At 38.0% G+C, this 121,896-nt stretch overlaps 3 protein-coding genes and 1 long non-coding RNA gene across 4 annotated transcripts; 2 read left to right on the top strand and 2 right to left on the bottom strand.

Annotated features, from left to right (window-relative positions):
- Positions 1–17,041: 17,041 nt before the first annotated feature.
- On the bottom strand, positions 17,042–21,254 carry LOC149848098 (O-fucosyltransferase 20-like). The gene is made up of 6 exons (XM_090018979.1): positions 20,583–21,254; positions 19,209–19,377; positions 18,508–18,597; positions 18,144–18,427; positions 17,716–17,974; positions 17,042–17,467 (listed from the first exon to the last, which is right to left on the bottom strand). The coding sequence occupies exons 1-6, from the start codon at positions 21,182–21,184 to the stop codon at positions 17,234–17,236; spliced, it is 1,638 nt and encodes a 545-aa protein (XP_089875105.1). The 5' UTR covers positions 21,185–21,254; the 3' UTR covers positions 17,042–17,233.
- A 43,193-nt stretch (positions 21,255–64,447) lies between these two features.
- LOC149848097 (uncharacterized) lies at positions 64,448–66,508 on the bottom strand. The gene is made up of 4 exons (XR_016432605.1): positions 66,325–66,508; positions 65,769–65,823; positions 65,305–65,354; positions 64,448–64,826 (listed from the first exon to the last, which is right to left on the bottom strand). It is a non-coding gene; the product is annotated as an uncharacterized LOC149848097 (long non-coding RNA).
- A 36,126-nt stretch (positions 66,509–102,634) lies between these two features.
- Positions 102,635–108,193, top strand: LOC149848096 (uncharacterized). The gene is made up of 4 exons (XM_090010428.1): positions 102,635–102,776; positions 104,947–105,302; positions 107,270–107,476; positions 107,555–108,193. The coding sequence occupies exons 2-4, from the start codon at positions 105,045–105,047 to the stop codon at positions 107,870–107,872; spliced, it is 783 nt and encodes a 260-aa protein (XP_089866554.1). The 5' UTR covers positions 102,635–102,776; positions 104,947–105,044; the 3' UTR covers positions 107,873–108,193.
- Positions 108,194–120,511: 12,318 nt separating this feature from the next.
- On the top strand, positions 120,512–121,607 carry LOC149848095 (uncharacterized). Its single transcript, XM_090003241.1, has 2 exons — positions 120,512–120,617; positions 121,210–121,607. The coding sequence occupies exons 1-2, from the start codon at positions 120,512–120,514 to the stop codon at positions 121,605–121,607; spliced, it is 504 nt and encodes a 167-aa protein (XP_089859367.1).
- Positions 121,608–121,896: the final 289 nt, after the last annotated feature.

The following is a 121,896-nucleotide window of genomic DNA, read 5'->3' as shown; positions in this document are numbered from 1 at the left end:
AATCGTGCTAACTGTTGTTCGACACCCAGAAGGTGGATAGGTACAAATCAATTTGTTTCAGTATGAAAATAGGTGTTATTTAGCATAAAGACGAACACCCAATTGTAAGATTTAGCATTTAGATTTATAAATCGATTTGTTTGCATAATGAAACCTTACACGAAACTCACTGAAATGATAAGAGTTTTAATAATCTGACAGTGGAGGAGAAACCCACATAAGGTAGACGCAGCCGATGGTGGCAACGATGCTGTCACTGCGCAGACGGCGACAAAGGATGCTCCAGTGGCAGTAGACGATGGCAAATGGTGCTCTAAAGGCAACATACGATGACAAATGGTGCTGTCACTGCTTAGACGACGACAAAAGATGCTCCAGCGGCAGCAGACAATGGCAAGGGGTGCTTCAGCAGCATTCGACAACGACAAAGGGTGCTTCGGTAGAGTTTACTGCTTAGGGCAAAAATAAAACGTTTGGATTTTTTGAAGAGTTAAGATCATCCTCTCTTTCCCAGATCGAGGATAATTTTGTCCTTTTCTTGAACCGAAGTTTCACTTTTCTAGATAGAGGGCATTTTTTTCTTTTTCTAGAGCCATCGTTTCATGACGAGAATGGTGATACACTTTTCTAGATGGAGGGTATTTTTGTCCTTTTCTTGAACTATCATTTTATGGTGAGAATGGCAGGAAAAAGGGACTTAAGTCTTTGCAATTGCATCAGACTCTAATGCTAAGTGATGCCAACACACACGAGGATACAAGCCCCACTTGCGCTTATATACGCGGCGCTCGTTCAAACCCAAACACGCACTGTAGCTAACAACCATCTTCGGGGGAAACATATAACCTCTGCTTTCGAGAGGGGTAGGTGGTGCGGTTGGCACTTGTTTATATTGGGACATGAATGCATGACGCTTTGCCTAAGGCCTTCCCTCACCCTCAGCTTCATAGCCTTCCCCTCCTCCTTCCTCACCACCTTCAGAAGAACCCCTGACCGAAGGATTGCAGCCATGTTCAGAAACCAAAATTCCTAAGGGGTGGTAGACGAGGCGGAAGAAGGGGTGGCAGCGGTGGTGGTGGTGAGCAGTGATGGTAGGATCCTGTGTGGAGAGTGGAGCGACTGAAGCAGATGGTCAGAGAGGTACCCCTTTCTCTATATTTTTTTGTTGGCATTTTTTGTAAAACAAACACAAAAAGTGTACTTGTATTCGCTATCGAGCGTATGCAGGGTATTCAGCGTTCTCCTCAGCCGGTCGATGCCCACAATGGGCCCAGGCCTGAGGTCGATGGTCAGCAGGACCCTATACCACGTAAACTGGATGTGGAATTTGGGTAGGATACAACTACGAATCTCTCATCATCTTCATTGCATCCTACCCTCTTATATAATGGGAGAAATAGGCAGTTACGTGAATGTGGTCTCTCCACATTCACGTAATTTGCACCCACTAACCCCATTATGTGGCCACTAATGTGACCCACTAATGGCTGTCAAACTGGGTCACCCCATGGGTTGGACCTAGACACATTATATCCAACATTCTCCCACTTGACCCATTGACACCAAAAGTGTACTAAATCAAGGTGTATACCGTAATCTCAATTTAATTCTTCACGTGGGTTCACATGCTACCCTTTATCACAAGGATGAATCATATGAGTCATGGATATGAACACTCTTTTATGAAATGTCATATTCTCATGTACTACACTACAATTCACCTTCAGTGCTTAAGCATGTTTGAAATTACCTTTATGAATAGGTTTGTCCCTCACCTATTCTATTGGTTCTTTAATATTGTTATTTTGCTATTCTCTATAACCCATATGAGAGATCCTTTATGCAAAATCAACAATATACAAAGTCATAGAAAATCAAATTCATATACACAAATGTGATCACTTAATGTATTGCCATACATCAGAAGGAATAAAAAAGACCCAACCCCTTTACATGTTGGGAATATAATCTCGGTGCTAGCCATTTAGTAAGGGGATCCACAGTCATTTTCTTCGTCCCAATTGTATCAATACATACCAGATGATTCTCAGTCTTTCTTTAACAACAAAATATTTTAACTCCATGTGTCGACACGATGCTGAGCTCTTGTTGTTATTTGAAAAGGACACAACTGCTTTATTATCACAAAAGATCTTTAGTGGTCTCTCAATAGAATCCACAATACCAAGACCTATAATAAATTTTTTTATCCTAATAGCCCGTGACAAAGTCTCGTATAGAGAAATAAATTCTGCCTCCATGGTATGAGCAACAGTGGTAGACTGCTTTCCACTTCTCCATGAGACAACACCACCCGCTAATAGGAAAATGTATCCAGTAGTGGATTTTCTAATGTCAATACACCCACCTAAGTCTGCATCAGAGTATCCAACAACCTCTAGGTGGTCAGCTTTCCTGTAGGTCAACATATAGTCTTTTGTTACTTATAAATAGCACATGACCTTCTTTGCTGCCTTTCAGTGTGCAATGTCTGGATTTGACTAATATCTACCAAGCATTCTCACAACAAATGCTATATCAGGTCGAGTGCAGATCTGCGCGTACTGCAAACTCTCAACTCCTGAAGCATATGAGACAACATCCATCTGAGCCTTCGTAATATCATCCTGAGGACAGTCCTTTAAACTCAATTCATCCCCTTTCACTATAGGTGCCGAACCAGGAGAACAATTCTCCATCCCATATCTTTTAAGAACCTTAATGATACAAAATTTCTGAGAGAGGCTAAGGACACCCTTAGTTCTGTTGCGACGGATCTCAATTCCATGGACATAAGTGGACTCACCCATGTCCTTCATATCGAAATGAGAGAAAAGAAAATCTTTCGTTTCATGTAATAGACTCAAATCATTAGTTGCAAGAAAAATATCGTCAACATATAAAACCAAAATTATGAACTTACTCCCACTAGTCTTAATGTAGATACACTAATCAACAATGTTTTTAGTGAATCCAAAGTTCATAATTACCTTATTGAACTTCTTATACCACTGGCAGGAGGCCTATTTAAGTCCATAAATTGACTTATTCAATTTGCAAACTAAGTTATTCAAGTCATCTATACTGAAACCAGGAGGTTGTTGTATGTATACCTTCTCATCTAGATCCCCATTCAGGAAGGCAGTTTTCACATCCATCTGATGTAGCTCTAAATCAAAATAAGCTACGAGGGCCATGATTATCCTTAATGATTCCTTAATTGAGACAAGAGAAAAAGTTTCACTATAATCAATGCCCTCTATCTGTGTGAAACCTTTTGAAACAAGCCTAGCCTTGTACATCTCCACATGACCTTTAGAGTCTATTTTGGTCTTATAAATCCATTTACAACCAACAGGTCTAACTCCATTAGGTCGAGGTACAAGATCCCATACTTGGTTATTTGCCATAGAGTCATGCTCTTCTTTCATGACATTAATCCAATGTGTTGATCTTTCACTTTCAATGGATTCTGCAAATGTGAAGGAATCTTCATCAAGGTCTATGAAGTCATTTGACTCTTGTAAATACACCACATAGTCCGGATAGATAGCAGATTTTCTGATTCTGGTGGACCTCCATACATGTGCTACAGGTGGTTCAAAATGAGCCTCTGTATCCTGTTGTTGTTGTATATCCTCATCAACAACCAGATCTAGTTGAGATTGATGTTCATTGACTGGACTTTCTCTTACATTACCCGAAGGGACAATGATAGAGAAAATCAGGTCTTTATCTTCAGCAGGTGTGAAACCTGAATCCTGCATTTCCTCAAAATCAATATTTTGATACGCATCTATCCCAATAGAATCATTTTCAAGAAATCTTGCTTTATCTGTTTCCATTATCTATGGTGTATGAGATAAACAATAAAACCTAAAGCCTTTTGACCTTTCTGGATAACCAATGAAGAAACTGCTAGTTGTCCTAAGATCAAAAGCTTTTATATGTGAGTTATACAATTTAGCTTCTGTCGGTCATCCCCATATGCACATATATGACAAAAAAGGTTTTCTACCTGTCCATAACTCACAAGGAGTCTTTTGAACAACCTTCGTAGGAACCTTATTCAAAATATGCACTATTGTCTTAAGAGCTTCACCCCACAAGGTCAAAGAAAGGTTTGAGTGATTTAACATCACTCGAACCATTTCTTTAAGCGCACAGTTTCTCCTTTCAGCTACACTATTCTGGTAAGCACTTTCAGGCTTAGTATACTGAGGAACAATGCCTTCCTCTTTTAGAAACCACGCTAATGACCCTTTCTTTTGTTCTATCTCAGTAAAGCGACCAAAATATTCAGCACCTCTATCAGACCTGACAACCTTAATAACTTTATCGGTTTGTTTCTCTACTTCTTTCATGAAGTCCTTAAAAAACTGAAAGACCTCTGATTTTTCAGATAATAAGTAGAGATACATATACCATGAGTAACCGTTTATAAAGGTGACAAAATACTTTTCACCCGTATAACACGGTGAAAAAGGGCTACACACATCCGTATGTACTATTTCTAACTTTTTATTGCTGCATTTGACATCTTTCTTATACGTGTTAGAGTGCTTAGCCTTTATGCAGTCAACACATGACTCTATATTCGTAAAATCAAGAGATCCAAGGATTCTTTCATTCACGAGTCTATGGATTCTCTCTTTTGAGATGTGTCCTAATCTTTGATGCCAAAGCAAATAGGATTGATCTTCCTTTAGGCCACGTTTATTTTCAATCATTGTGTTCTCAATAAAGTGAGATTCTAGAATTCAGAATTTGGTTCTTAATCGATACAAACCATCACACATATATGCAGAACCTATATTCATTGATTTTTTCATAATAATAAGTTTGGAATTTTCAAATTTAAATACAAAGTCAAACTTATCAAGTTTTGAAATTGAAATCAGGTTCCGACTATAGGATGAAACATAGAATGTATTGACCAAATCCAATATGAATCTTGACTCCAACACAATTCTACAGGTCCCAACATTCTTGACATGTAAACGCATCCTATTTTCAGAAAAAATACTTCTTTCATGCTCTGTTGGTTTTTTCTTGTTCAGAAATGCCTGCAAAGAGTTGATAATGTGCACCATGACACCAGAATCAATCCACCAACTATGCAATAGAACATGAATTGGATTGCACTCATGAGAAACGAATGACTTATTACCTTTATTTTTAAGCGACTTCTTGTACTTCAAACAATCCACCTTCTTATGCCCCTTCTTCTTGCAGAAGAAACACTTTATAAAAGAGCCTCCTGATTGAGATTTGGCTTTTGCCTGAGAGTTTGAATTCTCTTTATAGGCTTTTTTCTGATTCTTCCTCTTGAAGGAGCTTTTTTTTGGCCCCGACCTCTGTTTATTCTTATGAGAGACCATATGTGCACTTGGCACCTTCTCACCCTTCAATCTCTTCTCTTCTTCAATACACTTGGCTAAGAGGTCATTAAAAGATCACTCATCATTATGTGTGTTGTAAGAGATTTTGAAGAGTCCATACTCAGTAGGTAATGAGGTTAAGATCAGATGGATCGAGAAGGAGTCAGAGATGACAAACTTTATGTCATTCAGTTGAGTCGCAATATTCCTCATTTCCAAAATATGCTGTCGAATGTGACTGTCACCAGTATATTTCATAGACACTAATTTGGACATGAGCATAGTGGCTCTTGTCTTATTAGAAGTGACAAATTAAGCCTCAATGGCTCCCAAAAATTCTTTCACTATCTTATAGTGAGGAATGATGCCTCAAATATTCTTAGCCACTCGAGATTGCAAAAGCAACATGCTAAGTCTGTTTGAGCGCTCCCACTTCTCAGAGACAACCTTCTAATCAGTTGTACTCTGCTTTGTAAGAGCGGGAGGTTCATCAATTCTAAGGGACAGATCTAAATTCATATAACCCAAAGTGAATAACATGATTTCTTTCTAATCTAAAAAGTTAGATCCGTCTAAAAGGGGGATATTACTAGAACTGTCGATAAGAAAAAATATGATAAAGCAATGAACAAAAACAGAAAGACATTACTATTATTGCTCAGACGAGACTCGTATTGAAAATGTAAAAGTGAGACTCTTTATTTTCACATTTTTTTAGACAAGCATAGTTGAGCGATTATCGTTCTACTTTGGTGAAAACGACAATACTTATAGTTGTTTCGTCTCTTTAATTCTCAAAGAATTGACTTCAGTTGGTGGAACTAGTAGATCGTATATCCAGAGGCAATTCAACACTATACCTTTGGGTACAAACATGCTTTATGGATTGGAATACACATCTACTATCACACCCTATGTAAATTTAGAACACAATGACCTACCTTTGGGTAGAATCGATGTTTCATAAATTCACACACAATCATAATGACGAATCTTAGTACGGTCCAAAAAATCCTTAATCAACACAACTCAGATCATTTTGATGATTACATGAATCGATCAATCAAGATCCTTTACCAAAATCCTATTCGTATTATGGAGCATGCCCATGCACACATTTTAATGCATGTATATTCATAACATAATACAAGTTCATGCTTCAACTAATATACATAAACTAACTGTCATGAATTTAGTTACAATTCATGCTTAAAACCATCATGCACAACTTAACCAACATAAAATACATGAATTAATATGCACAAGTCATGTATTATTTAAAATAAACACTTTATAAAGCATGAAAAATAACAAAAGCATGCTCATAAGGGTAAAACACAGGGTCCTCAAGTAGGAACCGGTCTGAAAACACTCTGAACCGGCCCTGCACATGTCATCTAAGGGTCTGAATCGGTTCTGAACTGGTACCAAATATGAACAAAAGTTCAAAAAACCCTATAACCGTATACCAAAATCCTTGCACCTCCTTATATTTATGAAAACAAGGTCTTAGCATCTCGAAACTGGTGAAAAAATATTGGTAATCAGTCAAAAACGGCTTCGAACCGGTCTCGGAAAGGGCCAGATCAGGTTCTTGATCCAGTTCAGCCCAAATAGTGCCCGAATCCTGCTAAACATGGATCCGACCTGGTTCAAATGGGATCTGGGTTTGACCCGACCCGTACTGGACATGGGTCAGTCCAGGTCTGAACTATATCCAGATCGGATCCGATCAGAACAAGCCCCGGGTTTGACCCAGCTCAAAAATGTCCTGGGTCTTACCCGATTCAAAATGGACTCGGGTCTGTCTCGGTCCTTAACAGGACCCGGATCTGACCTGATACTAAATGGACCCGGGTCTAACCCGACCCGATCGGGGCTCAGATCTTTCCGGATCAAACCCAGACCCAGAACTATTTGTCAGGGTCTGATCCAAAAATAAACTGCAGACCTGATCCACCCAAAATGGGTTTGGATCGGGCCTGTCATCAGGTCAATACGCCAGACCTGATCCTGTTCCACTGTTAAAATGTCGGGTTTCTGTTTGCGTTTTTCTGAGAAACCGAAAGAGTTTCTCCTCTTCGTCCCCCCACGTCGCCGTATGGCGACCAACGCCGGTGCCCAGCCGGCGACAGTCATCACCCCCGATGACGCTCCTCTGGCGATGCATATACGGCGATGCAACCTCGGCGACACCCCAATGATAGGTAAGGGTTACAATTTTTTTTTTATCTGTCGTCGGAACAACCGATAAATCAGTGATGCCGCCGGGTTGCCAATGACGCCAACAAGGCCGCCACTGCCCCAACACCTCCCCGACAAAAAAACACCGACCGAAGTCCCCAGCCTGACGGTTGAAGGGTTTTGATGAATGGGGTTTTTCAACCCTGTTTTTTTTTTTTGACGATCGACGCAATAGGTAAGGAGTTCGTCGCACTCCGTCGGCAATCCATCAGTTCGGCAAAGCCCCCAACCCTGGCGATCCCGGTGCCGACATACTACCCTGCAACCCAACGACACAGGTGAAACCCTCGATCCTCTATTTTTTTTTTACAGAGGGTAGTCGGGGCTGTAATCGCCACCGGCATATGGCTGTCGATAATGGTGGCAGTCACCCCACGATGACAGTTGCCGTCTACCGGAGACCCACGTCGCCCCACGACGACAGGCAATCACCTCATAAAATGGGTCTGTCGCGCTGGTGAAGGTTGTCGCACCATGGCAACAGTCAGAGGGAAATCATGATCATCATCCTATCGCTGTTTGCGACAGACTGCCGGAATGATCGGTAACCCATGTCACTCCATGGCAACATGCAATCAATGGCCAGAATAGAGACAACGCTAAAGGCCCTACACGACCACGCACAGTAGAATGCATGGATTGTGGGCCCATAACCCAATGTTGGTGTTTTCTGTAAAACAAATACAGAAAGCGTGCCTATTCGCCATCAAGTGCATGCAAGGTATTTGACGTTCTCCTCAGCCGGTCGACGCCCACAATGAGCCCATGTCTTAGGTCGACGGTGAGAGGACCCAATACCACGTAATCTGAATGTGAAATTTGGACAGGATAACAACTACGAATCTCTCGTCATTTGCATCCTACCCTCTTATATAATGGAAGAAATAGGCAGTTACCTGAATGTGGTCTCTCACGTAACTCTCGCCCGCTAACCCCATTATGTGGCCACTAATGTGACCCACTAATAGCTGTCAAATCAGGTCACCTTGTGGGTTGGACCCAAGACACAATATTTTTTTGATTCTTGGGTTTTGATCGAGTCAGTGGGAGTGATTTTGGGAGCTCTCTTGCATGCTCTTGTGGTCCATTTTATTGAACAAAAACAGGGTAAGAAAAATGATACAGGAGACGGTGGGCCTGTTTGTTCGTTTGCTTTTTGATGCTATGTAACGAGTGGGGGAGTCGATCGTAGGACTCCTCGTGCAAAATGGTGTATAACAAAGAAAATAACGGTTTTTATTTGATCTTCTGGTGAATTTTGATGACCCAATAACTTTTTTTCCCCCTTTTGATTGTTTATGTCACAAAGGTATTTTTTTCTGGGTAGTGGCTTCTAGTTGAAATTTCGAAGAGGACCACTTGAGCAAGGAGACATGTTCCATGACCCGACGATGCCTTTTCTTCTCATGGTTGTTTATATTACGAAGGAAGGATTTTTTTTTTTCAGATTAGTGGATTCTAGTCAGAATTTTGACCTGGACCCCTTGAGCAAGGGGATGGCTCGATGACTGAATAGCTCCCTTTTTCTTATTGTTGTTTATGTTACAAAGGAAGGAGATTTTTCTCAGATTAGCGGATTCCAGTTGAGCAAGGAGGTCCATGCATGCTCGCAAGTTGTGTTTATAGATGTGATGCTTCTTGAGGCAGTTAGCAAGTGGATGAATCAAGGAGAATCACACTTGCTTGAACTTGAGTTATGTGGAGGTCACGACTCCTCTTGACTGAGCCTCCAAAATGTGTTTCTGTCTCGCTCGTTAATTCCCATGAAAGTTCTTGCTTGGATAACTCTCTGGTGTGGATGTACATGCCGAAGTGGGGAATGCATTGAAATGCTTGGAGGCTACCTTCATTTCTCTGCTTCCAGGAGTGTATTACAACTGATACAAGTAATTGTGAGCAAAATTCCTTTCTTTCTTTTGCTTCATTTCTATGTGCACTAGAAGAGCCAACTAGGTCTTCTACCTTTATCACAGAAATTGAGAGGCGAACTTGATTGGCTTCTTCAAAGGAAGATTGAGGAACCTGAGCTAGACATCACTGCAGAAGGTAGGGGGTTTGTAGCCGCTGTCGTCGAGTTACTGCATAGCCAAAATGTTCAAGACACCTCCAGCTATAGGGGTCACTGAAATCATGTGCTTTCCATCCATGGTTCCTTATCCTGTGGAGTAGTCTAGCTTCCTACTTTGATCTCTCATCTTGTTTAGCTATCAGCTGCTCTTGGTTGTGCTGGAGCTATCCGGCTTGCCTTCCATTTAATTTTATGCAAGCATCTGCAGAAGTACTTGACATGGGTTGATAAGTTTATGGTGGAGCTAAGTAAATTATCAATGTTTGGTAGGCAGTGATGCTTTACGCACTTTTTTGTTGGTGTGTTATTATTTGTATAATATGGTCAATAATACAGTTCCAATTCCACATAATTTAACCTTATTAAGGAAGAATTTTTGGCAAGTATCCATTTCTTTTAATATTTAAGCTTGGTTGTAAGGTTTCATCTCAAAGTGTTGTTGTTTCTTGGACCTTTGGTGCTCTGCTGCTTTCAGTTAACAAGTGTTGTCAGGTCTTATGGAGTGGGTGATGATGTTCTTGACATCAAACACCCAATGTTGACTTTAGATAACTCGTTTGCAATACCTTAAAGAACATCAATTTTGGAAACACTGTCAGCTAGGTGAGAAAGCTTGTACCCATTATGTAAAATTCCCCCCATCCTTGTTCAATCTGATGAATCATGTTTTTTTATTAAGCTTTATGGTCATGACCTTCAGAAACTTTAAAACTTGACTCCTCTTATTCAAGTCTATAATAAGCAGCCAACTAGTGTTGAAACCAAAATAATAGTGATGCGTTTCTTGTGGGGACATCTTGAATGGTCAGTCTTAGCGGTCAGATCTCACGCACACACACACACACACACACACACACACAATGTCTTAACCATCATGCAATCAGTTATACATGGAAATTGCATATTATTCTCGCTAGTGAATTTATAGGTTCCCTTTAAGGATTTCTTGGTAATTCTATCACACAAGTTTGAAAAGAGAAAAAGAGGCGTAAAATGGCTTGTAGGAAACATTGATGTCATCGTGGAAGGGACTGTATTGATAAAATATGAAAACGTATAAAACTGTAAATATCTATGGCATAAATGTATCCAATGTCTTTTTTTTAGAATAATAATTATATCCAATGTCAAAGATCTTTAAAATATCGGCAAGGAATATCTCGTGATAAATTTTGTTAAGATAATTATTTGGAAATATCTGTATTGATAAAATATGAAAACATATAAAACTGTAAAGAAATATAAGAATCTTAAAAAAATACCAAAAAAAAATTTATTGCATTAATACTGGGAAAAAACCATGATATATTCAAAATAGGCGATATATTGAAAATATTACTTTTTTTAGAACTTATCGGCTTCGAAAGTATTTCAATAGTATTGCCAGAATTTCAAAATACGGCGATGTGGAAGACATATATCTTACCATGATCGGACGCCAATAAGGGTTAGCTAAAAAAATGCATGCTTTTATGATCGTCATCATCATTGTCATCATTAAGCTTTATCTCAATTACATTGGTCAGATCTATGAATCGGGTTTCTCTGATCCTTGTTCTCTAATAACTGCAACTTACAACCTTTAATCCTTGTTACTGCCTCCTTCCAAGTCTTCAAAGACATTATTATGTATGGTAGAAATAACATTATAATGTAGTTTATCAGATTCACATCAAGTCCAGTCCTGACTATACCAGCCATCAGTAAAAAGCTGCGTTTAAAAATAATTCTTTGAAGAAACCTGTTTTTAGTAATGTGGCCTGTGTAGAAAGCTATGAAAATGTATTGGAATAAAGGGATCTTTTTAATCTCATCTTCTGCTTGATATTTCAGATTTCACTACAAGAAATCTGTGGATTAGTGATGGCCTCAATCAGTCACTAATCCGTTGTCAATCTGTCGTTGCAGAGTTTAGCGACGGCTAACTTTCATCACAAAATTGTAGTCGCTAATTAGCGACAAAAACTATCTGTCGTTAGTTTCATCGCTAATTTGCGATGAATTAGCGAATGCCATGATTCGTCGCAAGGCCGTCGTTAATCTGCGAAGATTTGGTCTGGCGACAAATTTTAATCCGTTGCTAATTTCATCGCTACAATAGCGACAGATTAAATTTCATCGCAAAACATTGGTCGATTCACTTTTGCGATGGATAAATATTCATTCCTAATCCGTCGCAAAATTAGACGTCGATACTAAATAGCAACGGATAATATCTGTCGCAAACAATAAAAAAATTTAAAAAAATTTGTTTAAAATATAAATATCAAGAAAAAATTCGCATGATATAATTTATATTTTCTGTACAATTTATATTTCATGTGTATAAAAAATACATATAAAAAGCAAATAAAATAATTTATCGATCCACTATAATTCTCGCAAAGTTCTAATTATTTACAAGTGAACATTTACAAAGATTTTCTTTTGAAATAACAAGAAAGTACAACAAATTCAACACATAAATCTAATCATCGCCAAGATTTTGTGCGTCATCTTTTTCATTGTCTCGATCTACCCCTTCAGCTCCTCTACGCTGATTAACTCCAGCATCCTACAAGAGAAAAGAAAGGTTAGTATTGATAAACAAAATATAATGAAATAAATTATATGCAATGCACCTAAGTTAAGACAATCAAAGTAACATGAGTGAATTACACATAATCTAGATAGCAATAAAGTGAAGGATATTAACAGAATTCAGATACGTTCTAAGGCTGACATAAAAAATTCATAATGATTCAATCATGCAAATATGTGTTTTAATCATGCATATACAAGCTTGAAATCTAATGACATGAAACTTTCATACCTGACGGACACCTGCAGACGAAGTTTTCCTGTCCCCAAAAAAGCTGCACAACTCATTACGGACAACGTCAGAAATGACTTCATGTAAAAAGTCATGCACTGTGTCCTTAACAAGCTGACGGATACCATCCCAAGAATTAGCTTGGTCAATCAGACACTGAGACTTGATGCTGGCGAGAGAACTATGAGAGCCGTGACTGGAGGAGACAACGACTGGTGAGGTGTTCATATTACTCCCTAACCTGAACACACGACCCTTTTTGGGTTTACCTGTTGCAGTCACCCATGTTGCAGGATCAAAAGGCGGATGCTGAGTTGAGTCATCGCCATATTGCTCTACCATCTGTTGCTCGTATGACTCCTACAAAGTAATGATTACAATATGGATTAATAATTAAGAATTATAATATTTATGATAACTTATATATTACAATGTTTATTAATACAATAAATACATACAGTTGTCATTCTCGCCTTCTCTGATACAAACTCTCCTGTGGTCTTACATTTATGTGTTTCAACAAACACATCCTTGTATGGCATAATGCCTCATTTTTTTGCTTCTTGCGAAGTTAAATGATAAAAAAATTATTTAACAGGTATGCAACAATACTTATAAAATTGAAAATATATATTAATGAGTTACCATTTTCTTCACGTGGCTCCCAAAAGTCCTAGATCCACCTGTGTGTAGATGGACATCGAGCATCTTCACTTGGTTTTGTGCAGCCTTCGCTGAGCGATTTCAAAATTCATGCCCCGCCCACTTGTTGCATATTGCATCCCAAATATCTGAACTGATAGTAGGAGGGCGCCATGGCCCTTCCACTACAGTGGATCATCTATCCCGCTAGATGTTTTTCTTGTTGTAGTCTTCATATTGTGTAGCATATCTGGAAATTGACTGTCAGCCACCTTCTGCCACACCTTCCTCACGTCCTGCTCCTTTATCGTAGTCGCGAAGCGATTTAAAGCCTACAAATAATTTCAGAAAGTTAGTAGACATGAGTATAACAAAAAATTAAATATGAAATACATTAACTATGAGAAACGATTGTATACCATGAATAAGGACAATAATCTGTCAAACACCTCCTTCGAGTATTTTTTCTATTAAGAAATCAGTCCTGGTAGATGTTGAACTAGTGAATGCCTAATATCTTGTATTACCTCTTGTAGCTCAAACCTCACACTGCACATGAATTGATACACATTAACTATCAATACACAATATTTATAAGATAAGTATAGGATAAGTAAAAATGAAATACTTACGGTTGATTATCGATATACATTATTTGAATAAGTCATCGTGTGTCAGACTGAGATGACCCTGCATCCAGCGTTGTCTCGTAACTTGTATGAATAACTGGTGTAGGTGAGTCATGTGCAGGCAAAACATCATCTATAAAAAAATGAGTTTAAAATTCACACAATGCATATTTAAACTAATCAAGTATACAATTAGTTAAATGATATATCTATCGAAGCAACCCATGAAGATGAAGGCTGAGACTGGCTACCACTGGGTGCTCAACCACTGTAACCTCCACAAATTATATTCTAACAAATAAAAAATATCATGCAATATATTCAAACATTACAATACCTTCAAATCATTCAAATCATTATAATACATTTCAATACATTCAAATCATTCACATCAAATATTGCAATACATTAAAACATAAGATATGACATCACTTGCTAATCATGGATAACTTATCCTTAACTTGCAATACAATTTGATCAGTTACACAACTCTATATCTTTATGGATACATAATCAAATCGAAAATAACTTTATACAAGATATTTAAATATTGTAATACATTCAAATCATAACTCTATACCTATCAAAGATATATAATCAAATCGAAAATAACTTCATGCAATACATTCAAACATTGCAATGTATTCAAATCTTTCAAGTCATTATGATATATTTTAATACATTCAAGTCATAACTCTATACCTATCGAAGATATATAATCAAATCGAAAATAACTTCATGCAATACATTCAAACATTGCAATACATTCAAATCATTCAAGTCATTGCAATACATTTCAATACTCTATACCTATCGAAGATACATAACCAAATCGAAAATAACTTCATGCAATACATTCAAACATTGCAATACATTCAAATCATTCAAGTCATTGCAATACATTTCAATATATTCAAATCATTCACATTAAATAGAGGTATGTATTACAAGATGTATTTTACTAGCTTGAGAATTCTTCCTCATCATTTGTTTGAGTTTCATATTTTTCTTCTTCCCCCTCATTCTCTTTGTCATCTTCTTCTTCTTCTTTATTGGGTGTCCATCCACTTGGTATATCATTTGCATCATATTCTTTCATACATGTACCATCGACCAATGAAGATATGACATGCATACCATGCACGATATCGTGACCATAAGAGAAGTCATACATATAATCTGATTGATAGTAATCACTCTCTTCAGTTAACTTATCTTCCTGTAACTTATCATACTCGGGGTATAGTTTAGACTTCACCTTGCAAACTGCTCACCATTTATTTTTATCTAACTTTCTTGTACTTGGAAATGAAGTATAGTAAACTTGTTGAGCTTCCGAGGTTAAAATGAATGGTTCATATGTTTCAAACCTTGATTTATGATTCACCTTCATAATGCCTGAGGCTTTGTTGACTCTTGTTATTGTGGGATCAAATCTATGACACTTGAATAAAGTTACCCTATTATTTATGCCTAAGTAAGTCAACTCCATTATTTCTTTTATAATATTGTAGTAGTCATGTTCATTTTCACCGTAGCTGCTACCCTTGACACACATGTCACTATTCATCATTGACTTGTTTACACTGTAGTCTTTTGTATGAAATCGATAACCATTTATGATGTACCCGTTGTAACATTGTATAACTTTGGTCAGACCATTTTGTAAATCACATATTTCTTGATCTTTAACATCACCATGGCGGACCTACAAGCATAAACAATGATTGTGATCACGACCAATTAAGTAACTTATTATTGTTTACATAGAAAGAATGTATGTCATCGTCCTTACCAACTCTTTCATACATGCCACAAACTTATTTTCATGTTCTTTTTGTACTTCTACATCAGTGAGATGTGGAAGTTCTCTTCGCAACTCCAGATCAAATTGTCTGCACTGAACAAATACTTATATTACCAAACCATGTATGCACGTATAGAACTTAGTGTTACAAATTAAGTATACTTACTCGATGTATGGGTCGATCACTAAGCAATTAAAAATGATATAGATTTGTGCTACGTCTTGCTCTCGATTTTCCAAGAGTCTTGACCGGCAATTGCCAAAGGCATGCCCAAGTGGTTGAAATATCGACAGTTTGTCAGCTACAGTAAATTGTTCTTCATCATCATTACGAGGTGGGCATGTGTAATGTGTTGGAATGTGAGGTTCAAAGTACATAGATGAAAAATTTGAAATCTCTTCTAAAGTGTACGCCTCACAAATAAAGCCTTCTACTCTTGCTTTATTCTGGACCTTTTAGGTCAAACATGCATATGTCAACAATATACATCTCGGATTACAATAAATTTCTCAATAGCATTGAAGAGAAAAATATAAAAAAAACATATACCTTTCAAATTGGTACATCTGTCGATATTGCACATGACCACCAACCCTTAGTTTATATGGCAAATGTATGATCACATATTCCATAACATTGAAAAATGATGGCAGAAATATCTTCTCTAGCTGACAAATAGTAGTGATGACAGAATCCTTGAGATTCTTTACCTCAGATACTACAACTTCCGATGCGCACAATGTTCTAAAAAATCAACTCAACTTGGATAATACCCCCATATAGGTTTGTCTAACATATCATGGAATACTAGGGGTATTAACCGTTGCATAATAACATGAAAATCATGGCTCTTCAACCCATATAATTGTCCTTCATCTATCTTCACAACCCGAGCAATGTTAGAGACATATCCATCTGAAAATCTCAACTGTCTCAACCATTGACATACCTGCTTTATTTGATCTGATCCAAGCACGTACTTTGCATTTGATTTCAGAACTTTGCCGTTATACTCTTTGAGTTTCAATTCTAGTATTTTACATATTACTTTTAAATCCATACGGGCCTTCGAATTATCTTTCATTTTTCCTTTCACATTCATTACTGTATTGAACACATTATCAAATACATTTTTCTCCATATGCATCACATCCAAATTATGTTGTATCAATAAGGTTGGCCAATTTGGTAGTTCTCAAAATATAAATTTCTTTGTCCAATTATGATCTTTCTCAAATCCAAGGAAGGGCGTCGGGATACGGGTATCTGTCAGTCCATATAAAAAGTATCACAATCTTCTCAAAATCTCTATGCTAGACAACCTTGTAGGTGGACCTTCCATTTCAGTTGTACCTGCTCAAAACACATTCATTTGTCATCATAAGTACTCCATTTTGAGCCAGTTTACTCTATATTTGTAATCACACATAATTCAATGCAAGCTCGAGAGAAAGTTGTTACACTAGCGAAACCAAATTGAATTTATTTAAACGAATGGATCATATTGCACACACACAAAAAATGAATGAATTTAAAAATGTGCACAACATGCCTCTACCAACAATTATCTGCAACAACTGCTCTCTTTGTACAACAAGCCTAGTACAATCTCTTTCTGCACGTTCTTGTATTGTAGAAAAGGGCGCTTGTTATGCATCCTTGTCCGTGCACATGCAGTCAAGGACAGGATAAGCAATCACATCCCTCCCTTTCTTGTCTGTCCTGAACATGGGGCCTCCCATAGAGTCTGTATGCATCATCTTTATTGCATTGTTCACCTCTTCCTCATCCGTGGTGCTAGTGTAATTGCTCATGAAGAACTGTACGAGACCTCTTTTATTGGGTGTGATGTGTTTTCGATGCCCCAAGTACGCCCGGTGACCCTGTTTTCACCAACAGTGACAAGCATGAAGTTAAGCAACAGAAACTGAAGTGAGCCACGTACTTGCTGCACCTGCTGCAGACTTGAGTTTTTCTTTTTGAGTCTCATTCTGCAGTGTCTTATTGGGGAACATGCAGAAATGAAATCTGAAGCAGTGCAATTATGATTTCTTGAATGGAAAATGTAGTAGTGCCAAGGAACACACTTCTCTCAAGTGTAAAACTTTGTGCTCTCATCAGTTTTGTTTACCTGCATTGCTCGAGCCATGTTACCGCCATGGTTGGCCATAAAGACTTGGCTCCTTAGGCACACAATGTAATCTAATGCTGCAAGTACCGACGCTTGATGCTTGAATCGTTCGAGCTCGCCGGCCGTTGCCAGGCTTCCCTTGTTGTACATGTTGGGAAATTCCGAACGAAGCGGTCGGAGCGCCTCCTCTCCTCCAAAAGGTTCTCCCCCAGCAAGATAGATCCGAGTTTTTGACGATGCACCAAGAGCCTTTAGCAGCCTGCAGGATAGAGGTACCAAACCAAGTCATTTCTTTATACGGATCTGTATTATTTTTGCCAAACACAAAGGTGTCAAATTTGGATCAAACAGGTACACGACTTCAGATCTGACCCATTGACAGTCCTATAAATGTTAGATGGGGGAGGGGGAGGGATCAAACTATGTACCTTGCGATCTCCATGGATTTGAGGGGACAAAGGCCAGCAAGATAGCGGTCATGTGCAGGCATGTTGGTGCGGTCTGTGAGGAGGTGAGGGTGAGCGGCCCGCTGCTTGTCAATAGACCCATCTACCTCGGCACCTAAGCCCGGCAGACATCCTGTTCGAACCCACACGTCTTTCTCTAGCCGCAGGTGAAGGGCCAGATATGGACCCTCCCTTGCCATCCGTGCAGCCAGTTTGTTGCCCAGATTCTGGATGACTGGCCTGAATTGCAATGCATGGAATGCCACCTGAAATCCATGAACATTAATTTGTGTGTTTCATTTGAGTGAGAGAGAGAGAGAGAGAGAGAGAGAGAGAGAGAGAGAACCTTGCACCGAAGTTTTTGGAGGTCAGGACTGAGATCCTTTGAGAGCCTTGAATCGAGCCCACGAAGAAGGAGCACACCATTCCGTTGGATCTGGTAGATTTACCAAATTGGTCAACTAATATGAGAGAGAGAAAGAGTCTAATGAGGGTAAAATGGGTAAAGAAATGCATATTTAATGATGGGATAGTTTTTCAACTTATGACCTATTAACTTATGTCACCAAGAGACAGGTACAACAGGACACGTGGACACATTTTATTAAAAAATCCTAATTTTCAGAGTTGTCTCAACGTGTCAGACTTATGTCATCTACAATTCAACCTTCAAAACGACGTGTCACTGTGATATTATTATTAATTGTGGCTAAAAAAGAAAATAGTTAGCAGCTAACACAAAAATAGGTATGCTTTACTTTTAGGCATGAAAGTTTCTTTTGAAAATAAGGTAAAATTCATTAAAAAAAAATGTGTGGCAAGTTAAGTATGAATCTCAATTAGTTACATAAAAAAAACTGTGAATTTTAATTATTGAAAAAAAAGCCAGGAATGTCTTCCTACGATAACCTTCGAATCATTGACACCAAAGGGAAAAAAACAAAACATACTCGTCAGTCATCACAATCCTTCTCAAGTGGACCCCACGACGAATTGTCTAGAGAGAGAGAGAGAGAGAGAGAGAGGGGGGGGTGCATGCGTGCTCACCCTAGCTTGAAATCGACTTCGAATCCACTCCTCATCTACGTTGAACTCTCCCATGGAGACCCCGATTGGACGCGTCCTCAAGTGTCTGGACGGCAGAGATGACACCACGTGGACATCCTCCTTGAGCGTCTCCTTGAATCTCACTTCGTCGAAAATATCAGAAAATTCACTGCACAAAACAAACACCATTTTTTAAATACAAAGTAGAATGGCAGAACACCACCCTCTGTTAGGTACGTACCAAGCAATTGCATTACCAACAATTTTTAACAGCATGCTATTTTATACCTTTCTGTTTTTTAATATAACGTGTTCCTCTTTGATTTCTTAATTACATCAAGTTAAATGGTAACGACGATATTTTGCCAAAATATAGGACGTTAAATTCCTTAGTAAAGCTGGATTCTGGTCAGGTTGGCGTGCGTTGGATCTCACCCAATATTCCATGCTCAAAGTCTTGAGTCATGACTTGACTTGAGCACCAAGTTGGCTTGTTGAGTCTTTGAGTCCAAGCTGGTAATTTGAGCCGAGAAGTAGCAAGTCGAATTAGATTGGTGAGCACCATTTAGATGACCATAGTCTGGATAGGATTTGCACTCGGGTCCATGTGGTGAACTAGTGCTAGATTCGACATCCAGTTGACTAAGTCCGAGTCAAGTCTTTTTCAACTGGAACCCACATTAAGTGATAAGTGATGCAAGTAGATCACGTCTCAAGTGTGTCTACGAGAGAGAGAGAGAGAGAGAGAGAGAGCAGTGCACGTCACCTTGTGTTGGGACGTTGCAAGTTCGAATCCCAATGGTATGATTGTACAACTGTTAGGGGTCTGCCTAACCGTGGTCGAACAAAAAATGTTCAAAATAAACAAATTTACAGTACATAAATTTGACATCTTTAAATTGAAAACTTTTCATTTTTCACGTTTAGAAAACTTAAAGTATTAAAATGAAATAATGAAAAATATAAAGGAAAAACAACCGAAATTTTCAGAAAATCTGCACCCCCCATTAACGCATCAAAAAATTTGAACACAAAAGAAAAGGAAAAAATGGCAGGCCCTTATTACAAAAGCGAATCCTGTTTCGACTTAGAAACAAATAAACACAAAATTCTCAATCTGCGGTAACGGATTGAATCCTATTCTAGCGGTACGTCCAACTGAATGCATCTGGACGGCTATGATCATACCTACGGACGGCCGAGAATGTGGACGGCGAGGATGCATTTTGTTGGATGGCTAGGATCGGCACATGGTGTGCAGCGTGTATGATATGATCAGTTTTTCCGAAACGAAGAAAACTTCAAAAAACAGGATATTTTCAATATAACGCGATCAATTTTACCACCAGAATTAAATTGCACCATCTGCCTCACCTCTCATCGCCCCAGACGGCATTGACCTGAAGGATTGGAACGACGAGAGCTGCTTCGAGAATCCTAGCGATGACAACGGCGTCCACGATCTGATTCCTCTGCTGGTTCAGCCCTCCCGCCACCACCACAATCAGAAACATCCTCTTCCCCCTCCTCCTCGTGTTCATCATCTCCTCTCCACCACCACCACCAACCACCATCATCCTCTCAGACGACCTCCTATATTCCTCGCTAAAATTCAAGCAGGGTCTGAACCCCAACCCGTCTGGCTGCTTCCAAAACTCATCACTTTCTTCTTCTTTTTCTTCCTTTACTAGCACCGCCTCCTGCCTTCTATTGAACGCTTCTGCTTCTCTATGTCCGGAAAGAAGGTGATTAGTCATACCTCTGCTGCATGGAAGGTCAGATGGGTACAGAGGAATGGAGCGGAGCAGGACTGTGGAGCTCATGTAGATGGCTAGCAGCAGCAGCAAGAGTCTGACTGATGATGGTTTGAGGAAGGAAGGCCAGCGTTTCTCCTTGGTGGGTTTGCTGTGGAAGGTGAGGTGCTGGAGATGGTAGCCATTAGAGTTGTTTGGATGATGGTGTCCTTTGATGGTCATGGTTCTTCTCTAACTCAGAGAGAGAGATGATTGGTGGTTAGCTGCCCTCACTGGAGTGGATGTAAGAATTCTGAGAAGGCATTCACGACACGCCACGACAGCCCACCACACTTGGGCCTATTTGAGAGAGAGAGAGAGAGAGAGAGAGAGAGAGAGAGAGAGAGAGAACCGTGTGTGCCTCTTACTTGATGTCTCAGTTTGCTGTTACCACTTTATGGAATTCAGAAAGGGAATCTCTGACTGTTGATTTTCCTTGGAAGAGAAACGATGGAATTAAAAACAATGGGGCCTTACTTGATGTCAACTAAAAGGGTGAGTGTTGTCAAAAGAGCTGCATTAGTTGTAGGAATTCAGTTCAGATGGGCACGGGCAGCTCCTGACCAAGCCTGAGCCTTAAATGGACTGACATCTACATGCAAACTTGGCCCCAAAGTCATTCCTATTTTCTTGTGTCTAAGGTTTCATTTATTATTATTATTTAATATGCAAAACCAAATAAAAAAAATGCCCCCTTATCATTGGAGAAAGTCAATAATCCTCCTTGGAGAAGGAATTGTCGAGAATTTAAATAAAATATTGCAGCTGGTGTCTCCAACTAGGGATGGTAAATGAACCGAGCAGCTGATGACTAGCTCGTCACAAATTCGTTATAGCTGGTGAGTCGAGCCACGAGCAGCTCATTTAGCTTAAATGAATCGATCCTGGTGTTCGGTTGGGTTCGAAAGAGCTAATATAGATAATATATATATTTTATGTATAATATATTTAAAAAAGAGAATGCATAAAATACATATAAAAAAGAAGAATGAATGAAAAATATATACATAAAATATGAACTATTAAATGAAATATAAAATTATATATTTTAAGTGATATATATATATATATTAAGTATAAATAATATGGAATGTTTTTACACGTGCCAGTTCCTGTACAGTTCATCTCATTCAGGGACGGGTTAAGCTCGAGCTCAGCTCCACTAAACACAAACACTAGCCGAACCACCATCTCAATCACCCGAGCCTTACCATGCCCTGGTTGGTTCATTCGGCTCTTTTACCAGCTCTAGTCTCCATTATATAAGCTGAGTGTAAATTTTTTCTTTTTAGCTTTGTATTATGATTAATCCTAATGAAATTCGAACTTAGAGACCCATTGGTTATGATAATTGTTAGTTCACGTCTCCCTGTGGTGTGGCGTTGCAGGTTCAAAACCCCAGTGGTACCATTGAATAATAACTGGTGGGGGGTCTGCCTAACCCCAGCTTGCCTTTCAAAAAATAAAAAAATGTTAGATTTAAAGAGTAGGGGTTTCGTAACAATTTCAACAAATTTATGAAGGGGTTCAGAAAAACAAGTGTGCACATCAAGGCAGAATCTCTATGGCTGGTGTCCAACGAACTGTTCCATTATCTGAAAGCGTCACTAGTGATATAAGGATTTGCACGTATTTGACGTAGGTCGAACATGACATAAACAAAAAAATTCATGTTGATTTTTGGGAAAATATCAAACTAGCAACTCGTCAGATTCATGCACCAAGCTGACAAGAAGTGAGGTGTTGATAATCTGTGTGTTTGTGCTTTAAATTTGAATCATTCTCCAAAATTGGTCATCCAAGTTTCTTGCTAAGGTTGCTATAGACCAACCAAATAACTTGCGAGAAATATTGGATATGTGGAAAAAAATCGAAGGGTCCAAGGCCCTCTGCCACATCAAATCTGAAGTAACCGTCGGATTTTCTAGATCAAAACGTGGAAGATTCTCTCTAGGGATGTAAAACGGTTCGGATTCGAATAGGATGTAGCCAATAACGTATTTGACTAATCAGACGTTGGCTAAAAGGATCCGAATTTGGATTCAGATTTGAATGGTGAAAAGTTGATACCATGTCCATTTTTTTACATGCAAATGGATTCAGATATCTGTCAAATTTGGATATTTGTCGAATTCAATAGCAAAAAATCTAAACCATGTCTGCATTAGATTATAATAAAAATGATTTTAGCTTACCAAATGCAACTAAACGGAATCGAATTCAGTTGGATATTGGATAAAATCTGATTTATTGACCTCTCTCTCTCTCTCTCTCTCTCTCTCTCACACACACACACACACACACACACACATCTGCGTTAGCAAAGTTTTGGCACCTAACAAATAATTATAGCCAACTGGATGTAAAGCTGAATCCAGTCGATTTTCATGTGTCAAGTTACAACGTTTAGTTTTCAAATGCTTACCCATGGATCAAATAATTTCATATTTAAACATTTTGTTGACGATTCAAACCATACATTTAGATGGTTACTGCCTATTCTTAGATTATTCCAGAATGCAAATAAAAGCAATTGCTAAAGTATGCAAGAGAGAGAGAGAGAGAGAGAGAGAGAGAGAGAGAGAGAGAGAGAGAGAGAGAGAGAGACGTCACGTTTGTTGAACTACCTGCACCTGCACAGCGTTTAGTTTAGGTTACTTGATTATTAAAAAAACACATGTATTCTATGTATGGATTGTATACTGAACTCAGTGGCAGCTGGCCATACCAACTCATTAAAATATCCAAGTAGCAAGTTCAACGCCTTCACAGTTCCAGAAAACCGTTCCTCAATCACAATCGGGTTGGTCATCTTTTATGGTACCTTTTCTTGAAAGGCTTATCATTTAATTTCTTTAGGTTTATTAAAAAAAATAGGAGATTAGTTTGTTAAAGATTGACAAAGCAGAATTACTTGATTTTTCTTTCACTTTTGTAAGCCAAGGCGAAGATTTAGTTTTAAATAATTAAAACGAACCACCTGCCACCTAAATGATTATTGGTAGTTAGGGAAGTGTCTATTGTATATTTTATGTAACATAGTACCTTTCTTGAATTATTTCCAACTGATAAGTTACATATGATATATTTTCTTTACCAAAAAAAAGGGAGCAAAAACAGATTTAGGAGCGGGTCAGATCTTTATAAGAACACATTCCGGATTGAGTACATCTGATTCCAAACTGGATATAGATGGGTCCGCTCATGTTGAGATCCAACCTGATTAGTGTTCAGCAAAGCCCTGTCACACAACCATTTGCGCAATAGCACTTTGTCAATGATTTGCTTCCACCTTAATGACAAGGAGCTCAAAATGGGCCAACACGGTGTGATCCAAAACCAAGGAAACCTTTTATTCTATAACTATCCGATAAAAAGAGGTGGAGTTTGTTGGCTAGAAAACATCATACCTAAAGTCTCTCTCTCTCTCTCTCTCTCTCTCTCTCTCTCTCTCTGCATGAAATATTGCTTATCTGCATTTTCACATCCATCTTTCTTAGGGATACAAACGGATCGGATTTGGATCAGTTAAATACATAGAAAAATCGGATCTGAATCAGGTCGGAACAGCCAAAAACAGAATTTTGTCTACCTGGATCTGGTCCGTTTGCATCCCTTCTTTCTTCTTGTTGGTTTTACCTAGTTTCTCTTTGCATTACCTTATTGTTTCTCATCACAGTATTTAAAACAGGTACAAAATTTACGGGAGCAAGTCGATCTGATCTTTATCCGGATCAGACCGGACCTAAGGTATTTCAGGTAGATCTTAATTTACAGTCCATGTCCGTTTAATAAACAGGTCGGATTTGAAACAAGTACTGTCAGGTGTAGCCGGACCTAAGTCAGAATCAGATAAATATACTTGATCCGTTGTCCGCATACCAGTGTCAAGGGGTCATATCATAGCCAGACTGAAATTCTGGTATGTGTTTCGAGCTGAATCCAAATCCGAAACGAGAACCACTTATTGAAAATTAGATCAAGTGTAGGCCAATACTGTCCTGACCCATTTGCAGTCCTAATGAAATGTAAGGCATTTGTGGGGCCACCAGAAGAGGCAGGGTCAGCATAGATAAACACCTCTTATCCATCTCTCTGAAGTTCTCTTAATGGCATCATTACAGCAGTAAACATTAGCCGGATCCAAGGGGTTTATTATTTGGAAGTTACCCTCTCATTCTAACTAGGGGTGGCAATCAGGTCGGGTCGGCGGGTCAGAATATCTCAACACGAACACAACCCATTTATTAAACAGGTCGGATGTGGCAAACACGAACATGACCCATTTATTAAACGGGTAACCCGACACGACACGGTTAAGAGTAGTGTTGCTTTTTGCTGACCCCACAGTGTCAAAATGAGACATGGGTCTGTGGGGTTTGGATTCAATGTTCCGGACCCACTATGTGATAAATCACCATTTTTCATTTTAAAATTTATTAACGCTACATGCCTGGCATTGAAGCAATCCCAATGAATTTAATTTCTTTTTTTTTTTGGGTATTTAAAATCAATTAATAAAATAAGACGTCCTCCCATACTCTCACATTGCCCCATAAAGCAACCCAAGTTGCCCCGTAAATACTTTATTAATAATTATTAGCAATAAATAGGTCTTACAACAATGCTACTAACCCGCAACCCCATAACCGGTCTGAGAAACACGATATATATATATATATATATAAACGGGTTGCAGGTTGATGGGTTCGTGTAAACGGGTTGACCTCCCGCCTAACCCTTTTATTAAACGGGTCAAACAGGTTGGCATACCCCTAACACTAACATGACCCGTTTAATAAACGAGTTAGACGAGTCGACCCATTTACGACACAAACCCGTTTAAGCCAAACCCTAACCCGGCTAAAAAGGGGGTTGGGTCAGATTTTGCCACCCCTAATTCTAACCATTCATGTGGTTTAGAACCCAGCATCCAGGAAGTGTCAGGCTTGGATCCAACTGAGCAAGACCCAGGTCTATCCTAATCTACTACCAAATTGTACAACTATGTCACAGAACCATGCAAACACGACACGTGAAATGACATGACATGTTAGGCATCATTTTGCAATTTTTAACAATTTTGATAGTCAATTTCAATGGGTTGGGGGCTCCGCCTATCTGGTAGAAGCAGTTAGTGCACGTCACCTTGTATTGGAATCCCAATGGTACAGTTGTATAACAGGTAAGGGCATGCTTAACCCTAGCTTTCTCCGCTGGAAAAAAATAATTTTAATGGTCAATATATTTTTAACCATTAAAATGCATAAAATTGCTCTTAATCAATTAAACAATTAAAAAAATCTAGGTCCTCGCTTCCTGTTTTTTGATAAAACTGCAGATTCGTGTCTCATACTCTCTTATTGAGTGTCAGATTGTGTCTGTGTGTTTGTGACAGTTTTTTTTTCTGATAGGCTTGTTTGTGACAGTTGTACACTTAAAAATGGATTGCAATAAGATCTGATCTTTGTTTTGATATAAATGAAGCAAGAAATGCCGAAACCAAGTTTCCTTTCAGACTGGAATTCCAATCCAATCAATTGATAAGTCTAACAGCCTCACTAGCACAGAAGAGGTTTAACCGGGTCAGACATGATTCAAGATAACAGGTCAGTATCATACCGATTCAGGTCAGTATCATATCGATTTTCTGGCAATACTTTACGTATTGGCCGATACTGACAACATTGGTTGTAACAATTAATACAAAATGTGTAGGTTGTGGCCAACACCACTTGGTTTGATACAAACTATTAGACAGTAAGCGTGTCAAAGTGTTTACCGGGACCCAACCCATACCAAACCCTATAGGGTCCGGGGGTATGGTAATAAATAAGAAGACCTGATTAAGAACTCGGGTCCAGACTCGAAGGTCCGATTAATACATGGACTCAGGTATAGTTTGTCAGATTTTATACCAGACCTGGGCCTGACCTGAGTTACAATTAAGATCCATAATTTTTCAATGTAAAAATGATAAAAAAATATTGTTTTACCGGTTTTGGCCTGGGTCTGGTTCATGTAGTTCTTATCAAGTCTGGCTATGGTTTCTCTTATGGTGGGTCCGATTAGACTCGGATCTAGACCTGAGCCTAGATTCGATACCATACCTGAAAATCGGGGCCAGATCTGATTCCTGGGTCCGAACCAAACCCGACTAATGGACACCCCTAGGCAGGTCTCATTTTCGAGTCTAGATCGGGTGCAATATGATTGCTTAATTAAGTACCTGATCACCCTCCATCAGGTCTTGGGCCCCACACCTCACGGGCCCGGTCCCCAAGATGAAGGGTGATCACGTGCTTAATGCACAAATATTAGTGCAATCATATTGCACCTGATCTTTTCACCTCATTTTCCGGCTCATGAATGCCTCTTGGTTGGATTGATAAGCCCAGATGGAGTGACCAACTTTTACCCAATGTTGAGCCAAGTAATGCTAGCTTTATTTGGGCTTCAAAAAGCAGGTTGGTGAAGTAGGGGAGGATTGACTTACCAGGGGCGCTCCGCTTGTCTGGTAGAAGCAGCTAGTGCACGTCACCTTGAGTGGGACACGTTGCAGGTTCAAAACCCAATGATATAGTTGTATATATCTGGTAGGGGTCTGCCTAACCCAGCTTGCCTTTCAGAAAAATAAGTCTGGTGACCTCACAGTAGATTAATTTTTGCATTTGATGAAGTTAGTTGAACCTAATGTACGACGGCCCATAATTTATGATGAGTCAAATCTCTGCCATCAATTTTGAAGATGGTTGGTGATGAACAAGTCTGCCGTCTCACAGTGCTAAACTCATATTTTCACAAAATATAGAGTCAGCTCTGGATACAATTATATACAAGAAATCCGATCTATATCCTGAAAATTGGATCTGATATAATCACATTCTTCCTTGGTCCAGAATCATGTGAATTTTTTCTACAATATTAGACCACATAACCATCTAAAACTGCGAGTTCTAATCTGGATCCAACATCAACTTCATTTTAAAGGGTTTGAATGACCCATATCCAATAATAGAGGAATTGTAATATTACTATTTCAAACCGATCCAGTTATCCTGCCAAGCTCTTATCCAAATGCAAAAAGTTTCACTAGTCTACAGTGTATTTGTTCAAATGCACCAAAATATTGCAAAGAACATGGTGCAGTGCAGAGTCCGGACATATCCAAGTTGCACCCCAATATAACTCCAGGAACCCATGGATCCAATATTTGAACGAGTCAATTCTAGGTTCGATTGTGTCTGACCAAAGACCGACCAGCAAAGAAGATCCACAAGTACAACGAGGTGGCGAAGTAGGTGCACGTACCTTTAGCCCTTCATAAGGTTTTAGGTGCGAATGGTTCTAGTACAAGTGGTTAAAACAGGGCATATATCTTCTACACTCGATTGTACGATACTATCTAGTTAGAAATCTCAGGTGCAAGTTTTGTGTAGTCAATCTGATTCCTAGATCTGCATGGTTTGTTTGTTTAGGGATAAAATCATGGATTATGTGATTTCTATGTGTTGATGTTTTGGTGCATTGTGAGATTTTGATTTTTTAAGCCCTTGAAAAACCTAGCTATAATGTTGCATTGTAAGATAGCACGTTTTTCACTAAACAAACCATACTGCATTAAAATATGGTGCATTGTGTCAAATATATAGCGTAATGGGTAGGTGCCTATCCAAAACGGTGCCTGACCAAACCTAACGTTTTTAGCAATTGGATCTAAATGAGATCCAGCGGCGACGACAATGGGGCATTTACCACTCCTTCTCAACCTTCTTTTGGGAACGAGAAAGAATATACCTTTGTATTTTATGTAATTGAGGGTATTTTAGTTATGATGTAATTTCAATTGTAAAGTCAATATAAAATACTATTTTCCCATATTGAAAATCGTGTGTTCAGCCCAAACCCTATCATCATGTAGGAAATACAGAAAGCCCAAGCAGGGCTGAAAAATCTTGGTGAACTTCAAAATCCGGTCTCTCTTCCCTTCATATAATAGTTGATTCTTCTAATCTTCTTCTTTCTGGTTTGTCTTTTTTGAGATTTGACAATTCATCTAGTATAAAAAACTTAAAATTGAAAAATAGGTTAGAAAAATGATAACTTTTTTATGTTACAATGAGGTTTGAACTAAGGTAACTTGAATAAAATTTCAATTGGCTAACAATAGGTCACCACAATCAATTGTTATACATGTTAAAAGTATAATATATTTGTATTTTGATTCTTTACAAAGAAGCAAATCATAAAGCTCTTAAAATCTAAAACCATTTAACTTTCTAAGATTGTAAATTAAACTATAAGATATGGAGTTCTATAAGTTAATTTCATTTAGTGAAAATGTTATGAACTACTAGATTACAAAATTATAAAGTTTTTGAAAATGTAACGGTTAATACTATTCTATAAAAATCTGTAAATTTATAGAATCACATTTGTAAATTTTAATATTCAAATGATTTAACAATAGTCCAAATTCATTAGCTCAAACATAATATACTAAATATTAATAATCTAGCACAATAGCTAAGAAAAGATTATATGTGCTACAATTGATTATGCGTATAATTTTATTTTGGGAAAATTATTTATTAATCATATAGTTAATTATTTTCTCATTTTTCTATTGTTTGGCAATCCCAACAAATATAACAATTCATTATGAAATGAAAATTTTCTGATCTTAAAAGACAACGTTTTTTTTTTGTAAAGCATTTACCTAACCATTAAAAAAAAGTGTCCATGGCTAGAGATTTGGCAATTGAACTTGAAATATTTTTTTTAGCTGAAAAGACAATGTGTAAAAAGGTGCAAAAGTATTCATGTGAAATGGTAAACACCATACTCCAACTAAAACAACAAAAGCAAAAACCCAAGTGGTTACCCCTGACTTATCACAATCATTAACGCTTTTATTTGATTGCCTGACCAAACAAAAAATATTTTAAAAATCTGAAAATCTAGAGACATTATACTTTGTATGTATTTAATTAAACTGTAAAATACGGACCTAAAGAGGTTAATATTACTTATTAAAAAAATAATATACTACTAAGATACAAAATTATAAAGCTGAAGAAAATGTAACGTCTCAAATTAATATACAAAAAAATATGTGAAGGTATTACATATAGAATCTCATTTACAAATTTTCAAAATTCAAATGATTTGACTAATTTGACTAGTTAATTCATATTAGCAGCAAATAAGTAACAAAAACAAATTAAATAAAGCACTATTTTTTATATTAATCAATTTATTAAATATCAAATAAAATAATTTTTAGCATATAAAGTCTTATAAACTATTTATGGTTGAGTTTTGAACTTCTTTCCACTATAAAAATTTATAAATGATTGAAATCGACATTACATGTTCCTTTATAAAGTTGTAAAAATTACTAAACCTTGACAAGTAGAATTAGAATTGCAAATCAACCATGTTGAGCACATCTATGGGTTCAAAATTCCATAAAAAAATGAAAAAATGAAAAAAATCATTTATGTGGATTGAACTTTGAATAATTGGATTCCAACATGTATGTTTTTAGATTATCAAAACATTGATGGTTGTAAACATTTAAAAAATTTTCAACTCATATAAACATATTTTCAATAAAAAAAAGCATAATCAATGAAATAATTCTGCGCAAATCGATATTGTTGAATACATCTATAATGTCACTTTTAGTCACAACAACTTGCATCATAACAATTCAGTTAATAATAGATCTGAAAACTAAGAATTTATTTTCATAATTAAGGAAATATGAAACCTAGGTCACCTTTACTATTCGAGCTCACTAGCAGTCTAGCATAAAACCCTACACCTTTCTTGCTCATCAAGGAGTGCCACCATGTTTCAGCCTCGCCAGCTGCAACAAGGGATGCGTTTGCACATTTATGACTGCATGCCATTGACATCTGTTGAATAATTCAACTTGGTGACTTTATGAGTTGCCCCTTTGGTGGATCACAGAAGTTCTCGTGGAAAAATATTTAATTTATAATATTAATGAAATTAATATTATAAGTAAACTTATACTTGAGGCCACACAAAATCTCTTATAATAAATTAATTGAGACTTTCCTAAAAAAATTAATTGAGACATTGGAATAAATCAAAATAAATGAGCAAAGACTAAATTGTATAGTATAACTTATCCACAAGGAATTCATTGTGAAAAATGCAATATCTCATCTTACAAAGCTCAAGTGGTGCAATTTTAGGATGCGCCTGACCGGATCAGAGGTCCTTGGATCTCTAGTCCAAACCGTAGGGGTCGAATTAGAGCTCCAAGGATCTCTCTCCATCAACCATTATTTCAGAGATTTCAAATCACTGAAGTGATAGGACTTGAGATCAACCGTTTGGCCGTTTGAATGTCTCAGATCTCTGGTGTGTGGCCCGCGAAGCCCCATGCTAGCTTAGGTCATCAGATCTGAGATCCAAGGCATTCAAAGTTCAAAGACACCCTTAAAGAAATTATTAGGAATGTCACACTTTAGTAAGAAAAATTATTGAATAAATTATTTTGTAACAAAGACTTCTAAAAAAAAGCTTTTAAGCAAGAATTTTATACTATTTTTATTTATAAACATTAATATCACATATTAATATTAGTTTGGTGCAACATAAAAAATGATAGAGAGAGAGTCATAACTCAAAAGTACAAGTTCCTTTTTCTAATTTTTTTATTAGTCTAGTTTTTTTTTTTCTTTCATGATATTAACTTTATTGAATTATAATTATATTTGTGATCTACATGTTTTGATTAGTGAGCACATTTTTTATGTTGATGGAAAGAGATCCGTGCAAATAATACATAAAGAGTGAAAGCCGAATGGATGATGCTCTTCGTGTGACAATAGTGAATGCAATGAATCAAACACTAACCTACACAAATATTTTTGGTTTCTGATACTTCCCATGTTTTGTTGCTCGTCGTGAAGGGATGATAAACTGACTCAAGATTTTTCTTTCGTCATGAAATAAAAGCTCATGAATCTTCTTCCTACCACGTCCCCCCTCCCCCCCACCCCACACACCACCCCCCATTCTTTTTCCTACCACCTTCACCACCATCAACATCATCATACTACAAGAATGAAGGTCAATAGTGGCAATTTTTCTCGTTGCTATTGTTCTATTTCTTATCGTTGTTGGACTATAATAGCGAGAATTTTTGCCGATAAGTCATCGTAAAGAAATAACCTTTGTTGACCAACAACAATAACATTTATAGAAGATAACCCAACACCAACGAGATTACTCATCGAAACTAGAAACACTAATAGCAGTGACGTAGCCTAGCTATAATGGTGAGATACCCTATAACGGCAAGATCTATGGTTCACCGTTATAGGCTACCTATAGGTTATAACATTCTTGTCTCGCTGCTATATCCTATAACGGTAATTATTAACTCGCCTTTGTAGGCTATAACAAAGAGAATTAACTCACCGTTATAGCCATCCTATAACGCCGAGAGAGAGAGAGATATCACCTATAATGGTGAAACAGGAATGTTGTCGTTATAGGCTATAAACCTACAAATTTAAAACTGAAATTTCGTTGTAAATTTTTTTTACATTTATATTTACACTTTAAATACATACACTTCAACAAAAACTACAAATATATTGAAATTAGCAACTGAAATATATATATTCAACAAAAACTTCAAATACACATCCTCGAACATTCAACTTTAAACCCAATCTATCCTCTTCAAGCCTGCAATAAACACACTTCAAATACACTTCTACAATTTACATAAATCAAAATTTAATTGTAGCATTTATAATAAAGAGTTTAGTAATCAAAACATATACATTACAAAGTGTGAGTTACTTACAAAGGTGTCTTCTACTTTGCTACAGATGAATGTCACCATTATAGGCTATAAACCTATAAATTTAAAATTAAAAATTAGTTTAATTTTTTTTTACATTCAGATTTATGCTTCAAATAATACACTTTCAATACACTTTAAATTAGAAACTGAAATATACATTCAACAAAAACAAATACACTTTAAATATATACTTCAAACATACATCCTCAAATATTCAACTTCAAACACACTATATCCTCTCCAAACCAACAACAAAAATATTTTAAATACAAATCCCTACCCCCTACATCCTTTCCAAGCCTGCAATAAACATATATACTTTTGCAATTCACATAAATCAATTAATTGTGACTTATGAGTTGGTTATTAGGTGGATCACAGGATCTCGTGGAAAAATATTTAATTTATAATAATAATGAAATTAATATTGTAAGTAAACTTTTACTTGAGGCCACACAAATTCTCTTATAATAAATTAATTGAGACTTTCCTAAACAAAATTAGTTGAGAGATTGAAATAAATCAAAATGAATGATCAAAGACTAAATTGTATAGTATAACTTATACACAAGAAATTCAATGTAAAAAATGCAAAATCTCATCTTACAAAGCTCACGTGGTGCAATTTTAGGGTGCGTCTGACCGGATTAGAGATCCTTGGATCTCTAGTCCAAATCGTAGGGGTCGAATTAGAGCTCCAAGGATCTCTCTCCATCAACCATTATTTCAAGGATTTCAAATCACTAAAGTGATAGGACTTGAGATCAACCGTTTGGTCGTTTGAATGTCTCATATCTCTGGTGTGTGGCCCGCGAAGCCCCATGCTAGCTTAGATTATCAGATCTGAGATCCAAGGCATTCAAAGTTCAAAGACATCCTTCAAGAAATTATTACGAATGTCACACTTTAGTAAGAAAAAATATTGAATAAATTATTTTGTAATACAAAGACTTCTAAAAAAGCTTTTAAGCAAGAATTTTATATTGTTTTAATTTATAAACATTAATATCACTTATTAATATTAGTTTGTTGCAACATAAAAAATGATAGTGAGAGAGTCATAACTCAAAAGTACAAGTTCCCTTTTCTAATTTTTTTATTAGTATAGTTCTTTTTTATTCATAAGACTACTTCATAGAATTACAATTATATTTGTGACCAACATGTTTTGATTAGTGAACACATTTTTTATGTTGATAGAGAGATCCTTAGAAATAACACATATAGAGAGCGAAAGCCGGATGGATGATGCTCTTCCGGCGACAATAGTGAATGCAATCAATGTTCAAACACTAACCTACACAAAGACTTTTGGTCTTTGATACTTCCCATGTTCTGTTGCTCGTTGCAAAATGATGATAAACTGACTCAAGATTTTTCTTTCGTCATGAAATAAAAGCTCATGAATCATCTTCCTACCAACTTCCTATTCTTGCCACCTTCCTCCCCTTATTCCTCTTCCTACCACCTTCACCATCAACATCATCACACTATAGGATGAAGGTCAATAGTGATGATTTTTCTCCCCACTATTGTTCTATTTCTTGCCGCTATTAGATTATAAAGGAAAAAATTCTCGCGCATAAGTCATCATAAAGAAATGACCTTTGTTGACCAATAACGACAACATTTATAGGTCATCAATAAAGTTTATTCAACACCAGCAAGATTACTCATCGAAACTGGAAACACTAATAGCAATGAGGTAGCCTATAATGGCGAGGTTGTTTTAACAATGAGATCTATGGCTCGCCATTATAGGCTCCCTATAGGTTACACTATTCATGTCTCGCCGCTATATCCTAAAACGACGAATAGTAACTCTCCTTTGCAGGCTATAACAGAAAGAAGTAACTCATCGTTATAACCATCTTATAACGATGCGAGAGGGATCTCACCTATAATTGTAAAATAGGAATCTTGTTGTTACATGCTATAAACCTGCAAATTTATAAATGAAAATTAGTTGTAAATTTTTTTTTACATTTACACTTCAAATATATACTTCAACAAAAACTTTAATATACTGAAATTAGCAACTGAAACATACATTCAACAAAAACTTCAAATACACTTCAAATATACATTCTCAAACATTCAACTTCAAACCCAATATATCTTTTTCAAGCCTACAACATATACACTTCAAATAAAAAAACCTTACACTCTGTACATTATCTCCGAGCCTGCAAAAAATATGCACACTTCTACAATTCACATAAATCAAAATTTAACTATAGCAATTGTAATAAAGAGTTTAGTAATCAAAACATATACACTATAAAGTGCGAGTTACTTACAAAAGTGTCTTCTGCTTTGCTACAAATGAATGTCATTGTTATAGGCTATAAACCTATAAATTTAAAACTAAAAATTAGTTTTTTTTTTACATTTATATTTACACTTCAAATAATACACTTTCAATACACTTCAAATATACACTTTAACAAAAACTTAAAATATACTGAAAATAGCAATTGAAACATACATTCAGCAAAAATAAATACACTTTAAATATACACTTCAAACATACATCCTCAAACATTCAACTTCAAACACACTACATCATCTCCAAACCTGCAACAAATACACTTCAAATACAAACCCCTTTCACTCCCTGCATCCTCTTTAAGCCTGTAACAAACATATACACTTTTACAATTCACATAAATCAAAATTTAATTGTAGCAAAGAGTTTAGAAATCAAAACTTAGGGAATAAGAAATTTACCATCGTTTATAGAATGCACTCATTGTCGGTTTGTGCCCATGTAAGTTACAAATCCAAATAATTCATTTGGTAGCCCTCTAAGATCCACTTTACTGTCGAACACTTTTTTTTTATGATGTCATGGGTAATCTTCTGGTAAGAATTGACAGTGTGTGTCATGTAATATGTCTTCTTGCCAAACTTCAAGCTATCTAAAACTATATCTACGTTGCAAACTAGATAGGCAAGCTTCCCCTTTGTGTAAAGGAAAGTAAAAAATCTCTTAAACTATACATGTTTAGACAACTGCTCAGCAACCAATAGAAAAAGACTAAAATTCAAAGGACGATGATTCATAATGGAAGACAGGCAAGCAACTAATTTCTTTGCTCTACTCTTCACACATGAAGAGAAGGAATTCAATCATGACCCACAAAACATATGAAACTCATAGTTTAACATCATGCTCTATTTTTTGTCAGAATTAGAACCTATGCTACAAAACCAAAAAGAGCGGCAACAAAATCATGCCTTGATTCAGAAAGACAATACACGCTAATTGGCATTTACCTATATGTTTGATACCTTGATGTTCAACAACACCTTGAAATTGTTGGAAGCTACACATATTTGCCAAGAACTATATCAACATAACATATGCCTAGCACATGGTACTGAAGATTTAAAAAGAGAATGATTTAGACACTAATAACCAATAAACCAAGACAAGCTTCTAAATAAGACGACTTTGTTGAAATGTCCACCCAAGAAAAACACTATTTTATTAGAGATTAGAAATGGTAGTAGAACTTCGCAAAAAGATAGTAAGATTATCGTAATCTTACTAAACATTAATGCTCTATTCATTAGAAGACCTAGTCACTAGACAATGCAACTATTATTCATTTTTCATAGGGTAGAAAATAAGGATCTAATCTTATACTTTTGAATATTTGTACTAATCATTAAAAGGAAACATACAATAATACCACATTCTAGAAAGGACCATATCTTATGCTTTGGTCACCGGTGGGGTTGAACAATTATAGTTGAAAAATCCCTAACCCCTATTACCTCCCCAAAAAATTTTACAAAATAAATCACACAATGCCTAACGAGCAGAAAAATGCTACTCAAGAATACATTCATCAAAAAGACAAAAAATTACACACCTAAAATTACAGGTTTGGGTGTAGATGGAGAAAGAATAGAAGGGCGTAGAGAGAGAGAGGGGGATGAGGGTGCAGATGGAGGAAGGGCAAAGAGAGAGAGAGAGAGATTTATCAATGCCAAAAGCTTGACATCTCGACCAAAGTGACTACCTTCACCAATTTGAAAGAGGCACCCTTCGCAAAGTCGATCCGATGAGAGAGAGGTCCCTCTGTTTGGGCTAAATTCAGAGGGTGTGGGTGTTATAGCAAAGGGAGTTAACGAGCATCACTGACCGTTAGTAGTGATCGCAGAGAGAGGTCTTTCCGATCAACGTTGATTGGAGAGAGAGAGAGAGAGAGAGAGAGAGAGAGAGAGAGAGAGAGAGAATGGCCCATCAATCTCTTTTTAAATACGATTTGATAATTAACAATGACATAACTATCGCCATTATAGAGTAAAACCCTATAATGGCCAAATTCAGAGCTCACCGTTATTGATCTATAACATCATGATCCTTTGCTCGTTAAATATAGGCAATAAAGTTTTTTAACGGCAATATTTAACGTCCAGATAATTTCATTGTTATAAACATATCTTTAACGGTAACATCTAGAGATCGTCGTTATAGTTCTATCTTTAACGGTGAGATGTGTACAGAGGCAAGGCCAGGTCTAGCTCGTCGTTATTAATTAGGCAATAACAACGAGATTATGACTGTAGTAGAGTAATAACAGTGTGATATTTATGTCGCCACTATTACATATCATTTAGTAGGAAAAAACTCTCATCATTATTGCACAATCAATAGAGGCGAGTTTCTTTCTCGTGTTAAAGAATCACCACTATTGACCCTCATCCTTGTAGTGTCATCATCACAACTCCCATCATCTTCAGCTATTAATTACATATACCCTTTTCCTCCTCACTCTAAGATGGTCTGAATCTAGTGCAATCGTTGTCCATCGACGACAATAAATGTGGCTTTTTTTTTGCTCCATTCTCCGTTTGCTTCTTTCTCGGTGCCACAAGAATCATTGGAGGACTTCGTGGAGTAAGATCTCACCGGGAAGAGATAGTGGTCTTAGAGTGAGTTGCCCAACTTTTCCCGTAGCGCCACCCCTTCCCATGTTCTATCTTGCAGCTTCCCCCAACTCCCCTCTTCCTCCTCCTACTACTACCCTTCACAACTGATGAGGGAAGAGAGGTGAGCCAAAGCTTGAGTGGCCAGCTATTGACTTGTCAAATGCATGCTACACTCTACCAACTAGTCATATGCAAAGTAAACAATAATGAAGACCGGATCACCACCACACGAGAGTCGCTTGCATGGTCAGTGGGCTAGTTGTGAGGGTGCTGAAATGAAGGCACTGGATCAAACCCCACTGATGCATGGGGTGTCCATAGCTTTCATTGGTGGGTCACGTAAGGCAAGATGGTTGTGGGGTCCCACCCGGGGTTTTCCTTGCTTCGGCGAAGGTTCTTCATCAAAAAAAAAATAAGACCTGATCTGGACCTAGTTTCAATCTAGTTCTTTTAATGCAATCCAAACCCGCTTATTTGTAATTATTAGGGTCTGATTATTTATATTTTTAGTCTACTAGACCCCGAACCAAATTTTTAGTGGATCTTAATGGACTCGACCCGATTTAAAATCGGACCTACAGTTAGAGGTCCATACCTTGACCCTATAAGATTTGGTCCGGGTCAAACCTAACCTGTTGACACCTCCAATTGTGAGCCTAAATGGTAGGCTGTGTAATCATGCCTATTGATAAATTTTGGGTAGCAAGTTTCTTTGCTACTTTTTTTTTTGTTAATCCAAAGAAAAAAAAACCCATCTCCTACCATCACACGTTGGCTGGCCTTTGATTGGTAAAACCATTGAGGTTCCCTCTGCCCACTAGCGAGTACACCTAGGGATGCACAATGAGCCAAGCTAGCTTGGGCTCTCTCGGGCTCAACCCGTTTAAGCTCGGCTCAAACTCATTTGAAAAAATAAATGAGCTGGGCTTGACCGAGGATTCAAGCTCGGTATAGGTAAATGAGCCGAGCTTGAACAGTTCAGCTTGAATAAGCTCGGCAAGTCCAATTAAGCTTGCCTCATATAGTTATATAAAAAATTAGATTTTATATATGTAAATATTTTGTTCATAATATAGTCACAAAAAGAGGTCTTCGGGAATAAGTCATTGGTCGTCTTTGGAAGTGAATGGATTCAAACCTCACAGTTTTCCTCAGTTTCAAAAAGCACTTTACACAAATTTCATTTTTTTTTTTAAATTAAAGGTATTCAGCTCGATCTGATCCCTGACAAAGGTTGTTCAAGCTCAGCCCGAGTTCCAGCTGAGCTTGAACAACCAGGTTTTCTACTCAAGCCAAGCCGAGCCAGCTAAAGATCGACTCGTGTGCATCCCTAAGTACACCCAACTTCGATCTTGCAGCAAGGGACGCCACCCCAGGGTTTTGAACTGGTGATGTGCTGTCAACTTGGTGACATTCACAAGTCATCTCTACCAGATGAATGGAGCCTTTCTGAGCTAGTTTCTTTGCTATTTATTGGAGTTGTAACTTTGTAATATCTGAGCCCTTGAGCTCAGCATCCGAGTCAATGCTAGTTGAGTGACCATCAATTAATGTGGTCATACAATTTGGATTGTTTTTTAATATAGTATCAAACATCCTCAAAGCATAGTCCGGACCGGGTGTAATCACATGACACAAATTTTGTAAATTAAGCACATGATTGCCTTCCATCAGGCCTTGGGCCCCACAACTGACAGGCCTGTCCCTAAGATGGGGGTGGTCAGGTGCTTAATGCACAAATATTTGTGCAATCATATTGCATCTTTTCACCTCAAGAGTCCTGATACGGTGCAATCACATGGCACAAAATTTGTGCATTAAGCGCATGATTGCCTTCCATCAGGCCTTGGGCCCAAATCCATTGTGAGAACCTTTATTACAATGTCGAATACATCCAGCCTGCCTCGATCGGCCAAGGTACTGGGTCGGATCAAACCCTAGAACCAGTTGCATAACAACCTTCAGCTTGCTGACATTTATAAGTCGCCCCTATCGAATGAGTGGAGCCCTCAGGGGGTCCAAATTGTCTACATTTATGAAGCCTTAATTAGACCATGCCTTTTGTGAACCAAGAGGCAGCCTTGCTTTTATCGCTATGTTCCAGCAAATACTGAATATATGCCTCTTCCCAATTTTCCCATTTTTATACGAACATCATGGTTTAACAACCTGGTAGATGTGTTTATCATTGATTATTTACTGAAAACATGCTTTAAATAAAATTGATTTAATAAAAAAAATCGAATATATTATGGTCATGTTTTAGTGCAAGCTGTTTTTCTTTTTTTTGAGGGATGTATACTTCATTAGCATAGAACCTTAGTCCCATCTTGCCCACCAGTAAGTACATAAACCTTTGGCCTTACAACAAAGGATGTGCATGTATGAGTTTTGAACTTGTCAACTTAGTGGCATTCACTAGTCGCCCCTACCAGACAAACAAAGCCCTTGTAGCTAAATGTTAATTTTTATCTCACAAAAAGCACATTGAAGTATGAAAAATACTAAATGTCTACCCAATAAACTATGAAAATGTTATGAAAAAGCTTAATTAAAACAACCCAAACCACAAGATAGCGAGAATAAAGAAAACAAGAGAAGACACAAGATTTACGCAGTTCAGTACATAGACCTATGTCCATAGGCGAAAGATGAGTAAAAATCCATTAATTAGCAAAATGCTACAAAATACATAGGCGAGATATAGAGCTCTCAAAACCCTAACACCCAATACACCTGAAACTCTCAAAAGAGGTGGTTATATATATGACAAAGCACAAAACCCTAATCGGTACAAAAGAAAAAATTATACTGTGGAGGATCCACCTCGGTATCCCTAAAGAGGTTTGTGGTGGGCTCCTATTTCGGGCAACCACAAACCTCATTGAAAATTCTCATTTAATCTTTCACAAGAACTTTTACTGGCACAGTTCTGTGCCAGCAAAAATATAACACTGGGGTAGTTCTACGCCAGCAAAAATCTGAAACGAAATTGGAAAAACTTTCACTGACGTAGGTCTGCGCCAGTAAATATTTTTTATGGCGCAGAAACTGAGTCACTAAAAGTCCTTCAGGGTGTCAAAAGGCTGTGAAAAAGTGTTTACTGGCGCAATTTAAGAGTGTGCCAGTAAAAACTTTTATGATGTATTCCCTTTCAATATATTGTCAATATAAAGAAATGGCCTCTGCTCTTAATACAGAGCAACATAGAAATGTCCAAACTGACTTTTCAACTTTTCAATTCTGCAGAAAATGATGACATCAAAGATAATATTTGAGGTCTTTAAAAAACCTTTCAATTACATCTCACTACAAGAAAATACGTTGTTAGCGACAGACGTTAGCGACAGAATCTTTCTGTCGCTACTTAGAGACGGATTAGCGAGCGACAAAAATCCGTCGCTATAATTAATCAAGCTTACGAAAATAGCGACGGAATATAGTCCGTCGCCCAGTCCATCGCTAAGTAGCGACGAATGTTGCGACGTACTGTTCTGTCGTTACGGTCGCACTATTTACCGACGAAATTAGCGACGGAATCTAGTCCGTCGTTAAGTAGCGACAGAAGTGGCGACGGAATATCGTCCGTTGCTATTTTCATAAATTTGATTTACGTTGGCTTAGCGACGAAATGAATCCGTCGCTAACTTTCGAATAACCCTAATCCCAGGCAGCTTTTCCTTTTCTTCTTTCGCTGCTCCCGCCGTGTGTCGCTCCCGCCGTGTGCCGCTCCCGCCGTTCGCCGGTCCCACCGTCTGCCGGCCTCGTCGCCTAGAGAAAGGTAAAGGACCCCCCCCCCCCCCCCCCCCCCCGCGCGTTTTTCGGCACAGGGGGTTCACCCCCTACCAGAAACGCATAGGGTCGACCCCTGCCATTTCCGGCAGGGGGTCAACCCCCGTTTTCACGCAGGGGGTTAACCCCCTCCCGGTTCACGCAGGGGGTTAACCCCCTGCCGTTTTCAGCAGGGGGTTAACCCCCGTTTTCACGCAGGGGGTTAACCCCCTGCGTTTTCCGGTAGAGGGTTAACCCCCGTTTTCACGCAGGGGGTTAACCTTCGCGTTTTCCGGCAGGGGACCCTTGCCCCCTGCATTTCCGGCAGGGGGTCGACCCGGGCAGGGGGTCGACCCCGGCAGGGGGTTAACCCCCTTGCCGTAACAGGCAGGGGGTCAAGCCTTTCCTGCTCAGGCAGGGGGGCGACCCCCTGCTGTTCCGGCAGGGGGTCGACTCACTGGCGGAAAGGCTGGGGGTCGACCCCCTGCTCGAACAGGGGGTCAGTTAACTCCCTACGTTCCGTAAGGGGGTTAACCCCCTATGTTCTGTAAGGGGGTCGACCCCCTACCAGAACAGCAGGGGAGTCGACCCCTTGCCAGAACAGTTTTTTTTTTCGTGGTGACTTCATTTTAAAACAATGTTTTTTTGTGCAGATTTTTCAATGGAACCAGCTCGTGCTCAGCCACCTGTGGTAAGTAAGTGTCAAAAACAATGCAAATCGGTTAATACCCGTGGTGAGTAAGTGATGCAATTGTATCACATGTTATTTAATTTATTAGATGTAACACTTTATTGTTCACACACTCACTTAGTTATTGATATTTAGGGTTGCTTCGTTGGAGTTCGGAGATCATGCTGAGCATGATTTTAATGTATGAATATTGAAGTGTTCTTATTTTTGGAGTACGGAGTCCATGCTAGGCATGGTAGTAGTTAGTGAGATATTGAAGTGTGTTTGCTGCAGGTACATGTTTGTCATTTGTTTGATATGAATGATTACGATGTATTGCAATGTTTGATGTAATTGTATCCATGCTTGCATGCAACTTTCAATTTGATTATGACTTCCATGTGAAATTGTATAATGAAAGCATGTTTCATTTCAAATGATTGTATCGTGTCATGAATAGTTTGTACATGAAAATATTAAGTTATCAATGCATGCATCAAAATTCTTGTTATTGTATGACATCATATATTGCATGATAAATTTGATATGTTCTTCATCGTAGCATTCTGATTGTTCTCTTTTAATTCGTTAGGCTATTATTCGTAACATCATAAGAAAATGACTGCAAACCGTGAATGGATGTACCGTAGGATAGTGGACAATGAGTTATCGCATGAATATATAGATGGTGTTGACAATTTTATTGAATTTGCAACGGCAAGTGTCACTACAGTGGATCACACAGGTCGGATTAGGTGTCCCTGCAAGATTTGTAAGAATAATCGATTTGTAGAACCTCATGGCGTTAGACATCACCTATACAGGAAGGGTTTTGTGAGTGATTATCAAAACTGGACGTTTCATGGAGAAGAATTTAGAAACGATTTTGATGCACGGGTGAATGTGGTGCACGATAATCCATATACAAATTTGATATTTGATGCCGCAGGAACAGAACTGGGTTCTGCTATGAGTTCTAGTGATGTAAGAACTGCCGTAGATGAAGAATCACCAAATGATGCAGCTAGTAGATTTTATGATTTACTTAGAGATGCTGATGAGCCACTTTGGAACGGTTGTGAGAGTCACACTATCTTGTCTGCAGTTCTTCAACTAATGAATTTGAAGTCCGAGTATAATTTGAGTCAATCATGTTTTGACCGTTTGTGCATGATTGTGAAGAGTATGTTGCCCAAAGATGATAAATTGTCACAAAATTTCTATCGTGCGAAAGTTATGGTCAACGCTCTAGGTATGGGTTACAAAAAGATTGATGCTTGTCCAAATCACTGTATGTTGTATTTCAATGAGCAGAAAAACAACATATCATGCCAATCATGTGGGCATCCTCGGTTCAAGCCAAAAAACAGAGGCAATGGTAGCACGAGATCAAAGGAAGTTTCATACAAGTTGCTCCGCTACTTTCCTATCACTCCTAGATTGCAGCGATTGTATATGTCTTCAAGGACAGCTAAACACATGAGATGGCATGCAAATAAAGTTCGACACGATGAAAACAAGATCACGCATCCTGTTGACGCTGAAGCTTGGAAGCACTTTGATCGTACTCATCAGAACTTTGCAATGGAAGTGTGAAATGTTAGACTCGGTCTATGTACAGATGGATTTAATCCATTTGGGGGTAGATCAACTTCATACTCATGCTGGCCAGTATTTGTAACTCCATACAACCTTGGATGCTTTCTCAGCTGAAAGGTCAGTGTTCTCCATTATCAACTCCTTGGATGCTTTGGACAATCCTTCAATTGAACCAATAAACTTGACATAAAAAAACAAGAAACATATAAGAGTGGTGCACAAATAGATAAATGATCAACTGACAAGGCATCAACATGTAACATCAGGTTTTCACTGCCCATTCTACCACTGAATGCTTCTAGACAGTGACCAAAACAAGAATCACTTCAATATCCATGCCACTTATCCCCTACCTGGTCCAGTGCTTGCACTCAACCATAGAATTAGAAGCAAAAAGAGGAATAACATCAAGTTGTACTTCATTTAGTGTTGTTTCAAAGGAAAGTTAGATTACCACGTATAGCAGTGACCACAATGACATAAGCTTCCATCACCTGCACCGAACGCTCCCGCTTTGAAGAAACATAGCACCACTTTCATCAACAATATCTTAATTTGAACAATCTAATAATTTAGCAAAAACTAACCTCAGCCTTCAACTTGGACTTGCATCTTTTCACTCATATTCTGTGGATGAAGAGTACATTGATAACTACAAAATATAGTGAGTTAATAATTCTTCTAGTAAGATGCATGAATAACAAATTACCTCCTTTTACATGTGCTATCTTCATAATCTTTTCAAATCACATTTCTGGATTGTCTACTGTGATGAATGTTGGTTTGCCGGTGTGTCTTCATGTTTCATCTCTTGAATGTGGTGTATTTTGAGTTGTTTTTTAAGTTTGTGACTCACTTCACGTGTTCATGATTCATATTGGACTGAGGAAGAACTTTGTGGAACTCCATGAACAACTAATACTGGAAAATGTAAGCATTGACCAATGCACATATTTGATAATTTTTTGAGAAAAGTATACAAATCCATGGAATATATCATGGATCACACCCTATGTAGCGCCCCAAAATTTTTTAACCTTAATTATAGTTCAAATATTGAAATTTTGAGACCAATTTTTTTTTATAAGTATAAGTAAATCAGATCTTATAATACGAAAACGATTTTTAAAAACGGTTAAGACTTTGGGTGTGGTTACACGGAAGATAACAATCAAATCAAAATGTACGGGATATACACATTTCAAACTACGTATAATATAAGAATGAAATATGAAGAGTTTTAATTTCATTTCAAATCAGAGTATGAAAAAATACTTCATTCTCTACATGATCAAGTACTTAAAACAAAAAGATCATGAATACCAAGATCACAAGGTAAGAGTGGACCCTTGAGGAGGCAACTCGACCAACCCTTCGCTCCAACTACTCATCATACTTTGCCTGCATTACTTGTCTCCCATAAAACGGGGTCAAACTCGCTAAAGTCTGGTAAAGCAACCTAAACTCAAACTTAAAAAAAATATATCAAGCATTTAAAGGTAAAGATATATTAGTCATCAATCGTCAAGTCATACAAGTCATCGCATATATATATATATATATATATATATATATATATATATATATATATATATATACATCTAAGACATTCAGATCATTGCATCATTTTCATATACATTCATAATTCTTATAAACAAGTAAAATCACATTTGACCGTTCCAACGTGAAACACACACACATACCTTATAAATAATTTAGTTAAATATTCATGATACACATCAATCATGATACATAGGTGTGATATATTTACTCAGACAATCATAATGCAATCATTTGCAATGAAACTATATAGGTGTGATGTATCATTTACCTAATAAGTCAAAACTAATTATTTGTAAGCGTGAAGTGTCATTCACCTATACGCTAATATAAGCGTAACAATCAGAACCTCATATCAAGATCTAAAATCAATAAGGATTTGATTATCATATCTGAGTTTAATATATAATCATGCTATAATAGAAAAGCCAAATCTATAGATTTATAACTGGCTATCTCAATCAACTAAGAAGACAATCACAATTCATCATAACATTTCATTTATTTATAATAAAGATTTACAAAATCCACACCAGATCATCTAGTCTGGAAAATGTACAACCTCACAAGGAGTTACCGCCCTAGACAGATGGTCTGTCTGATCTTGGACAATGCACTTCCTCATAGGAATATACTGTCTTCGCGAACTAGCCGCTCTTGGACAATGCACTTCCTCACCGAGACTTACCGCTCTAGTCGGATTACCTGATCTGGTCATGCAAACCCAAACAGAGAATCCTTTGGGAACAGTTCTTCAACGGGTACCTTATCCAATGAAAATTATTGTGATACATGCATCAATACAATTGACCACTCTCAAGGTCGATAGCCATCAACACGGGCATAAGCATATATACAATCAAAGCATCAGATCATATATCACTTCATATGACATTAAAATTATAAAATTACACATTTAACCAATAAGGCATCATGAACCAAAGTTCACTATTGAACTTAAACATTTATTTCATGCATTCATAATTTCATTTTATGTGGTATTTAAATTATATCATACATAAGCATATTATTCTACGCATCATATCATCGCCACAAAGAACATTGCACTTCGTAAATTGAACCTCGAATCATGCATAAACAAAATATGAGTTTTATACATGCATACGTGAAAATGCATATTTCATAATACGAAGCAACTAAACCTCAACATACATAACTCCTACGTAGTTCAAGATTTGCACACACGATAAAAGTCATATGCATTTTTCATCATATGAATCGATATAACACCTTAGATATAATTGTGTAAGGGTTGGTCAAAATCTCATTGACCATCCTACCGTACATCATATACATATATTTCTCAAGTAAACAAGACATACAAGTTCAAAACAATTTATAACATTCGCATGCATTCTTCTATACAAGAATAAATGAGTTCATCATATGACAAAACAATATATATAGCATCCACAGTATGCATCGAACACGACTTATACATATTCATAGCAGTTATATGTGCACCATGTATCAAATTCATACAAACACACAAAACAACATAGTATGCGCAAACCAAAGTATGATGACACACATTGCGTATATATTATACATTCATAAGTGCACAGACATTCAAACCCACACACAAGTGTACCTATAGCAAACACACTCGATATTTTGCTAACTACAATCATGACAAATATGATCTCCGAACTACAATCACAAGAGTAATAAATATTCACAACTAAGTGAAGTGTGTGAGCTTAACTTGTATTTGTAATTCATTTAGATATTCAGTGCAACATCATGCTTTTATAATTAGTGCATAAACATGCTCTCTATAAGTTCAGTTAAGGTATCTTACCTTAATAATATGAAGAACAATGAATCGAAACTCAAAAGACCGAGGAGTTTTGAAGTCCGCAAAGACCGCTACCCAAGTAATACAATGAACCCTTCGTGTGCGATCAAAAATGTCAAAAACTCAAAAAATACCAATTATAACAGGATTAACCAAAAATAACAAATTACCCTATAAATCATTACAAAGAGCCAAATAACACACAAATACACTCCAATAATTTATAAACTTCATCAAAAATATATTTAAATATAATATATATATATATATAGTGATTTATATATATATATATATAGTGATTTATAGTTCAAAATAGTTTTATAAATGCAAATTATACCCTGATTGACTTGAATGAACAAATGAATATGTAATAAATAAATAAATAAAATTCAAAAGCTAGAAACATATTTTTAATTTGAAGATAAAAAAAATGAGTTCTTTATTTATTAATAATCCTTAAAAATTATGGGTTTTACACCCTATTGGAGATCCAATGGACCGGCACATACCTAATTGTGGTACTCTACGGCATGCAATTGTTTTTCCCTCTTAAAATTTACCCTAATTTCTCATGAAGTTGTAACATCAGAGATACAAAATTAGACTGACAATAACAGCAGAAAATTCAAAAAGAAAAACATAGAAAATAAAACCTTATTAGAATATGAGAGAGAGAGAGAGAGAGAGAGAGTTGATCCACCAAGATGCCCTCTTCGCCTTGTGCCTTTTCTTCTTCTTTCGGTTATCAGATAAAGAAAAAGGTCGAAATGCCCTTTTGTGCTTCTTCTTGTTCCGGTTATCAGAGTGAGAGGCCAAAGACACCCTGTTTCCCTTATGCTTTTTTGTCTTTGGGTTATCAGAGAGAGACGTTGACACACCCTCTTTTCCCTGTGCTTCTTCTTCCAGTTAAGAGAGAGGCTTAGACTTCTGCGTTTGCAGTTTTCCAGCAGTTCAGAGAGACAGAGTAGAAAGAAGGTTCACAAAAAGGCTCGAAACGTGCGGTAATAAAAAGAAAAATGGAGAGATGTTTCATGCAAAAAAAAAAAAAGATTTTTGTTGAAGCAATCTAAAAAGGATTTTTGCTGTGCCAGAGAAAGTTTTTTCTGGTGCAGCGTTATATTGCGCAAGCAAAAAATCCTGTACTCACGGAGTATTATATTGCACCAGAAGAAAACATCTTTTTTTAATATTACGCCAGCAAAAAGTCTTCACTGGCTTCGTAATTTCTGAGTGGAGAAAAATTTTTGGTGGCGCATTTCATTTCTGCGCCAATAATTACAACTTTGCAATAGCGCTACCACTGGAGTGTGTTTTCTTGTAGTGCAGTTTATGCTTTGACTATCTCATACAAACTTTTCAAGTTCAGGAACCTGCACCCACCTTTCTTCTATTTCATAAGTAGGATAACCTATAGGTCTTTAGTAGCGTTGACAAAGGGGAAACAGCCGATGTGCTAATCCGCCATGATGAATCCGTTCTACTTCTCTTTTCTTTTCTTTATTCCCTTGATTTTTACCGGACCGCACTCGTAACAAAGGTTTGATGTAAATAACCTCCATGCATGAAAATATAACACAAAAAAGAAGCGTTTCATGGCATAAAATTACAAACAACAAATCTCAGCTCCAAAGATCAGTTCTGTTGCTACAGAGAGAGAGAGAGAGAGAGAGAGAGAGAGAGAGAGAGAGAGCAAACAAGAGATAAGCCTAACAAACTGAACATTTTTTTTTTGTAGAAAGTAGCATAGCTCTCAACCTCCTATCTCATCGTACTTTCCATTTTCCACACTTCCCTTCTCAGATATTTTGGACTTTCCACGCTTAGCTTCCTTTGCCCTTTCCCACTTCTCTAAATTCACGCTTTCCCTCAAAGAGTCTGCCTTCTTTTCAGCAAGCCTAGCAAACTCCTCAGCCGTTGATCTTGCCCTGGTGCCAATCTCACTAGTTCTTCCCTCAGATTCTTCTGAAAGTTGCACGTACCCCTAGAAGTATCATGTACATACATACACATCAATCAGATCACTCTGTGTTTTGTATACGAGAGAGATTCTCAACCAATAGTTGGTCAAGTCAAGGGGTTGCCCACATGGTCATGGGCTTGCTAAAAGAAAGTCCCTTCCTACCCCGCCCTGTGTAGGCATTCCTTTCAGCAAAGCCAAACAGGAAGCTCCCATGGAGTCGAAGAGGGCGCTCATATAGTTTTGCACTACTAAAACAGTGACCGTAGGTATGCAAGGCTAAGATCAGTATCTTAATTGTTAAAAAAAAAAGAAACTTTGATTCGAATCAAACAAAGACAGAATATTAATACAAGAGAAAGGAAAGGAAGAACATACCTTGATGCCCCCACCAAGACGCGGCGCAGTGAGGAGAAGAGATCGAAGAGAGGAAGTGTACAAGGCCATGGCGGTGTATTGAAAAAGTGTTGAGGGTGTGGGGGTTGGGGGGGGGGGGGGGGGGGGGCGCTAACTAAAGAAAATGCTTTATCCTATAACCAGGATCTCTCTTGCAATTATAAAGGGAAGTCAGAGGGTGATACATATAAGGAGTAAGGACGAAGGGACATGAAAAAATAAATAAAGAAAGAACGCAGTCCAAAAGCAGAAGGGCATATGAGTGAGAATGCAACGTGGCGCACACAGACCGCGCATGATAAAAATTGTTGTTAGGTGTCATATACATGATAAATGAGGGCCACGCTGTACCACCATCAAAGCAAAGCAGGGGCCACTTTTGGTCGTTAACCTTTTTAGTTCACCCCCTGCCTTCTTCACGGAGATCTCTTTCTCATTACACACACACACACATATATATATATATATATAGGTAATCCACTCATGCTAAATGAAACATTAATAAGTTTTTCGGCTTTTTTTGTTATTATTTTTACAGTTCTAACCTCATATATAAATGTGTTGGCCATGGTCGATTTACTAAAAATTCACACTTGAATCATGTGTTTTCGATGAAGAAAATGATATTTAGAGCTTCAAAAATTTACAAATTTTGGATTTTTTATTTTTTTAACTTTATAAAAACACCCATGTGCCGGAATCGAGCACTTCAAGAGTTGATCTTTGAAACCCAACCATGCGCCTCTTTCATAGGAAAGGATATGAAAGTGCTTTGTAAAGAAGGGTTGGCTAAGGGTTTTATCACCTTGAGGGTGGGCCATAAGGCAGTGCTTCATTTTCTCTCGGCGACCTGAACCAAAGTTTTCCCTTGTTAAATAAATGCCTATAAAAGGAGAAGGGCTGGATGGAAATTGTAGGGAAGAAATGAAGAAAAAGCAATATCAAGTGGGACTGATTAATTAAGGTTATTTTTATATATTGAACTTAGGCTGCTAGGCAGGTGTGGTCTAGGTTAAAATCTCCTGCGCATCACTTTTTGCACAAGCCAAAGCATGGCGACTCCCTGAGGCAAGGGTACTAAAGCCCACAGAGTTCTACGCTGTCAGGACTGCTATCGTAAGTACGGTACGTAAAGCCAGAGCCGCGAGGTCTTGGAATAGGAAGTAGAGTGTCATTAGGAAGAACTGGGTTCAAGATAAAAAAAAAAAGGTGGAAAAACCATAAAAGAAAACATAAAAGATCGAAGAAACTCTCTCTCTCTCTCTCTCTCATTTGGGTTTTTAATTAGATGTGGTTATGAGCCCCTATCAAAATCCATGTATGCAACATCTGTGACTAATGTTTTTTTTGAAGAATAATTTGTTTTTCGAAGAAATCTGTGACCAATATTTAAATTGCAAAATTGTTTGATTCTGTGATGCTATTTGGATAGACTGGATCTACAAGTTATTGATAAAACCCTTCAGCTAATAAGGTTTCTGGTTGTCACCATAAGATCGCATTATAAATTTTCAAACACCTTAAAATTGTCCAATGCTATCATTACAATCGCCACTATTGTGATGCCTTTTCTCATTTAATACTAGCTACATTTGCCAATAAAAAAAAACGACTAGCTACAATTGTCATGTTGGTATGTCCTGCCTCCCCCACTTGCCTTTTTATTTTGCTATACCCTGCATGCCCACGTATTCTTTGGTGACCTTCCTGTTTCTATCCATTTCTTTATTGGCACTCATACGCTTAGTGCTATTCCTTAAACTTCATTATAGGGTACGTTTGGTTGCTTGTGGTACTCTTGCAAATGAGATTAACTTTCTAAATCTCATAAGGTCTCTCTCATCATGATATTTGAGTTTTTACACAAATGAGTCTCTAAATTTCATTTTTTGGGTTACGTGCCAACTTTTTTTTGTGAGTTTTGTGCCAAAAAATCTCATGTTTTGTTGCTTTTGGGTACTCTTCAAATGAGATTTTCTTTATAAATTTCATGAGAACTCAAATCTCATGAGATCCAAGAAAATGTGCCCATAGTAATGTAGTTTATACTCTTTTTTCTTATTTTAGGAAGAGAAGGATGTGTTTTTTCCTATACAAACATTGCATTTTTATTATCACTATAGCCTCACCAATATTTTGCCAGGTTTCCCACAAGCAGGGGTGGGCATCAGGCCGGTCCATGCCTGTTTAGAGCTTGTCTCATCGGGTTTTAAGTGCGGCCTGACCCGGGACATTTATTAAGGGACTGGGTTTTGGCCCAGTTCTTAACGGCCTCGGGTTTGAAGAGCAGCTCATGACCCTGCCCATGCTCAATGGTCTAACGTTCAGTGGGCCGAACTAGACTGACCCAAACCCAGTTGTAGGTTATTTTCAAATAAAGTTTATAAATTAATTTTTATAATATCAAAAGCAATAAACTAAATGAAAGACTAATGCACCCATGTAATTATATTTTTATTTCTCATATTATCAATACAACTAATTAGGTAAATAGTAATAGTTACAAAGTTATTATGCAACCAGCTACTAAAAAATTAATTAGGTAGCTCAGGCCCAGATTGGCCCGATAGCCTCTCAGCGAATTCAGGCCAACTCGGGCCCAACCCATGTATATAACGGATCGGGTTTCGGCTCGGTAGCTAACGGGTCAGGACCTAAAACCTTGACTCAAACCCGGCCCATGGTGGGCTGGGTCGAATTGGCCCACCGAGCAGCCCAACCCATTGCCCACCCCTACCCACAAGAGCTCCACTCAGCTGGTAGGAGCGACTTGTGAATATCACCATGTTTGAAATCCACGAGTGATGTCTCATGACGCAAGGTCGAAACTGGGTGTGCTCCCAAATGAATAGAGGAGACCTCAAGGGTTTTACCAATCGGAGGCTAGTTAATGTGTGGTTGGTGATTAGGGGTGTCGGTAGGTCGGGTTTGACCCAGATTCCACCTGTACCAAGACCTATAAGGTTATGGTTTGGTGATAAATAAAAAGATCCTATTAGAATTCAGGTCAGATCCAAAAGGTACGATTAATATATGTAGCCGAGTATGGTTTGTGAAATTTCATACCAGACCCAGGGCCGACCTGAGTTCCAACTAAGATCCATAATTTTTCAATGTAAAAAAATATATAAAATATTATTTTACTGGGTTTGGTCCGAGTCAGCTTGTTCAGGTAATCCTTATGAGATCCGGATATGGGTTCTCTTATGATGGGTCCGATTGGACCTGAATCTAAACCAGGTATACCATCATCTTAAATCAGGTCTTGGTCTGGTCCCACCTGAGTCCGAACCAAACCCGACCCGTTGACACCCCTGTTGGTGATGGGAGGGGGGAGGGCGTTTCCTTGTATTTTACCAAGTTGTGTATTAAGTCTATTTTTGCATTTTAATTCATGCATCGAAATTTACATGTCACACTTGACTTTTTTTTTGTGTGTGTGTGACGAGGAACCCATCAGGAATGGGCTCCAATTAGTGCCGCCCAAACTGCAAGAAGAGTTAGACGGCCTTGAAGTGCTGCTCCATACCTGTTGCAGCTTTGAAATCGAGCTCGTGACGCCTGCAGCCAATACTTAAAATTGCAAGTTGTGTCTTTATATGGCAGGAACTGCTGCTAGCGAGGTCCATATGTCTTAAAAATATAACTACGACCTACTGCGTTCAGTCTATATTATATGCTCTGTCTTTCCACTTGTTTTTTATTTATCCTTGGACCATGAGAAATCCCTTTCTTTAGTTGTCCGCACCTTCCCCTACTTCCCTTGTTTCTATGTGCCGCACCACTATTCTATAGTCTACACTAATGTTGAGAATCAGACTGCTTGATAGAAAGAGAGATGATATTTAATTAAGGTTTAATTAATATCACCTGCTTCCACAAGAACCCGGTTTTAGTAGATGAGAAAGATGTTGAGAAGGCCAAAGGGGATGGAGATGGGTCAATTTCAACTAGATCCTCACTGTAAGAATTTATGCACTAGCGGAAGGGTGAACTTGGAGTCAAAACATGCGCTGTGATGCAAGAAATTGACAATGACCGATCATTGATCTCCTTCTAAGCCTTTCAGAGTGATTTTCTTGTTCCCAAATCCAAGAATCTATTGTGTATTGAATTATGTCTCCATCGCCGAGCCCTTCCAGTAATCCTGAAAGGGGGTTTGGGACATGTCTATTGGAGAAGTGTCCTTTTAACCCCAAGGGTCATAACCCTTGAAACAAACATGTTCAGTATTTTGATTATATTCAATATAATGTGTGTTTAATTTGCATTGAACTTGTAACTGTACATGTGTTGGTCTAACCATTGGAGTTGCCATTCCCATCGGTTATCTTATGGCCACTATTTCTTCTATATTTCACTTGGACATAACGAACAACTTGTGTTGCCTTGAACTTATAATAGTTCTATCATCCCTGAGTTTTTTTTTTGAGAACCCGCATACTACTTATTGCCTTGCAACCATCAAGAAAAGTAATTTCAATTCATCTTTAATTATTTTTATTCAATGTTTAGATTCATTTGAGGCAGCTACATCATTAAAACTTAGATTATCAAGAGTTTCATCTATCCATGGAATAACATAATTCTTCGTTCGAGAAAATGTAATAATAATCTAAATAAGAAAGCGCTCTCAATCTTTTTTGCCCAATCACAAGTTGTAAGAATTGCTCGTCATTCACAATTGGATCACTATGCTCAAACTCTTGAATAGGTACCCTAGAATCATTTATGATATCAACGACTACATCATCCTCAAGATCAAAGCTACATTCTTTGCTTTTCAGGAATTCTACTTTTATATTTTCTATAAATCTTTTTGTTGGATTACATAGTTTATAATATTTTAATCCCTTTATATACCTAATAAAAATACACCTGATAGTCTTACTATCTAACTTATTTTTCATATGACTAGGAATCAATACATGTGCAAGCGAAACTTAAATTTAACTTTCTGTCAATCCACAATTTATAAGGTATAAATTCTACATATTTATAAGGAACTCTATTAACAATATACATGGCAATGCTTATAGCCTTTATCCAAAACTTCTTAAAAAAAATTGCATATGCCAACATGGATCTTGCCATATCCATTAGGGTTCTATTTTTTTCCTTTGCTGTATCATTTTTTTATAGTATATAAGGCATAGTTGTATGAGGGGTTATAATATTATCACTGCAGTAAAACTTAAACTCATTAGAGTTATATTTACCACATCTATCATATTTTATTATTTGTAGCTTTTTTCCTAATAATCCTTCAACTTTATGGTTATATGTCTTAAACACTTATAAATGTTTAGATTTTCTAGAAATTATATAGATATAATCATACCTTAAATAGTCATCTATAAATTCCATAAAGTATAATTATCTTTCATGTGTTTCTACTATTAAAGGTCTGCATATATCAATAAGTACTATAACTAGTACCTTAAGAAAATATTTTCTAGTATTTTTTCAGATATGCATGATTCATATTTTTTAAGTGAAGGTAACAACTTTATGCATACAATTCTTTTTATTTTATTCATATTCACATGTTCAAACCTTAAATGCTATAAATATGCCTCCACAATCATTGCATAATCAATATAACTAAAAATAGTTATTGCATTAATCTTTGAAAGAGTAATCTTTGAAAGAGTAATCTTAGGCGAAAGAAACCGTGGTTCATGTCATAGTGACCCATGAGCTTCATTTTTAACGTTTATCGAATGTGACTCTCACTACAAAAATGAACTTTGAAGCCCTTCTTGATAAAGTCTGCTACAACTAAAAGATTTATTCTCATGAAATGTATATACAATACATTTTTTAATAGCAGACTGGTCTCATCTAATTGAAACTTATAAATTCTCATTCTGACCACGTTCTTGTAAGTGTTATTTCTCATGTATACCATGTGATTGCCGGGCTTCAGTTCCTTTAGTTCCACATGTCTCTCTTTTGTCTTTGAGATATGTCGTGTCACTTATGAGTTTATCCACCAGCATGGGAAGACACCATATGTGATGAGCGGCTTAGACACCGTGCAGATCACTTCACATTTTTCTGTCACTTGCTTTTTTCAATTTTTCTTCTTTGATCTGTTTGGAAAATCCTTCTTAAAATTCCAAGTTTTTCACAGGAAAAGCAAGAACTCTTAGTTGTTGTCCATGAATTTGTGTTCTGCACATGACACATCTTAAAATTCTTCTTGAATTTCTTGAAAAATGGGCCCTTTGACTTGATTCCATGCAAAGGTTTAGATAATGAGGCTTTTATGTTCATGACTTCTTTCATCTTATTGTTATTCATGTGCTCTTGCTCAAAATCCAATTGCATGGGAAACTCGATTAGGGTGAGGCTTTTCTGATTCAGCCTCATGGCTATTACCACTATTTTTCATGATAAAGGAAGACTATTTAAGATTTATGCACTAGTGGAAGGGTGAACTCAAGGTTGAAGCATGCACTGTTAAACCTTGAAACAAACATGTTCAGTGTATTTTCTGTATTTTTCATTATCTTCAATATAAGTGAGTGTTTAGTTTGTATTTAATTTGTAACTGGAAATATTGTGTTGGCCCAACCGTTGGAAGGGCACAACCATTGGAGTGGCCCTTCCCAACGGTTGTCTTATGGCTACTATTTCCTACACTACAAGGATGTAGTTGACAACTCCAGCCTCATCTCTCATGTTCTTCTCCCGTTCCATCACCCCTCTCATCCCCTCTCCAACACCGGCTCCCAAACTGAGCCTTAATAATGCCTTACTAAGTGAATCTTGACCCCCATGCCTTACTGAGACTGACCATTGAAAGTGGCGGTAGGGTTTGATTAAGCATCCATCTCCAATCAAATGTTATTCTTAAACCTACCTCTGATGGACTTATTTGGCCTTTGTTTGCTATATATATTTCCATCTTATCAACACAATATTCCTTAAATACAATTCAAGATGATATGAAATGTTAAATCTTTGATTCAAAGAGTTATGTAGAAAAAGAATTACATGATCCACTAATGCAAAGGTGGCTTGAATCTTTTCTCTTTTTTCTTCCTTATAAATAAGAGAAAAGTGGCTTGAATCTTGTCCATGAACTTTTCCCATTTTTTTTAGAGGACAGAACCATGAACAGCTGGATTCACAGGGACATGGTTAAAAGGACACTGGACACAAAAGTTTTGTGTATTTTTCTATTAAAAATAGTTTATAAGGAAGCATGGCACGGTATCATGCGACATATCCTTGCATGCTTCTTGGGTCAAGCCTTGCAGAGATTTTTTTTTTTGGGGTTTTGAACAAGCCTTGCAGAGCTGATCTGCATAACTTACCTAGTAAGAAACTTGTTCTGGATCAGATAATTGAAGTATATAAATTGGGTTTTTGAAGGGCTTAACAAATTATTAACTTAGAATGCATCAAAATTTCATGATTGAGACCATCAGGATTTTACACAGAAACAAATAGATTTAAAACAATTTCTTACAATGTCAAATTCATCTACAAGGTCAAATTGGAAAGGACAGTCATTCCGCTACAGAGTATGGTACTAACAACTTGACAGAGATTTAGCAGCGTTCAACTTATTGAAATCAATGATAACACCCTGAAAGCACTGATATTAATTTTTTTATAAAATACCTAGTTACTGTTTGGGGTAAACTAAGTCTTCTTCTTTTTTAAAGGCAAGCTGGGGTTAGGTGGACCCCTACCAGAATAATAGCCGCTCCACGTGGCAGAGGGATTCGATCTTGGGCCTTCAGCTTGACACACAGGACCCTGCTTACCACATGGGCTACCACCTCGGTGGTGTAAACTAAGTCTTTAGTTTTAAAGAAAACAAGAAACTAAACACATTTTTCAGAAATTTGCAGCGGTTGATCATCCCAAGTTGCCCAAGTAGTTACACTGATTCTTTGGAAGACAATGGAACTGCAACTTGTGCCCAAGATTGATTCTCCCTGTGATCATATTAGTGTAGTGCTCAATATGGGTGCCCTCAAGATAAGACATTCAACCAATATTCACATAGAAGAGGGCTGATTAAGTGACCCGGTTCCCATGCAGATTCCTCATAGTCATCATTAAAAGAATTCTGAATACGAATAGGTCTGGGAAATGTGATAAGCCCCTCGTGGCTCAGCTTATGTTTAGCTCGTAAAGAGCTTGTTCGAACTCGTGAAATAAGCTTGACAAGCTTGAGATGAACAACCAATGCTTGTTTTGCTTGGCTCGGATACGTTTACTAATAATAAATGTTTTTTACATATATTTCATATTATAGAATGAAGATGGTTGAAGTGTTTGGCCTGCAAGTAATAAGTTTAGAGTTCAAGTCCTATTGTTTACAACTTTAAAACAATTACTAGTTTAAGCTTAGCTTAGTAGGATTACGGCTCAAATTCTATTGATTTTGACTTTTAAAAAATATATATTTTTTTAAATGAGCTTGCTTGTGGTCTTCTCGTTCAGCTCAGCTCGGGATTTTCACGAGCTCAAGCTTGGCTCAGCTTCATACAAGAAACAAGCCAAGCTTGAACACCCTATGTTCTGTTAGTTTGGCTCGTTTACCAGTCAGACCTTTTTAGAATAAAAAATGTAGCATTTTTTATCTATAATGCCGTTGCTTTTAAGTTATTTGGGTTACCCAATCACTTGAATGTTGTTAATGCTACTATAACAGGTTATATATATATATATATATATATATATATATATATATATATATATATATATATATATATATATATATATATATATATGAGAATTGCTGTATAAGTTGAGATTTTCATGGATTCTTTTTACTTGAATCTAACCGTTCGGTATGATCTATATGCTTGGTTTTATAAGGATCAGCACTTGAATTATCCGATTATAATGTCTTAGTAAGATTTTTTAAGGTTTGAAAATCAACAGCTCATAATTTTAATAAATATTGAAGCATCTATGTTTTTCATCGCAAATACATCATTCAACAGTCCATTCCCAGCAAACTCACCATGTTGAACACATCTGTATAGTTGGATTTCCAAAAAAAGTGATGGAAATGCTGAGTTCACTGGGTAGTTCTCATGCTTTATATATATAAGAACGCAAGTCGAGTGGAGTGCTGTTGGGAGTGATGGACGCTCAGCAGAATCCTCGGAAAAAATGCTGAAACAGCAACTTTTTTGTGCAAAAAAGCCTTTAGCACTAAAGGCCCCTGTTTTCGTTGGGACCTTTAGTGGCAGTCAAAACCGTCACCAAATCCCCTTTTTTACAATATCGCGCACGTCCTTGGGGACGTTAGCAGAACAGCCGGTTAATCCCCAAAAAATACGTAAAACAATGTTTTTGTGTATTTTTTAGGCCATTTCAGCGTGTTGGTAGCTGTACACTTAAGGGTTGCACAGCTACACATTTCTCTCTCTCTCTCTCTCTCTCTCTCTCTCTCTCTCTCTCTATATATATATATATATATATATATATAGAGAGAGAGAGAGAGAGAGAGAGAAATAATTATCGATGTTCTGATTGGAAACTGGTTTTTGTTCTATGCATTAACGAGAGTTTGGTTGGCAGTAATGCTCGAATAAAACAAATTAAGCATGTGTGTTGTCGCGTGTGCACGCATGCGCGTCTTTGTTTATTTTTTGCTCTTTGTCTGGTTGTTGTGGCAGAAGACGGATTCATTGCCTTGCAGAAGAAAGTGGGATTATGAGATGCATGGAATCTCAAGTTATATCATTGGCTTATTATATATGGATTAATATTCTTTTTTGTTTAGGTATTTTGGTATGGAAGTGGGCGAAAGACGAGAAGGTTTCTCAGGTTAGCAATCTCCACAATCATGGTTCACTCAATGGGAATCATAGCATCATAACTTTAGGAAATGCTTGTCTTATAAGTTTGTCTTAGCTTTCCTTGAGAAGAACCCAAATTGTAGGAATTATTGACTTTGACTTTTGTTATTTATGAATCACAAGTTTCTATTTTAAGGAGGATATCTCTTGGGTATTAAAAAAAAAAGAACAGATACTGAAGGCAGACCCCTCTAAGCATGATTGGGAAAAGAGAAACGACTAATAGCCTTTTTTCATGAAAAAAAATACTGCTTTGTTCATCAAGTTCATTAACCTAAAACCCTAGGTCCCCCTTGCTCACCAGATAAAACACTACGATTCGGCCTCACAATAAAGGACATGCACATATGGGTGTCGAACTCGTAACATCCCATTAACTTGACAACGTTCATGAGTCACCCCTACTAATGAATGGAGCCCTTATGGGTAAAACAGAAAGCATTAGGGTTTAAAAATAAATAATAATAATAATAATAATGGGTCATTCACAAACTCAAGATTTTTTTTGCATATTTTAATCATCTAATATAAACATGAGAAAAAGAATCATACATTTTTTGTAGCTTTTTATATAGAAGGTTATTGATGCCTTCTTATAAAGCTTAGAAAGATCTATGTTAATCTTGAGAAGTACCTATCTTCCCTCAACTACCCCTATTAATAGGGTTTCCTTGTAGTTAGATTTTAAAAAGATTAAAGCCACAAGTTGCTTTTAGGTTCTCTCTCTTAAGCTTATCCTGCGCAAGTTCAAGGAACTAAATTTTTTTTACTTTTATCAATTAATGAAACTTGGAACCGTATGTGATGTGGGATATATATCCATATTATAATTCCTTTCATACAAAATATTTTCAAAATAATCCTTCCAAAAATCAATATCCCTTGTCGGCTTCTTATGAATAATAATATTACTGTTAAACCCATAGCCTATCTATAATTGTCCATTGAGGATTCGAAATACTAATTGGATTTTATGGAACTTTTTCATAAAAAAAATTGACAAAAAACTTTTCAAAGATAATTTTTAACAAAATACTTTAGAAATTAATTTATCAAACTTGGATTATTCTTTTAATCCAAATTATACTTTTCCTAAATGATGGATATTCTCCAAAAATGTTTTTGGATCCCTTGTTGGATACTCATGATTGCTCAAGTATTTCACTAACTATCCAATATACACCTTTCAATAAAATTATTACAACTTATTTAAGTGTATTCAAAATAATTAGATCATTTACTTAGTAATAAATGAGTTCCCAATGCCAAAGGATATTTTAAACTCTTTTGTATACGAGAGAATTACATTAATTTTACAAGATAATTTTTCATGTGCAATCAGTCAATGTACAATTAAGTACCACATGTTGATGCAAAGTCCCTACTTCAATGACTCAAGAATCAGTTATTTCATTGCTAATATGAACATCATACACTATGCCGTTGCCCAACTTCATCCACAACTGTGACTATTTCAGGTATAAGGAATTGAAAAAACTAGTTCTCTCATGTCTAGTTATCCTACAATGTAACCTATGAACCCTTATGATATCTTAATATCATATGAATCATCTCATGAACATTTTATTTAATATACCCATAAACATAATGCTCTAATAATAATAAATGTCACATTAATTTTGTATCAAATACATTTTATTGGATTTTCAGGGGCAATATTTCCAACATAAACAACTAAATAATTGGAAACACTATATCACCTTTTTGCAAATTGCTCACTCATAAAAAATCTCTTTCGGAATTTCCAGGGAAATGTTACATCTTTCTACTAAACCATTTTCTACTCTTCCAGACCTGGTTCTAGCAAGGGAGATGACTTCAAAAGGTAGTAAGCGGCTGTTTGCGTGGAGAGGAGTGTGGTTAGAATGGAATAGCAGAGTGTTCAGGGAGGTTTCCATTCCAGCCAAAGAGGACCTCAGTTGGCTGGGCCATCCGACTGTTTTGATCTTTCCGTTGTTCTTGAGTTTTCCTTTCTACAGCAAGTGATACCTCATCGCTCGCTGTTTAGTCGCAATTCTTTCTATCTTTGATATAAGTTATCTTTCTCTAAAAAAAGACAAAATAATTGGAAACGAGAAAGGAAATTCATGGAAAGGGAGAAAGGACTAATTAAATAATTTATACAATAAGATCAAAGTAGGTTAAAGGGAGAAGGCTCTCCACCAAAACTTGCCACAAAATAATAAAAAAAGGCAAATGATTCTTGGCAATTCGACTTTGTTGTTTAATTATTCTTGTTATAATTTATACTACATTTTTGTGGAAATCTTTTACACAACGTCTCTGCTAAGAGTGCTTAGTGGAAAATTGCCTGAGGAGGATAATAGATATACATAGTCTGAATGCAGGACAAAGTGGGAATGACGCTATAAAGAGAAGAAATAACAAGTGGAATGAATTGACTGAGGCCGATTAGCTTATCTATAAATAAAAAAAAATATTCATGGGCTATTCAAACGCAAGTTGGTGAACAAATTATTGAGATGAATGACAAGACTTAAGGACTACAGTTGAAATGCATAAGACAAAACAAAGAAAGGAAAGAAAATATAAAGTTTCAAAAATATGATGACTCCATATTTTTTCATGCCATTTTTTTCCATCATCACTTTGAATCCTCCTTATTTCTTTGTGCAGTGCCATTTTTCTAATGTTGTACTAATGGCGAATCATATTTTCCCTTTATCCTCCTGTATCAGTCAATGTTCATAAACTTCCTCTAATACACATTTTGGCTTTATTTTTGCTATCTTGTATGCTCACCTAATGGACACAATTTTCATTGATTTTTCTTTCTTCATGATCTCAGAATTAACCTTACGCTGTAGAACACTAATTTTGGTTTTAGCCTCTTTAATAGCTAACATAACCAACCTTACAATATACACCTAGTTAATAAGCACTACTTTCCTGCTACTTTTTTGTAGTTCAGCACTACGTATCAGTGGGAAATGACCTTACTATAACTAAAAATAATGTTATTTCACATAATCGCCTTAGGATATTGCAATATTTTTCGAATATCCACATGCTCTAATTTTGCTTAATATGAGGGGTTTTTTATGATTTTACTCTTCCACACCTATACAGTTTTAGTGAAACTCACCATTTCAACGAGCAAAACTGAGATCCTCCTATACAGTTTTAGCTAAACACACTATTTCAGCTAAACTTATTGCTAGCAAAACTGAGATTCGCTTATACAGTTTTAGTGAAACTCACCATTTCACCGAAACTCCATCTGAGATTCTCCTATATGTCCAAATTGCGAAACTCAGCCACATAACTAACAAATCTTAGTTGTAAGATTTTTTTCCTTTTACAACTACTTTTTTTTTCACTTCACTCTCATCATCCCCATCACCACCACCATTTCTATACCATCATTACTACCGTCACCACCACATCATCATCATTGCTATCACCACCATTACCACCACCATCATCCATCACTATTGTCATCACCACCACCACCATCCATTATCATTGCCATTACCACCATCACCACCTACCGCTACCAAGTTTGGCAAACTCGTCGAGTTTGTTAAAACTTGATTTAACATGAGAGGAAGGGAAGAACCAGAATCACACACACACATAAGTGGGAACTTTTAACGTGGTTCGGCAAGGGCATGCCCTCTCTCTCTCTCTCTCTCTCTCTCTCTCTCTCTCTCTCTCTCTCTCTCTCTCTCTCTCTCTCTCTCTCTCTCTCTAGTGTTGTGAGAGGCGTACGCCTTAGCACCTTAAGCGTATACCTCAGAGGCGAGGCGCACACTCAGTACCTGAAGTGTACTGAACTGGATGGCGCCTCCTCCGGCGGCCAAAATCTGCGACGGAGTCTGACACAGGAACAGAACAAACCTCGTCGAAATCCAACAATCCATCGGCGTTTCCTCCAGAATCTGACAAACCAACATTGGAAAAGAGAAAAAAAAAAGAATTCCGTCCATGGAGATAAAGCGGATGACGCAAATCATCCCCTTTTTCTTCATCCTTGCAGTTTCCCTCCTCCAGAAGATGGCATCATCCCGGCCATCGATCACTCGCCACCAGGAGGACTCCTGTTGTCCGATCGACCACCATGCCCTCTGCTCGGACCAGCTCACTGTCCTCATCAACGGCTTTTCGAAGTCGCATCTCCCTCTCCTCTAGGAGCTCGCCACCGTCTATTCCTCATCTCCGGCGGTCCACTCCGTCTACGTCCTGTGGTGCAACCCCTCCACCCCGTCGAGAACCCTCAGGAACCTCTCCTTTCAGTCCCTCGATGCCCCCATCTACCTCCTCTGCGACCCCAATGCTAGCCTGAATAATCGATTCCTCCTCTGCCCCTTCATCCATACATGGGTGATGGCCGTCTGCGACGACGACATCTGAATCGACGCCGACTCCCTCCGCTTCGCCTTCCAGGTGTGGCAGAGCCACCCGGAGAGGATCGTCGGATTCTTTGCCCGGTTGCACGAATTTGATCTCAGCCAGAGGTCATGGATATACATGATGAGCTCGAATCGGTTTTCGATCATCCTGACGAAATTCATGGTGGTTTCGGTCGATTACCTGAGAGAGTATTCATGCTGGATTTCGGCGAGGGTTCGGGAATTGGTGGACGAGCGGAGGAAGTGCGAGGACATCGCCATGAAATCTGAAGCTTACGCTTCAATGCCTCAAGGCTTATGCCTCGCTTCATAACACAATCAACGCCTCGCTTCGCCTCATTGAATTTAACAACCTTGTCTCTCTCTCTCAACTCAACTATTTTTCAAAGAGAGGAGGCTTCTTTATATAGTAATTGATTACAAGAGGCAACCCATTCATATTGAGATTCCTTAAACACGAGAACTTTTTAATACAAGATAAACATGTAATACAAGAGGACTCTTTATGAGAAGGGTCGCTACAAGAAGTTCGATTTTTAGTGGCGCAGCTTTTGTACCAGTAAAAGCCTTATCGATAAAGGTTTTACAGCTTTACTGGCGCAGGTAGTGTGCCAGTGAACGGTTTTCACTGGCGCATGTAGTGTGCTAGATTTTCACTGGCGCAGGCAGTGCACCAGTCAAAGGTGGTTGGTAAAATAATTTTCACTGGCGCACTGCTATTTGAAAAAAAAACTGGTAGAATGACAGGAAAGTGATTCTTAAACTGTACGTATTTTTTCAAATAGCAGAATTTGCAACAAGTGATTCAGTCAGTAACTTTTGCAATATCTCTCAACCACTTCTTCCTGAATTGTATAAAAATATAGCATGTTTCTCGAATAAGCAATGGTGTTAAAGACTGGAATGGGTAGTGACTTCAACTTCATCCAATCTTCACCTTCCAAACACCAGGCATGGCCTATCCTTTGAGAGCAAAACTCCAGCATTGTTTTGATTTCCTTTGGACTTGGTACCTATACGTACTAGGTAACAAAAACAAGTGTTAGTAGGAGCATGTGTTATAGTTCAGGGTTCTATGCTTCATTTGAAGTGGTTAATAGTTCAGGGTTCTCTATGCTTCCATATGAAGGATGAAATAAAACTTCTACTGTCTCAAGTGCGTGAGCCTGGACCTCTTTGGTGATTCTCGAGACAGTAGCATCAAGCTTTCTCATAAACAGGGTGATAGTGTATTCATAATTATGTCTATAACAATAATGGATCATAGAAACATGGACTGAAATCTAGAAAGAAGTGAAATTAGTCCTTACTCTATCATAAACAAAGAAACTCCTAACCATGGAAACAATCAATGTTCACCAGTACAAAAAAAGGTCAAAGAGTTGGATATAATGCATCTGTACTAACAAAAGTGGAAAGTAGAAAATCTTGGTGTTATTATCTGCAAGACTGAAGGTAGGCTAGACTAATATGTTAGAGTCACAACACAAGTAGACATACCAGCACAACTTTCCTGACATTTCCAAGAGGTCCTCTGTATTTTGAGCATGCTGCAATATCACAGAGCCAACAAGTCGTAAGAACCAATGAATATCATATTCATAACTAGCTTGGTTGGTCAGTAAAATACATACCTTCTCTCATTAAAGGAACAAAACAAAAGCTGAAACTTTATGTAACAGAAAAACAGTAATCATCTTGCTAAGAAAATACACATAGCCACCTCATACTAGCATCTAGTTGCTGTTAATGGGGGCAGATTATAAATCCAGTAAATTATATTTCCTAAATAATGCTTGATGAGCTTTCTTGAGTGTGTGCAAGTACCAGTTGTAGACAGCATACGTGTTATTTGCACATAGGTTTCTCATGCTTGCCTAATTATGCATCACATTATGAAGCTTATGTTTCAGAAAGATGAACATGTGTTTCAACAAATGTCTCAAGAATCGATGAAGGTTTACCTTCCGTGTCATTGCCTGCAACCTGTGTCCATCAGGCATACCGGATTTAGCGAACCTTTGCAATACAGAACTAAACCATAAGCCAAATGGTAAGAACCTTATAATCATACAGAACGCAGTAACTCTCTCAAAACTTTCCGTAAATGTGGCTTCATTAGAGATTGATTCCAATCGTCGAGTCATAAGTCAATGAACATATAGCAAAACAAGGAAAAAACACATCGATGCGATTTTTTGGGCGGCCAGTTATTCAAATGAGATTATAAATTGAACCTCAGAGTCAGAAGGGGCTTATGATCTATTACATACAACACCTCCCAATCAGATTCCACTCATTTTTGTCAATAGTCCTTCCATAAATTCAACCAAACGCCCTATTCGACTTATCAAATTATAAAAGTGCCTGATTTTTCTGAAGACTTAATCCTCTGATATCAAAACCTTCAAAAATCTCTAAAAGTACCATACTGGCTGAACCCTAATTCAATAGCATTACAATTCATTTTTTTCTTTTTCTTTTAGAAAAAAAAAGGGAGAAATTCAAGTGAGCCCTAACCTCGATTTCCAAATCTGATAGCTTTGCCTTTTCAGCGATCAAAGTAGACACCGAAGGAGCAGTCTCTTTAGGCATCCCTCTACAGACATTTGAATCTGATTGTCCTCTAAACCCTGAAGGATCGGTACGAAGGAGAGAAGATGAGACTGAGATCCATTTATGTAAACGGTCTGCTTCAAAGGGAGTTTCTGCTCACTCTTCACAATTACCAGTGAGTAATCCCTCCTCCTATATATAGAGAAGGGTTGCTGGGAGTTTACCTCCCTTTGAGTAGCCGTTTACCACAACAATGATATACCGTTTCACTTGAAGCTTATCCAGAATCTCATTCTGGATAAGGCCCTGATATAGGGCAGTCACAACTATTAAAGGAAGAGTGGGCCCTCCTCTCTTTTTAACGGGTGAAAAATCTCCGTGAAACATGACCACAGTTACTAACATCTCTCACTTGGCCATGTGAAACAAAAAACTAAATGCAGGTTTTGGCCTTCCACTATTGGAGTATTTTTCATGCATCAATATCCTAGAATGAGTTATATATTTGAGTTTCTCATCTAGACATATGTCTATATTAAACATATCGTAATCACATACATGATACATGTTTTAAAAATATTTTCTCTGATATACCATTTGTTAAAGGATCAGCAATCATATCAGATGTAGGCAAGTAGCTGACTTTGATTTCATTTCTTTCAATCATATCATGAATATAATGGTATTTTACCATTATATGTTTACTTTTTGAATTATCAGCTTCACTCTTCATAAGAGAGATGGCAGCCTGATTATCACAATAAATCTGGACTGACCCGTTGGTTATTTTCTGCGTCAAATCACTAATGAAGTGGCTTATCCAAACGGCAAATGTGGCAGCTACATTATATGCAATATAATTAGCTTCCTAAGTATGTTGTGATACACAACCTTATTTTTTACAAGACTAGAAAATTGCACCTCCTCTCAGGAGGAAAATATATCTAGAGGTGGATTTACTATCATCCATGTTGCATACAAAGTCAGCATTAGAATATCTAGTTAATTCTAAAGAATCACCTTGAAAACATAATTTCAAGTTTATAGTCCCTTTAAAATATTGAAATATTTTTTTTACTGCTTGCCAGTATGGCCAACCAGGATTACTCTGATAGCGACTAACGAGGTCAACAGCAAAGCTGATATCCGGCTATGTGCAAAGCATAACATACATCAAGCTTCTGACAGCTTCAGCATAAGGAACATTTAGTCTTTCCTGTCCATCACCTGGACTATCATTTTTACTCAACTTAACACCTTTTACCACAAATGTTCCAACTGGATTACAATCACTCATTTTAAATTTCTTGAGCATATGATTTAAAGTTTTATAGGACGACTATTAGGCCTGCTTTACTATATGGTACGAAATGTTGGGCTGCCAAGAGACATCATATTCAAAAAATGAGTGTAGCTGAGATGCGTATGTTGAGATGGATATGTGAAAATATAATAAAAGATAAGATTCGGAATGAAGAGATACGTAAGAAGGTAGGCGTTGCACCCATTGAAAATAAGATGAGAGAGAATGGTTTACGGTGGTTTGGACATATTCGGCGAAGGCCTAATGATGATCCAGTTAGAAGGATGGAGAAATGGGAAAATATATTAGTTAAAAGAGGTCGGGGTAGACCTAGGAAGACATGGATGGAGGTGATAGGAAAGGATATGAATGCTTTGAACCTCACCGAGGACATGGCATTGGATAGAAATGATTGGAGGAGAAGGATTCATGTGGAAGACCCAGAATGATTTTCTTTTTTGGTTCATATCGCCGACCCCAATTGTTTTGGGATGAAGGCGTAGTTGTTGTTGTTGTATGATTTAAATATCTTTCTTGACTCAAGCTTAAAAGTTTGGAGCTTCTATCTTGAGTGATTTTAATTCCAAGAATATAGGATGCTTCTCTCATGTCTTTCATTTTGAATTGTGAATTTAACCATGACTTAGTTTTGACAATCATATCATTATCATTTTCAGTCAGAAGAATGTCATCCACATATAGTGAGAGAATAGAAAATTTACTCTCACTTTTCCAGACATAAACACAGTGGTCAAACTTATTTGCTAAAAATCTTAATAATGTAATAGCCTTATGAAACTTTAAGTACCACTGACGTGGTGATTGATTGAGTCCGTATAGGGATTTTTTCAACCTATGTATTTTATCTTCATTGTCTTTTATTGTATAGCCTTCAGGTTGCTCCATAAAAATAGTTTCATTAAGTTTACCATTAAAAAAGACGGTTTTAACATCTTTTTGATGTAGATCTAGGTTATAGTGAGCTACTATTGCAAGAATTATCTTTATCGGGGCAAATTTTGCAACCGGCGAGTATGTATTAACATAATATAATCCTTCTTTCTGAGAAAAACCCTTAGCAACTAATCTTGCTTTTTGACGCCCCAAACATTCAACTTAAACAATAAACGATATTGAAGTCAAAGTAATTTTATTCATGTCTGAGTCACAAATTTTAAACAATCCCTGATTTTGATCAAAGACCTCATCAAACAGGACTTGACCATATTTTCCTATAGTGACTTTTCCTGGTAAGAAACGAACTTCAAAGCCCTTGGCAACCAAGGCCGAGATAGACACTAGATTACGTCTCATTGACATTATAAATAAGATATTGGACAATAAAACATTGTTTTTGGTTGTTTCAATCCGATATGTTCCAACACCCATAACATCAAAGTAGGTGTTGTTGCCCATGTACACTCGATGTTCACCAGGTTTGTAATCAATCATGTCCACCATCCCCTCCTTTGTCATAGCAATATGTCGTGTTGCCCCAGAGTCCACCCACCAACCAGAAAGAGCGTGGTCTGCATAAGAGCATTCTGATATCACGTAGATAATATCTCACCTCTCCTTTTATTGATTACTTTCATTGTTTTTGCCAGTGTGATTATTTGTCCAGCTTATGCAATCTCTCTTGAAGTGTCCAGATTTTTTATACTTGAAGCACTTCACCTGTGAGGCAACTGACTGTGGCTTGCGGAATGTTGGAGCATTACTTTTATCAAATTTGCCATTGCCTTTAAGGTATTTCTTCTTGAATTGTGGGTGTCTTGAAGGGTTATAGCCCCGAGAATGTCTATCTTTAGCGAAGTGTAATTCGCTCTTTCGATCTTGTTGCATGTGTTGTTGCTCACTTTTTAGTTGAGCAGGAAGTTCTTCCAAGGTTAGTTGTTTTGAATTCAACCTAAGAGCAGTTTGTATCATCTTTCAAGAGGATGGTAAACTATGCAGAATTATAGATATCTGCATCTGGTCATGAATCACATTACCAACAATTGTCAAATCCTTGGCCATAACTAGCATTTTGTTGACATGGTCAACAACATTGTCATTCTCTCGCATACAGCATGAATTGTATTGTTCCAAGAGAAGTTGAATATGTGTTTCTGAGGTTGTGTCATATTTCTTGGAGATAGCGTTAAACATAGATTTTGTTGTAGGGTAATCCTTAAAAACTCTAATGAGATCATCATCCATATATGTTAACATGATGGTTCTGGCCAACATGTTGTCTCTTTTGTATTTGGTGTATGAGGCTTTAATCTCGTCAGAAGCAATAGGACCAGAGTCACTCATTTCAGTACTAAGGGCATTTTTTATGCCCACCAGAGTCAGAACATGCGGAATCCTCATCTTTCAAATGTGAAAATTTATACTATTGAGTTTATCAGTTTTAGCTAATTCGGTAGCACAAGCTCTACTTGTCATTTTTCTGTTGTCGGTTTTTTGAATATGACATAATATGATAAGTTTAAGTCCAACAATCAACAAGCAGAATAATAAGAGAATATCAGCCATGAATGCATAAAAAAACATGTTCATAATCAAAAGAAAATTCATTATCAATATCACTATTTCATGCAACAAAAAGTGTACGACAAACAAGCTCTTTGATTTTAATTGAAATTGAGCTAATTTGCAAACTTTGACCACTTTTTTGTAATTTCAGAAAAGTAAGAGGAAAGATTTGCAAGAATAATCCCCAAAAAAATAGAAACTAAAAGGAACAGGGATTTTCTGCAAAAAATAGAAAAACTAGCCCTATTTCGAGAAAAAAAATTGAAACTAAGTCCTTTTCTGGAATTATCAATAAAAAATATGACTTCTATTGTAAGTAAGGAACACAAAAGGAATAATCATGAAAGATAATGGTCTTACTATAATTTACCTCAGAAGGATATAAACGACAATTAAATTAAAAGCAGGGGCATTAATATAAATGAACTAAAAAGGGATATAACCAAAAATGTTGACAAAGATCAGAGGAAAAAATGTAATTTGACCTAAAAATCAGTATATAAGTTGATCTTTTTTCGAAAACCGACAGAAGTATCTCGATGAAGCTTCTATTTTTTTTCTCGGTTTTTCAGTCAGCGAAAACGCTACCGGTTCGTTCACCGAAGAAAAAAAATGATGATGGTGCCCGATCTGTCCAGAGGTCGCCAGAGCCATCATCGTTGGTGTTGCAGTGGTGAAAAAAAAAATGAAAAGATGTTTATCCCCTTTTCCTCTTTTGTATTTGTTTTGTTGTTTCGTTTTTTTTTTTCTATTTCAGTCAGCGGGATTGTTGTCGATTCGTTCGCCAGAGAGAAAACCAACGATTGCATCCTATTTCCAAAGGCAGCGAAGTTGTGCAAAGGTCGTTGGAGCAACCTTGCCCTCTGTTGCAGCAAGAAAAAAAATGAAACAATGGTAATCCCCTTTTTTCCCTCCTTTTTTTTGACAGTGAGAAAAAAAAAACACCCGTAGATCGCCAGAAAGAAAAAAAAAGACTGATCTATGCCGAATTTTTTTTTCGACAGAAAGAAAACCCACCGGTAGATCTCCAAAAAAAGAAAATAAATGATAATATGCTTTTTTTTTCTTCAGATCGCTCGATGCCGCCGACCTTTTCTGATAGATGGTTTTGTTTTGTTGAGGTCGCCTACTATAGTGCTCTCGCTCAACGGATCAAAGGTACGTCAAGGATTTTGACCGTTTAAAAAAAAAGCGGACCCCGATCTCTTCTGCTTTGTTACAGCGGTCGGGGAATCAAACCCTTCACAAAAAAATTTGTTTTTTTTAATCCAGGATAAAAGCGAACAAAAACTTGTTCTCTCCCTTTTTTATTTTATTTCCGAAGGTCGTCCAAGTTAAAAAATAGAGACCCCCTTTTTTCAAAAAAAAAATGGCATAAGCTTCTCGATGAAGCTTCTGGTTGGCTAAAACGACTGATGTAGATCCCAGATGGGATCTATTTTTTTTTTTTGTATTATTATTTTATTTGAAAACAGTAGAAGCTTCTTGATAAAGCTTCTGGTTGATTCCTTCCACTTGAGGTCGACTGAGACCCTCAAAAAATAGATGCAAATCCCAGATGGGATCTATTTTTTTCTGACTTTGCAAAAAAAAATGCAGATCTCTCCTTGAGAGATTTGTCTAATATCGAAACAAAAATAATAGCACTGACCTTTTTTTTTATCTGATTGTCCCGATGATGGTGATTCAGAGTCGGTCTTGCGCACACCACTGAAGCTGGCATACCACCGAAGTTGAAACACCACCGAAACTGGTTCTAATACCACTGGAGGATCGGTATGAAGGAGAGAACAGAGGATTGCGATCAATTTATGTAAACGGCCTATTTCAAAGGGGGTTTATGCTCACGTTTCATAATTATCGGTGAGTAATCCCTCCTCCTATATATGGAGACGAGTTGTTGGGAGTTTACCTCTCTTTGGATAGCCATTTACCCTAGCAACGATATATTGTTTCACCTGGAGCTTATCCAGAATGAGAGGCTCATTTTGGATAAGGCCCTGATACAGGGCAATCTCAAACGTTAAAGGAAGAGTGGGCCCAACTCTCTCTTTAATGGGTGAAAAATCTCTGTGAAACATGGCCACGGTTACTAACAAACCCCACTCTCTCCTTTGCAAACTCCAGACCGTGCCTCATATCGGCACAAGCTCCTCCGCGAACTCGAACCCTCCAACACGGAGGACTAAGATCTCCCGCCTCGCCATCATTCTACGTACTGCCTACTGCACAAGAGACCCAGAAGCTTGGCCCTTCAAGCAAATCAGGAAGGGCTCATTTCTTCTCAGATAACTTGAGCTTGGGCCTGAACATCGTCAATGATAGAGGAGAAATCTCATCGTAGTAGAGTTGTTTCACCTCCTGATATCCCCATTCTGCGAACCAACGAAATTGGGTGAATTGAAGAAACGGGAGGGAGAACAAAGGTTTTTCCCTCCAGGGAAGTTATTAGGGATTTACTGGCGCAGACTGGGGCTATGCCAAAGATTTAAGGGATTTACTGGCATAACCCTAGCCTCTGCCAAAGATTATATGTTTTCTTTGGCGTGTTTATCATGCACCAGTGAAACCCATTTTTTTCTGGCATTGGGTTTTCTTACATTAGTATAAGCCTTTTCTTTGATGCAACCCATTTCTACGCCAGTAAAACGCGTTTTCTACTTGTGGCATCAGTAAAACACATTTTTTAGCGAGTCTCTACCAATGTGTGGGAGGAGTTCTTGCTTGACTAAACCTTCATGTTGCTTATCTTCAACATACCCAATGTGTGGCTCACATTTAGATACACTAACCCCCCTTGCAAGCTCATATCTCTAGAGGTGAGATTTAGCTGGATCAAATAGCTTTAAAAATGTGTCATAGATAGAGACTTAGTTAAGATATCTGCAAGATGTAATGAATATAACATCAAGCTCATTTTTCTTGACTTTTTCACATAAAATAAAAATTTATTTCAATGTGTTTTATATGGGCATAAAGAACATGATTACCGACTAAGTATGTAGTCTCAAGATTATCATACCATATAACTAGTGGTTCTTTTTGCTCAACATGTAATTCACATAGTAGATAGCTCACCCAGATTAATTTAGAAATGCATCAGCCAGAGCTTTATATTATGCTTTTGTATTTGACTTAAAAACAATTTGTTGTTTTAATGAATTTCAAGAAAGAAAATTTGTTCCAATAAAAGTAAGATAGCTTCTAGTGGTATGTGACAACATTTGCAAATCTTGAAAGTTGATTGGACTTACTTTTATGAATATGGAGTTCGTGCATAATGGTTCTTCTAAGATATTAAAGAATCCTTTTAACATGATTTCAATGATCATGTGTTGGTGCGTGCATAAATTGGCAAGATTTATTCACAATATAAGATATATCAGGACATGTAAAAGTAATATATTGCAGAGCACCAATAATGCTTTACTAATGAGTAGGATCCTCAAATGGTTCTCCTTCATATTTGGATAAAGTAACATTAACATCTGCAGGTGTTAGCTTTGCTTAAAGCATATGACTTCACTTCAGGATACTTAGAATGTACTTCTTTTGCTATAAACTTAAACCATCTGCATGAGGAACAACTTCTATTCTTACAAAATAACAAAGAGGACTCAAATCTTTGATGAAAAATTCATGTTCAAATACATTTATTAACCTTTGAACCACCTAATGTAAATTTTCTATCACAATGATATCATTCACATATACCAGAACAAGCAAAATATAATTCTTGCACTTCTTTATAAAAAGTGACATGTGAGTTTTTTACAACAACATTCAGTCGGATTAAATAGTCATATAACCATTCAAACCAAGTCCTTGGGGATTTCTTTAACCCATATAAGGGCTGGTTCAGTTTACATACATAATGAGGGTGCTTATTACTTTCAAAAACTTCAGGTTGAACCATATATACCTCTTCTTGCAAATAATCATAGAGAAAAGCATTATTAACATTTAACTTATATATAAATCAATCGAAACTTACAACAAGAGACAATATAGTTTTTATTATATTAGGTTTAACAACAAGGTTGAATGTCTCAAAATAATTAATTTCTTTCGACTGATTGTATCCTTTAGCTACAAGACAATTTTTATATCTATATATCCAATTTCATCCTACCAAGTTTTGAGATGACTGAGTAGGTACCAAAGTCCAAGTCTTATTTCTAACCAAGGCATTATATTCTCCTTGCATAGTTGTTTTCCACTTTTCTTCTAGGTTAGCTTTAACTGACTCAAGTTCTAACTATTGAACTAACTAACTTACCATGGAAAGACTTAAGGGATACTTAGTGGTTGGGAATAATGTGAGTTTTAATGTTTCATCCTAAGACCTGGTAACCATATGACATGTTCTAACAGATTGTGATATTTCAGGCGCAGGGTAGGCAAATTGATTAGGATCATGAGACTCAATTATGTCAAGGTTGTGACTAAGTTTTGACATAGGAGGGGATGAATGCCTAGTGTCTATATTAGGGTCATTTGATACAGGTGAAGGTGAGATATTGAAAATAGGACTTGCCATATCCGAATTTTGACTTTGGTTCAAATTTGAAATAGGACTTGTCATATCTGAATTTTTACTTTGGGTAAGGACTGAAGCAAGTAAATTAACAATTGAATTTGGTTTCATATGTTGCCATGTATGATTGTTTTTTTTTGTTTCACAACCAACTAGGGACTTCTTTAAATGTGATAGAGTTACTAGAACCGATATATAAAAATTTGGACTCATCAAGTATCATATGCCTGAAAATATGCACTTTATTGAAGATAGGATCAAGACACAAATATATCTTATAATTAGTTTCACAACCAATAAAAATACAAGTTGTGATTTTAAGATCCAATTTTGAGATATTGTAAGTAACAATGTGGGGATAACAAGTGCAACCAGAATTTGTTAAAAAAGAATAGTCAGGTATTTGTTTCAAGAGTAATTCATATGGTAACTTGTTGCTAAGATTTAGACTTGGTAATCTATTTTTAAGATGGACAACAATACGAAAAGCATCAACCCAAAACCTAGTGTTCATAGAGGTATGAAATAACATACTTAACCCAGTTATGATTTCTTTCAACAACTTCATTTTGCTGAGTGTTGGGATAATACACCCATCTTTTAATCACATGACAGTTTAAGAACCTCAAAAGTCTTAGGTTCATAAACTTGCCAGCTCTATCACTATGAAATATTTTTATTTGAAAATCAATTTGTTTCTCCATAATATTTTTGAACGTTTTAAAACAGTTTAAAGTGTCATACTTCCTCATCAAAGGAAAAAGCCATGAGAAATGTGTTGTCATCATCAATCAACAAATAGTTTGTGTGTCCCTCTCTAGACATAACAAGTGTAGAACCCCACAAATCAGTATATACAATTTCTAAGGGATATGAGGCAAAAAATTTAGACAAATTAAATGGCAATTTATGAGTCTTTTCAATCACACAACTAGAACATACATTAAATAACTATAACTTTTTCAAATGAAAAAAAGAACACGATAAACTAGTATGTCCATAGCACCCTGACTAGGATGTCCACCCCCTTGTGACAAACGTTTTTATCGGCAAAATCTTATTTTTAAAAAAGTTGCAAGAAATTGAAAATTTTTCATAATCTCACATTTTTTTGGCAAAATCTTGGCAATAAAAAAATAAATTAAAAAATATAAAAAATAATTTTTATAGGAATATATTAATAAAATTTATTTAAAAATAAAATTATACATTTTTTAGTGATAAATAACCATTTAAAATGTAAATATCATGTTTAAATCACAGTATTTATGGTTTTTTCAAAAATCTCATGATATTTTGAATTTTTAGGCAATTTCTTGCGATATTATCGCAAGATTTTAGTAAATCTAGAGATATTTGTCACACTGGTCCACCCATGTATTGGAATCAAACGCTTGAAGAGCTAATCACTATAAAATCAAGTACACAGATTGCATCTGTATGGTTAGATTTTAAAAATAAAATGGAAAAACTCATTTAGCATGTGGTTTAACACAAACCCATTACTCTCTCTCTCTCTCTCTCTCTCTCTCTCTCTCTCTCTCTCTCTCTATATATATATATATATATATATATATATATATATATATATATATATACACCTATTTGAGCAGTAGCACCAGAATCCATCTAGTAAGTGTGTTTGGGTACAAAAGTTAAATTAAACTCAGAACAAACCAAAGGAGTATACCTTTTTTTTATGTCAAGCGTGATATTTGGTATAGTCCTTCTTCATGTGACCTCCCATTTGCAAAAGAAACAACTGGATTTTGGATTCTAATTTTTCTTCTTCTTCTTTTGTGATTGAGGGTCTACTGTAGCTTCCTTAATCATATTCTTTTTCTTAAATTTGTCCTTTGAGGATATTGTCAAGTGAGCACGTTAAGTCTTTTCTTGTTTTATTTTTTCTTCTTCTTGTAAACAGTGAAAAAATAGCTCGTTAAGAGTCCATTTGTCCTTCTAGCAATTATAATTGACCTTAAACTGACTGTATTGTGCAAAAAAAGATATCAAAACAAAGTACATGAGTAAGTCCCCAAACAACTTTAACTTTAGTGCCTTTAGTTTGGAAGCAAGATGAGACATTTTCATAATGTACTCCCTAATGTTCTCTTTATCTTTATACCTTATTGAAACAAGACTCGAAAGGAGAGTTCTTGTCTCAGTCTTTTCATTTTTAGCGAAACGTTTTTCAATTTCTTCAAGGAATCCTTTGGCATTTACCTCTTCGAACATAGTGCCCTTGAAGGATTCAAGAATTGCATATTTAATGATCATACGACTCATGTGATTGAATCGATCATACAACTCAAAATTTCTTTTATCCTCAGCGAAACTCCTATCAATAAGAGCAGGTGATTGATCCTCTCGAAGTGCAAGAACTAAATCCATGCATCCAAGAATTATCATAATGTTTTCTTTCTAGTTTTTTAAATTGAAATCACTCAAAACAAGGATCAAATTTATATTTACAGATATCATAGAAGCAAAAGTATTAACTAAATAAAAAACAAAATAAGCTCGCAATTAACATACATATTGACATGTATTAACATAAAATAATATATTTAAACTGTGATGAACCTCATCACAAGATACCCAACACAACATTGATATTTAGTCTTTGGATAAAAATGTTGACTTATAAGTGGTACTCTCAATACAGTAATCAAACATAGATAATTAATTCTATCAAATAATAAGTCTTTCTTTAGACCGACTCATTATTCTCATAAAAAATCGTACAATCATCCCATATTTATTACTGAAAATATATATTTGGGCTTAACCAAATAGTAATCTTCTTTTGAGTATATTTGGGCTTAAAAAAGAGCGTCGCTACCATGGAGTATTGTTTGTCAGTACCTCCATAACAAATATCGTGAGATTTTCAAAATATCGTGAGACTTATGAAAAAAAACATAAATACCACGATTTAAACATGATAATTACATTTTAAATGGTTATTTATCATGAAAAAATGGTGTATTTTTATTTTTAAATATTTTTTTATAAATATTTTTAAATATTTTTTTATTGCCAAGATTTTGCCAAAATGCGAGATTTATGAAAAAAATTCAATTTCTCGCATGTTTTTGACAAACGAGATTTTGCCGAAAAAAATGTTTGTCACTATGGTCATTTCAAGCTATGGTGAGAATATCTTAAAGATGAGTATAGCTATCGTAAAGAGGAGTGTTGCAAGGAATGTTGTTTGTTCTGTATTAACGGTGAAAGTGTCTTAAAGAAGAGTGACGCCACCAAAAGGAGTGTAGCATTCTAGGTACAAGCAACTGTGAAAATGTATAGTGCGGCTGTCGTAAAATGGAGTGTCACTTGCTAAGTACAAGTGACAGTAAAAATGTCTTAAAGAAGAGTGTCGCTAAAAAAGAATATCATTAAAAAGGAGTGTCGCTAAAAAATCCATAAAGGAGTCATAAGGCAGTCTCCAGCAAAAAAGGTAAAAGCATTACAAATGCCCAAAAATGAATTTGTGGGTTTGGGAGGTATATTACGATATCTTGTAAACACACTAAAAAATACCACTATTTTTAGGGGTATTACAGTCATTTTCTAAAAAACTTGAATTAAATGCTTGATTAAGCAGTAAAAACTACAATTAGTTTTGCAAGTCACATGCAAAAATTAGACTCATAAGTGATTAGGGATGGCAGTGGACCGGGGGAAAGCGGGGCCTCGCCCCGTTTGGACCGGGGATGAAGGGTATGAAATGGGAATGGAAGCGGGGACAAAGGTTAAAATCCATCCCCGTCCGGGGATGGAGGTGGGGATGGACGTGCACTTTTCCCCGCCCCACCCCGTCCCCACCTCATCCCCGCCCCGACCACTTTTCCCCGCAATATCCCCGCCCTGCCCTGCCTCATCCCCGTTTGAACCGGGGATGGAGGACATGAAACGGGGATGAAGGCGGGGGTGGAGGATAAAATCCATCCCCGCCGGGGATGGAGGCAGGGGTGGAGGATAAAATCTTGAGGTGGGGCGGGGGTGGAGACCTTGTCCCCTGCCCCGCCCCTACCCACTGTCATCCCTATAAGTGATTGGTTTAGGTTGGGTTTCATCAGACCTAAACCCTAATCATCATAAATAGGGTTCAGGTTTCAACCCATATCATATTTGACTCTGAAAATCATATCCAACTCTTCTCTGTTTGGGTATGAATTTAGGTGGAATCCAATACTATTTAGGGAGGGGTGTAAACGATTTGGATTCAGGTCGAATATCTGACTGAATCCGAATCTGTTTAGTTAGACTCCAAAGTCAGATCTGATTAATAATCAGATCTAGATTTGGTGTCGAGTTTTGCATCCAAATGAGAGTATATGTCTGGGGTTTTAAGCTAGTTTGATCCGGATTCAATTTGAGCTGATCCCCTCATCCAATCCAAGTCTGAATCCATATCTGATTATGCTCAATCTAATTAGGTTCACTCGGTCCAAGATCCGACCCATTAAATCCATGTCACTGATTGCGTTGATAATAATTTGGGTACAAATCAGATGGGAGGTTCATAACATGTTTGGATCTAATTTTGTTAGCCCTGCATCATCTCAATTAAAAAAGGCTGAAGCCACAAATCTTTATCAAACGCATCATAAGATTGATAGAATGGATCACACATCGACTAATTTTTTCTAATGATGAACCACAAGAATTAAAAAATAAGAGGTTTTTCAACATAATGTAGTTCAGTAGTTCTGTGCATTTATCAAGACATGGTAAAATGATAAGTAAAATTATGTCTAAGCAATATGTATTAAACAAAAAAGTATGAAAACAGCATGTACATTTAAATCAAAGATAAGTTGTTCATTATAAATCCAAGAGTAGTTGCAATTGAACAATATATAGGTAATTTATTAACATTAAAGATATGTTTATATTGAGACAAGAGGCAAGTAGATTGATTTGGTTCACTTTAGTATCAGGTATGGGTACGGGTTTGGGTATGAATTTGGATATATATGATAAAAACACAATGGATCAGGTTTAGAAATGGTTTGGATATAACAATCAAGTATGAGTAAATGATAGGTTTGAGTACAGATCAATTTGGGTGCAAATCCATTTATGGGTTTGGTTGTGGTGGGTTTGGGTGCATATTTCAAAGAACCAATTGGGTCAGGTATTGCATCAGATTCAGTGAAAACTGGTTTGGACATCCCGAAGAACCAGTTCTGTTTTGAGTGGCTCCAGATTGCCAGACCTAAACCATGGATCTCTAAGGATCAGGTCAAGCCTGGTCAGGTTCAGTTCCATGGATAGAAGTGGGTGGACCTGGCCCATTTACACCCTAGGAGAAATGCTCATCTATATTGCCTCAGAGACCCTATATGTGTGCTCATGCACAAACATACTTGCAATGAATGTGAAGATGGCTTCAAATTGGAAAACAAGGAGAAAAATGAGTCAAGCACCCGAGTATAGCTCCAAGTGATTAGGTGTGACGCCAGGGGTTATAAGTGGATTGGATCTTTTTCCGATTCCGGCCTCACCCAATGTAAATCAAGCGGATACAGACCATTAAAAATGATATACGTTTTATAAACAAGTGGATTGAGAACAAATAATGTCGGGACGGATCAAATCATGGTCAGAATCAGATAAATAAATAGGTTCAAAACCCAGTCTATGATAGGGATGGCAGTGGACTTGGGGGAAACGAGCCCCGCCTCGCGCTGTTTGGACCAGGGATGAAGGACATGAAACGAGGATGGAGGCGGGGATGGACTTACTCTTTCCCCCGCCCTGCCCCGATCCCTGCCTTGCCCCACCCGCCCCGTCCTGTCCCCCAATCCTTTTTTTAGGGATGGCAATGGACCAAGGTGAAACGGGGCCCCGACCTGCCTTGCACTGTTTGGACTGGGGATGGAGGTTAAAATCAAAATTCATGCAGGAATGGAGGGCATGATTTTGAAACGGGCTGGGGGTGGAGACCTTGTGCCATCCCTAGTCTATGAGAAATATATAGTGAGACTCACATAAGCAACTTTCATGGGTTCATATATACCTCCCTCTTTGGAGAAGTACTTTCCCTCCCTCCAAAGTGCCCCTTTCAAAAGAAAGCGGCTTAGCTTGGGTGGGAGTATAATAAACAATGCTAATATGGTGGGGAAGCCAAGCCAATGTATCTTAAATGGCAACTTAGATTCACTAAATTTATGTAGCAAAGCAAGTTATATATTGCATAGAGTGTGGATCAGGTCAAAGGCGCCTTGATGGAGTTAGGGTAAGAAGTGCCTTAGATGCCGTTCAACATGAAGCAACAATGAATTCACCATTAGGCGTGAGACCCCATTTGAAATTTCCGTCACCATTAGAGGGAGAAAGAAAAGATAGGAAAAAAAGTGATTTTGCAATAGCCTTCCAAGCCCAGGATGCCTTCTTCTAAGAGTTAGGTGGTTTTCATTGTACAGGAGACCCACCCAAATCATATTTGGGTCTGAAGAAGCTCGCCCAAGGTATGGCCCCTGTTTCTAGTCGTCACCATCACCACCGACAAAAAAGTGCAATATTAAAAATAAATAATCTTTTAATACCCCAAACCACCTCGCAATAAGAGCCTTGCTTCAATATCTTTATGCATGTGAAAAAGTGAAATGTGATGCAGCATTAAATCATTAAGAATGACGGATTAGAATAACCCTAACCGGCTTAGAAAGAAAAATGCCATGCCAAGATTGAACCTTCTAACGAATTCTCTTCTAGTGCTAGCCAAAGATCATGTGCAGGACGTCTTCTTAGTATTTTAAGACCCAGGTAGTCAAGATAAAGGGTCGACCGTCCACATCCAAAACGAAATTCTCCAAGGCGTTCATGATGCACATGGCACTCCAAGGAACAAAGTTAATAGCGGCGACTCTTTAATGGCGACAACAAAAGACTCCGCTATTGACATAGCAATTACGGCACCTTTAGATATCCCCGTGAATGCCTTTGCCACAAACAATTGTCGCCATTAAAGATAAGTTTATAACAATACCTTTATATATCATCGTTATAGGTTTGTTTATAACGGCGACATTATATGGCGGTTAAATATGTCGCCCTTATAAAAATACTTGTAATGGCGACTTTAGATACAGCCTTTATAGGTATGTTTATAATAATGACATTATATGGCCGTTAATTGTTGCAGTTAAAAAACTTTTACGGCAATATTTAAGAGGCATATAAGATCACCACTATTGATATATAACGGCGACATAAAAAAAGGTCATCGTTATAGCCTTTCTCTATAATGTTGACCTGTCTATTGCTTTTATAGTTTCTCTCTTTCTCTATAACGGTGATATTTCTTACACTATTATAGCCTAGTATTTTAAAAGGGCTCGACAAACCCTTTTATTTTTCCTCTCTCTCTCTCTCTCTCTCTCTGCACTCTCATCGGACCACCGTCTACCATTGTCAGAGCTCCTCTCTGCTCGGGCTCGCCGGACCACCGCATGTTGCAGTCGGAGCTCCTCCCTGCTCTCTCTCTCTATGATCTGTTGTTGCTTTCTTCCAAGCTCAAAACAGCAAAATCTCTCCTCCAACAGGTATTTCTCTTATTTTTCCTTTTCTTCGAATAAATTTTCATTGAATTTACGCTAATTTTCTTTATTTATGGCTCAATTTCTTCTTCTAGTGGGAATTTTTAAAACGAGTATTAGGTTTTTGAGGCGTTTGTGAATTTGGGTGAATCGGTGGGTGGTGATTTTAGGGATTAAGAGTTTTTTGTGTGTTTTTCATTTCGATTGAAGTTTGATCATTTTTCGAAATTGAATTTGATTATAGGGATCCGGTTTGGGTTTTGTTTTGTTGGTTATGGAGAAAAATATAATAGAATAGCTTAATTTTTTATTGTTTTTTTTTTTGGAGCTTGTTGTTGTTTATGAATAATCAAGTTTTGTGGTTCTCTTTTATAGGAGTTTTGGTGTCAAGTGATTGAGATTTGGGTTGATTTGGAATGATGGGTGTGGTTACTAATTGATTTTGATTTTGGTTTTTGGGTGTCTGAATTTTTTGGAATGGTTGATGTGTTAATTCTTTGGTGGGGTAAATTTGGTTGTGAAAGAATTGTTTGGTTCATGCGTGTTTTTTCTAATTGTTGAATTTTGTGGGGTTTGGGATTTTGTTTGTTAGATTGATCAGCAGGCGGCAAAACAGACCTAGATCTGAGACAGTGAATGATGAAATTCCTAGGAAAACAAAGATAGTTCTCTTGAAGGAACAACTCAAGAAGAATCATGAGAAAAAAACCTAATGATTTGTCAAAAGCACTTGATTTGGAGAAAAATAAGTGGAAAAAGAAACTTGAAAGCATAGAACCCTTGTTACCAATCTAGAGAGAGCCTTAGTACCCTTATTATCAATATTCCCCGTGTTTGTTGTTGAATGAATCTTTCAAATGTTATTACCATCTAAGACTTCTTAGTTGTGATTGTGAGAAAGCTAGTCACCGTCAAAAAGAATGTTGAGAATTGAGACTATCAATTTTGCAAGAATTCTCTTTATAATTGTCTATTTTTTTTTTGTTATTCATGGTATTAGCTTTGTCTACTGATTGAATCTGCCTTGATTTTTGTTAGTGTCCTGTTAAATTCATCTTGTATTTAGTATGTCAGGTTTTTCCTTGTTAGTTGAAGGTTATAAGAATTATGTTTGTAGAACTCACTTAGTATATGAGAAGTAATTTTGTGAAGTACAATGCATGCACTTAGTCGCTTTCAGCTTGTTATTTTTACATGGCAAGATACAGTTCGTATGAACAACACCAAGTAAATGTTAAATTTCTAAGTGTGATTTGATTGTCTCAAAATCAAAGGGTTTTTTATGGTCTCATATTCAAGGATCTAAAAATTTCCTATTTATAAAAACTGGGGATCCAACACCAGAATTTACACCAGATCAAATCCTTGGATCTGAGATCTGAGGTATTCAAGTGCCCCATAATTTTCTTCCATTATAGAGACTCAGTGAGCCAACTTGGTCCTTGGCCAACTGCACTATGTTTATCCCATGTCAAGCTTGAGATTTTTATAAAGTTAGGCATTTTTGTGTATGTTTCTTCTACACTTTGCCTAGAATTGTATAAACTTGGTTCTAAAGATATATCATATGCAAGCCTCATGCAGGATTCATAATTTGAACTTATAGAATTAGTGCTCTTGTGTTTATTCCCTCTATTACTACTTCACATTTAATGATTTTGTCCATACTTTAAATTTATCTGGAACCACAAGCTATTAAATGGACTTGCTACTTGTATGTTCTATTGTTTAAGTTGTTTTGTGAAGATTCAGGTCATTCAAATGATTCTGGTCATTCATAAAACATGAGCAAGCTCGTATTCTCTACTCTCTATGAGGCTTTCATGCATCATCAAGAAAGGGGACCAACATCACTTACAAGTTATAGATAAAGGTCATAGAGAACGAGAAGATGGTGTTGCATGAGGCAATTTATGTAAGTATAATGCTTAACTATATTTTGATAAACAAATTAATCCATAAAAAAGTGTTGTTAACTATATTTGGATAATTTGGTGCATGTCAGGCTTGATTTAGACAAGGATATAGCTGGACATTGCGCTACCGAAGATAAGCAACTTCAGCTATCATACTCAAGGTTGCAATAATGTTTTTACAAGCATTACAAGAGGTTTGAAAACCATGATGAAGCAATAAAAACATCCTCTCAAGGGAGTCAACTATGAAGTGTGGAAAAGAATTTGCAACTTTTTTATCAAAGACTATTGGATGATAAATATTGGATATATATTCATAAGTAAATAAATGTTTAATTTTTAAAATTTTTGTAAACAAATTGATCTTCTTATGGTTAACAGCGAACATCAGAGAAAAATTCTGTGAATAGAGCAAAATAGATGGTCCAACATACCAATGGATCATCTTTGTACATTTAGAGGTTTCATATGATAGTAAGTTTCTTATTCCATAAGTTTAGTTTTTTTTATATAGTAGTATAGTGTTAAATATGTTTGATTTAATATATTCTAAATTTATTATTTGCAGACTAAAACAAAAGGGTACAAAGTGATAGCGAGTGCATTCTATAAAGAGACGCACACTCATTCAAATTGCACGACATTCATCTATAGCAAAGCATAAGATGCTTTTGTAAGTAACTCACAATTTATAACAATGAAGCAAAAGCTACATTCATTTATTCAATTTTGTACATTATCCCTAGTTAATGATAACCAAATATTAACAGCGTGTAGAACAAGCTACACTTTATGGAGATTGAAAGTGATGAAACATATTCTTCAAAAGAAGGTATGTCGATGTCACAGCGAGACGTCTTTGCCAAAGTCCTCGAAGAGCGATCTGAACATATGAGAAGGATGAGTGCATTTGTCATTTCATCCAAAGGCAAAGCCCATGTTTCAGAGCTATATTCTCAACTTCAACAATTAAGAGAAGAACAAATGATGGATCGAGAAGAACGAAAGTGAGAGAGAAGAACAAGAGTGACTCCTTCAGCAATTAGAGCTAGAGAGAGAAGAAACTAGGAAGCTCATAGAGCAGATGCAGACCTTCATAGATTTTTTCAGACAGAACCTCCCATCCAAGATCTCTCTTATTTGTTGGATGAACATGTGATAGTTTTTAGTGTCATGTTATGCTCTAAGGAAACATGTCTATTTATATCTTCTTTTTCTGTTTGGCCTGTATTCATTTTTACCATACTGATTTTATAATATATATATATATTGATATTTTTTTTTTATTTATTGAATTGAAGTTGATATCTTCTTGAATATGAAAAGTTGTTTTGTCAGTGTTATCTTTATATTTTTTTAGATTCTCATGGAAGTGCAGAAAAATGTGAAAGCATTATCGAGCCTGCAATCGTAATGTAATTAAAATATCTGTAAGTTATCAAACTAAATTGTTATACTGCTACCATCATCATTAACATTGTCATAATTATATATATATATATATATATATATATATATATATATATATATATATTTGAATTATCAAATTGTACTCTTTCTTGAGATGTGTTTGTTGCAGTTTTGGAGAGGATGTAGGGGAGGGAGTTGGTGATGATGTATGTTAGTTTTTTGAAGTATGGAGGGGGTTGAAGAGAATGCATATTTATTTTTTGAAATGTGTTTTTTGTAGGTTTGCATAGGATGTAGGGAAGGAGGTTGGAGAGGATATATATTTGTTTTTTAAAGTATGTTTGTTGCAGTTTTGAAGAAGATGCATGGAATGGGATTGGACAGGATGAATGTTTGTTTTTTGAAGTGTGTTTATTTTTTGTAATGTATGTTTATATTTGAATGTATATTTCAGGATGTAGTGTATGCTTATATTTGAATTGTCGTTTGAAGTATATATTTATATTTAAATGGATGTATGTTTGAGAGAGTTGGAGAGGATGAATGTTTGAGAAGGTTGGAGAAGTATATGTTTATATTTGAATTGATGTTTGAAGTGTATGTTTATATCCGAATGGATGTATGTATGAGAATGTTTGAAGTATATATTTGAATGTTTATATTTGAATGGATATCGCTTTGTTTAATGTAATGTAAAAATAAATAAAACTAATAAAAATTTTATTTTTTTAGTTTAAGGCCTATGACGGCCACATTCATGTGTCGTCGTTATTAGCCTTAACCCTATATCGTCGTTATGACCTATAATGTTAACTTAATTGTCGACTATGTCGGTGAGTTATAGTCTTCGTTATAGGCTATAATGGCAATACATAAATGTCATCGTTATAGAGTGGATCGCCGCTATTGATGTTCTCAATTATGAAGAAATTATTGACTCGTGTTGGGTCACACATTAATGACAACTTATAAATGTTGTCGTTATTACTCAATTAAGTTCAAAAATTTGTGGCCTTTTTTTTGTCACCTTTATAGAGCTATAACGGCGATAAATAAAGCAATAGTAGTAGGAAAAGTCACAACTACTGACCGTTATCCTTGTGGTGTAGGCATTAAAAAATACCAACTTGAATTTTTGTTCACTAATTTAAAGACCAGACACCGTCTCGAAAGCCCTTTGAAGAAGCCAGATGTTAGCCATAGGTTAGGGAATTGCACCATCAAATAGGACTACGTCATTCGCATATTGAAGCATGGATATGTTTTGTATATCACTAAGTGAGAGTTGATCGATGAAACTGCAATCCAAAGCCTTATTGAAAACGATGTTAAGAGCTACTCCCGCAATGTTGAACAACAGTGGAGAGAGGGGATGGTCTTGGCGTTAGGGATGGCAATGGGGCAGGGCGGGGCGGGGGACAAGGTCTCCACCCCCGCCCCGCCCCAAGATTTTATCCTCCACCCCTGCCTCCATCCCCAGTGGGGAATGGATTTTATCCTCCATCCCCGCCTTCATCCCCGTTTCATGTCCTCCATCCCCGGTTCAAATGGGGATGAGGCGGGGCGGGGCGGGGATATTGCGAAGAAAAGTGGTCAGGGCGGGGTTGGGGCGGGGATGAGGTGGGGATCGTGGCGGGGACGGGGTAGGGCAGGGAAAAGTGCACGTCCATCCCTGCCTCCACCCCCGGACGGGGATGGATTTTAACCTTCGTCCCCGCATCCATCCCTGTTTCATACCCTTCATCCCCGGTCCAAACGGGGCGGGGCCTCGCTTTCCCCCGATCCACTGCCATCCCTACTTGGCGTATATCAAAATAGGAACCACGTTCGCTGTTGACCGAGATGGCAATTTGAGCCAAATAGATCAATTCCAAAATCCAAGTTATAAATGAGCTTCAAAATGCCATATTCGTCATGCATTATTTTAGGAATTCTCAACTAACCATATCAAATGCTTTGGAAATATCAGGAAGAAATGCTTACTTGACTCGATCAAGGAGTGGACCAATTCATTTGCAATGAAGACGCCATCACGAAGTAAGTGTCCCTTTACCAACTCCGACTAACATGTATAGATGATTGAAAGCAGCACCTGTTTCAATTTTTCTGCCAACACCTTTGCCAAGAACGGTTCAAAAGTGAGATTGGGCGGAACTGGGTGGGTAATATCTAGGGATGGCAGTCAAACCGGGGAAAACAGGGCCCGGCCCGCCTCGCCCCGTTTGGACCGGGGATGAAGGGCATGAAATGGGGATGAAGGTTAAAATCCATCCTCGTGTGAAGATGGAGGAGGGGATGGACTTATGCTTTCCCCCACCCCGTCGTGTCCCTGTCCCGATCCCCGCCATGTCCCGCCCATCCCCGCCCCATCCCCAATCCTTTTAAGGAATGACAATAGACTGATGAAAAATGGGGCCAAGCCCTGCATCGCCCCCATTTGGTCAGAGGATGGAAGACATGAAACGGAGAAGGAGGCGAGGGTGGAGGTTAAAATCCATCCCCATGCGGGGATGGAGGTTTGGGTTTTGAGACGGGGCGGGGGTGAAGACCTTGTCCCCCCCCCCCCCCCCACCCCCGATCCATTGCCATCCCGAGTAATATGTTTCGTTTGCGCCTCCTAAGGAATCAAAATGAATTCTGAACGATTGAGTTCTCTTAACATGATGCCATTGGAAAAGAATTCTGAGACAATCTGTAGTCAATCATTTTTACAATCTTCACATACAAAATTGAAAAATGAGTGAAAAAACCATTCAAAATAGGCTCAGTTCAAAATAACTTTGTCCAAGCTCGGCTCGAGCTCAGAGTCGAGCTTGTAAGTCATTGTCCGAACTCAGCTCGATTCCCAGCTCGAGCCGAGCCCAGCTTCAACAAGATTTATTAAAAAAAAAATTGCAGAGAAGGGATTTGATCCTCTGGCCTCTCTAACATTAAACAAATGACCCACTGTTAAGCCAAAGCACATCTTTTGATTATTATTATTGAAACAATTGTATATACTAAAAAATCTTAGCTAAAAAATGCACAAAAGATAGGATTTGAACCCAATATGTACTGAAGAAAGACTAACGTCCTACCAATAAAAATAAAAATGCACTTGTAAAATTATTTGCATAGATATTATATATATTAGGTTTGCAATGAACTGAGCCGTTGAGCCTTATCGGACTCGACAGGTCGTTCAAGCTCGGCTCAATACCTCATCCAAGCTTCATACTTCGATTCAAGCTTAGCTCATTTACAAAGCTGACCAGCCCAAGCCAGCTTAGTTTGGTGTGCATCCCTACTCGAAAGGATAACAATTTACCATTTTCACATATTAATGAATGCAAATTTTCACTTATTCTTAGGACATGCGCAGAAATCCAAATTATGGTGGGCACAAGTGTGCCAATGTGTTGGCAACGGACAAGCTGTATATATATATATATATATATATATATATATATATATATATATATATATATATATATATATATATATATATATACACACAGAGAGAGAGAGATTTCATGGTCCTAAATTAGTAACTTATCATTTGCCACTCATATCGCATCTTGCTATATACGTAATTTATCGACAGCTTTTACTATTAAAATTTAAATAAATTTGATTAACCAAATAAATTTGATTGGCTGAAACCATCAATTAATCTAAGAAAAAACAAAATTAGAGAATGTTTATAATTAAAATTTCATAAAAAAGTGAAATTATATGGATATTATATTTTTTCCTTAGCAGCAAAGGAAAAGAAAATTAAAGGTGACAAAAGAAAAAAAAAATGTGAAACAGAAGCTTGTAAAGTTCTCTATGACTGCACACTATGGTGTTTGATAACACTATGGTCACAATGATGATAAAGTGACCTTATCAATGAACATGAATGGTGTGAAAATATTCATGACACACATGAGAGTCGAAATGAAGACACATAATGCAAATGAGAGTGTGAATGGGGGTCTTGATGATATAGACTTATCTCGCAGTGATATACAAACCTATGCTTGACGTAAAGAAGATCATCCACCATGTGCTTTAGAAAGATATTCCCAAAATCAAGAAGTAGATTCTTCTAATATTAGAAAATCCATAAAAATTTTAAAAGCCCCTAATAGATTTGTATCCTATGATTCTTTTGAACCAATGTATAGATCATGCCTAATGGCCATACACTTATATTTTGAACCACAATCTTATCATGAGGCTAAACATCATCTAGAATGGACTAAGGTTATGAATGATGAATTAGAAGCCTTGAAAAAAGAAAAAACTTAAAAAATCCAAACATTACCTAAAAGAAGGAAAACTATAGGATGTAGATGGGTGTACAAGATAAAAACCAAATACAATAGAACATTAGAATGCTACAAAGCTAAGTTAGTAGCCAAGAGATACAGTGAAGAATATGGAATTGACTACGATGAGATGTTTACTCCAGTTGCTCGAATGATAACTGTTAGAACTCTCATTGCTATACCCTCGATTAAACAATTACCTATATTTCAAATGGATGTGAAGAATGCATTTTTTAATGGTAATATGGACGAATAGGTTTATATGGACCATCCACCAGGCTTAAACTTAGCATATGGGAAAAAAATTTGGTTACGCAAAGCCTTGTATGGCCTAAAACAAGCTCTCAAAGCTTGGTATGATAGGTTCAGTAAAGTAATGACACAACTTCATTTTAAATCTTGTTTTACTGACACTGCATTTTTTGTTAAGTATTCCAATACAAGGATGGTGATCTTACTACTTTACGTAGATGACATGATAATCACCGGATGTGATACGTAAAGAGTTAATCATATCAAATATGTGCTTAAAGCCAACTTTGATATGATATATCTTGGCCTTTTACAGTATTTTCTTAGATTAGAAGATGTCTACTCACTTCGTAGTTATTTTTTGTCACAGACTATGTATGCAACAGAGATCATTGAACGATCAGGACTCTCGGATAAAAAATGAGTTGATACTATGAAGGTCATAAATGTCAAAATGAAGAAAGATGATGGCTAACATCTGCAAGATCCAACTCCCTACAAATAAATGATTAGAGCTTTGTCTTATCTTTCTATTACTTATCTTGATATATCTCATGATATTCATTCTGTTAGTCAATTTCAGCGTGCTCCTACTACAATGCATATGAGTGTTGTAAGGAGAATTGTTAGATATATTAAGAAATCCATCAATCATAGATTATTTTTATCATCCCCTTCCTCATTAGAAGTCATTGGATATTTTGATTCTGATTGGGGAGGAAATGCAAATGATAAATGCTCAATCACTTGTTTACGTGTGTTTGTAAGTGATTCCTTAATTTCATGACAATGCAAGAAGCAACAGAAGGTGTCGCTTTCCTCCACTGAAGCTGAGTATCTTGTTGTGGCAACAATCACATCGAAGTTAGTAAGGTTGCGACAACTACTAGAGGACATGAGAATTCACATTGCAGAACCCTTCAAACTATGATGTAACAACAAGAGCGCAATTTATATTGCAAGCATTCATACATTTCATGAGAAGACAAAACATATTGAAATGGATTGCCATTATGTCCGTGAAGAATTTCTAAAGAAAACAATCACATTGCCTTATGTTCCCTCTGAATATCTACTAGCGGACTTCTTCACTAAAGCGCTTTTGTCACCTCGCTTTCAGTTCTTACTTGGCAAACTCTCGATTATCCCACCATGAGTTTGAGGGGGGTGTTAAGATATGTTAAGCTATATATATATATAAACCAAAATACCCATTAGGGGTATTTTGGTCTTTTCATTAAATAAGTGTCAGCCCATTAGGGGCTGACATTTTATTTCTTTTTGTATTTTGGTTTTAGTGTATTTTTATTTATTTTTGACCTTTTGACTTTTGTCATAAAAAGGATAGCTCCATGTAGCTATTGGAGCTGTGCAGCCCCAATGGCTACATGGGGCTGCAGGAATTAGATCAGAAACAACATTAACTTGTTAAATTTTCACAAATAAATTGAAATAAAATTAAAAAAAGGAGCATTACATAGGGATATGTGGGTGATCTCTTCCAAGTCCAAAGCCCAATAAAGAGTCTACAAGAACATTTTTAGGTTGACCTGAATCAACACTAAAAACTTTGCATGAGACCAAAGGCAAATAGAGAAGGATTAAGAAAAATAAACAAAAATATTAGTTTTCCTCTATACCAGTAAAAAGATCCCATGCAATGAGGGAACCATAGAATCCTCCCACCTTTCCTTCTCAAATGTATGGCAATGCATGGCGTTGTATCTATGATATATCGTCCATCCTATTAGTGAGAGAGAGAGAGATGGGTGGGTTTAGGTGGGGTACAACAATTAGGTTAGGATGAACACTGCCCACTCTGGCCCAATGGGATTTCCGGGGTAGGGTGGGCACTTTCTCACCCTAGCCTATGTATAGCTTGGCCCCTTGTCATGCGAAATATTGAACAGGGATTAAAGGCAATGTAATTGCACAATAAAAAAGTATTGTCCTATCTCCTTGCTTGACACATGCACTACACATCTCCCACTCTGGCCCAAAGGGATTTTCGGGGTAGGGTGGGCACTTTCTCACCCTAGCCTATGTATAGCTTGGCCCCTTGTCATGCGAAATATTGAACAAGGATTAGAGGCAATGTAATTGCACAATAAAAAAGTATTGTCCTATCTCCTTGCTTGACACATGCACTACACATCTCTAATGTTAGAAAATATGTTATGTCTGGATACTAATAATAACTTATAAATTTTATAAATTTCAAATAGTACAAGAAATATTATCAATCGAGCCGCATATGATGGAGATTAAGTATAGAATTTCATTACTTTGTTTCATGAAAAATAATTGTATTTTTATTTATTTAAATTAATCATAATAATAAGAAAAGCTATATACTTTTATATGTGATTCATATGATATGTCAATTTTAATATGCAAATAAAATGTTCACGACCAAATCAATATTTTAAATTAGTATATAAGATCATATATAAATAATCAATTAAAAAATCTAACAAAATTTAGATAGATCAAGTTATAAATAATCTATACTTGCAATTAGAAACAAGCATGTAATTGTAATCAACAATCATCAACATATTTTTATTTAAGATCAAGTTTATTTAAATGTGCTTCTTTTCAAAGAATGTTTATTTAGATGAACAACCGAATCTACCAAAATGTAAACCGCTTAATTGTAATACAATTTTGAACATGAAAGATGAGGAATTTGCTATTGGCTTAAAACGACAGAATTTAAAAATTAAATAAGTTTTTTAGCACATTGAAACTTGCTTAATTTTAATATACAATTGTGAATTTATGGCTTTCACAAGTGTCAAGTGCTATCCAAAATTTTTTTATGACTCAACCCAAATATATGTATATGATTCAAGCATGATTTTGAATAAATAATATATATGAATTAATAATAACATCAAGAAAAAAATATACATTTCACCAACCAAAAGCTCCAAAATTCATGTTGATTGAACAAAAAAGACACGATGCTAGATCAATATACTTTAACTTGAACCATTATTAAAAGAGAATCAAGCTCAAGCTTTTATGTTCACCTTAGGTTTAAGAGCATAGTGAATAAGGCGAACATGGGTTTGTATCTTGGCTGCAAGGCACACGGCTAATTAGAAGGATTTCTTCATTGTTCCTTTATAGGGTGAAACCCTTTATTTATAAAGCATGGAGACACAAACATCTTATTAAGGAAAGGAGTTTTAGTTGATGTCAATCTTTAACCATATTTTCTTAGTTGACAAGGTCATCCTTCATTGGTTAATATTTTTAATTAAAACACAACTCTAAAAGTTGTAGAAATTTTAAGGACATCAAAAATAAAATTTAATATACGCAATAATTACAAACATGTACCAAAAACAAGATTTACAAAAAAATCTTTTTGAAAAATCATCACTTTTACTCAATATATGCATATTTACTAGTATACTAATCAGAACCACATTGAAACATGTATTAAAGGTCTGACATTAATAATATGCTTATGTTAGTTACCGTTACGAGCATCAAAAAAGCTTTACTCACCCTATACATAGACATAATGTACCAATATAAAACACATTAATTGTCTAAAATTAAAGTTGACATGGCCAATTATATCTCGAAGGCTACTAACAAGTATGGTTATCAACAATTGTCTCTCAGTAAGGCTACTTGCCCTTGTGTATATTAATTTGTTTAACTGACAAAGGGATAATGTCGGGTCTACTGCAAGCATGCAAGTTGCATGCTCCATAGCCTCTATCGAGTCTTTGGGCGATTTTCCCAAATTGACGTCATGAGCAGGCCTATGTGTTCAAAGTCTCATCTTCAAGAGAAAATATTGTAGAAAATGGATAAAATACAATGCATCACCCCCAACTCACTCATGCTTGCACCCCTAACCTGATTTGTGAGACATCAAAAGCAGTGTATCCAAAGTTTTGAGGCTAGGTTTTTTCACATGATCAAATTGACACTTATTATATAAGTTTTCAGATGAGCTTATTCTGAAACCAAAGATAAGATCTTGTATAAGTGATATTTGCATACTAAAACAATAGTTTGTGAGATTATCCATGAATTTCATTAAAAAGTTATGCAAGATCATATAAAATATTCGACATCTAAGTTTGACAGAACATGACTGGAAAGGAGATGAGATGGTACTTTTTTTGTCCAACTCCATTGCATCTAGCTCTTGCTTGAGCAAGAAAAACTCTTACATTATACAGCAAATGCACACCCAACCTGAGATGGTCTAACATGTGATATTTTTCTATCAAGTTTTTGTTGAAGCCAAAATGAGAACATTCTTTTTTTGGCAACATTCTCATCGTGTTTGCCATCCCACTCAAAGGCTGTCAATAGGTTTGTTTTGTATCGGGTACTCGACCAGACACGAGCCCCAATTTCTGGGTATGAGCATGGAAAGTGCTGACCCGATTAATTTTTGGGTCTACTGGCTACTCAAATCTGACCTAAGCAATATGTGAGCCGGGTTTGGGTCATGGTTTTTTCTGAGTACTGGACTTAACCCAAGTATGATATATATATATATAAAGAGAGAGAGCCTGGGTGCTTGCACATTAGGTGCTTGTGATAATGGGTTTTTCAGGTTTTTGTGTTTTGTTTTTAAATTATGATTGTACGTACTTGATTTTATAGGGATCAGCTATTGAAGTGACACATTGGTGGGTTTTTATAAGGTCTAAAAAATCAACCGTCCAAAATCATTGTAAATTTTTGAGACTCCAAATATCATTTTTTATCCAAAACACATGATCCTTGTGTGGATTCCTTGTAAATCGACCATGGCCAACACATTTAAGGGGCCGGAACTGAGAAAAAAATACCAAAAGAGCAGAAAAACCCATCAAGCACGTATCACAAGCACCTGTTCAAGGGGCCGCCAATGAAATATGGCTAGGGCCTCAAACTTCTCTTGAGCCACTATATATATATATATATATGTGTGTGTGTGTGTGTGCAGGTTCGGATTTGAGACTATTTTTCTAACCTGACAAAACCCAAGCCCGGTTATTAGTCTTATGGATGGGTCTGGGTCAACCCTTACCCGACCCTAACCCAAACCGTTGACAGCCCTAATCCCACTTGTTCAAACAGTTGAAACAGAAATGGCAACACTCACTCGGATGCCGTTCATATTCATATGATTAAATGGCATTAAGCCACCATGCTTTTTTCTTTGCTCTTAGCCATCCGTTGGCTATAAGGGGGCCTTTGTTTCATTTTCTTTCCTATGAAAGGTGACCTCTTTCGTAGGAATGAATCTAAAAAGGTGAAATAAACATCTTCATATGAAATATGTGGTGGGGTCCACATAATAAATACAAGAAGACACTTTTCCAGTGGAACTGGGTTCATACCTCCACCCATGGGGATGCACTATCCCTCCTATATGTCCCTTTCAAGGGAAAGTGGCTTCCCTTGGGTGGGAGTGTAACAAACTTGTAGAACCCATCTATGATGCTAGGATAATAGGATTCCAGCCATGATGGTTGGATACTGTTCATCGCATATATGAACGGCATCTTAGGGAACCGTAACAGTATTATTAAGGATACCGGGTCAGATCCACTCTCAAACTTTTTACACGATGGAGCATCTGCTTTTGGATCTTGGAAAGATACCAGCGCTAGCAGTTCACCTACTTATAGTAAACAAATCAAACTCAAAGATTGGCAGAGCTGACCCTACACTAGTAGGGTGCCTACCACCGACTGTCTGGTAGTGGTGCTTTGGATTCAGAAACCCCCACTAGGGAAGGTTACCATTTGGATTTGGGTTGGATATCCAATTGATCTGATCCATTTACTCGAGTTTGATAAGAAAACAAAAATCAAATGCCAAACGGACTCGGATTTCTTGTAGGATTTTTTTACAACAGAATCCAAATCTTTGTCCAACTTAAAGTCCGGCAATGTCCAGCCCGGTTGGATCTGTTAGGATATATACTCCAACTGGATGCAGGTTCAGTATAGACTCTATGCATTACTCAAGTTCCGTTTGGACTCCAAATTGGATTATCATAAATCCAACCCGTTTACATCCCTAACCCCGAGAGCTCAACCAAGAGATTGAATAGGCAAGGTTAGGGGTATCCCTATCACCTGGGGTTGGGTGACTCAAGATTGCAGCATCCTGGTGGCAGTCCAGGATTCTGTTTTCTACTGTGAAATAGGAAAAGTGATTCCATGATCCAACTGCTGAGTTTTGAAGAAAAAATCCTACAACTGTGACGAAGCTTTTTTGGCTTGTTTCCAAAAGAGACATTTTTAGGTGGCCCACCTAAGATATCAAGCAAGCAAATCATGTGACTCGTTAAGATTTTGTTTTTGTTTTTTTGTTTTTTTTTTTTTTTGGGGGGGGGGGGGGATAGGGGATATATATATATATATATATATATATATATATATATATATATATATATATATATATATATATATATACCGTCAGCCTACCTGCCTTTTGATTCCCTGATTCACTTAAGAATTTTTTTGTCTAGCTTACAAGATTTTTTAAAGGTTTTTTTTAGTTTTTTTAATCTGATCATATAAATATAATCTACATGCTTGATTTTATATGAATGGACTCTTGGAACATCGGATTCCTACATGCAGTAGGTTTTTATAAGATTTAAAAATTGATGGTCTATAATTTTTATTTATACTAAATTCTTAAAAATTATGCCTTTTATTAAAAAATAATCCAAGTGATATTTTCTAACAAATATATCACAGCACATCTACAGGGTCAGATTTGTAAAAAACAACGTAAAAACACCAATTGGCTGATGGTAAGCTGGCGAGGAAAGCTAAAAAGCGATAGGCAGCTGCCACATTTTCTCTCTCTTGTATATATATATATATAGAGAGAGAGAGAGAGAGAGAGAAGTGGAGCAAGTGCAGTCATATGACTCATAACTTGGGCTTGTACTGTAGTAATTGATTCAACTTGCGTAAGCCTGGGCAAGACCCTCATTTGACATTTAATAAGCTAATTTTACATATAGGCACCTAAGATATGTTAAATTTGTGTTTTAGCTGCTTTATTTTTTATTATTTTAGATCAATATTTTTTTAATTGCTAGATGACTCTATAATACTTTACCCTCTAACTTGATTGTCCCAATTGCAAGGACAAACCCCGCTCAAGTGGTGGGGCTCAAAAGACATTGATGCAATACTGTATATTCTATCTCCAAGTGGTTAAAAACTTAAAACACTTCGGCTGCCCTCCTTGTCTACGAGGAAGTATCTGGATTTGATCTTAATTATTAAGGCAATGAATGTGCATTGCGAACTCTTGGTGTCTAACTTCAATGCAAGTCAACCCACTTAGCCAAGTAGGATTATATAGATCCCTGATATTGATACAGTGAATGTAACAGGATAATAAGGAGGGGTTGAACCTTCAACCTTTTGAAGTCGCACACTCTGTTTGATTGAGTTATTATAGCCCATCTCTAAATGTGAGTTTCTTCACAATCCGCTATAAGAGCTTAAAGATTGCTCTCATCTATATTTTGTCATGGTTATTGCCTTCTTATATTGGCAAGAATAAAAGATTGGATTAATCCGACTACTAACTTAGGAATAATGCTTCATTAAACTCAATAACCCCCTTCATAACCATTTGGTAGGTTATACATGTAGTCATTAGTCTAGGATTAATATTTAAATTAATCTTACATGATAGGTTTCATTATAATCCTTAATGCCTACCATTCAATGGCTCTTGAGGTTCCTCTTGTGAGATTCTATGACTATATTCATCTGATACCAAGATCCAACATCTCTCACTTGACCATACAAGGCAAACATTAGCATTATAACAATTTTCACATATCAAGTAAATTACTTGTATTCATTTATACTTACTTGAGTCTTGTTTGGCTTGTGTCTTGCAAGCACATTGTAGATTTTTACTGTCACGAGGATTTTTTTACATATGAAGTTAGACTATTCACACATGATCATTTATACTTAATTGAGTCTTATTTAACTCACATGTCTTGCAAAGACATCTTTAGAAATTACCTTCGTCAATGAATTAGCTACAATGTCCGATGAAAGTAAATAATCAACTAAGAATTTTATCATTCTTTAGCATTAGTAGTTAAACATTAACCATATTAACTTGCACATTTTCAAGAGTTATATCATATTTTTTAATCATGAACATGTAAGCCCTTGTAACCAAGTTAACTAGAGTTAGATGATTAAAAAAAGTATCTCAACAGGTCATTTAAGTATATATATATATTTTTAAATTAACGTTCATCTTAAATATTCTCCAGTGGCTAAACATAAATGTGTCATATGTCAGGCCTCTACGTTGCCCCATTTAATAAAACAATCAAAACATTGATTACATGTACCACGTGATCATATAACTTGAGATGAGTTCATCACTGCTGGGTGGCTATTGCATCAGGTGCAAAGCCTTGATAGCACCACTTAATGAGAAATAATCTTGAATCATTTTTTAAACAGCTCTCCATTTGATGCTTGATGCCAAACCTTGGCAGGAAAAACCAATAAGACCCATGTCTAAAATGAGCTTAAACTGGGCCAACATGAGCCAAGATAAAAAATGAGCTCAGTCTCCAAAACTTTTACCATGATGATCAAGGATAGGGTTGTTCAGGCTGTTCAAGCTCAGCTGGTTAAGGGCGAACTCTTGCTTGTGCTCGGTGTATGAGCATGTCATGAGTTAAGCCAAGCCTGGGCTCGTTATTAGCCAAGCTCTACGCGCTAGATCATCTTTTGAAGAAGCTTTGTTTTTTAAAGTATTATATATATATATATATATATATATATATATATATATATATATATATATATATATATATATTTTGTTGTTTCTATTGCGTTGTCAGTTACAGTGGTACACGCTTGATTTACATGGATTTAAGCTCCAAAATCAAAATCTTACTTTTGATAGCATGGTATTTACTATTGTCGTGTGTTAAAAGTGAATTGAATATGATTTTTTATACAATTTTTAAAACTACCCTTATCTTTTCTTTATGCACTGTGAGCTGTAGATTTGTTTTACCATCTCAACAATGAAAACTTCTTATTCTAGTAAACCATGCTAAAACACATTTGAATGGTTAGATATTTGGTGGCCAGAAGGATACAAACAAAAGCGTGTATCATCAAATGAGATCATGGTTATATATATAGAGTAATGGATCCATGCTAAATGGGTTTTTCAGTTTTTCCGGTGCTTTTTATGCAGTTTTGGCCCTATAAATGTGTTGCATGGTCGATTTACTAAGAATCCACGCCCGGTTCATGTATTTTTGATGAAAAAAATAATGTTTGGAGCCTCAAAAAATTTGGACCTTTGATTTTTCGAACTTTATAAAAACCCACCTATGTGATGGAATCAAATTCCTCAAGAGCTGGTCCCTATAAAATCAAGTACATAGATCACATCTGTATGGTCAGAATTTAAAAATGAAATGAAAAATACCCAAAAAACCTATTTAGCATGTTGTTTAACACCTATAAAAGCAGATTCTTCAAAGCTTTTTGGTCAAGTGTTAAAACTGACATGCTCCACTTGTTCGATGAATTCTATCGTAATGTGAAGTTGCCTAAACCATATCATGTGTCAGACATCTCTTTGATTCTTAAGAGGCAAGGGGTGTCAGACATATCTAACTTCAGGCCGATTTCAGTGATGGGTGCTCTGTATCACATTATATTTAAGGTGTTGGCTAATCGGTTGTGCGCTATCATTAATCAATCTGTCTCTCCGAACCAGGGGGCTTTTATTTCAGGTCGAAGTTTGCAAGGGTCTTTTATTTGTGCAACTGAGCTTCTTCACTCTTTACAGTCGACTGGATCACCGCACTTCATGCTAAAATTGGATTTTCACAAGGCTTATGATAGTCTGGCGTGATATTTTTTGATTGAATCTCTAACAAACATGGGGTTTGCCAGCCGATTTATAGCATGGGTTAAGGAGTTGGTCACAAAATTCGTATCGTCAGTTTGCATCAACGGAATGAGAGGAAAAGAATTCAAGTTGGCTAGAGGTGTACGACAGGGTTGTCCCTTAGCACCTATCCTTTTTAATATCGCGGCAGATGGTTTACCTATTCTCATGAAAATGACAGAACAAACAGGCTTCTTAAAATCCTTGGGCATTCCTGGTTTTGGTGGTCACACAATTCAATATGCAGATGATACTTTAATATTTGGACATGTGAAAATGTTAATCAAATGTTCAGGTTGTACTTCATTATTAAAGTCTTCGCTATAATTTCAGGCTTTCGCCTGAACGAGAGTAAGTGCGCTCTGGTCTTACTCAATGTTGACTCTCTTCTCCAATCGCCTGCTGCAAGGATCTTCAACTGCCCAATATCTGACCTTCTTGTCAATTTCTTGGGTCTATCGTTGCACTCTCTGCAGCCAACGGGAATTTCTTCTTAGATGTCTACTATAGAGTGGGTGCAAGGGAGATTGCAGGCTTGGAAGGACCGATATTTATCTTTTGCTGGACGATTGACGCTCATTCGTCACGTGTTGGCCCGATTACCAGAGTTTTGAATAAGCATGTCCATTATACCGATGACAGTAGAACAGACGATTAACCGTTTGCTTTCGCACTTTCTTTGGTCTGGGAATGTGTCGCACAAAAAGTACACGCTTGTTTCTTGGCAACATATTGTTCTCCCGAGGCAGCGAGGCGGCTTGGAGATTCCAGCTCTGAGAAAAAGGAGCATCGTCGTTTTAGTCTTGAAGTGGGTTTGGGAAGCTTCCACATCTCAATCTCCTTGGGCTACGTTTGTTAGGCAAAAATATGATAGTCTACCTGACTCCCTTCTTTCGACGCCCAGTTCAGTGTGTCATTCTTCCCTCTGGCTGGAGTGGCGGAAGACACTTCGGTCCTTCAGTGGCAGAGATCTTAGGCTTGTCCATGGCCAGCCGTGGCTTCACTGGGCCATGGCGAGCGAAGATAGGTTCTCCATTAAGCAAGTTTACCATTCCTTGTTGCCATCTGGGATAGACTGGTTTTCCAGTGATTGTATGTAGGTTAAGGGGCCTGCTCCAACGACAAAAGCTTTAGCGTGGCTTGTGGCTCTAGATCGTGTTCAAACCCAAATTAATGTCAGGAAATTGGGGATTCAATTTTCCAGCATGTGCGTTCTTTGCGAGAAGGCAGTAGAGGACACGACTCACCTATTTTGGCTCTGCCCGATCGTTCTAGACTTATTTTTTCAAACTTGGGGTGCACCGCCTGTTCAAACATGTCTGTATTTCGTTATTCGGGACATCTTGCTTGGTCCCATGATTGTACGATATTATTGAGGCGGGTTTGGTTGCTTTCAGCATGGTGGGTGATTTGGACTGAAAGAAATGACATCTTTTTCAGGGGCATCAAATTCGATTTCGAAAGGCTTCGCCAATGGGTCATATCTGATGTGTATCTGGCTCTTAAATTACATAGTAGAGGGAGGTTGATCTGCTTATACTCTGAACTATGCACAATTATCATCTAGATTGTGGCTGTTTTGTTCTTATGTTTCTCTCCCATCCAATATTCTGTTGGATGTATTTTGGTAATGGTGAATGCTCTCTCTCTCTCTCTCTATATATATATATATATATATATATATATATATATATATATATATATATATATAGCCAAGCCCAGTTGAGATGAATAGTCATTACTCATACTCGGCTAGTATGTGCTTTGTGAGTTGCTTGTGGCTAGTCTGGCCAATTAGCTTACTTTACAAGTCTGAACCCATGTAGTCAGTATTGTTGCTGGCCGATCGTATCCACAGAAAATCAGTATGGATTAGACTTGGGGAAACCACCCCAAAGGGGTGTAAACCCGGGCGCACCCCTCAACCCGAATGAGCCGCCGGCTTCAGCTTATGCAAAGGGGGTAACTCCATGGGAATTGAACCTGGGCTGCCCGTCTGATAGCATAACCCCTCGGGTCTAAGTACGGATCAGACTTGAACCAGTTATTTATCAAATAAATCTTTAAAATGGTTAAAAATAGTTTTTTAATATTATTTTAGTTTTTTTTAACATGTGCCTTACTTAAAAGTTGGCCGATTCAAAACGATTCAGGCCTGAATCGGAAATGATTCATGGTCCGAGACGATAGTGATAACATTGGCCTCAACGAGTTTTAAGCCAACTGAACGAACCGAGTTCACCAGTTCGTCTCATTTGCTAGCCTTCGTCAAGATATGAGCATCAATTATTCAGATCCATTGCCTGACCCACATCCTAAATACATCTTCACTATTGCCAGAATCACAGCCATTAGGCCATAACCATCCAAGGCCCCAGGTCACCCAAGATGCAAGAACTCTGACCCCCACTTGGCCCATTTACAGCCTTGAATTAAGGGACATTGAAATAAGGACAATAAGAAGAAACGAGGCAAATTTATTTGTATAAAATTGGTACAAGGGGATTGGTATTTTCCCCTTTACCACTTCCCTGCGTCCATGGTTTTGTGTCAGCAATAGCGTAAACAAGGGGTACACTTAGGCAAATCTCTCTCTCTCTCTCTACGCTTTTTATTACAATAGGCACGTTCCGTCTTCACTTCTCTGAGATTCTCCTCAAACCAAGGATAGGAACTGAAAAGGTAAACTCCCTATTTCTTTTCTATCCACCCTCTTGCCGGCAAAGTATTTTCCTTTTGGTGATTGATATGATGTTTGTGTGTTTTGAGTTCCTGCAATCGATGATTTTCTTCATTCTTGTGTTGTTTTTTGCTTTTCGGGGTTAAATGGAAGAGTACCCATCCGATGATCTGCATTTAGTTTTGGTGTTATGGATGAAAAGTGGGGAAAGGGAATGCCTATTTTTTCCCCCGTATTTTTCATTTTCTTTGTGGATTGGTTCTATTTTCTTATGTGGTATCTTTCTTTTTGAGATTCAGCACTGGAAGCAAGAGCAAAGTTATGGATGGGACACTTTCACGATGGTTGGTGGAAAATGGGCACTTCCTTTTTTTTATACCAGAAATTGTTTTTTGGTTTGATTTTTCAATCTGGGTATGCATGTGAAGGACCCATCATTTCATGCTTGCATGATCCAGATTTGGATGCACCCATCTGGCCATTTGGGTAGACACCATCTTTCCCCATTTCTCTTGTGATGGGAGGATGGCTCACAATGGTTGTGGCGTTGCATCTTGGTTGATGGGTGCCTTTGAGTTGGGAATTACTTGTTGACATGATATAAACAGGGAGCAGAGTTTAGGTGACCTCTTTTTGTCTTACATTTTTGCTAGTTGACTGCCGAATGAATAGATCTTTTGTTCCAGATTCTTTAGTTCTTCATTTTGAGCCATTTGGGGTTCAGCATATGAGGAGTAGGCTTGTCTATTGCCCTCTGTATTCCACCTTAATTGTGTTGGTTCAGCCCTAAACTGAATGGGATATATATATGAGCTCGGTTTTGGGATAAATGGATCTGTAGACCAGGATATTCTTTGTAGACTCACTTGATTTTGTTCAAACTTCAAAATCATTGACCTGTAATGCTTTTTTCTGTTTCAGCAATTGCGTCTTCTGAATCTAATAAATTGTTGACTAAATATCTCATTTCTTAGTTATTCTATGGCTTGTTAGTTCATCTGTCAAACTGCTGAAGCAGAAAAAGATTACTAGTCAATCTCTAGAGGTATATGTAAATCCTATTAAACATATGGTATGGCAGCTGGGATAGTAATGCAATGGTGGATTTGTGGAATAGAAAAAGTAGATGCAAATGCATGTAATGAACTATTAGGGTATGTTTTCTTTGGTCACAGGTGGGATGATCGATCAATAGCTGAGAAAGTAGAAGCTGTGATTGTTGGTCACAAGGTCAATCTGGCAATCACAATCACAATTTGTACTTTTCTCATGTTTCACTAACCTTGAGAAAGTGTTGTGAGTGTGATTTACAATCACAGGATCTTGAGAAAAATCCAAGAATCACAGCACAAGAATACATCTGAAGGAAATGAATGCCATCTGAGATGATTTTTGCATGTGTTAAGCTTATCAAAAACTGTGCATTTTGTCATTTATTTGAGATAGGTCAAACGTAGGGGTGCACAATGAGCCGAGCTAGCTCATGCTTGTTAAACATAAACGAGATGAGCTTGATCAAGCTTTGAAACTCGATTAATGCAGTCATATAATGACAAGTTTTACCATATGTATATTTTTTGTTGAATAGAAACCTCAAAAGCTAACGTCACCCAAGTGGTTAGGGTGTTAAGCATTCGTGTGTGAGGAGCGGAGTTTGAATGCCCTTTACACCTGTTTCAATTGTTCTTTTAAAACAAATCAACTCGGCTCGAGCCGAGCCGAGTTTGTACACAAGGTGTTCAAGCTCGGCTTGAGCTCAAGCCGAGCTTGAACATACATTTTTTTGAACAAGCCGAGCTTTTTGAGCCTAAGCTCGGCTCGAGCCCAGCTTGTGTTCACCCCTAGAACTAGAAATGTAGGTAAAGATTATTGGGGGAGACAACGAGAACTCAAGCTTTAGCTTTAGCATAAATAGTTTTCCTAATTCTTTCTGATCATTTCCACTTCTAATTTTCCTCTCTTTATCAAGTCTTTGCATGGCATATTAGTGTACTTGTTTTCTTTGTTGATCATGCTTCCCACTTATGATTTTTATTTTTCTCTACTGAGTTTGTTATAATGCTTATTTGTGTACATTTTTTAGTATTTAAGTGTTATTCAGTTTTGCCTCAGGCACTTTCAGAGCCTGATATTGCAAGAGTCATGTTATTTATTTGATAATGAGTGATGCAGGAGTGGTTGGGTGGATTGCTGAGCAGGTGGGAGCATTGCTCCTTTTGTATGCTTGATAGCATTGAAAGGCTGCATCGAGGCTCTATCACCATTCACAAATGTCGCTCTTATCAAAGTTACGGTGCATCACCATTGATGTCACTGGCACACTGATAGCATATAAAGGAGAACTTGGGGACTATTATTGCATGGCAGCCAAATCTGTTGGATTACCTTGTCCGGATTACAAACGTATGCATGAAGGCTTCAAAACTGCATATACTGATATGGCAAAGCGGTATCCATGTTTTGGCCATGCTGCAAAGATGCCTAATATTGATTGGTGGAGATCATGTGTGAAGGACTCCTTTGTTAGGGTATGCCTTTGCTTTTCCTTTTGTGTTTTCTTTCTGAAAGATATTAAATCAGTGGTAGTCAAATGGTGCCTGAAACAGTGGATGTAAAGCCATCAATCGATAAGTACAGAGCACCAGTGTTTGAAACCAAATGCATCTATCCAGAAGGGCATGGTTAAAACCCTATGCATCTGTCCAAAAGAATGAAAATCCTAAAACACTAACAAAAGGTTGTCGCTATTTCAAGTTTACAACCCAACCCACCAAACCACCCCCCTTCCCCTCTTTTCTGCTATGCATATGCATCCATGTGCACTTATTGATCATAACTATTAAAGGGTCACCCAATTGTACCTGATGAATTGTTCATGTAAAGAATGCAATTTTTGCATTCACATTTTGAGCATTCTTGGACATATGATTGACTACAGTTCCTTTCTTTTAATGTTAGAGGGCTCAAGATGATCTCTAGAAATGTAGTTGATGCAAATGATGAGCAAACATTAGTTTCAGTTGCTGCATCCTTCTGTGTTCTTTCAATTTGTTGCTCCAGAGGGTTGTTCTGAATGATGTGTTTTATCGTCACCGTGCCTTGTGCCATCCACATGGAGTCTGCCATACATATCTTTCCCATCTACATGGAGACAGTTATATGAGCTACTCCTTTCCATCTTATTTATAGATTAAAAAAAAACTTGAGTCATTGCCATAGTCTTTCATATCTCTATTGATGAATCTCTATTCCCTTAAAATATCTATCTATGGTACCCGGACACTCCATTTTGCCATCCGTACCTGTGTTGAAACGTGTATCCCCGTGTCGACACCCGGACATGCCATTTTACCTTCTGTACATACAAGTTTGTATTTAATTCATAATTTATAATTATATTTTCAGTTTATAACTTTAGATTTTCAATATATAATATATATTTTAGATATAGCATATATATTTAGATTATATTCAGTTTATTTTTAATTTATTTTGTATTTATGTGATATTTAATAATTATATATATAACCATGTCCCCATACCCATATTTTTTAGAATTGCCGTGTCGTACACTCCGTACCCATACCCGCACCTGCACCTGCACCAAGGTGACATAGATATCTATCGATCAACCCCTTCTCAAACACTTCCGAAATGCAGCACCTGATATGAGCTCAAATCTCCTGATACACATGCACGCAAGCTTGCAGACCTTGTTAAAGTGCTCCAAGTGGCCTTTTTGCAGTGGTCATTGCACATGACAAACAAATATTTGATAACTTTACATTCTTTCAACTCCCTCAAACCATTCCTTGCCAGTGGTTTTTCTGATTAAGTGTCAGACACTGCCTAGTTGTAACCTTGTATTTTGTGATGAACCAGTATCCGGTTATGAAATGGAGCACCTGCTCATGAAATTCAACATCTTTGGAACTCTTTCTGTTCACAAAACAATTTGAAGAAAAGTATGGATCCTTGTAGGGAAATTTCTGAGGTTTCCAGACAAAAGACATCTTGGTTTGGCATCGTGTTAATTGATCAAAAAGCATGGTAGGCTTTAGCTAGTTACTGGTTTTGAAAATGTTGACAGTTTATTGCTGCCATGTATATTGTTTTGACAGTTGTCTCCCCAAAATCTCTTCATGCCAGGACCTCTGGCATGAGATGGAGACTTGACCTGTGGTTTCCATCCAGGTTACCATATCACCATCTCTAGTTATACTCCTGAGCAGTTCCTGGAGATTTCTGATATTGCCTGCTACTGCTATCCACCTTATCCAGCATATCTTTTTTATCCAATCCATCATATCTTTTTTATCCAATCCAATCCAGTGATATTTCATGCGTAAATGCACGTATCTTCTTTACATGCATCAGCTGTTGCTTCGCATAAAGTAAAGTCAGTGGCAGGCATGAAAATTGATATATTCTGTAGCGCTGTCATGTTTTAACGATGTTTTTTTTTTCTGAACTTTGGTTGTTATTTTCACTGCAGTCAGGTTATGACTATGATGCTGAAACCTTTGAAAAGGTGTTCAAACGTATATACTCTGTATTTGGTTCTGCTGCACCATATACAATTTTTCCAGATTCACAGCCATTCTTGCATTGGGCACGCTCCAAGGGACTCATTGTCGGCATCGTGAGCAATGCGGAATACCGGTATCAGGATGTCATTCTTCCAGCATTAGGTTTGAATAAGGTAATAATCTCTTTGGATACGTGCATTTACGCATGATTCTTTTTGAGTTTTATGTTAACATTGGCTGTGATGAACCAGGGATCAGAATGGGATTTTGGTGTGTTTTCTGGCATTGAAGGTGTAGAAAAGCCCAACCCTTGCATCTACAAGATTGCCCTCGAGAAGGCCGGAGACATTGATCCGGTGACTGCTTTGCATATAGGAGACAGTATACGGAAAGACTACATGCCTGCAAAGTCGGTGGGCATGCATGCCATGCTGTTGGACAGGTTCAAGACACCTGAAGCAGAAAGCTGGAAGGAGTCTGGTGCACATGTGTTTCCTGATTTTGTGGCTGTTCAGGCATTTCTTACTGGTGAAGAAGAGGCTTTTCATGAACCTGCTAATGCAATTTGAAATGCTTCCTTTCATGCTGGTATTTTGAAAGCTCACAATGTAATAGGGGACACCATGATTCATATGCCTGAAGGGAAAAAAGATCTTCTCTCTCTCTCTCTCTCTCTCTCTCTCTCTCTCTCTCTCTCTCTCTCTCTCATCTTGTTTTGAATCGTGCAGATCAAAACAACTGGCTGTTACAAGTCTACTCCGATGGTGTTGCAGGAAAACAATGTATTTTCAAGTTTCTTATAAAATTCTTTGATTTTTCTATGCTAAGCATGTCAAACATGGCATATTCCCGGATGTGTCGCCCCTTTTAAGTTTTTTTCAATTTTAAAAGGGCTCATTGGTAGGATCACTGTATTGTGGATTATGAAAGTTACACCATGTTACTGTTAGCCATCAGAATACAAATTCAAGCCCCACAGGATGTTGCCCTGTGCGGCTGTGCCAGCATATCAACAAGGACAGTCAGCCTTGGATCCTATAGTTTTTTGTTTGAAAATGGTGTACAGTAGACAAAAAACATAAACAAAACCGACTTTTGTCATTATTTAATAGAATAAAAAAATCCATCCAAACAATTCTGATTAAGATAAACAGAAACATACAATACTAAGTCAGATTATTTTAATTAAACCTGCGCAGCTGAGAGAGAGAGGTGATCTTTCAATTTTGGAGAAGCTTAAAATGAGACTTTCATCCCATTTTGTTAGTTTATCCCCTTAATGTATTGAAAATGAGATGAGAGTCCCTATCGTCAATAGGGAATGATTTTGGTTCAATCACAGTTTTTGTTTTTGTTTTTTTTGCCTGATTGGCTAATGCTATACATTTTTTTGGGGGGGGATTTATAACAAAGAAACCACACCCAGTGCAGCAAAGATCTGGTCGCACTGGCTCAGTCGTAGTGTAGTGCGAGAGAAGTATAAAACTCCGAGGCTAGGACACCCGTCCCCCAAGGCCTATGTTGGATATTGGTTTGCACAAAGCAGTGATGTCTGTTGGAATCGAATCTTGACCACTACCGGCCACCCTCTACACCAATCCCCCTTGAGGCACCAAGGCTATACAGTTTTGATATAAAAAAAAATGAAGGAAACCAGTCTGGGGGTTTTCCAAAAACGAAAAACTCTAGGGTTCAAAAAACTATCAACCCTAGCGAAAATGTCTCCCTCGTTTGGAAGCAAGAAAGATGTAGGAAAAGTGGTGCAAAATGGAAAATATGAAATAATTTTTGAACCCTTCTGAATGAGGGAAACTTTCTCACTGAGTTTTTCTAAAAAGCACACTTTTTGATAGGAAACACTCCTCTACGGGGTTGGAGGAATGTTTCCTACCAAGAGAAAATTTATTTTTACACTCCCCACCACCCATCTCACCGCCACCACCAAACATCTCACCATCACCACTACCATCCATCTCACCACCACCACCCACCCATCACCCTCCTCCTCCTCTCTCTCTCTCTCTCATTTTTTCACTCTGTTTTTCTCATGCTACACAAACAAGCAAAATACTTTCTTTTGAAAAACTTATCATATCAAAAACTCTCATAGGCAAAAGTTTTTTTTCTTGTGAGAGTTTTTTTCTTCCAAATGTGCCTTAAGTCAAAAAATAAGGCAATAAGTGAAATATCAAAAATTCATTAACAAATGAATGCATAATTAAAAATGTCTTTCATTAGAAAAAATGGATGAAAAAATAAGCATAAAAACTTGGATAGCTTTAAAAGTCGTCAAATAATGGATATGAATCTAATCTGGTTTTAATTTTACAAAACGAGTTCAGAAAAGCAAGTGTATATGAGTTTTAAATTGGAAAATCAAGTTAATCTAAGATTCGACATGATTCAAAACCAAGATCTCAGAAAATTGGATCGTTAAGAGTTTTTCTGAAACACCTCTCTTTAGATATAAATATTTGTCATCTAAACTTTGCCATCAAGAAAATGAGTTTTTTCTGTTTCGGTGTCATTTGTTTTTCTGTTTCGAATGAAATTTTGCTATGGGTTCAATCGCTACCACTAGAATATGCTGGTAGGATTCCCCAACCCTTCATATCTCAAAAATGAGTCATGTTTATGTTTAGCTGCATGCAGCCTGGCCATGAGGCTCACAAATTAATTAAGTTTTGCTGGTACCAAATGACCGGCGATTTTGTGGACATTAAGGGGGCGTTTGACTGCTGTTGCGCGGGACGCTGGTGCAGTCAACGCTGGACGTGCTGTCCTGCGGGATGGTGTTTTTTCGTTCCGACACTCAACCGAGTGGGTGTGGGGGTAGGGGGACAGTATTCTAAAAAAGTGAACATAAAAATAAAATAATCCTAAAGACAGTGTGTCCTGGACAAGAACATGTCTGTCCTTATCTGTGATGTACAAAAAAAGTGTGTTCTGTCCAAGCGTGGACAAGCAGTCAGATGCCTCCTAAGTTGACAGGATGTTGCAAGTTCAAAACCCACGGAAGAGCATCACTTGCCACAAGGTCAAATGAGGGTGTAAGCAAGTAAGGGACTTCAAGGGTTAGGCCTGATAAGGGTTTTTCCCTTAGTCTAACCAAAATTTAAAATTTAGAAGGTGATGTGGTTGGCTAACGGGTTGGTCTATCTTCTTTGGCATCATTGTACCCAAAATGTAGCATTAGTTTTGATAGTCGGTTCAGGAAGAAACTGATGCGATCACCAGGACACATTCTTGCTCCAAATTGTAAAGATAGCTAAATATTCAACTTTTTTGGCCAGGAAACTAGCGAATTTCTATAGGTTGGGGCTTGGGGGTAAGAAATTCCTGGAAGCACCACATCCCAGACTGGCAACCACCCACAAGAGAGATACTCCTGTACAGTTTTTTTTTTTTAGTTACTTTAGGGTACGTTTGATGGCACATCCAAGATTGAACAGAACATAACAGACAAACAAACAAACAGAAAGCGTGTTTTGGCTGTCAGTAATAATTGTGCTACATTCAGCATTTGTTTCCACTGAACAAAAAGTTGACTTCTTTGTATCCAACTTTTGACTTTTACTTTGTGCAGACAGCTTGAACACATCGATAATGGGTCAGATAATTTTATTTTGAATAGTACAACTTGATACGAGTGTTTTAACATGTTTATTATGGATTTAGCCCGGGATATAGATCTTGAATTGGATATAAATATAAAAATACGAGAAAAAAAAAGATTGATGTTTCTTTTATAAATGCTTTAATCAAAGTCATATTATATCTAATTATGAAAGTTATCAAAAAATTATGAATTTTAGCCGCGAATATGGATCTCGAATTGGATCCAAGTACCAGAAAATGTCTAAATTTTGGGTATTTTGAGAAAAAAATTAGGAATTCATATTTTTTATATACAAATGCAAAAATCATAAATAAATCATAAAACCTTAAAATGCAAGAAAATAAATAAAAAATAAACCAAAAAAACCTAAACTACAACAAAAATAAATCATAAAATTAAATTAAAAAAACCCTAATCAAAGAAAATAAAAAAAAAAACAGCCCTAATATAATTAACTATAAAAATCTTTAATTAAAAAAATGTGAATCAAAGCCCTAATCAAAGAAAAAAAATCTAATCAAATAAAAAAAAATCCTAAGCAAATTAACTATAAAAACCCTAACTTAAAATTTTTAATTCAAATTCCTAATCAAAGAAGATCAAATAAAACCCCCTTATCAAATTAACTATAAAAAGCCTTAATTTAAGAAATTTGATTTAAAGCCATATTAAAAAATAAAATAAAATAAAAACCCTAATGAAATCAAAGAAAAACCCTAACCAAATTAACTAGAAAATCAAATCAAAAACCTTAATCAAAGCCCTATGAATGAAATCTTATTCAGAAAAAGAGCCCTAGAGCCCTAATAAGAGAGAAGAACAAGAACAAGAAGCGAGACCAGGATGATGTCACCCGATCACTACATAGGAGAGAGAGAGAGAGAGAGCTTCAGGGGACTCCATCTTGTTGTCGCCGTAACAGGGGAGAACGGTGTTTCACCGCTCCACAGATGAGGCAAACACACATTGCGCCTGTCCTGCATTTGATCGCCACGGCATTCCACGATCAAACGTACCCTAAGGGTGCATTTGAATCACAGACAACAGGGTCCACTGAGACATCCACGCATGTCTGCGAACAGGACAGGGCACATTGTCCTGTCCTGTCCATGCGCCCAAAAAATTATTTTTTTGTCCGAGAGCATCTGTCCACCATTGTTCTGTGGGGGGCATAGAACAACGAATAAGCATCCGCTGGATGCACCAAATACCCATCCGTGCATCCCACATTTGTGTGGCCGAGCAGATGCATGTGGGGGAAACACTCAGTGCATCCCACAGATGAGCTCAGACAGGATTCATAACACCACATTAATAAACTGGTAGGGTCTGCCTAACCCCAGCTTGCCTATCGAAAAAAAATTCAGGCAGGGTCGGCTGCACCCTGAAGGGTCGGAATGCCGACCAGTTGACAGCCCTAGATCCAAACCAAGCTCGAGCCAACTTGCGTTGTAGGCTAAGCCAAGCTCCCAAATGCGCAAAAAAAAAACATAGAAAATAAAAGGATTACGCCTATTCAAAGGGGGTTACTTGCCCACGAGAGTAGCCAACATTACTCCAAAAAAGATGCTCAACACTAAGAAAATAACTGATTCAGTACTCTTTCTGCGTATCCTCTTAAGAATCCCTATTTATAACAAAGTTGAAAGGAAGACACAATGCTCGTTGGTGTCAAAGCCCCAGGCACCCCATGAGGGATTCTTTACAAACTTTTGAAATTGATATGCAAATTCTACAAACCAAACAAATAATGATCGAGTACCAGAGCCACAAAGCTTACAGCGGCACACAAATTAGTCATTCACCATTTGTGACAAGTCCCATTCAATTTAGATGCTATCAAAGTCGAAATAATCAAACACAAAAAGAAGAGGTATTTTTGTTACAAAAATTAAAGTGATCTCAATTCAAAATTTTGGTCAATTAAACAGGGCCAAACTATTACAAGAAGGGTTTTGATGGGTCCTCACTGCATTCAGACCACCGCGGACTCCATCAAACATCGCCACACCTTCCTTCGGATCAGAGCAGCCCCTCTTGGTTGTGTCGGATTCGCCATGCCGGGGTCACTGTTAACCCCAGTGCGCGCCACCACTGCGGTACTTAACCGCGTTTGACAACCGGAGCTCATCCTCCGAAATGCCATCAGAACGCCCTGCATACGTGGAGCGACCATAGAAGGCCAGCTGGCCATGCACCATCAGCGCACGCCCATGCTCCAAACTGCCCGCTCCACGTGGCCACCATTGCACGCGCCGTGCGCGGCGCAACAGCAGTTGCACTGTTGCGCACGCACATGCGGCACGCACATGCAGCACGCAGCGGCGAGTGCCACGCACGCGGCAATGGTTACTCCGCTGCACGCAGCAGCAGAGTGCGTTTGAATTTCAAATGCACCGCGGCGTGCGCTGGCTGCGTGCGGCAGAGGTTACGCCGTTGCGCTTGTGGGCCATGCGTGGCAGCTTGCGGGCATTTGAATTTCGAACGCGGCGTGCTTTCTGCACGCCGATTTGCACCACGCATGGTGTGGCAAAGGCGTCGTACGCCTGCATGTGCCTCTGTTGCTTGCAACGTGCAGTGGCGGTTGCCACACCAACTGGGCGTGCTTTCACACTTGACGCCCTTTTTTCTGCTTTTGAGCATTTGAATTCCAAGAAAGCTTATTTAAGCCAGTATTGTTGTCATAGGCCTATTTCATTCAATGAGCCAGCGCGGCACGACGGTCCCTCCTCACCGCCGCAAGCCTACTTGTCAGCTCGCTTGCTGGTCGCGGAAGCTTGTAATCAGAGTGCAAGAGAGCAAGAGAGAATTGAGGGAGAGAAATTGCAATCACAAGAAGCAATCACAACGAGGGTGAACAAAAGAAAGCTCGACGCATTTACTTCATTCACAATTTTGCTCGCAAGCTATTACAGTTCAAGTATACAGGTTGCCCCTTCGGGGTATTGATTCACCTGAACCGGGCAACTTACATCAGACTCAACAAAAGCAAAATAGACTCTCAGCGCAACTGTACAATGTAAGTCGCAAGGAAACATGCTCCCCCCTTCAAATCATGCGTCGTCCTCGGCGCCATCTGTTTCGTGGTAAGCTCTAACTTCAGTCGGGTAGCGGCTGTTCATTCAGAATACAGGAGCCCAGATTGGTTCCGATGTTTCCTCCCACTGCACCAAATATTTCTTTGCCTCTCCCAAGTAGTTGACTTTGTGACGAAGGATCTGGCTAAGGTGCTTTTCGGCCCGTTGTGTTGTTGGAGCCCTCTGCATAATGGGAGCGCGTTGTGGCACACTGCGTTCCGGGTCTCCATCATCCAGATGTAACTGCTTGAGGTTGCACACGTGAAACACCGGGTGCACCTTGAAGTCTGGGGGCAACTCCAGCTTGCCCACCTTCTTTATGATAGTGAAGGGTCCTTCATACTTTCTGAGCAGTCTGCGGTGTCACCCGCAGAAGATGCCTGTACGACCAGGATATAGCTTCACCAACACTTGGTCCCCAACTTGGAACCTCATGGGTCGACGATGCTTGTCCGCCCACTTCTTCATTCCCTTTGTTGCCTTGTGTAAGAATGTCTTCGCCAACTCATTCTGCTCGTGCCAGTCGCGAACAAACTGATAGGCGAAGGATGGTCTTCCCTTTTCTTATGTGGCAAGAGTGTGCGGGGTCAGTGGTTGTTGCCTCGTGGTTATCTCAAACAGGTTGTGGCCTTAAGACTCAGTCTTCTGCAGATTGTAACAAAACTGTGTCACATCAAGGAGCTTCACCCAATTTTTCATATTGGCACTAACAAAATGCCTAAGGTACTTCTCAAGTATCCCGTTGATGCGCTCTGTTTGCCCATCTGTCTGCGGATAGAAGCTTGTTGAAAACAGCAAATCAGAGCCAAGTAGCCAAAATACTTCACACCAGAACTTGCCCGTGAAGCGAGCATCGCGATCACTCACAATGCTCTTTGGTATGCCCTAGTGTTTCACCACATGCTTTACGAATAACTCTGCAGGGCACTCCTTAGAAGCTGGGATAAAGGTGACATACTTTGAGAAATGATCCACCATAACTAAAATAGAACTGAGGCCCTCTACCTTTGGCAGACTAACAATAAAGTCCATGGAGATGTTATCCCAAGGACGTTCTGGAATTGGTAGAGGCTCAAGGAGACCGACAGCCTTTTGGTTTGTCCTCTTATCTTGTTGGCAGATGAGGCATGTCCGCACATACCCCTCAACATCGTCTCTCATCTGCGGCCAATAGTAGCCGAGCTCAAGAAGTGCTAAGGTCCGCTCCTGACCAGGATGGTCGGCCTATAGTGTATCATGGCACTCCTTAAGTAGTTCTCAGCGAAGGCTTCCCCACCGCGACACGAAAATGCATCCCCCTTTTGTTACAAGAAGGTCATCCTGTAGCCAAAATCGCCGAGTATTCCCTGTCTGCGTCAGAGAAACAAGGTGTTATGCAGTCGGATCCTGCTGCGTACCTTCGCGGATGCGGCTCAGCAATGCGCCTCCAAGTGCACTTCAGAAAGCTCTGCACGCATAGCGGTCAGTTCAACCCTACGGCTCAGGGCATCCGCCACAACATTGGTCTTTCCAACCTTGTACTCCAAGTCAAAGTCGAACTCAACCAAAAACATTTGTCATCGAGCTTGTTTAGGCGTTAACTTTTTTTGCGTCTGAAAATAGCTTGTGGCCACATTGTCCGTCTTGACGACGAACTTAGCACCCAAGAGGTAGTGCTGTCAGGTCCTGAGGCAATATACAATGGCAGTCATCTCACATTCATGCACTGTGTAACGCCTTTCTGCATCTTTCAGCTTGTGACTCTCATATGCGATCGGATGGCCATCTTGCATAATAACTCCGCCAATGACAAAGTCTGAGGCATCCGTATGGACTTCAAAGGGTCTCGAATGATCAGGCAGTCGCAGCACTGGCTCCCTCACTAAGGATTTCTTCAAGCCATTGAATGCATCTTGGCACGCTCCTGTCTAGAGTCATACTCGATTCTTCTTTAACAAATCTATGAGGGGCGCAACAATGATGGAATAGCCTTCGATGAAACGTCGATAATAGTTTGTCAAACCGAGGAATGACTGCAATTCTGACACTTTGCTTGGCGGAACCCATTCCTTGATGACCCTTATCTTCTGCCCATCCATACCCAGCACACCACGCCCCACAACGTGGCCAAGGAAACTAATCTCCTCCTGCCCGAAGAGACACTTCTCTCGTTTGACACAGATGTCATTCTCCTAAAACACCTAAAACATTGTTCGCAAGTGTCCGATATGTTCCTCCATGTTGCTGCTGTAAACCACGATATTATCCAGGTAGACTACCACGAACTTGTCTAAGTAAGGGTAGAAGATCTGGTTCATTAAAGTTGTGAATGTGGCTGGAGCATTTGTCAACCCGAATGGCATTACTAAGAATCCGTAAGCACCATAGCGGGTGACGCAAGTTGTCTTCGGCTCATCACCTTCAACAATCATCACCTGCCAGTAACCCGATCACAGATCTAGCTTGGAAAAGATACAGGCACTGCCTAGCTGATCGAACAAATCCGCTATCAATGGCATTGGGTACTTGTTCTTCACTGTGACCTTGTTCAAAGCACGGTAATCCACACATAACTGTTTGGAGCCATCATGTTTCATCTAAAAAAGGACTGAGGCACCAAATGGGGCTTTTGATAGACAAACAATGCATGTGTCAAACATCTCGTCTAGCTGCCTGCGCAGCTCCTTCAGTTCAGTTGACCCCATACGGTATGGAACCATTGCGGGAGGCTTCACTCCCGGGGTCAACTCAATCTTGTGGTCGACCTCACGTCTTGGCAGAAGACGCTTTGGCAATTTTGGAGGCATCACCCCCCGAAACTCCTCCAATAGTGGGGTTAGGGTCGGCGGCACTACTGCTTCTACCTTCCCTTCTTCTGCGTGCATTGCCACTAAGAATGTCTGCTCCCCATGCTTAACACCCTTCTTCAGTTGCATTGTCGATAACACTGAATACTTGCTTGTCTATGTAAGGCACTGCAATGTGTGAGACAGGTCTGACCACATGATCGTCAACGTGTAAAATTTTGGCAACATCATAACATTCTGGCTTCGCAGAAACTCCATACCCAAAATCATCTTGAAGTCGTCCAGGGACACCACAGAGAAGTTGGCTTTGCCGACCCAACTCCCCACTTGAATAGCCACGTCTCTTGTTTCACAAAGGATGGGCTTGGCCTCAGAGTTTACTGTCTTGATGGTCCTCTGCTTTGGCCCAGGCTTCAAGCCCAACTGTTCTGTCTCTTCCCGCGAGACAAAGTTGTGTGTGGCCCCATAGTCTATCATTGTTGAAGTAGACTTTTCATTCATAATGACTTTCAAGTACATAAGTTCCTTATTGACCCGCATGTTCTTAGCCGCGCAACTTTTAGTTGCGTTAATCGATCGCATGACCCCTATCCTTGGTTGCATCGCTTCAGTGTCACTGCATTCAGTATTGCTGCATTCTTCCTGTGAAGCATTGGCTTGCCCGTCATCCTTTACGAGGAGCTTTGGGTACTACCTGGCGATATGTCTATCACCGCAGAACCAGCATGTCACAACTGCACCCTTGTTTATGTTGTTATGCTTTGTGAAGTTATGTTTCTTTTCGGATTGATGATGTGTCGATGCCTCACCGTTATCATTGCGTTGCTCACCCTTCTTGCCTCCGTGATCAGGCTTCTTCCCGACTTTGGTTGATGGGGTGAAAGGCTTATGCTGAGTGTCAACTAAGCGCTCGATCGCCATATATGCATCTTCTAAAATACGGGGGTTGCTCCTTTCCACTTCAGACTATGCTCATGGCTGAAGTCCCATAATGAACCAGTTGAGCATGTCGTCTTCTAGCATGTTGGGTAACTCCAGCATAAGCTTCTGAAACGTTCTGATATAGTCTTGCAACGAACCAGAGTGTTTGAGCTCACGAATCATCTGGTATGCCTGTCTCTGCGCATTTCTTGGCATGAAGTAGTTACACAAATCCATTTTGAAGTCATCAAAGGTGTCTATCACACATTGACCCCTCTCCATGTCATTGTACTCCCGCCTCCACCAAGCGATAGCATCTCCATCAAGTAAGGCCGTTGCAACATTAATTCTCATATCTTCAAGGGTCACATTCTGGATATCCAAGTAGTCTTCTACTTGGAAAAAGTTCTCAAGGGCCTTGTTGTCACGAGAACCATTGAATTTTGCGGGTCTTGGCACATCAATCCTTGATGACCTCTCACCATTTCCGCCATTTAGGGTCACTGTCTGCTGCAACGTACGGTTCTTCAACTGAAGCTCCCCTACTTCAGTCTGCAAATCGGCCACTGTAGTCATCAACGAAGTGACCTGCCCCATTAATAAGGTTATCTGCTCTTGCAGGCTCGCCACCACATCATTCAGTCCATTGAATGATTCATATGCGGGTGAAATCGCTTCCTCATGCGAAGTCACCTCTTTCACCAGCTTGTTAACAGTTGCAACCAACTCTTCTTGGCCCTGAGGTGAACCCATCTCCTCAGCTTCGGCAACTGCCTTGCTTTTGATGTTGCGCAAGTTTTGATAAGGTGCCACGATGTCTTGCTCACAAATCGCAGCCTGTCGACGTGTCTGTCGACACCGACTCCGGAGTCCCTTCCCCAATACGAGAACGGGCTCTGGTACCACTTGTCATGGGTCTATTTCCTTCAATGGGCCAGCGCGGTGCAACGGTCCCTCCTCACCGCCACAAGCCTACTTATCAGCTCGCTTGCCAGTCGCGAAAGCTTGTAATCAGAGTGCAAGAGAGCAAGAGAGAATTGAGGGAGAGAAATTGTAATCACAAGAAGCAATCACAACGAGACTGAACAAAAGAAAGCTCAACACATTTACTTTATTCACAATTTTTCCTGCAGGCTATTACAGTTCAAGTATACGGGTTGCCCCTTCGGGGTATTGATTTATCTAAATCGGGCAGCTTACATCAGACTCAATAATAGCAAAACAGACTCTAAGCGCAACTGTACAATGTAAGTCGCAAGGGAACAATTGTAGTGTTTTGCATATGCTTTTGAAAATTATATGAAAATCGCCTTTTTGGCTTGCGTCTTGCAAGACGTTTCTCTTTTTCCCTCAGCTGAAGAGAGGTTCTTCAGCATAAGATCGCGGGATCCTTCTCACTATGCCATTTTGGCTCACGCAAGTGCTGCAAAGCACTTGAGTATGCTTGGGCCATCGACGATGTGTCATCAACGATGTTGGTGTAGGTGTACGCCCGACGAGCCAAAGAACTGGTCGATGGTCTAGGGTCTTTCTCGTTCCCCCTTCACCAAAGAAGGTTTACAACATTGAGCTAATCAATCACACGATTCAAACTTCTGAAGCTCATCATTCAATCATGCACGAGTGCTACATTCCGATAAACACTCATTTCCATTGAGTTTGTACATCTTACGTGGTGAGTTATCGTTACCGCGAAACCCCCATCGCAAGTAACTCATCGCTTTCGAGTTGGCCTTGCCGACTCACTACTTTAGCGTATGGATGCCCACAGGTGCCTACGCTATCGTTGGTTAACAACATGTTGTCGGGAAGACTCCTAATGGATTGAAGAACGCAGGTCACTCGCGACTCCATAGCCTTTGGAGGCTTCAAACCCTACAGTGTTGTTTCCCCCCTTGTGCATATGCTTGACAAACTCTACTGCATTGCACTGCACACACACCGTAGCCTTTCCACGCACTTGCATAGCGCACAACGTTGCCCTTGCAACCTGTCGCACGCATAGCATCGCCCATGCGATTTTTGCCCACTGTGTGTTGCGCTGCACGGTCGCGCACGTGTCTGCAGCACACACCCTGTGCACTACGTTGTTGTGTTGCACCCTTCACATGCTACACCCTGCATGCCGCACTTCAACCTGCGTGCGCTACGCCCTACATGTTGTGTTGTTGCCCTACGCACTGTGTTCCCTTGTTGTGCCCTGCGTGTTACGCCCTACGTGCGCTACCCCCTCTGCACTACGCTGCCATGATGTGTCCTGCATGTTGCGCCCTCTGCGTCGCGTCTTCTGCACTGCCCCCGTGCGCCCTGCGCAATCTACATCCCGCACACCCTGCACCCTGCGCACTCTGCATCCTATGTGCCCTGCGCCCTACATAGCCTGCTTCCTGCAAGCCCTGCACGACCTGCAACCTATTGCAGCAAACAACAGCCTCATCACTGCAACCTCCCTTCACCAACGTTGGCATTTGGTAAGCACTTCTTCATTCCTTTGAGCGAACACTTGTGTGTGCTAAGGGTGGCTCTTGTGAGGTTGTAAATCGAGCCTGCGCACTTGTGTATTGAACTTGTATCCCTATCTCTGGCTAGACGAAACTCATCCAACAAGCATTTTATCTTTCTTACGTGAGTTATTTTTGCTTTTTGTCATTTGCGCACTTGCACACACTCACGTTGGCACTGACTACTCGAGCCCAACGCCGCGAGTTGCGAGACTTGATCGGCCTTAAGCTTGAATATCATTCTGCTACCCGACAAAACAAAAATTCCTCAAAACTCAATCATAGACCATCGGATCCTAGGAATATGGCTGCACTAGTTGGTATCAGAGCAATGGATGGTCTAGCGGTTCCTCATGAGAGTGAACGAGTTCTCATAGCCCCGTTCGGTGCCTCTCAAGTTGACATGATAGGTCACTTGGTTCGCTCGAACCAAGAAAGGAATAACAGCATCGATCGACTTGAGGATTTGATGGCCAACCTTGCCACGAGCCTAAATGGACGACAAAGTCATGAGAGAGAGTCGCCCCATTATAGGCAAGTCCCCTATATGTGATCTCCTATGCATGAATATGATAATGAATCGGTGAGGAGTCAATCACCATGAGAACGCACATGGTAGGATAGGCACAACATCTATAGGCGCAAAATCAAGGTAGACTTGCCTACCTTTGATGGATGGAATGCTAGAGATTGGCTCTACAAAGCCAATCATTACTTTTTGTGCGCCAACACTCTATGGAATGTCTGTGTTGATGAGGCCGTTTCTAAAATTGAAGAAAGTGCCATACATTGGTTCCATTGAAAGGAACTTATGCATGGTCAACCTTCTTGGGACCAGCTCCAACATGCTATAATAAAGAAATTTGGCTCATCCTCCTTGGTCAATCACGATGTTGCTCTCAAGTTGGTGGGTCAGGACGGGTTCTGGTAAATAGGTAAACGGGTCGACGAGCCACTACCGGGCAGTGCTCTAGTCCCTGCCATCCATCTTCGTCTGGAAAGCCGACCGGCTCCACCAGATCGTCACCATCGTCTCCAAGACCGCAAAGCAGTCGCTAAAGAGGAAGGGACTCCACTTCCCACCCTGGCGGAAGCCCGAGTACATGCGCACCAAATGGCTCTCCACCTACGAACGGACGAAGCCGAGCCAGGGCGAAGAGGACAAGGTCGCCACCACCATCATCGTGAAACCCTCTGGCCTCTCTACCACCAGATGTTCTGACGAGTTTGAGTTGCGCTTTAGCGACAATCTCGGCCAGGGAAAGGACACCACTGGTGGTGGTGGTCAGATGAGGGTGGTGGTGACGGAGTGGAAGTCGTCGGCGATCAAGCCGAAGAGTGCCCACAAGGAAGGCAAGATCGTCACCGGATTAGCCTCCGTTCTCCAAGAGAAACCCTAAATCCCTAATCAAGTATTCAAAAGAAAAAAGGACCCAAAGGTAAATGGGTAAAAAGGTTGGCGAGTCGGGTTCGGGTAAACGGGTTGACCTGCCCACCTAACTCGTTTATTAAATGGGTCAGACGAGTTGGCAGGTTGGCATACCCCTAACACGAACCTGACCAGTTTAATAAACGGGTTAGGCGGGTCGACTCGTTTACGACACGAACCCGTTTAAGCTGAACCCGAACCCGCCTAAGAAGCAAGTTGGCGGGTCGTGTCAAAAATTGCCACCCTTAGTTGAAATCTAT

The sequence above is a fragment of the Nuphar pumila genome, chromosome 1 (assembly GCF_984573655.1).
Source record: "Nuphar pumila chromosome 1, dmNupPumi1.hap1.1, whole genome shotgun sequence".
NCBI lineage: Eukaryota > Viridiplantae > Streptophyta > Magnoliopsida > Nymphaeales > Nymphaeaceae > Nuphar > Nuphar pumila.
Note: the sequence above shows the minus strand (reverse complement) of the source record. Positions and strands in the feature narration are given on the sequence as shown.

Bases quoted from the DNA above. Each gene is read 5' to 3' on its own strand.
- LOC149848098 (XM_090018979.1), bottom strand. From the start codon at position 21,184: ATGACCATCAAAGGACACCATCATCCAAACAACTCTAATGGCTACCAT. The intron at 17,975-18,143 runs GTACATAGTTTG...TCTATCCTGCAG, and splicing joins AAATCCATGGAGATCGCAAG to GCTGCTAAAGGCTCTTGGTG. The intron at 17,468-17,715 runs GTAAACAAAACT...TGGTGAAAACAG, and splicing joins ACATGGCTCGAGCAATGCAG to GGTCACCGGGCGTACTTGGG.
- LOC149848096 (XM_090010428.1), top strand. From the start codon at position 105,045: ATGTCGCTCTTATCAAAGTTACGGTGCATCACCATTGATGTCACTGGC. The intron at 105,303-107,269 runs GTATGCCTTTGC...TTTTCACTGCAG, and splicing joins TGAAGGACTCCTTTGTTAGG to TCAGGTTATGACTATGATGC. The intron at 107,477-107,554 runs GTAATAATCTCT...GTGATGAACCAG, and splicing joins CAGCATTAGGTTTGAATAAG to GGATCAGAATGGGATTTTGG.
- LOC149848095 (XM_090003241.1), top strand. From the start codon at position 120,512: ATGGCTGCACTAGTTGGTATCAGAGCAATGGATGGTCTAGCGGTTCCT. The intron at 120,618-121,209 runs GTCACTTGGTTC...TCGTCTGGAAAG, and splicing joins CTCTCAAGTTGACATGATAG to CCGACCGGCTCCACCAGATC.